This window comes from Ruditapes philippinarum, unplaced genomic scaffold (assembly GCF_026571515.1).
Source record: "Ruditapes philippinarum isolate M1 unplaced genomic scaffold, ASM2657151v2 ctg555_1_1_1_1, whole genome shotgun sequence".
Classification (NCBI taxonomy): domain Eukaryota; kingdom Metazoa; phylum Mollusca; class Bivalvia; order Venerida; family Veneridae; genus Ruditapes; species Ruditapes philippinarum.
In genome coordinates, this window is record NW_026867175.1 from 1 (window position 1) to 144,179 (window position 144,179).

Below are 144,179 nucleotides of genomic sequence, written 5' to 3' on the forward strand. Positions count from 1 at the left end.
ATGTCTTATAAGAACAGTCTCATACTCTAGTATGTCATATAAATGTTTAGTTTTCAAAATTGCGGATGATTAACAATCCGAATGTTACCACAATGAAATGTTTGAATATTAACAAAATGAATAGCAACCATGTCATTATATGATGTAAATAAATGGCGCACATGTGCATATCTTCTTAATATTAACAGCACATTTTAAGCAAAAAGAAAAGATAACTATAAGTTCTGAAATTCTGTCATAACCTCCCATCAGTACATTCATGCTTTGTTCTAGAACGCTGGCTACTAGAATTTACAATCCCGTATACGAAGCATTCAATTCCGTTCCTTGATCAGCGAAACATCTGATTTATAACATCTTGTCATGACGTCTCACCATCACGTGATTGAAATACAAAAGATTTCACTGTTTCCCTGACAATCTCTAACTGGGATATAGCAATTCTGATTAGAGCAAATTGTTTTCATTAGAAAATTACTTTGCAGAATATATACTTGATTCGTTAAATTAATTAAATTCATAAACGGAGAAAAACATTTATTTAAAATCGATTTCGGTAAGCTGTGCATTAATAGAGCTTATGTCCATTAACTCTCAAAACATCTTTGTTTCTTTTTTAACAAATATTTCGTATATACTTTTCTTACAACTTTTAAAAAAACATTTCCTCTTCGCTTTAAACAGCGGAAATTGAGATCAAATATTTTAATATTCCGCTTTTAAAAAGCAGCGTCTGTGGTATGTATTAGCTGTATGAAAACCACAAATTTAACGTCTTTTTTTTACGCTAACTTGACGCTATTCTCATAAATTGTGCAAGGCGACATTTTGAAATGTTCTTGTGTGTTTCTATTGAGTATCTGAGAACGTATTTTAATCATACAAAAGTTTAATCATTAATGCAGCATCATAGAATATTTGTAAGATGATGCATGTATGTGCAGAGAAGCACTGTTAAACAGACATTAGTACTGAAATTTAACTTGAAGTAAAAGAACTTAATGAATGTTATTACTATTTGTTTGCGTAAGTTTCTTAGCGTAGGTTAGCCCTCCTATGTTATTCATACAATTATGCCCGATCGAGGCCTTATCCGAACAGACGGAGAAGGCGAAAAGTTGCGATTTGAATTTTACACCGCACTATTTATTTTAACAAAGAACACTGTTAAAACTATTGTTGTTCAATAATGAAAAGTCAGAAGTTGACCGAAGTACGGCGGAAACCCGACATTTTCCCGCTCACACTTATTAGTTCACGTGATCATTTGGCACAGAAAACCAGTTTAGCGGAACTCGCACGCGAAGATGGAAATTATTTTGCATGTGTTGTTATATTGCGTCTTTTGATTTTTTCAGTATGTACAGTACTGGAGAAGAAAGAAGAAGTAGAAGAAGAAAAAGAAAGCCTGTTATGAGGGATAGTTGCACGCGAAGAGAAGAATGCAGCAGTGTGTTTGATAATTTTATTGTACTATTGTTGTCATTGATGTTTTCTTAGGCATCGTATTGAATGCCTTTAGTTCATATACTGTTTATTCTTTATTTGATGATTTGATACATAATGCTCCTGAAATTGAGACACTGGTCGTTTTATACCCACCCCCACATGACTGCCAGTTATCGTGTTGATGAAATCATGGTTGATGTTTAATTTGACGATCTCGATTGGGCCAGTTGACCAGCCGCATTAAATAACATACTTTGCGCGACATAACATTACTCGGCGTTTTGTTTGAATTTTTTTATTTTTATTGAAAACTCTCCCGCCGCGTTTGATTATTAATACAGTATTTGGCATGTCAAACAGTTATATTAAAATAATAAAATATGTATGTTTTAAAAAAATGTGCTACACAAAAATTGGTATGAAAAATTGTATAAAAATTGATATAAAAATTGTTTTTGGTCGCCGGTGATTATGTTAATTGCTATAATGGTATTAAAGCTAATGGGTATTAAATGCAAAGGAGTGTGGAAAATCGAAACAAATAGTTAACTGTAACATTTCAAAGAAGTTTTTTTTAAAATAATTACAGATTGTAAAATAATGAGTTTCAATAAAATGTGTATAAGACTGTATGAATGTTGTATCAAAATGGATAAGAATGGGTTTAAAATGGTATAAATAATATATAATTTGCGTTACTAAAGATGGGTTAAAAATTGTTCTATGACGACAGTTTCTAGTTACGAGTGGAAAAAATGGTAATTCTATCGGAAGAAATTCCGTATTTACTAATTGTTAAAGTTTTTTTATAATATGCAAAAAATTGTTTAAAAAATGTTTATGAATAATTTTATGAATGGCACATAAAAGTATCATAAAAGCGTATTAAAAAGTATCTGGTTCTCTCAGCCTCAGGTGACTGTTCAAAAAGCAGAGAAATCCTGTTAAATAGTCAAGATGTTTTTTAATATTTAAAATACGGAGTTTCAAAAAAAAGGTAAAATTTTGTTAAAAATGATTAAAAATGGTATCATAAAAGTGTATAAGCAAAAATCTGGTCTTCAGCCAGCAGTATAATTGCTGAGCGTGTCTGTAAATCTCAATGCATGGGTATATAAAAGTATAAAAAATCTGTCTCTCCAGCATCAGTACAATTGCTGGGGGTCCGTACTCTCAACGTTAGAACAATGTACATGTATAAAAATGGGGCTATCATAAAAAGGTATAAAAAAATCTGTCTCTCACCACAGTATATGGCTGGGCCATACTCTAACGTAGAAAGCATGTAATGTTTAAAAAATGAAGTATCTATAAAAAGGTATAAAAAATCTGGTCTTCAGCCACAGTATAATGCGGGGTCCGTACTCTCAATGAAAACTGTACATGTATAGAAAATAGGTATTATTAAAAACGGTATTATAAAAATCTGGTCTCTCAGCTGCAGTATAATTGGCTGGGGTCCGTACTCTGAACGTAAAAACATGTACATGTATAAAAAATGATATCATAAAAGGTATAAAAAAATCTGTCTCTCAGCCACAGTATAATGGCTGGGTCCGTACTCTCAACGTAGAACATGTACATTGTTATTAAAAAATAGGTGATTATAAAAAGTATAAAAAATTGGTCTATCAGCCACTGTATAATTGGCTGGGTCTGTACTCTCACGTAGAAACATTACAGTATAAAAAATAAATTATAAAAGTATAAAAAAATCTCGGTCTCCTCAGCCACAGCTATAACTTGACTGGGGGCCGTACTATCTTAACGTAAAACATGCACATGTATAAAAAATGGGTGCATTATAAAGTATAAAAAATCTGGTCTCTCAGCCACGAGATAATGCTGGGGTCCGTACCTCTCAACGTAGAAAATGTACAGTAAAAAATAGGTATAAAAATTATAAAAAAATCTGGTCTCTCAGCAGTATAATTGGCTGCCGTCCCCGTACTCCTGACGTAAAACATTTATCATGTATAAAAATGGATTATAAAAGGTATAAAAATCATGGTTTCTCAGCCACAGTATAATTGGCTGGGGTCCGTTACTCTCAACGTAGAAACATTACATGTATAAAAAATAATATTATAAAAAGGTATAAAAATATCTGTCTCTCAGCCACAGTATAATGATCTGGGTCAGTACTACCTGAACGTAAAATATTACATGTATAAAAATAAGGTTCATAAAAAGTATAAAAAATTGTCTACTCAGCCACATATAATTGGCTCGGGTCCTACTCTCAACGAAAAAAAAAAATGTATAAAAAACATGTATCATAAAAGGTATAAAACTATCTCGTCTCTCACCACAAGTATAATTGGACTGGGTCTGTACTCTCAACGTAGAAACATTACATGTTATAAAAATATGGATTATAAAAAGGATAAAAAATCTGTGTCTCAACCACAGTTATATTGGTGGTCCGTACTCTGAACTAAAACATGACATGTTATAAAACATGCGTTATTATAAGTATAAAATATCTGTACTTTAGCCCAGTACTAATTGGCTGGGTTCACGTACTTCTCAAAGTAGAACGTACATGTATAAAAATAGGTATATAAAAGTATAAATATCTGGCTCTCACCACAGTATAATTGGCTGGCGGTACCGTACTCTGAATGTAGAAACATGCTAATGTATAAAAATAGTTATTATAAAAGTATTAAAAAAATCTGGTCTCTCAGCCACAGTATATTTGGATGGGGTCCTTTACTTGAGTAATAAAAACATGTAAGTATAAATGGTATTATAAGGATAAAAAAATCTGGTTCTCTCAGCCACAGTATATTGCGCTGGTCCTACTCTTCACGTAGAAACATGTACCTGTATAAAATGCTATCATAAAAAGTTATTAAAATCTGTCTCTCACCACCAGTATAATTGCTGGGTCCGTATTCAACATAAAAAAAAAACAGTATAAAAAAATGGAATTAAAAAGTATAAAAATCTGTCTCTCAGCCACAGTGTTAGGTGTCAAAGAATGTTTTTTAATATGTTAAATAAGAGTTTCAAAGAAAGATGAAACGATGTGACAAATTATGATAAAATAGATTTTAGTCGCGCTAATATTCTAGTAGGGTCCAGAAGGGTAATAGGAGAATATTACAAAATTGTTCAAAAAAATAGTATTGTAATGGTATAAAAATGTGTATAAAAAAGTATTATAAAATTATTTCTGTTTTTATGTTATTTTCAGTGTTGTATGGAGTTTCATGTATGAATAGCTGGATTCATGCTGTAATGGAAATCTCTCTTGGTAAGCAAACAGACAACAAATATTTTCATATTTGCTTGTCTTAATGCGATCCGGAATTCCTAATTGCCTTCATATCCTTACTTTAAATCATAAATTGTTTTCATTTACTGTATCATTGTATTTATTTCTCCCCGATACAAATATTTTCGTTTGTTCCCACCCGCACAAATATTTTCGATTCGTGCCCTGACTAGCAATGCGGAATTTTCCGTGGATTTGTCGTTCTTTAGTGGATTTGTAACAAAAAACGTTATCAAATAATTGTATGATAATTGTATAAACAAGGGTATTATTAAAAGGGTATTAATTGTATCTGGTTTCTGGCTTGGCTGTTTCACACGGAGAATTTCCAGCTAAACTTGCAAATGTTTTTATAATTGTAAAAAGTGTGATATTGAATGATATGTAACTAATAATTTATATGAAAGTTTCATATTAAAGAGTTATTAATTGTATCTAGTTTCGTTGCTGCTTCAAAAGGGTAAACAGGAAAAATTGGTAAACATGTCAAATGGTTTTTTTTTAAAATATAAAAAAAATCCGTTTACAAGAAAACTGTATAAAAAATTGTATGAAAGTCCTTGTGTGAATAAAGGAATATGTATAAATTGTTTCTGGTCGGCTGTATGGAGAATGCTCCATAATATTCCCAATGAAATTCAAAAGATGAATAATGAATTGTGTGGTAAAAAAATCAATATGAAAAGATTATAATTTAGAAAAGGGTTATTAGTCTTTGATGTTGGTATATAACACCTACTAATTTGAGGGGTTCTCAGCTCATCGTGCAACTTTATGCGATTTCTTCTGATAGTTAGAATCTTAAACACAAAGATGTTCAAGGTTAACACATGTTAACATTGGTGATTGGATATGCTATGGAATGTCTTTATAAAGTGCAATCCTATGTGGGCAGTCAGTAATAAAAATGTATAAAGAATTTTATAAATATACCAGGTATGTAAAAAGAATGGTGCTTGAAAAAATGTGTATAAGAAAAGGAGTTTAAATTTAAAAAATGTTTCTGGGTCAGCTCTTAAAGAAGCTATATGTAAAACCGGTGGTACTGTAAAAGTATATTCGGTATGGAATGTAAAATTATTTTTTTTTTAAACTTTAATTTCAATCAATGTGACAGTTTTAAAGAAATGGTATAATTTGTCATGTTAGTGTGTTCATGAATAATAATAGAAGTATATGTAATAAAAGAACAATAAAAGAAAACTAATCAAAAACATAAAAAGCGTACATATTATTATAAACAATAATATATTACCTAAAATAATAATATTATTAATAAAAACAAATTTAATTAATAATAATAATAACATAAAGTTAATAATAAAAAATTAAATTAAATAAGTAAATAATGATTTTTTTTTTATAAAGTATTAATAATAAAATATAAAATAAAATAATAATAATGAGATAAATCACATACCAACCACATCACAAGATTCGTTAACTGAAGGTGGAGAAGTGTGTTAGCGCGCTTTAAAAATAATAATACAAAAATATAATCCAAAGGTCCATTCAGTCCGTGGGTTTATTACGTTCTAGTTATACTATACTCCATCTTCTTCCGAATGCTGCCTAGTTTTATAACTAGGATGTCCCAAGCCCATGATAAAAGCAGAGGGAGAATGAAGTTAATAGATATCTTATAGTATATACAACAAAATGGTTCTTATGCACTAGTTCACAATCACAGATATAATTATTTGAAATTTCCCTTAAAAAAAGATTGAAGACTAGGCATTCATTTATATACAGCTTCGATTTCTTAGTTTGTCATTAACCTGTTTTTCATTTTTGCTCAGTTATGCCCTTTTTCCACAGAAGCTATTACCTATATATTATTCACTTTAACCTTGCGCACTCCAATTGGCACTGCAAATTCCTAATGAAATAATCTTGACAGAATTTTTCTAATTATCTCCCTTTTAGTTTAAGGACATTTTCCTTATTTCATAAAAAAGCATCATACATATTTCACTACAAACTTGAAGAACTTGTTTACTATCCAAGGGGCATGTAGGTGTGTCTCATGGCTGAGTGGTTAAGGTTGTTGACTTTAAACCACGTGCCTCTCAACACTGTAGCAGGAAATCTGAATCCTTTTCATGTCAGGTATCACCAGTTTAAAGCTGGAAAGTCACCATTATGACCTAAACTGTTATCGGTGTGACTTAAAACCAGTAAAAAACAAACACAATCAAGGGCATGTAATTCTGCCAATTCACTTTGACAGAATTATGCCCCCTGTTTACTTTGCATTTATCATACTACTCGGCACTGAGTAAAATAAGAGTGGTGCGTTCATTGACAGATCTTGTAATTTTTATAATTTGTCTAATTTATTGCCATTTGTACTCTTTTTATTCTCCAATTAGTGATTTACATTTTGTCTAACATTGAACCAATTATTCTATATAACCTTGTACTTGTTAGGAGATGGGATGGTTCAATGGGAAAATGTTGCAGTGTGTGTTGAGGCACAGCATGACAAGGTAGAACAATTTCTATAATACCATAAATTATATTATAAGTAAACAGGGCAAATAACTGATTTTTTTGGTTGCTTGAAAAATGGAACTTATAGCGGTACTTTTGGCGTGAATCCCATTAGGTTGTCTGTAAGCATATCTTATCTTATATGTGGTTGACTCCAAGATCGTTAGTATGCATGCTTCTCCTCAATGACTAAAATGCAGCGTGCACAAGAATCATCTCATGTATCCTTTTTTAGAATTATGCCTTTGTCCAGCCAATTTCTCCAATATGAAAGCTATGATTTCTTGAATGATAGATCTCAATGAAAATGCAGCAACTCTAAATGGTACTTTGTATTTCATGATATATTTAGGTTATTGCCTCATGTAAATTTCATATTAAAATGTCGCCAGTCTCCTACTCTTTATAAGCTATGGATTAAACTTCATTAGGATGATGTATCTCATTGAGAGTTGCAGGGCACAAGAACTGTACGCTGCACTTATGATTTATGAGTGTTGCCTTTGTTAATTTCCAGCGTCCCTTAGTTGCTGAGCTAACTCGACTATGGTAGATTGTCACAAACTTGTATGGCAGCTTTCAATTCATGAGTTAAACACTTTCAATTTGTTGAGATATTGCCCTTTGTAAATTTACATATATGTATTTCATGTTGCAAAACAGTTATATATTCAATTTTATCACAATTTCAAAACTTTAATGCTGTACATGATACACACATCGTAAGCTTTGTGGAGGGAAAATGATTGAAACATCACTTTAAGTGTTGCTCTTAGCTCGACTATTCGATAAGAATAAGTATAGCTATCTGTAGTCACTACCGAGCGTCTGCGTAACAACTTATGTTAAAGTTTTTGTAATACTCAAATATTTCAAAGTCATTGATCATATGGCTTTGAAACTTTGCACAACTTGTTCACCATCATGAACTCAAACCTGTAGACAGGAGGAGCATAACTGTATCAAGCATTTTTGACAGAATAATGCCCCTTTTTTGACTTAAATTTACATTGAATTTTTTGTTATACCTCAAATATTTTCAAAGTCCATTGACATATTGCTTTGAAACTTTCACACTTGTTACCCTTATAGCCCAGAACCTGTAGGACAGAATGAGATAACTAGATATCAAGCATCTTTGACAGAATTATGCCCCTGTTTCAATTAGAATTTGCATTTAGATTTGCATACCACCACATATATTTTCATATTCTATTTAAACAAGTTTGAAATCTTTATAAACTCTTATTTGAGAGCTTAAAAGGACTCTCTTCAGGCCTATAACTGTAACATGGATTTCAAGAAAAATTTGTTCTATTTTTATTAACTATAATAATTAAATAATATTTTACATTATCAAGCTCTTTTACATATTCAAGCATTAGAATATCGAAAGCTATTTTTTAAAACATTCTTAAACAGGCAGTTGAAATGATTTCTTTAGTGAAATGATTTGAGAATTCTTTTACAAAAAAATAACTTTCAGGATTAAAAATAGTTTTGATTTAGTAATAGACCCAAAGATATTTGCACTTACCTATATTTGGCTGCTAAAAACTTATGAGCAAAAAAGTAGAAGAATGTTTAATTACTTAAATGTATTACAACCATGTAGTAAGTTTAACTCTTGTGTTTAATTGTCAAATGCTCTTTAGTATCACATAAGAGGAGTTCTGAGTTCAATTCAGCGGGAGCACGTTATATTAAAATGCTTAATTCAGTTTGTAAAATAAAGCAAGGCTGCTGAATTGTTATGTCTATATCAAATCTTGTTAATTGACATTTATTAAAGATCAGGTTTTGTTAAATTTATAATATATTGCAGTATATGTTTAAAAAACTGTATCACCTTTAAACAATAGGGAACACTACATTTTCTAGTGTTCTCCAAATCTTTTTGTATACTTGCTTGCACTTTGTATTACAGAGTTGTCAGCTACATTTTGACATTGATTATAGGAACATCACTCCGAAATACCCACCTCTGAAAAAACGTGATATAATATAGATAGGTGTGTAAAACTGTATATAAAATATGTTCCAAACATAAATATAATTCGTTAACCTGATTTACATTTGGCAATAAATTTTCCTATTTCAATATTTTTAAAATGAGCATGGAGTTCATGTACAAATTTTAGCTGTTAATACCACATGTTAGTCTTGTGAATAAAGTTAAATGGTCAAAAATAATCTCCCTTTGATCAACAGAACAAATAATCCAGATCATTTACTTATATACACCTGGAAATTAAGTTAAGCACACCGCATTTTTGCCTCAATTTGGACAAGATGTACAAGTGAATTCTTTAAATTTTTATTGGGCGATGGTACGAACCCACCTGTAGTCACCTGCAACCTCTAGAACAATGCTTCACCAAGAATTGCAAATTTGCCCCTAATACGCATTTAAGACGCCTTGTCTTAGTATGAGCTGAGAAGATTGACGCTAGTTCATCGGAAATGACGGTTACACATGTTATTTAAAATTTGGCATAAAATGTCATTTTAGGTATATAATCAACAAATTACCCAAAATAATACTCCACCAGTAAATGTTTTGTTAACACTCTATAACTTCATAGCTCATACAATTTTTGCAGTAAAAAGAACCAACAACATTCTTATGCTTCAATATTGGTTAAGAATAACTAAACTCATAAACCTTATGTTTATGATTACTAGTAACTCATAAATTTACTGTTTTGATTACTAATTGTCATCATAGTTATTCAAATTATCTGTTTGCCGAGGCTCATCAAGACTCATCTCATGACAGTGCTTTCAACCACATTTAAATTTACCGAGGTAGTATATCATTTGATTATATATTATTTCCAGTGTATATAATATACATGTTATCACATGATCTTTCCTTTCAATTTGAATCCTTAGATTTATGAACTGAGTCAACCATCATAACCTTTGAAACTTTCTGTACTGATTACAATCATTAAATAAAGTGTAAATAAAAACATAATAGTTATTTTCACAAAAAAAACCCCAGAAAATTCAAACATGATGAACATTTTCCTGATTTTGCCCTCAAATTCTGAATAGTTTTGTCATATTCCTATATGTAATTTTCATTTACGAAATACTATTTTATGACGAGAATATTATAGTCTGCATATATTGCTGCCCGTCACTTCCAATTTATTCTATTAACTGATGAATTGATATGTAACAGCCGACAGGGCTCAAACACCTAGAACACTTGACATTTCTTCGAAAGGAGCCTGTATTTTACCCTATCAATTAGAGAGAAAGTCAACAAATCTGATTATTAAACCAGGGTTGAGCCTTAATGCAGACAATATCTAACCAATGTTCAGGCAAATACAGGAAAATTCACATTGTTTTACATTTTATAACCTTTAATATTCATATTGCAATGTAATAGCCAATTTAAGCTCTTATAATTGTTAATTATAGTACTATAATATAATAAAGGTCAATAATCACCATAAACCATATAGTATCAAAAGTACATGACAAGGATCATTGAAAAGAAAACATAAGCAAATTTCCTATTCCCTTACAGACAAATTAAAACTGAGAAATCATTCAAAAACACTAATAATTTATTGCAAGTATACACCAATCATAATAATACTATACAAATCAAATCATACATCTAATCATCACTTAAAACAGTGTTTATGGGGACCAGTGTGTTCTACGTTTAGTCCTTTTTTTACTTTTGACACCTGTTTATTTCATATTACATTATTGTAATTTGTAAGTTGTATCTCTAGTAAAGTCCATACCAGATTAGTTTTTTTTGCCATTAAATATCACCTAATAACCTAAACTATAGAAGAGCCAAATTAATCTATAGATATTCCTATAAATTAAATCAATAAGAAAAAATTCATGTTTTTACTTAAATAACCAAATTCATTAGGATTCTCTTAAAAATAGAAAATATTTAGTGAAAAACCCTAATTTAATAATAGTAGGCTTAATAAATCTTATAAATAACCAAAAACAGTTATAAAATCATACAAGTGTATGATAATTAGTTAACAAACATATTTAAGGGTCCAACCAAAAATCCCCTATTGAATTCTATGAACTTGTATAAAAGTTACAATGATTATCCGTAGTATAGCCTTAACAACTTTTAAGCATAAGAAGTCAATTCCAACAATAAATGACGGTAATTTACCCTAACTTAACTTCTCCTACAAGAAAGGTCTATTAGTTATTAATTTGAGTATAATTAATATCTCATTAACACACAATATTTAACTGATTGGGGAAACTAAATAATGTTTACATAATCATTATATATCGGCCATTTACATCCAAGGGAGAGAACTGTGAAAAATGGACCTCACACTGATTTTTCAGCATGCAAATTAATATTAACTGAATAAGTAGTTCTATTACACACAAGATAATCCAATATAATTGCAATAAACTTATGAGAGTTTTAAAAGGGTTAATCTCTAACCAATTACAACATAAGATTCTTTGAATAATATAGGAAAAAAAGAAAATTTATAGCCAAATAAATGAAATACCACTAACTAAAGAAAAAAGCAGTAGTTATCTGCTCTCCCCCTTTATAACATAATACATATATGACTTATATGACATATTGATATGTTTCTAAATTAAAACATTCTTGTGCTAAAACATAATCATATGAAAAGTGCTGTGATTAGGTCTACAATGTTAATAAATTCTAGAAAATGTCCTTAAACTCTTTATTAATGATTATTCATCCTCAAATAACACTTAACATGTCAGAAGAGAAATTAAACATAAAATGATAAATGTTGAACCCTGATATGAATTATTTGTTTTACCTGGGTGCCAGACCATACTTTAAACCTTAAATATTTGAGCCGCGTCATGACAAAACCAACATAGAGTGTTTGCGACCAGCATGGATCCAGACAAGCCTGCGCATCCGCGCAGTCCGATCAGGATCCATGCTGTTCGCTATCAGTATCTCTACTTGTTATAGATTTGTAAAGCGAACAGCATGGATCCTGATCAGACTGAAAAAACGGATGCGCAGGCCTGGTCTGGATCCATTCTGGTCGCAAAACACTCTAATGTTGGTTTTGTCATGACGCGGCTCATATGTTAATAATCTTATTATTTTCTATATATCTCAATAAACTAGGTAATTTATAGTCATTTTACTCCCTACAGTACGCGCCTCCTCCATGAAAAATAATAAGTTTAATATGTTTAATCTTCTTTTACTTTAAAAAAAACTTTATTAGAAATTTGTTTATTAAAGCTTACTTAAAACGGTAAATCTTTATATGTTTCTTTTCTGTTTTTCAACATTTTATTTTCTAGAAAACTCAACTCATCCTTAAATTTCACATTTTCAGTTTTCCAATAAAATCGAGATCAATGCATCATTTATCGGCTACACGTACGTTATGCTGTGATTTTTAACATGAAACCATTTCAAAACTGAGCAAAATCGCCAATTAAGATTCAAACAATAAATATTGGTAACGTATCTGTTGGTAACGTATCTGTTGGTCAAAAAACTAAAATATATCAGATATACACATATATTTGCCAAATAGAACAAATATTAAGTTTTATAAAGCATATATTTGAATAATGCATAAATGCGATCCTACTTTTAAGTGCTGGTAATAGTAAATGTTTCTCAGTGGGATATCATGGTAACGTATCTGTTTCACTTTAAAGTATAATCCAAATTGCCTCATCATTGCAATGTAATTGTGGTTCTAGCATGTATATTGTAGTCAAAATTATTTTTGAATTATGAAATATGATAAATTTTGAGTTCAATAGCAAACTATTAATATGTTACAAGTTCATTTTTCTCTTACTCAGGTTTCCTTAAGTGTGGTAACGTATCTGTTCAATATATGAGGGACATGCATTTAAGCGGGTAACTTTTTTCAAATTCACTGTAAAAAACAATAAAAATCGTTCACTTAGCAGGGGCATAACTGAGCTATGTTGATATGTTCTTCTTAAATAGGGGAGTTCGGGGGCATGCTCCCCCGAGAAATTTTTTGGAAGAGGAAGTGATATCCTGGTGTTTCGTGACTATCTAGAGGCTATATTGAGAACATAGTGCCACCAATGCTTTCCAGTGTTTCAACTGTAGTAAATTGGCTATAAAACTAATTGCAACACTGATAGTCAATTCAATGTTTATTTGACTTAAAAATAAAAAAAATGAGTTGCCTCAACTGGGTTTTGAACTCGAGACCTCTCGATTCATAAGCGAGCGTGCAAACCCCTAGGCCACGGTGAAATTATAAGTTAACGACCTGAAGAAAACCATATTATTCTAAATCTCAAAATAGAGATTCAAAGCTGATAAATACACAAAATGCTTCAATAGAAATATGAACATTGGAAAACCCGTTGCTCTTTGTGAAGTTATTTTTAAATAGATACGAATATTAGACGAAAGCAGAAAATGGTGTACGTAATAAGTGCTAAAATATAATATTAGTGAATGACATTAAACACTTTAAACTGCAATAATTTTTCCAATATTTCACTTTTGAACAAAGTAAAATGTTTATTACATACATTCATAAGAATGTTACTGCGTTAGGAAATGTACAAAACTATCTAGTTTTCTGTTTGCCCACCAGTATGATATGCACTCTTGACCTGCGTTTTATATACTTGTTCCATGATTTATTTATTTTTTATTAGTGTAGCCCTTAGAGATAACTGGATGGGAGGACACGTGGTTATACAAAATTGCTATCGTTTACAATGTAAATGAATCACCAACCATTACAGGTTTATAAGTGTTTTTTTTTTCTTCTCTTTTTGAAAAAAAATCACACGATTACCTTGTACATATAGAGTAAGCTCGACTATCCTGAGAATATTGAGCCTATTTTGCTCACTTATAGAATGCAACTTATATTTCATTAAGTACTGCAGGTATTCATTTGAAACTAATTTCTTCGAAATCCTAGTGTATGTCGCTGTTCCAAGAATGGATTAAGATTGAATTGTATATTCATTTGTGGATTTAAATCTCCAGGTTAAGGTCAATCTCCACAACTATTAGTGGTATTCTTTTAAAACTTCACACATATCTTCTGGATTCACTTTCCATGCACAATAACTCTATTATGAATTTGCCTGAATTATAGCCCTTTATAATATGTGTCCACAAATGCGGAAGATATCATTAAAGTTTCACACTTGTCCAGACTTTATTTAAGGTCACACCGAGTTTCACTTGCATGCAAAAACTATCCCTGCAACCACAGGAAATGTTGACGTGAAACATTACACATGTCCTTTAGTCATCTGTCCGGTCTCAATAGCTTAAATGAAATACTCCCTTTGTGACTTTTTACAGCGTTCGGGGTCTCTGTGTTTTGTCAAACAACGAGAATAGTCGGGCATGTCGTCCTATTTGTTCTTTGTTAATTTAAAAGAACTTGTTATTGCTCTGAAAAAAGTAACTTATTTGTTGCACATGTGGTAAGATCTCGGAATCCTTCATTGTATTTTGTTTCTCCTCTTTTAATTCTATGCTCCATGATTCGACCTTGATACTCACCCGAACGCCAACGCAAGTTTTATTTTTATAGGGTTAACGCACGTTTTTCCGTGTTATAACGTCTGCAGAGTCCCGAGGAACGGTTGGTGCCCGAGCCCGGTAGGGCGAGGGCTCCAACAGTTCCGAGGGACTCTGCAGACTTTATAACACGAAATAAACGTGCGTTGACGCTATTATAGCATAAAATTTTCAAACAGATTCGTGATCTATAGTTTATACAAAACACAATTACATTTTAATTATTGTGCTTGGACGGTATTTATCCAATTCTATGTTTTACGTATGCGTTTCATTTTTCCGGGGCCAACAACTTGGAAAATTCTCGGAACCGAACGAAATTTTGAATTTAAATTGATTTAGCAAAGCTTGGCCTTTGGAGATTTATTATCTCAAGAAAAAAAAACCGTTACGTTACTCTACCTTCTACCCAAGACAAAACATGACCGTCAGAAATTCTTCGAATGATTTCAGATTGACGGTAGAAAAAAGATCAGTGACATCAGAATCGGTTTTTTTTTTCAAGCAAAAAATCAGGCACTAAGCATTATTCTCTCAAAGAAATATAAAGAGCATTTATCAACATTGACATAAATAAAAACATTCTCATATTAATTTTGTGTTATCTAGTTTTGAAAGTTAATCGGAGTGTTAAACTGAATGACAGGTAGATTCTACTGTATTTGTTTACATTGACAACTGTCCGTTTCTTAGAAAGGGCGACAACCAAGATAAGCACCGATGTCTATACGCCGTTTTTCCCGGCATAGTTACTTGAATATGCGACTGAGGCCCTCGTATCAATTTTCAATATAACAAGAGCGCATGACTCTGGCAAACAGGCCAAATCGCCAAATCATTTTATGCTATAATATTTATTATAGCATAAAATCGGCTATTTTTCCCTCTTTTGCCCATGTTATAACGGGACCAAAACCATGTGTTTACATAGTCACGCGCTCTTGTTATAGCCCGGTTTCACCTATGCGCAATACATACAGGGCCCAGTAAACAAACAAACAAAAAATGACGATTTGGCCTGTTTGCCAAAGAGTCATGCGATCTTGTTATATTGAAATTTATTGATTCGAGGGCCTCAGTCGCATATTCCAGTACCTATGCCGGAAAAACGGCGTAAAGACATCGGTGCTAATCTTGGTTGTCGCCCTTTCTAAGAAACGGACAGTTGTCAATGTAAACAAATGCAGTAGAATCTACCTGTCATTCAGTTTAACACTCCGATTAACTTACAAAACTAGATAACACAAAATTAATATGAGACAATGTTTTTTATTTATGTTTATGTTGATAAATGCTCTTTATATTTCTTTGAGAGAATAATGCTTAGTGCCTGATTTTTTTTTATAAACTTGTTTGCTTGAAAAAAAAAACCGATTCTTATGTCAGTTGTCACTGATCTTTTTTCTACCGTCAATCTGAAATCATTCTAAGAATTTCTGAAGGTCATGTTTTGTCTTGGGTAGAGGGTAGAGTAATGTAACGTGTTTTTTTTTCTTGAGATAATAAATCTCCAAAGGCCAAGCTTTGTTAAATCAATTAAAATTCAAAATTTCGTTCGATTCCGAGAATTTTCCAGGTTGTTGGCCCCGGAAAAATGAAACGCATACGTAAAATATAGAATTGGATAAATGCCGTCCAAGCACAAGAATTTAATGTAATTGTGTTTTGTATAAACTATACATCACGAATCTGTTTGAAAATTTTATGCTATAATAGCGTAAACGCACGTTTATTTCGTGTTATAAAGTCTGCAGAGTCCCTCGGAACTGTTGGAGCCCTCGCCCTACCGGGCTCGGGCACCAACCGTTCCTCGGGACTCTGCAGACGTTATAACACGGAAAAACGTGCGTTAACCCTATATTTATTTATTTATTTATTTATTTATTCATTTATTCATTCATTTATTTATTTATTTATTATTATTATTATTATTATTATTATTATTATTATTATTATTATTTTATACAGCTTCAGTTATACACGAATGGTAGCAGTTAAAAATATTAAGTAATCAACAACAAAAGAAAACTTATAAATGTTAAAACAATAATAATGTACCTTGTCAGCGCGTTTTATATTTTTAATAAGATATAAATGGTTAAATAAATTCATGGCTACAAATGCTTTGTAAAAAGTCTCCTGGCCTAATGTTTATTCATTTTCTTGATAAAGAAACATTTACATAAAAGCCACGAGCTTTTGATGTCCGTATTTTGTATAATTAAGAACATAATTACTTTTTATAATAAATTACTTTCATTAATTACATAATTATTTATATATCAACGCAATTAACGTTTGTAAAAGGTTACGTTAATCGAGCGTATAAACGCTATGAGCTGTTACGGAAATTAACGGAAACAGGCGAAATGTCAAAACGCCCATTCGAATCATACGCAATGACTAGCCGAAGGCGTTAACGGCACATTACGGTGAATTACGACAACGTTGATGACTTCACTTACGTTTTTCTCGTTCATCAATCCTGGTGTATACACCATGTAAAATATATATCGTTCATTTAACAGAATGTGATTCTTACGTTAAACACTGTGATTTTATATCTCATACAAGGAGGTAAGCTTATTAACAAGTTTTAATTTAATTTTTTAAAGTATCTTTCTTTCTTCAGTACATTTTCAATGAAGTTTTTTTTAAAATGTCATCCGGACAAGGGCCCTTTTGATATGAACGTTAAATTGTAAACTTTAAAGTTTAAAACTCAAGTAAAAATGTTCTTTAGTACTGATTTGTCAATTCTATTTTTTGTTGTCAAACTCGGCAGAAAAATACGGTCAATATTTTAAATGAAAAAAAAAAAAACTTTCGGTAAAATAAAATGAAAAGGATTCATCTATACCAAAACGCGTATACTTAGAATTAAAGTGTTTTAGCTTGGAAAAAAAAGTTCGGAAAAATTTTATAAAGCTGAAATAGGCTTAGAATATTCTTTTATAATCTTTTCAAAGTTATATATAGATTCTGTGTTGACCAGATCTCGATGTATGACAGCAAATAATATCTTCCTATTACATTAATAAGATGACTTTTACTTTTCTTAAAACAGTAAACTTTGACTTGGCTTGGCTTCCCACGCAAATTGTGTTTAACAAAGTTTCTGATTTTAAATGCTATTTCAGACTTAAAACAAAAACTTTACAGAACACAGTTTTTCTTGGTTTATACAAAACAATTACCATGCATTATCATTTAAATTTAACACGCACATTGCAGAAGAGGAAATATTTATACACAGATTCTATTTTCCATGCACATATTTCACCATGATATACCGTAGTATAAACTAATTAAAACATGGCCTGAAGGTAAGTCGATCACTCACCAATGATCACCTCCGATTATTTGTCATTTATTCACTTAGTACATGTACGGAAATGCCGTATTTATACAGTAATAGGTCTGTATACCATATCCATATTGTACAAAGCTTTTGTGCACGAGCATATTAAAACATATGTAAGTGCATTTACTATTAATGTTTTGCACGTTCTAAGCTCGAAATTACTTTTATAAGTCATCCAAATAACCTCTCCTTCAGTGTTAAAATTGTTAATGTAAACGTACGTAGCAGAATTAAGTCATTAACGTAAACTTACGTACTCTTGTTCGTAGCAGAATTAAGTCGTTAAATCCGCAAGTATGCCTCAGAAATTATATTTTTTTCTGTAGAAAGGGCAAACACATATTTTATATGTTTAAGTATGAATTGTAAGAACATGTGAAATGTTTAAAACCAGAAGAAAATTGCAATGGAAATTAAATCATTTGTGATTACGGTAGCTAAACATAAACAAAATGGTATTTTAAAATTCATACAAAGTACTAATAAAAACATTATAAATGTACTAATTACAAAATGCAAAGGAAGCAAAAGATATGGCGAAGGTTTATAGCGAACAGTAACAGGTTTTTGAAATTACAAATGCTTGCGTTTTTTAGGCTTAATGTGCATTTAACGTTAGAGAACGCACCAAATGTTAAACAAGATGGGAAACGAGAAAGCTATTAGAAAAAGGTTTTCTGAATGATCATGAACTTAATTCAGTTGGGTCTTTAATTGTCACAGGTTTTCTATATACCATTATCAACACAGGCGCATTTTAATCGTTCTCTAATTGTTTTGATGAACCAAGAGTGAATTCGAAACGAAATACATATACATTTCTAACCCCCCTCAAATTAAAACATAAATGTCAAAATTTGTTGTAGATGTGTAGTATGATGTATTGAAGCTAGAAAACCTCAAAACATGATGTACAGGTCGTGAATCATGGAGGAAAACAGTTGTCACCATCTATCTATTGTAACATCATTAACATTCAAAACATTATACAATGTATATGATCATTCATCATTTATGTTTTAATTTTTACAATTCATTCATCTATGAAATGTATTATTAAATATATTAATGAAATATTCGATAATAACCAAAAGAGCAACAGGTTTAATTTAGACAGCAGTTTTCTGGAACAATTTTTCTTCTTAAATACCTGTACGTACATTTGCATAATTATGAAGTACCAATGTTTAGTTTTGATTAAACACTAGGGCTTCAAATGTATTTAAACGGTAGTTAAAATGTGCACGATTCGAGTGTATTCAGAATCAGAAATGTATGTAAATTTACAAAAAACCGGTCTTCCATTTGAACAGAATTACATTTTAATTGTCAAATTGAAGTGGGAAAAATGCATGTACAGTAGTGTCCCACCATACGAGCACCCCGTTTTCACGACCATTCTGCTAATAAAACTAAATTATCATAGACATATTTTCTTCTTCTTATTTCAATGGTCTTTTTATCCAAAATTGAGACCACCAGACCATTTTTCTTCAGAACAACGCGGGGTTTTACTGTACAACGTACATAGACGTATGCATTTCTTTCACTTGTCTAGAAATTGTGTTCCTGTTGAAGTCAGGGTAGATACTAACATATATGACTTTTATTAATTTACAAAATTAAAATAATATTTATGACATGAGCCTCCCCTAACTGCCTTCAACATGGAAATCTGGCTTTCAATTCAATAAATTTAACACATCTAGAAAATAAAGTACTTTATTTTTTGTTAAAAAGAGAGCCTGTCCATTATCATCATCATCATCGTCCATGTCGTCGTCGTTATCATCATCATCGTCGTTATCATCATCATCATCATCATCGTCGTTATCATCATCATCATCGTCGTTACCATCATCATCATCATTATCATCATCATCATCATCATCATCATCATCATCATCTTGATAAAAATAACTGTATCTTTATACTAGTATCATTATAGTACACTGATAACCATTATCATATCATTTATGAACTAGTGTCATCAGTTACATCATCAAATTTACCATCATCATCATCATTTGAATCATTAGCATCGTCCGCATTGCTTAATAGTTGGGTGTAACAGTTTGTGTTGGGACTTTTTTGGGGTGTCCGCATACCTACTGTATACTGTAATGTGAATTTCTTCCGGTTTGTCATTTATTATCCGAACCAAACGCTTCAATCTCCTGGTTTGTGGTTAAGTTAAAATATTTTTTCTCAAACCAAAAACCAAAATTAGTAATTATCACATGAGATAAGTATATATAATATCTGACTAATGTCGGGATCGGAATTTTTCATTTTTATTGAAAAAAAAATAGCCGTAAATGTGTTAATGAAATGATATAAGGAAAGTAAATCTGTCAAACTGAACGCTATATTTTATGATGTTTGGGACAACTGTATATCACAGAACTGTCAATATATCGACAAATTCAGTGTCCAAAGTGATTGATTGAGGTCACTCGTTCACAATTTTTGATTTCTTTTTTTTTGTATCAGTTATTTATGCTATTGTTTTATGTAATATTTACCTCATTGTGAACTTGTCTTTGACGATGCAAAAAATATTCTCGAATGTATACCTATACATGTAGGCCTTATATATTGTACGTAGAATATATTTTTGTGATAAAATGAAAAGTGCTATATCGCAGTTATAGCGAAAGCGTAAAAGTTCTTTTTTTGCAACCTTATTTGAGCCGCGTCATGACAAAACCAACATAATGGGTTTGCGACCAGCATGGATCCAGACCAGCCTGCGCATCCGCGCAGTCTGATCAGGATCCATGCTGTTCGCTTACAAACTCTATTACAAGTAGAGAAACTGATAGCGAACAGCATGGATCCTGATCAGACTGCGCGGATCCATGCTGGTCGCAAACCCAATTTCTTGGTTTTGTCGTGACGCGGCTTATTTGTTGTTGCTGCTGCTGCTGTACCTTTGTTGCCTATAATCAAAAAGAAGTTTGAAAAATACCGCTAAAAGTGCCCATGATTCATCCCTTTAAAAATACCGAATGTATCACTGCGCTAACAAAAATGATATTATGTTTTTGCACGGCAATAAAATTTAAACAATGAATACTCAATTAGAATCTATTTGTTGCCTTCTTTGGCATATTAAACACATGCTCGTACTTGTTTTAACCAAGAACTTACAAATAGTTTGAATGACCCTGTTTTAACTTAAAACATATTAGAAAATATCTTTGAGAAAAATACATTTGGCACATTTTTTTTGTGAGGTTTATTTAATACTTTTGCTTTATGCTATAAAAGTGCAGAATGGATCTTCCTAACATAATGATATCAGGAAAAAATAACTTAATATAGTAATTTTTTATGAGTTTAATACAGGGTGAGATTTAGTGGAAAGCTTGGCATAATTATTATGCATCAACGAATGAATTGAATTGTGGAGATAACTTTCTTTTAAATTCCTCATATTTGCATGCTTACATGTATAGAGAGAAATAAAGATTATGTTTTTATAATAAACACACGTTCTCGAAAAAAAGGCCGCAGAGTTCATAATTATAATTTAATGGTCAAAGAATATTAATGGATGTCAAATATAACATAAATATTTACTTTAATTACTTAATTCATCAGGGCTGATTAAAAAGGTCAAACGTCACTCAGATTTCACTGTTATGATTAATCGATTATTGATGATTGATTTGGTATACCGTATTATACATGCACGAATTCTAGAAAATGGTCAGTACGGTTTTAGCAACTAAACATCGGACCGAAAAGAAACGCAACATGAGCCGTGTCATGACAAAACCAACGTAATGGGTTTGCGACCAGCATGGATCCAGACCAGCCTGCGCATCCGCGCAGTCTGATCAGGATCCACGCTGTTCGCTATCAGTTTATCTACTTGTAATAGGGTTTGTAAGCGAACAGCATGGATCCTGATCAGACTGCGCGGATGCGCAGGCTGGTCTGGATCCATGCTGGTCGCAAACCCATTATGTTGGTTTTGTCATGACACGGCTCAGTCATATTCTAAAAATGTTTGGTAGCTTCGTGTTTCGACAGGTTATAAAGTTTACAAAAATATATATATATATCCATTTATAAAACAGACCTAGAAGATTTATCGCTATCATTAATATATTGTAATATCTTTCTGAACATACTGCAAAAATATTATATTATACCAATAGATCAAACTTTTGATATGTTTGATTCTGAAAATGACAGGGCAAACGGAATACGTTCTCATAATTTTGACCAGTTATTTGGGGAAACATACCTTGTTATTTGTTTAACCGCGTGTATAACATATGTTAACATTAGATTCGATGTCATAATTTCGTTCATTCCCATATTATTTTGGTCAGTTTTTTTTATCGTAAACAAGTTGAATGTCATCTTAAAGTTCACATCAAATTATATAAATATATAAACGTTTTCATGACGGTTTCGGTCAATCTTGATGAGCACTGATAGAAAGGTAAACTGTGCATTTTTGCAATGTTCGGCTGTTATTTAATGGTTGTAAAATTGAATTGTTGTGTAATTTATTTATTTTTTGCGTATTCTGACGATACTGCCGGTTTTTGTTGTCGGTGTAGGAGGAACAAACTAACTGATTCGTCATTGTTTAATCATCTTTATTGCAATTTAAATTAAATTTTGAAATGGTGACGATGACAGTAAAATATTCATATGATAATTAGTGTACATGGTGCATAATTTATTCTTATCATGCTAATTATAAACAATAATGGAAAATGTAGTCAAATGACACTTTGGATTGAAAGGAAGGATGTTTAGGAATAGGTAAAATACAAATGTAATATAAATATAGAATTAATAATATTATAATAGTGTCGCCAATATAAAAAAGATAAAAAGATAACAACGTTTTCTCAAGGTATGTCATTAAAAACTTTATACTAATCTGTTTGATTAATCAATATTACAATATGCAACATGTTTTAGTTGAAAAAAGATATTATAAGAGAAAATACCGCCAAAATTACACAACTGTAAGTCGCTAGTGTTTTTTATTGTACAATGTTAGCGTGTATTATTTTATGTGGAATGCTCCAACCATTGCCAAATCTCAGCCAATTGTCTAAATCATTCTTTTTTTGCTTCTGTTGTCTTTTCGCAGCTAGTACCGTACAGTTATGGTGATTTAGTATTGTGTACGAAAATACCTCTTTGTTTACATTTTGCCACTTTTATGACAAATAATTTCACATTCAGTGCTATTTTATTTCGGTAATAAGCATCTAATATGCTCTAGACCCACGATCTTAACGTTATAAATCCAGCGTTTCCTTTTCTAAGGAAGGAAATATTATATTCGTTTCTGAGACAAAATGTACCTTTAAGAAGCAGCTATACTGCGAGTTGTCTTTTAATAAAACCATTTTGACACTGGTCATTTATCTGTATGTCAAAATTTAATTACCAGCGATGCATTGGCCAGTTGAAGGTTGATAAATGACGATGACGTATGGTCATTTTAGATATATCATATGTGCGAACCCAAAAGGTCATCTCACACGAAGAACGGTCAGTTAAATTGGAATAGATATCATATATGAACATATCTAAAGCTGAAAAGCTATCTATGACACACGTGACACTTGAAAATTCCTTTTTTTGTTGATTTAAGTGCTCTTGACAAGCTGTTTTCCGATTTAGTGTTACATTTCACATGTGTTACAAAAGTGATTGTATTACATATCGCAGGTATGCTATAATAGTATAAATATAATATGTAGTCTATATTAAATAAAGTGTTAAGAAAAATTACCTACATTATTATTATCAAATAAGAAACTTTACACTCATTACTTAGAACTGGTTGGTTCATTGAACCATGGTTCGAGGAACGGATTCCAGAGAATGTCTGGTCTACACAATGGAACTTGAAATAAATTCTGTATAAACTAATATATGTATCATCATATTAAAAATAGAGAAAATCATATTAATTCAAAACATGAATAGTTTAAGAATATATAATTATACCACACGAAAATAAAACAACAACAAAACAACACTGTGTAACATAATTATCAAAATCGATGTATGTTAAAAAGTAATGCATTCCGAAAAACGTATTAAGTGATCGCAATATGTTGCTCAATTATTACATGTACTTAACATATGGCTTTTTTTTCCAGGTCAATGATGTGGTACCAGTTGCTCGCTGTACTTCCGTTCTACTGGCTACCCGGTATTTCCGGCCACGGTCGACTCATTGACCCTCCATCAAGGTCATCAATGTGGAGATACGGTTTCAAGAACCCTCCAAACTACGACGATAACCAACTTTACTGCGGGGGTGTCCAGGTGCTCGAACACTTATTTGTTTTATTTGGTATTTTTTGTAGTTTTATGATTAATCATATAGGAAAGTCTGTTTTACTTCACGCTATAATGTGATGAATGTTATCACATTACATAAATCTTCTGTCATCCTACTTGTTTATTGTATTTAATCATACTTAATAATGCTACAAAGTGCTTTTACGATTCATCTCGAATATTTTGTAACGGTGAAATTTATTTTCTGTAATTTCATTGCCTATTAAAAAGGTGCTCAACCCCGATTTTTTTTATCTAAAATTGCCAAGTCTATGACATCTGACGGGAAACTCCGAAAGCCTTATATAACTTAAATACTTTACATTAAATATCTTCTTTTTTTCCTCAACGAATGAAAACTTTTGAGCAACATGTATATGGAATAATTCCCATAAATATAATATGCTAATGGTTAATTTGATTAAGATAATATTATTCCAAGCGATAAAATTGATAGTGCATAAATATATATTAAGAAATTATTTAGATTAATTCATCATATCATTCATTTTTATATAAATTTCTAAATAAATTGTTCATTATTGATAGAGGGTACCGAATTAACTGTTTATAATAATCTTATTATAATGTCAGGTTCAATATGAGAGAAATGGCGGGAAATGTGGCGTCTGCGGAGATCCATGGAATGGCCCTCGGCCTAATGAGCCGCCAGGAAAATATGCGAACGGAATAATTGTGCGAAAATATTCCCTAGGAGAAGTAATCACAGTCGTTATAGAACTTACAGCCAATCATAAAGGCTGGATGGAATTTAAAATATGTCCCAATGACGATCCAACAAAAACTGTGACGCAGGAGTGCTTAGACCGGCATGTGCTTCCGCTAGCAGAAACTAGATCTCAAAAATATTTTGTCCCTAATAAAAATGGATATCAAAAACTAAGGATAAAACTCATGCTTCCTCAGAATGTCAAGTGTAAAGCATGTGTTTTTCAGTGGATGTACAACGCCGGAAATAGTTGGGGAACTGATAAAATAACCGGAAGAGCTTGCGTCGGCTGCGGAAACCAAGAACAATTTTACGGTTGCGCAGACATTGCAATCGGATATGACGACATTAGTGTAAGTTCCCATAAGAAACTTCCGGCGGATGAAGAGGACGAAGAACGTGACGATTATGACAATGTCCCGGATATCACACATTGGCACTGGACTGCCAAGCCCAGTATAACTCCTGAGTGGAAAACCAGTACTGATAAACAAATGCAAACTATTAGTAAAGGGACACAGTCTTTTAGCTTTATGCCTGTGATGAACAACAATGGAATGAATCCATGTATGTGTATTTGTAAAAAAGCGCCTTTGAAAATGAAAGGTGGCCAAACGGCAGACGGGATAGAAGCTCAGTTCTTTGAAAATCTAGACGGACAGGAAAATCAAGTATGCATGTGTATGTGTCAAAATAGTGCTAGTAACTATAGTTTTTCGTTTTTGTTCACAATATGTGCCTTTATATTAACTCGTGCATCTAGCCTGGTGTTTTAGTACAATGTTACAATGTGTGAAAAAAGAAAGGGTGCCATATCACGGCTGCAAGGTCCTCTTCATAATATGAAACGTGTCTAACACGTGCTTATATCATTCGGTTGATAAGCGTACACGCGCTGTATGCTGTCTGCGTCTGATGCTTTACATCTTGGACAAAGAAAGTATATTTTTAAACCATCACAAATGCGACCTATAGAATTCAAAGTGGAAATCATAATATAGTATGTGTTAAACACGTGCTTGGAACGCTAGATGTTGGTTTTGAGGCAGACCTGTCAGTATCTGTACATATGCCTCTTGACAGAAAGTTAGTCAAATATCACAAATGTGACATCATGATAAAAAGGTGTATTACAGGAGTATTTTTATCATCACTTGCTGCTATGTTAATTCTTGAAAAAAAAACCCAAACAGAACCCACCGAGTTATAACAAATGTGATCTATTCTTTGCCTTTACGAAAGACGTTCGAGGTCCTGTGACTGGTCATACGTGTGGAGTCCTATTTTCTATGTACAATCTATTTGTTTAGCATAACCGAAAACTTCATTTTGTTATATATGATAATAACTGATTTATATATTTTACTTGTATTGCATGGATGTACCACCATAAACGTATGTCATAGATTCAAATAGCAACTCTCGAAATTTGACAATTTACATAACTTGTTAAGATATTTCATTAAATTTTTACTAATTTAGTCGCACGAGATTTAAAAGTCAGATCTCTGTTACGTGATTGTTGTTTCACGAGTGTCAGCAGCTTTTTGTCTTATACTACATTTTTAGTAAGTTTGGTTGTCCCTTTTTTGCTCACGTATGAGATGAAATTTGTTAAATGTACGACAAATGCAGTGATTAAGGCTCATGAGTTTTTATAGTATAAACCAGGGATGTCTTTATTACATATTTATAGTGGAAAACATTTTAACCACAACATACATATTTGTTTACCATTTCACAATTATAAATACATGGTAACTTTGATAAGATGGCCGAGATAAAAAAAGAAGAGAAATGCGTAATGAAAACAGTAAAACCCTCATAAAATGAGCTTATAAATGCATTATAAAACCTTTAAAATCAAATGTAAGTAGAACTGATGTCGATAAGTTTGTTGAGGCATCTCGGTGGACACATGATGTTGCAAACAGTGGCATTCTACACTAAACTGTAATGCTTATTTTAAGATTTTTAACTAATTGAAGAATGAACGGTAACGTACATTATATAATGAGAGGTCAATGGTGAATGTTCTGAACATAAATATATACAATACTAAATATAAGCTAATTTTCCTCGGACACGAAGAACTTGTTGCCAAGTTATTTTTAACGATTAATCGACACTGTGTTGACAATCTCTTGATGTGTATCTTTCTTCAACAATTACTATATACAGTAGTTTATATTGAATTAAATGTAAGAAATAATATATTTATAATTGGAAATATTCGCTACATAAGAATCTTTTCCAGCTAGATTAATTAGAAATTTACTTGATAAAACTTACATCCCATGCACATGTAAGAAATAAATATGAAGATCTGAATTTTAGTCAGATTGCATCCCAAACTACAACATTTTATGTAACGTCCTGCTTTATTACAAATTCCGTTAATGGCTGGGAGAAATGTGAAAGTGTAGAGAATATGTGTTAATATTGTACCGTGGATTATTCAATAAATCCACGTATTAAATGATTATTGAAATACTTAAAATATTGTTGTTAATTTTTATAGCAAATAACTTTTATAGCAATTAACTTTGATATAATGATATTGAATCCAATAAATTTATTTAATGTCAGTTGAGTGTTGGGCTTTTTATTTTTCGAACGCCACAGCGTTTCAAGTTCGTTACAATCTTCCTGTAATCATATTTCAAACTCATGCAATTATATAGTTTTCATTCTTTACATATAATATTATGTCTACGTAACTGTGGCACGGGCATTTAAACTTTCATTTGTAATATTTTCTTATTTTCATTTGTAATATATTTTCTCAAGATGGTAAAAGTTATCAGTGCGGTAGGTGCATCGAAATAAAACAACTTTTAATGACACACAGGAAACGTAATTTAAAACCAAATTTAGCCCATCAATTCAGTGCAATTTTACATTATACGAGTCTATGAACTCAATATTGAGTGACACAACAGATCAGGTTTACTTGCAAAAGTCAGTATTTATAGTCCAATTTGGTCATGGTGAATCTTATTTTATCCTGTAACTGCGTGCCAATAATAAAAAAAACTTTGTCGATGCATCTTCCGCATAAATAACTTTTTTTTATCTTGAGAAAATGTTGAAAATGTTTAAAGTCTTAATTTTGCATAAAAGTACGCTACGAAACACTGGATTTTTTTATCAGAATGTTAGCCGTTTTCAGAGAGTTTCTTCCAGCATTAGCATCGACCGGGCTAGCTTGGACGCCTGTAATATTCTCGACCAAGACACTTTTAGCTGATATTTGGCTTGCGTGACCCCAATTTGACCAACGTCTATATATGTATAACTCGAAAAACCTTCATTTATTTTAAACTTGAAATATCTCGAGCAAAAAAAAAAAAAAACAACAAACCAACAAACAAAAAAAAGAAGAAGAAAAACAGAAAAAAGAGGAATATCATTTTTACGTAATTTGCCAAAGCTTAAACAGAAAGTTTCTGATTTAATAAAGCGAAAAAAAAAGAGTAAAGCGTCCCGTGTTAAAAAAAACATCTATAATATCTATATACTTTAAAACTAAATCAAAATTTGTTTTGACAATGTTCTAGAATAAGATAGCTATGATAACTTTCTTTGATTGAATTGAATTGTGGTTTTCATTATATATTACGCAACACAAGCGTTGTTGATTCGTGATTTCCTGTTATCATTTACGAATCGGGGAAATACATTACTTTAACCGCCTTTGTCATCCACTGCTCGTCACGCCTATGCTGAAAAATGTTCATTTAAATAAATAAAAAACAAATAAATCGTCAATAAATGCTTTAAAAATCATAATTCATGCCGCATAATGTTAATATAAAATCAGTTCATATACGTGGTACTGACGATAAACAGGTACTTTCCCTTGAATTTTTAGAAAATATCTATGTATTGTCAACTTGAAGATGTGTATGTTTATCTTTGAGTAAATATTTTTTATTGCAGAAATTATTGAAATATAGGAAATTATTTGTCTAATATGAGTAATAAAATGCACAAACTATAATTTGGAAGTCACAATTCTTATCATTGTCAAGTAATTTTGATTCTTTCTTTCTAAAAAATAAATAGATAAATAAATAAATCCAGGGTACTGAGCAACCTCTTCTTTAAATAGCTAAAATATCACAAAGTTATTTTTGCAGTTCGAAAAGGACTGGACCCCTTCAAAATTTTGGGGGTAAAAAGGCTTAAAAAACATTATTTACAATCGGAACACCTCAACTTTTCTTCATAGTAACGTTAATCTCGAATTATATACTACAACTTGGTTGATCTTTGATAATGTGTAACGAATATACATACTTGATATTTAAAGAAAAATAAAGTCTATTTAGGTAAAAATTATGATTGAAAATAAGTCTGACAATCATAATCAATTCAAAAACGCCCACTGATGTACAATAATAACCAAATCCGAATTCATGTGAAAAGTGAAACATTTTGTACTTTCGGTTTCTGCACCCATAATAATAATTATATAAAAAGTACAATTAATAATAAGTCGTGCCAAATTCTTTAATTTCAATGTAGTTAGTAGTTAAATTGCCAAAGCTTAAACAGAAAGTTTCTGATTTAATAAAGCGAAAAAAAAAATAAAGCGTTCCGTCTTAAAAGACGCATCTCTAAAAATACATCTCTAACATCTACTTTAAAACTAAAACTAAATCAAAATTTATTTTGATCATGTTCTAGAATTAGATAGCTATGATAACTTTCTGGGATTGAATTGAATTGTGGTTTTTATTATATATTTCGCAACAAAAGCGTTGTTGATTCGTGATTTCCTGTTATTATTTACGAATCGGGGAAATACATTACTTTAACCGCCTTTGTCATCCACTGCTCGTCACGCCTATGCTGAGAAATGTTCATTTAAATAAATAAAAAACAAATAAATTGTCAATAAATGCTTTAAAAATCATAATTCATGCCGCATAATGTTAATATAAAATCAGTTCATATTCGTGGTAGTGACGATAAACAGGTACTTTCCCTTGACATTTTAGAAAATAACTTGAAGATGTTTATGTTCATCTTTGAGTAAATATTTTTTATTGCAGAAATTATTGAAATTATTTGTCTAATATGAGTAATAAAATGCACAAACTATGTTTTGGAAGTCGCAATTCCTATTATTGTCAAGTAATTTTGATTCTTTCTTTCTAAAATAAATAAATAAATCCAGGGTACTAAGCAGTTTCTCTTTTAAATATCTAAAATATCACAAGTTATTTTTTTGTCAGTTCGAAAAGGACTGGACCTCTTCAAAATTTTGGGGTAAAAAGGCTTAAAAAACATTATTTACAATCGGAACACCTCGACTTTTATTCATAGTAATCTCGAATTATATATAAGAGATAAACAAGAACAAAAGGTGTAGTAACGAATATACATACTTGATATTTAAAAAAAAAGTCTTTTAGGTAAAAATTATGATTGAAAATATGTCTGACAATCATAATCAATTTAAAACGCCCACTGATGTACAATAATAACCAAATCCGAATTCAAGTGAACAATTAAACATTTTGTACTTTCGGTTTCTGCAGCCATAATAATAATTATATAAAAAGTACAATTAATAATAAGCCGTGCCAAATTCTTTAATTTCAATGAAGTTAGTAGTTAGGACCGTCCCCGTGTACTGTGATGCCTTTTTGGCGAATGAAGGATTTTAATATGAATTGAATTTAATTCCTTACTGGTAAATATCGTTTAATGATTTATATAAAATATAAATAAATACACATCTAGAGCTTCAAAATATCTGCCAATCATATGCCTCTCAATTCAACAGTCTTGCCAAGCTCTGATTTTTATTTGAATAGGCTAAAATAGATTTAACCACAAACATTGACATGACTGTGTTCTTTTATTAACATATAGGTTGTGGTGGAATAATTATTCTGATAAATTAAATTCGGCATGTTTTGGTCATATAAGGATCATTACATCTTTAACCTTCCTTATAACTAAATCTGAGTGGCGTCGTCGGACCCCGCCCACCATTTTCCCGCCTTGAAGTCGTTGCAGCTTCTGTTTTGTTAGTCTGGAGTTCCTTCCCCTTTCGCTACGCAATAATTATTTGTTAATATTTGTTAGATGCCGGGAACCAGAATACTGTTTTGTAAAGTAACTATTATATTAACAAATTATTTAAGTATTTTTAGGCTAATGACACGACATTTTTACAGCATCAACAATGATGGCCTTTGGTATAGGGGGATATGGGACATTAGGTACATGTACCATGTCGTGTTTTCCATTTATTTTAGTATGTGGAATTACTTTGCAACCCCGCTTCGTATAACCCACTCGGCATACTGAAAGAATGTTCCTACACTGTAGCGTGTTCATGTTCATTTCAAATATTTGCCGCCAGAGTACTCTTCACGTGACGGGATTATGTCAGTGTACGCGTAGCACATGCTACACAGTGACAACAAATCCGGAAGAGGAGGGAAAGAAAGTTGGAAAATGTTCGCTGCAAAAATATTATACTTTGCTTATTTTCTGGCAACTTGTCAGAGTGCTTTTATAGGACCAAAAGATTCCAAATGTGGATACGAGGTAGGCTTTTTTAAAAAAACTTTGTCAAGATTAATTGATACTGAATAAGAAAAGATCTACTGATTAACACTTTAGGTTGTCACGCGACAATTGGTAAAGTATTAACATAGTACAATAATGTTGAGTATATTGACTTATACCTAAATAACGATGAGTAACAGTTATAGTTTTTCTAGTAATTTGTTTTAAATGAAGGAAATAAACAATTAAAAGTGTTTGGTTAAACATAAACAATTACGGCTCACTCAATTAACTAGTTCACGGTTTTATAACTACTTTCACTTTCGTTTTAATACAGTAGCTTAAATTGGCCTACTAATAATTATAACTTTAGGTATATTTGCACCCGAAGTCATATTGGCCTCTCCTTATGTCTCTGGTGTACAAGTTTAAGTGTTCAAAGTGGGTCAAAACATATGATGATATATTTCAGAGTTGTAATCCAGTGAAAGATGACATGATCAATGTCCACCTTGTACCTCATACACATGATGATGTTGGCTGGCTGAAAACTGTTGACCAGTACTACTATGGCTGTAAGATGTCATTATACTTATTTCCTTCTCAAAAATTGGATTTATTGAAAAACATTCATTTGAGTATTAAATTAACCCTTAATCTCACTGAACCATAGTTGTTAGCCTTTGTATAGCATGTCAATGCAGTCAGACCAGGCTCTGTAGATTGACTATTCCAAAATTGATGCAGGGTGATTGCATTACACAAATTCAGCAGATTTAGAATTAAGGCATATTCTGCAAAATTTGTATAATTGAATAAGAACTTTCCATAGCAAAGCGGTATAAAAGTAAAGGTGGTTTGCAGGCTGGCCGGATCTGTACTGATTGCAAATATCATTATTGCCACTAACAACCAAGGATCAATGTACTTTACTGATGAAGTATATTCATAACAAAAGCTAGTAATATGCTAGGAGCACTGTATAGCATATATAGCTAAGACCACTGCAGGCCCAGTAAGCTAACTTGATACTAAGGTAAGACCACTGCAGGCTCAGTAAGCTAGCTGGATAGCTAAGACCACTGTAGGCCCAGTAAGCTAGCTGGATAGGGAATACCACTGCAAGCCTAGTAAGGCTTGCTGGATAGCTAATATAGCTAAGACTCAGTAAGCTAGTTGTAAAGCTAAGACCACTGCCGGCCTAGTTAGCTAGCTGGATAGCTAAGACCACAGCAGGCCAAGTAAGCAAGCTAGATAGGTAAGACCACTGCAGGCTCAGTAAGCTAGTTGTATAGCTAAGCCCACTGCAGGCTCAGTAAGCTAGCTGGATGAGTAAGACCACTACAGGCTCAGTAAGCTACCTGGATAGGTAAGACCACTACAGGCCCAGTAAGCTAGCTGGATAAGTAAGACCACTGCAGGCCCTATAAGCTAGCTGGATATCTAAGACCACTGCATGCTCAGTAAGCTAGCTGGATAGGTAAGACCACTGCAGGTCCTGTAAGCTAGCTGGATATCTAAGACCACTGCAAGCCCAGTAAGCTAGTTGCATAGCTAAGACCACTGCCAGCCCAGTTAGCTATCTGGATAGGTAAGACCACTGCAGGCCCTGTAAGCTAGCTGAATAGTTAAGACCACTGCAGGCCCTGTAAGCTAGATGGATATCTAAGACCACTGCAGGCCCAGTAAGCGAGTTAGATAGGTAAGACCACTGCAGACCCAGTAAGCTTGCTTGATAGATAAGACCACTGCAGGCTCAGTAAGCTTGCTGGATAGGTAGTATAGCTAAGACCTCTGCAGACTCAGTAAGCTAGCCAGTAAGCTAGCTGGATAGGTAAGACCACTGAAGGCCCAGTAATTATAGCATCAATATCTTTAATGGAATTTTGACCTTAATTTCTATACTCGTAATGTAATGCTGGTGGTGATGATAGCTTTTTCTCCGGATCATGTCAGTTAACCACTTTAAATTCTGTAGAGTACAGCCTAGCCATTGCATTGTTCCTGGGCAGGCTGTCAAGCAGTTTACAAGTTGCCTTTACTTTCGCAAGGAACTGATTACTCCTGTACATGCCAGAACAGAGGCACAGTGCGAATGACCATTGAAAGAACTTTATGATCAATCACATGAAAGTGAACTGCACTGTCTGGGAATCAAACCAGTGTCCCCAATTCACAGTCCAATGCTATGTCTATTGAGATAATTGGACAGCTATACTCAGAGGGAATACTAACTTGAACATGTCCCTGATATACTGTTACATTCCTCATTGTCATTATTTTCCATAATCGCAAAATCTAACCTAAACTTGAATATCTGTACAAATCAGACTTGAATAAACTATAAATAGAATTGTGACTCTAATTTAAAAAAAAAGGATCTCTTATGGAATTGAAACTGAAATTTCAATATTCAAACAATTGAATTCTAACTCAAAGAATGAGGGCTAAGTGAAATTCAATTATTGATTTGATAGTATGTTTATAAGTAATTAAAGTTTATGTGTACTCATTTTAATCTACAACAATAACACATTGTCATGTTCCAAGTTGTCTGTATTTTCTTGTGTTAAGAGGGGTGAAACATAAGTATGTGTATGATAATTGGAACATTAGATATCTAATTGCTCTAATATAGAGATGGTGAACTTGACACCAATTTTGTAACATGTGAGTGTTACTCATTATCAAGTTTATTTTAGTGATATAACAACACATGAACATTCTCTCCTACAGTATATTGATCTTGCTTGGTAGGTTTTCCACTTAAAGCTTTATTAAATGAAGTTTCAGACTGTATTTGTCTATCCCCCCCACACACACATCCTTGGGAATATGTTCTGTTATATGAAAAAGAAATTAACCCTTTCAGAGTGGCTTGAAATATTTAATAAACAAACCAAGGTATATTTGTGTGTAACATGATTTTTGTAATGAATTTTTTTTATTTTCATACAATTTTAATTATTTTATTAAAACCCCTTTTACCCATTTTGAAGACCAATAAAATGTATTTGTTGCTAAGGCACAATGTGCCTTTAAGATCTTAGTAGGATTGTTGGTTTTAGTTCTACTGGGCCAATGCAAACTTATTTATATCAGTATTGGTTACTTCAAGGAAAAAGATTCTTTAAGTGATATGAAATAAGGTACAAGCTTTATAAATTTAGAAAAATAATGTTTAAACTAAGCTTTAAGATTATTCTAGATTTAGGGTTAAAATTTTATCACCTGATGTTGAAGTAATACATATAAGTTGTGATAATCTAACTTATGCTGCATATCTTTAGGGTATTACATAAATAAAGTCAACCTAAGATCTGAATTGATAATGTACATTATAGTCCTTAAGCTATCATAATTTACTTTCATGTAACTTGTTTATTTAATTATCTACATACTTTTAGATAAGTCACAAGTAATGTGAGTCCTGTATCAAAGGGGCAAAGATCAACAAGATTTAATCTTTAGTCTGATTGTAATATAGAATGTACATAATTCTACATAATTACATTAAAACACTTAGATAAAAAATAGAATTGACCTAAAAAATTAAGTTGTACAAATGAGCCGCGCCATGACAAAACCAAAATAATGCGCAGTCTGATCAGGATCCATGCTGTTCGCTTACCAACTCTATTACATGTAGAGAAACTGATAGCGAACAGCATGGATCCTGATCAGACTGTGCGGATGCGCAGGCTGGTCTGGATCCATGCTGGTCTCAAACCCATTATGTTGGTTTTTTCGCGACGCGGCTCAAATATAGTTCAGTTCTGATGATGGCTATGAAAGTGCTTACTGATTAATTTCGATCATGATACCAGTAATATCGTTTTCATCATTTTAGCAATTGTCAAGGTTAACTCTTTGTTGTTTGTGTCTGTGTAATTGGCCGACCTTTTTAGTTTAAATTTTCTTTTTAGGTGATAAACATCAAATTAAACATTGATATATAGATGCACCTTGATATGTTCTGTTGTTGTCCAACAATATTGACCTAGAATGAAAGATTTAATATAGATCCCATAATATATATGATTTTTGTTTCTGTTATGATATATTTTTGTAATGTTATCGCATAATATTTAAATGGTATTATACATGTATTGTTACTGTAAATATTGCATCTGTAAATACTGTTATGCTCTTCATGTTCGGAGGAAATAAAAGTATCTATCTATCTATTAACTTTCGAATATATCAATAATTTTGCTAACTTAACTCGTCAGTGAGGTGTGGTGTATTGGTATAGATGTCGGACTCTGGATCTGAAGGTCTCTGGTTTGAATCCTTACCAACGTCACGTTATGATTGTTTTTTAATTAACTTGCAAGAATTAATTTGAAATCTTTTTACTACAACTGGTTTTAGAATACCTTTTAAAGGGTGTTTTATACACAATTATATTTTGTTATTTCATTACAGAATCTTTCAACGGAACTCTTTGTGACATTATGCAATCTTATAATTATGCTTTAGCTCACACACGCTATAAAGGCTGTGAGTTACATGCATTAAAAATACTACACAGATAGTACACAGAACAAAACGGTTTGCAATAGTTTCTAGAGAACAGGAATTTAAAATTAAAAGAAAAAAGAAATCGCTGAAATAGGCTTTGAACCTACCAGTTTACGCCTACTTTCTTCTAGTGAAACCCCTTTACCAACTGCACTAAGAGTGATCTTCAATTTTCACCATTGTAACAATTGGATATTTACATCCATATCGATATAAAAGTTGATCGTGATGGTTATGAAATATACCGATTACAGGGTCAAATGCCAGGTTAATGTTGTTGGACAATACCTGCCACATTCATTTTCAAGTCAAAAGGTCAAGGTCACTGGGACCTGAAATAACAAAAATTTGCCTGTACCCTGGAATTTCAAGCTTTGTTTATTGATAACCCTTGATTAGTTCCACCTGCCAAATTTATTTTCTGGTCAAAAGTCAAGGTCACACAGATCTGAAATATCAAAACTAAAGTTGGTCATTAAATCGGAGTGCATTGGCCTGGGAACTTCAAAATTTGTATGTAAGTGTACCTTGATTTGTGCTACCTTCCTCAATCATTTACAGGTAAAAGGTTCAAGGTCACTGATTGTATTAACAAAACATAAAAGCCTGCCATTAAGCCATGTGCATTGACCTAGAGAACTCAAACTTTGTTTGTAGATGCACCTTGATAAGTCATACTCCCATATGTGGTTAAGGTGAAATGTCAAGGTCACAATTACCTTTGTTAACTTTTTGGTTTTTTGAGTATCATCAATTATGAAATTGAAACTAATTGGTTGATCTTGATCATTTCTGTCAGCCACACTGATTTTTGAATCTGAAGGTCAGTAGTCAAAGTGACCTTAAATTAAAATTATCTCTTTATTTGGAAAATGTGCAGTTTAATATTCAGCACTTAAAAGAATATATGAATCTTACACCTGCTGCCGGTACAGACTGGAATATCTAGCTTGAGGGTGACTGTTTACAGCGGTAACGAGGCTCTGCAAAGTTACTGCTAAACAGTTTCCCAAGAGCTAGATTTTCCTGTCTGCACTGACAGCAGGTGTTTGATTCTTTTTCTTGCATATTACATAATGAATTATTTACAGAACAGAAATTACGAAAAATGATATTTTCATTACGCACTTTTTTCTTATAGGAGCGTATGAACTTACAACTTCATTCATAACGGTTAAGTGAGGCCATCCTAAGAACGCAATTCATTCATAAAAGGCGCGCAACAATGCCGTCATTTAAAGCACGCGACTTGTCTTACATGGGGGATGTAAGACAGGGTTTTCTAGCACCAGTGTAAACAGTAGATAATCCTGTCTGATATGCAAGAAATGAAGCATGCTGCACCTCAGACAGTTCTCGTGTTTTATTAGTCCCCTACCGGTTTAACCGGAGGGGACTTTAGGTTTACACTCCGTCCGTCTGTCTGTCTGTCCGTCTGTCTGTCTGTCTGTCTGTCCGTCCGTCCGTCCGTCCATCATTCCGTCTGTCTGTCTGTCTGTCTGTCAGTCTGTCAGTCCGTCCGTCCACAAAACTGGATCCTGCGATAATGCAAAAAGTACTGAAAATATTTTAATGAAACTTGATATATGGATAGATGGCAGTATTTTTTTTATGAAACTTGATATATGGATAGATGGCAGTATGGAGATTATGCACGTCTTTTTTTTTTCTTCCTATGTTGAAAATTCTGGTTGCTATGGCAACAAATAGCCTGAATTTCAAGATTTCTGATTTAAATTTTTCAGCTTTTTCACTATAAGTTCTTTATTTCTAAAGGTGTTTACTTCAAACTTTAAATATAAGTTTCTGGTCATCAACCACATCATATGTTACAAGGTTTACAACTCTAGCACAAAAATTATCAGTATTACCTCCCTTGAACTTAGAATTTTTATGAAAAAAATGTTGTCTTTTTTAAATAACTTCTTTATTACCTAATGTATCTACTTCAAACTTCATATATATGTTTCTTATTATCACTCAACATTTTTGAGAAGGTTAAATACTCTAGCAAGACTATTTCCAGAATTATGTCCCCCTTGAACTTAGATTTTTTTGGAGAAATTGGTATTTTTCACTCCAACTTCTTCATTCCTTATAGGATTTACTTTAAAATCCCACATCGTAATAATATGACAAGGTTGTATAAACATAATTTCCTTACTAGGCAGGGAAACTTAACACATTACTGTGATATAGACAAACTTAGAACTCAAAAGATTTAAGTTCATTCATGTCATTCATTCACTGGTAAAATTGACTGGCCAATGGCCCATCAGAAAGTTGCTGGGGTTCTAACCGGTAGGGGACTTATGGATTGCTTGCAATACTATGATAATTGCTTGTTGTATTGGGTTTTCAACCAAGGAACCAGTCAATTTGGTCCTTGTTTGGTCCTTCTTGGGAACCAGTTGATTTGAAACTGAAAACACATGCATTTGGAGCTGGGTATTCCTTTGTCATTTGGAACTAAAATAATTTTGATATGATAAATTGCAGTAAATGTTAACTACCCGGTAAATTTGAATTCGAGACCCAGGACGTAGGTAGTTACTGTTCTCTTAACATCATTATTAGGATAGGTTACTGTAATAATAACTTATGAGCAAATATTGTAGCAGAAAGTGTCTAAAATATGCTTGTTTATGACACATCAATTAATTTATCTTAGCTTTTAAGTGTTTGTTATATAAGTATTCATTTATAAAGAGTTCATAAAAAATTGCTAAGTCACTGTAAATATGGAACAGAACAGAACATGTTCTGTACTATAAATATAGATAAGTAGGTTTTGTTGTATCTCATATGTGAAATATAACATATGACAAGAAATTATATAAAAGATATATTTGTATAATATTATATTTGACTTACACCATTTTTATTCACCTATGTATGAAATAAATAATGCAGGTCCATTTTGAAAGGACTATTTGTTATACCTATTTTTGTTACTTTGATCTTACTAGTGACTACCTTTACTTTAGAACAAAGAGAAATATGAATGAATAGTTACTTTATTATACTGATTCTGTATTAAACTTACATTTTGCTAGTTTTTTTTAAGTGCATTATAATTCCTTTTTTTAACAAAAGCATTAAGTAAAGATCAATGATCTTTGAGGAAGAGTAGTTAAGGATACCTAATTTTAATTAAACTTTTAATTTTAATCAAACTTAATTGGTTTGTTTGTTACAAAGCTGTCAAACCAAAATATGCAAGGTCATTGGTTGTATTTTTTGTGTTTTGTTCTGGTTATAGGGTTTCATTTGATCTGGCACTGTTCATCAATTTTTAAAGTTACCTTTTGACTATTGTCCTGACTCTGTAACAAAGTCGTTTGTTATAATGTTTAAGATAATTAAGGTCCATTTTTGCAGAAAGCTATTTTTATTCTTAAAACTTGGTATACTTATCCACTATGATATAATGTGATCTCAAAAATATGTTTAAAAAATTTGCAAAATAATTTTAAGCCCTGATTAATTTCTCAAAAAACCGTATCAAATATTACAAACTTGTTCACTTTAAAAAAGATTAGAAGGTATTACAGAAAGGATGGTAACACTAAAATACATTTTTGCTCGGTTTGGCAACTTTTTAAATATTTTTATTTACATGTAATATTAATCTATCACTTGTATTTTGCAGCTAAGAATGGCATTCAAAATGCAGGAGTACAGTATGTTCTGGACTCAGTTGTAAGGGAGCTATTGACAGATCCAACAAAACGTTTCATCTATGTGGAGATTGCGTTCTTCGCTCGCTGGTGGAGAGAACAGCATGATAGTATGAGGCATCTTGTGAAAGGACTTGTCAACAATGGTAGGTCAAGGGTGCTGGGTCAAGGTCATTTAGGATAAAAATAGATTTTTATTCTTTTTCTCATAGATCAAGTATTGGAACAGCCAAAAGTCCCTGACTATAGAAAGAAATGAAATGTTGTTCAATGAAATAGCATTCAATTATACGAGTATGAAGCACTCTGACTTTTCTTGTTTTATGAACTGAAATTGCCAATATTTATTATGAAAGTTGTGAAACAGTAGCCATAAGCCCACTAATAATATTAATACTTTGACAATCTAAACCTTTCTAGCACAACTTGTAAACTGATAAATTGAGGTATAAAACAACAAGAATACACCATTTCACTTACTTTTACCACTCTCTGCCTACTTTTCTAAATATTATTATATTTTCCTGTTTTGAATTTGGAATTGGCCATTTTTAACATAATAAAGATTGACTTCAAAGTACTAAATTAGATGGCGAACAGGCTGTATGAAGATGCAGACTGACCTACCTGTACCTAATAATAAGTTATTTCAATGATAGTTAATTATAGGTATTTGTGGTAGAATTAATATTAATATTCTCCGTCAATTAGGTCAGCTGGAGTTTATTCTTGGTGGATGGTGTATGAACGATGAAGCTGCCACACACTACAATGCCATCATAGACCAACATTCTCTGGGCTTTGAATTCCTCAGACAAAATTTTGGCGAGTGTGGTAGACCTAAAATAGGGTGGCAAATAGATCCATTTGGTCATTCCAGGGAGCAAGCCTCAATTTTTGCTCAGGTACAGTGTACAGTAGGAAAAGACGGAATATATTTATAAAAACATTAAATACAATAATTCATACAATGATAAAATTAATGTTATTTGTCATCTTATTACTGGCTTCCAAAGGTAGGTATATTCACATTGTACTTGGGCAAGGTTACACTCATCTTTAAATGATAATGAAATTTATTTTAAAGAAATGTTACAAGTACCAGCAACACTAATTTCTGTGTCCGATATCATATAGTTGGTGGTGGGGGTAGGGGGAAGGGGCTGCTAATATAAACCACATACAAAATCTTTTATTTTATTCTTTGAGATTGAAGACCAAAGCATTACTGGGATCCTACATATTTACCGGACAATCAGTTTACCGGACAAAAACTATTACTGCTGAATTGTGCTTTATTTTTTGCTTCGATTAAAAAATTATACAGTCTGTATTGTACACACACTTTCTATTTCTAAGTAAATAACAACAAAACCACTTTCAGGTAAATATTGTTGATTCAGTTCTTTATCTACTAACATGCCCTTTTGTTTAATAGTTATTTCATGACCTGGTCTGATACAGGGGAATAATCTGTTCTGTGCAGGCCCGAATATAGAGACCCTTAATGGGTTTTTTAAGATAGGTTTTACTTTTAATTCTTTTCAACCTTACCTCAAGAGACAATCGTAACATATTTTAATGATAAAAAGTAATTTTGAATTTAATCTTCACTGTATCTCGTTGTTGTCTTTTACAAAGAAGTGTAAATGAAAAGAACATATAAGGAAACGGGTTACGCCCATGGGATGAAACTCTACATGAAATGTAAATAAAAATAGATTTTATGGCTTTTGTAACATGCTACATGATGACCAAATGGAAACTGTATGACAAAGAACAGAATTCATTAAATGTTTCATTTGTTTAAGGATCATGAAGAATCAATACGTTAATTGAGTTAATTTCAATTACACCATAAATTGGCCTATTCATAACAGGCATGGCTGCCGTGTCTATTTCTAGTGACATACTGGGTTTTTCAAATATCTTAAACTTGCCATTCAATAGTCGTAGTTTCCTTGCTGATTATTTAAAGATTAATTTTAATTCACAACTTCAAAAATGTTTGAAACACAATGTCCGGTAAATTGAGTTGTTTGCACAATTTTTTTCCTCTTATAATGACCTACTTTAAAGACACATTTCTACAGTCAAATGTTTAATTTCATGTTTGATAAAAGAATTTTATGTGCATTAAGAACCCAAAACTATTTGGGTAAAATTCCATTCTTTTTTATTATTTTAAATAAAAGTAACAGATAAATAACTTCATATTTTGTCCGGTAATATGTAGGATCCCAGTATAGAGTTTTATATTCTTGTCAGTTTGTACAGAAGCACTGGCTGTTTAGCTCTGTAATACCAATGTCTTAAATTAAGCCTGTTTAGATATGTTTTAGTTTGCAACAAGTTAATGCTTCTTATTTATTAGTAAAACTTATAAAAATATATAAAATACAACAGTAAGTAACAATGCATTTTTAGTTTGGTTTTGATGGTATGTTCTTTGGACGTCTGGATTTTCAAGATAAAAATGAGAGATTGAAGAATGTTACCATGGAAATGCTGTGGCACGGAAGTCCAAAAAATCTTGGTAAGTATGAATATGCATTATGATAACTGTCATATTGTTGGCTAATTGTTATGCATTTCAAACTGATTTGATCAAAGCAGTGACATTTATTATTACCGAATATGGCTCATTCATAACTTATTACATGTATAATACTGCTTCAAGATACAGAATAAGTGTGTCACCTTCAGATAGAGGTCTTATACAGAAACAAACATCTGTTCTTTTTTTTTATATAATTTATATGTTATTGCCTTTACTTGGTTTTAATGGTGTCATTGATATTTATTTTTATATATGATATTAGATCTTATTTTTTTTAAATTTGCACAGAGGTAACAGCATTTTCATTTGAGCTGCGTCATGACAAAACCAACATAATGGGTTTGCGACCTGCATGGATCCAGACCAGCCTGCGCATCCGTGCAGTCTGATCAGGATCAATGCTGTTCGCTATCAGTTTCTCTACTTGTAATAGGGTTTGTAAGCGAACAGCATGGATCCTGATCAGACTGCGCGGATGCGCAGGCTGGTCTGGATCCATGCTGGTCGCAAACGCACTATGTTGGTTTTATCATGACGCGGCTCATTTATTTTTTCCTTAGTATGCTTAGAACCGCTGTACTGTTAAGTTATTGACTTGAATGTATTAAGAGTAAGTGATACTAAGATGAAAAGCTGAAACATCAATACAATGTATTATAAAGTTTAGTCATACTTTAACGAAAGCTTTAAAACTTATATAATAACAGAAAGTTAATTTGTTTTTGCAATTATCTAAGCTTAAATTGTTTTGATTTTTAAAGATTTCCATGTTTGTAGGCATTATGTTTCTGAATATTATTTTGTTTAGTACAATGTATAAAGTTGAACATTCTAAGAGCTGATACCTGTTGTTACAGAAGTCAATTTGCCCTCTCACCTTCAGTATACAGTCAAACTTTTTTTAAAGACCACTTCCATATATAGACATTATATAATAATCTCTAAAGATGAGAGTTTAATTTCCATTTTGATCAGTTATTGTGCAAATACACTTTCATTGATACCATTTGTGTCAAGAAATTTTTTTTATATACCTGGTTGTCCAAATAAAAGTGATGTTACCCTAACTGTCTCTTATTGGCACCAATATATTTAGTTATGTTTTTCTAACAACTTCATATCTTATTAACAACTGTATAAATTCATTCAATTTTGAAACTTCATATAACATACTTGAAGTCTTTACATGGACTTTGACTGAATAATACCACATTTTAAGCTTAGAAAATTTCTGGTTAAGATTTTCCTTGCAAGATTAATTTGACACATGGCTTTGGACTCTAATTCGCCTTTCACTTTCCAAGATCCTTAAATCTAGCATAAATTTTACTGACTAACACCTTAATGTGAACTTAAACAATTCCTATAATGTCAAGTCCCTTGTTTAAAACCTGCAGTGAGAATAATGGAGGTTTCTGTCTGATTGGTTGTTCATATTCATTCCATTAGATTTTACATAAAAGACATGTATGCACAATTTCATGATCGGTTTTACACAAAGATTGCATCAGGATTTTATGAGCTCAACAATTTAGTCCCCTGTTTGTAGGTGAGCAAGCAGACCTCTTTACAGGAGCACTGTACATCGGTTATGGCCCACCTCCCGGATTTTGTTTTGATATCTTCTGTAATGATGACCCTATACAGGTAAAAATACATTAACCCTGCACTACTATATATAGTACACACTGCCTACAACCCACAGAACTCAGGAATGCTAACTGTATCATCTCAAAGCAATGGGTGGAACTTTGATGGATGATGGATTTAATTGCTTCAATGTACGCCAAGTTAAAGGATGTGATAAGGTCTTCACACCATATTTGTTTTTTTTAAAATATGGTTACACCCTTTTTTGTTGCACATCATTGTTTTAAGCTTTTAAGATGTTACAGTGGCATTTTGATATTGAAGTTATCACAATTATACAATTATGAACCCTGCACAGTCAGTTTCCTTGTAAATACCAGTCTCTTTGCTTGTGAAAACCAGTCTCTTTGCTTGTGAAAACCAGTCTCTTTGCTTGTGAAAACCAGTCTCTTAGCTTGTTAAGACCAGTCTCTTTGCTTATGAAAACCAGTCTCTTAGCTTGTGAAGACCAGTCTCTTTGCTTGTGAAAACCAGTCTCTGAAAACCAGTGTCTTTGCTTGTGAAAACCAGTCTCGGTGAAAACCAGTCTGTGTAAAAAACAGTCTTTGCTTGTGAAAACAAGTCTCTTTGCTTGTGAAAACCAGTCTTTGCTTGTGAAAACCAGTCTCTTTGCTTGTGAAAACCAGTCATTTTGCTTGTGTCAGTCCGGCTGTTTTCAGAGAAGGTCTTTATATACATTTAGGACTGCTAGTCTTCTACAGATTATGTTTACTGATTTCAGGGTGAAGTGTTTCATTGATATTTAGTACAGGTTTGATACTTTGTACAATGTGTTGTGATTGTTTATTATATAGCAACTAATGCTGAAACAGCTGTCAAGCACTGCTGTTGCAGAATTTGTTTATTTTTTGTGATCAGCCAATGGTTTGAATTGAAATGGTAAATGACTTATTTGCATATATATGTAACATATTTTTGATATTCTTCAAAGAGAAGCAACACTTTTATAAATGGCTCTAGATTTTCTTGTTTTGGGCTATTAAAATCTTAACAGATCATGTATTTTAGAGTTCATATGAATTTGTTTCTTTTGGTCATCACAAGATGTGTTTTTGTTTTTAATTGAGGAATATGTTTTCTATTTATCTTGATTATGAAAAAAAAGTAATCTTTTTGTTGCTGTGGTACAGTATGACTGACTGAATGTGACAGAGTATTTTCACCTTTTGTCTCAAAATTGTCTTAATGTCAAACATTCCACATTTTTACCTCCCAAATGGACAGTAAAATTTACCAGTATTTGTAAAGACTAGTTGTAAGAATTAGAAAAAAACCAGATAAGTTTTAATAGTTACATATTATGATCTTAATAAATGTTGTAATAAATGAAGTATTAGCTAAACACTATATGGTTCATTTCAATGATAATAGTAGATAAACCAACCATGCACACACAAAAGAAAATGGTCTTTTTTTACAGGTGGTTTCTCTAAACAAATATTTGGGCAGTATGTAATTTATTAACAGGTAAAATGAAAAAACAGCATAAAGTACATGGGTATTAAATTTTGGTCTTTGTCTGGAGGTGGTCTTTAAGAGAGGTTGACTTTACTGTTATAGAGCACTTGTATTAAGTGAAATATTAATACATTTGTTTTTTAGACTATAAATTTGGAATGATTTCAGGGGTGAAAGCTGACCTTTTTACTGGTGTTTTACCAAACATGTACCAGCCTCCACAGGGCTTCTGTTTTGATATTTTCTGTTCTGATGAGCCCATTATGGTATATATAATAATATCATTTTATGTTTACTGCTCATTTTGTTATTCACTTCTGTTGCTTTGAATTTGAAACGATTCATTAGCAGTTTATAAAATTTCAGTATTAAGTTACTTAACCCATTACTTCATGAGCATTTTGTGAAAAATGGCTGTTTTCATTGAAAAGTCTCCCGTTACAAGTTCAAATTGCTATAATACTATAAAAACTGCTTCAACACTAATCAAACTTGGCACAAATGTTGACTGGACCATTGCCCTTGCAACAACATGCTCAGGCTTAAATTTTCTGTTACCATGGCAACGAGGGGACATCTCAAAATTGCCAAAAATCACTATTTTGCGTTGATTTTTTCCATCAAAATTGATTTCAAAGTGCTGCAACTTCTCAATGGATTGAGATAGAGTCAAATGCTTTTCAGCGTTGGTTACACGTTACCTTATGATCAATCTGGGGTCATTTACAGCCTCTCACAAGTCCAAAATTTTCTTGGCGATGAGGGGGACTCCGCCCCCCTTCAAACACCCCAAACAGAAGGGGGCACATCCCCCTTCTGGCAACCCCCTGATGTATCTTTTGGTTGGGGGCCGCGCCGAAAAAGAGGTCACTTTTTTAACAACATTTCTCAAACAAAAACAAGTGTTTGGGGCCTAAATAAGGCATTTTTTCATCATTTGAGACAACAAAAAGGGGGGGGGGGGGTGAAAAAGGAGTTAAAAGGCGTGTATATGAAGTAATGGGTTAAAATACATAGTAACGAACAGTATAAAGTCTAGTTAGACTTCATGGATGTAACCGCCTCCGTGGTCGAGGGGTTAGAGTCGATGACTTCTAATCCAGTTACCTCTCTGCATGGGTTTGATCCCCGGGAGAATCTTTGGTAGTTTAGCACGGAGGAAGGAAGTCTAGTGCTGGTGTTACTCTCCAGGAACGATGTTTAGGAAACTACCCGTCTATATGACTGAAATACTGTTGGGAAAAGGCGTAAAATGAAACAAACATACAAAAAACAAAACTTCATGGATGTACACAATTGCCTGGCTCTATAGTAGTTATACTGGGGCTAGGTGGTATAGAACTGCCATTGTTTAAGTCAGTTCTGTAAGGGTTAGAGCTATTGATGGATTTTCCTTTCATTAATATGCTTTTTTCTTTATTGTTTGTTTTCACTGCTTTTATCAGTTAGTTGTTACACTTAAAATGCTCCTCCCCTCTGAAACCTATATTTTTAATTTTCCTGTTATTAGCTTTAGCGATGCATGCATACCCTAAGCTTAACAGAGCTTTCTTTAAAATTGAAAATACTGTGAGTAGCGTTCAAGAGTTAAAAATTGTAATAGAAATGAAAAATAGAATGTGTATGTATGTAATTTATTGATCTGTAATGTTGAAAGTGAAGTTTATAAGGAAATTCTTAATTATATTCTGTGAATTCACTTATATTCATGGACATGAAATTTCGTGATTTTATCAAAATGGGCATTTTTGTGGGTTCTTAAATTTGTGTTTTTTTTTCAATATCTTGTAAAAAAAAAAAAAAATAACCTAATGCAAGTAATCTTACACTTAATCGCTGTGCATTTTACTTACCGCATGTACATATCTTTCCGTATCATGCAGCGCTTGTCAAGAAATTCAATGCTTGCCTCTGGGCATTCATTACACAAAAATCGGAGGAAAAGCGCCGATGCAAGTTTGTAATGTATAGAATAGAGACATGGCAAGAAGTATTTGTTGGGATAAAATTTTATCGGATCTTCAATTCGTGGATTGACCTACCCACGAAAACCACGAAAATTCATGCCCGACGAATAATAATGATTTTACAGTAGTACGTTTAAACAGAAAAGAGGTTTTGTTGAACTACATCAATACTTTAATAAACTTTAAAAAACATGTATAGTAGTGTGTTAATAGATTCGTAATAAACTTCAGAATTACTGTTTGGTATTGGAAGAATTGTTTTCTTTTCTTATGTTTCACTTTTACCATGTACGTTTTATATATAATGGATTTGTCATTCTTTGTCCTGCTTTGAAGTTGGACTGTCCATTGTTAATATGAGTGAATTCCGTCTCAAAACAATAAAAAGTTAAGCTGGTAATGATAAAAAATCTCAGGACAGACTGATTTAATGTCCTTCTGTCCTGACTCTGTACTCTTAGTCTTTATAAATGTGTATTTGAGTTTATTTATACTCAGCCTGATTGCCCATATGGGCAAGTATATGGGAAAGTCCTCCAGAAGGGTATTGGTCAGTTTATATTTTGGAGGATTATAAATGCAAGATTCAGATACAGAAAGATGCCCCAGTCCCAGAAGCTTCTCCTGGTTCTCTAATATGCTAAGTGTTAAAGCACTCATACACAGGACCTAGATTTTAAGTCTCATCTAATCATGAGATTTGAGACAGAACTCAGAAAAAAAATTTTGTAACCTGAAAACCATTCAAAGCATAAAAGTGCATGTTTTGTTTTGATTCATCTATTGTTAACCAGGTTTTCCGAAGGAAAAAACTGGTTATTAGATTGAGGTATGTCGGCGGGCGGGCGGACGGGGGGGCGGGCGTAAACAATTTCTTCTGTGCGCAACTCCTCCTACATTTCTCAACGGATTTTGACCAAACTTTCACAGAAGCTTTGTCATCAAGTGCCCTGGCGCATATTGTCGGGGTTTTGCGATTGGATAATATTTGACCTAATTATGGCCCTTTGTTTTTTTTCCTTATATAAAATATATAGTGAACAATTTCTTCTGTGCGCAACTCCTCCTACATTTCTCAACGGATTTTGACCAAACTTTCACAGAAGCTTTGTCATCAAGTGCCCTGACACATATCGCCAGGGTTTTGCAATTGGTGTATATTTGACCTAATTATGGCCCTTTGTTTTTTTTCCTTATACAGAATATATAGTGAACAATTTCTTCTGTGCGCAACTCCTCCTACATTTCTCAACGGATTTTGACCAAACTTTCTCAGAAGCTTTGTCATCAAGTGCCCTGACACATATTGCCAGGGTTTTGCAATTGGTATATATTTGACCTAATAATGGCCCTTTGTTTTTTTTCCTTATATAGAATATATAGTGAACAATTTCTTCTGTGCGCAACTCCTCCTACATTTCTCAACGGATTTTGACCAAACTTTCTTAGAAGCTTTGTTATCAAGTGCCTGGCACATATTGTCGGGGTTTTGTGATTGGATAATATTTGACCGAATTATGGCCCTTTGTATATTTTTTCCTTATACAGAATATATAGTGAACAATTTCTTCTGTGCGCAACTCCTTCATTTCTCAACGGATTTTGACCAAACTTTCTTAGAAGCTTTGTTATCAAGTGCCTGGCACATATTGTCGGGGTTTTGTGATTGGATAATATTTGACCGAATTATGGCCCTTTGTATATTTTTTCCTTATACAGAATATATAGTGAACAATTTCTACAGTGCGCAACTTCAAAAATTAAGCAAAAATAAAGTACTGTTTACCTTTCTAAAACATTTGGGGGAAAAAGGCGAATAGACAAAATAAAATTTCTCAATCATTTTTGTTTGAGGAATATTAAAAAAGCCATAATTCCTCCTAAAAATTCAATTAAAAACAAATGCCCCTTCATGACAAAGCTTCTGTGAAATATTTTGCTGAAAACCTGGTTGCATCGCATTGCGATGTTCCTTGTTTTATATTGTAGGATGATAAGCGTCTCCATGACTACAATGTAGATCAGAAGGTCAAGGACTTTATAAAGGCTGTTGAGGAACAAGTAAGATATACATTGTCTAGAGATTGTAATGAATTTTGTATGGAATGAGTATGTCACATGACTAGAAATGTCCATTTTTCTTGGTGGGGGATCATAGTTAGTTTTTGAGAGAGTCAAACTAACACTGCAAATAAAATCATATAGAATCTTTTCAGCTTTAGTTATGGTACATATTATTTAAGCTTGAAGCTCAGTTGAATCACTCTTTAATTACCTCATTGATTACCCAGTTCTGGTGTTAAGTGACAAAAATGGCTTATGACATCAGTAGGAATTGAACCTATGATTCCTGGGCTGAGAGGCAGATACTTTAACCACTAAACTACTGCTTCCTTCCCAATATCATTAGGTGAGGAATATCCTAGATGCTCTCTGTACATTTTAAGCTCGACTTTTTTTTTTGAAAAAAAAAGTAGAGGTATTGTTATAGTCGGGTCGGCGTTGCCGTTGCCGTCCGCAAACTTGTACCTGGATCATAACTTTTTTATTTCTTGGTGTATTGTCTTCATACTTGGCCACAACAACCCTTGGGACAAGACCTTTCAGTAGACCACACTAACCTTGACCTTTATCCATAAATGACCTTGACCTTCAAGGTTAAAAGTCCAATTTTTGCTTGTTCATGCTGTTATTGGCTGTAACTTTGTTATTTTTGAATGGATTGTCTTCAAACTTGAACATAATAATCTTCAAGGATATCCCTTAAAAATAACCAGCCAGACCTTGACCTTCACTCATAAATGACCTTGACTTTGAAGGTCAAATTATTGAAATTTTCATTTTTTTGGCTATTATTGGCTGTAACTTTGTTATTTTTGAATGGATTGTCTTCAAACTTGAACATAATTATCTTCAGGGATATCCCTTAAAAATAACCAGCCAGACCTTGACCTTCACTCATAAATGACCTTGACTTTGAAGGTCAAATTATTGAAATTTTCATTTTTTTGGCTATTATTGGCTGTAACTTTGTTATTTTTGAATGGATTGTCTTCAAACTTGAACATAATTATCTTCAGGGATATCCCTTAAAAATAACTAGACAGACCTTGACCTTCACTCATAAATGACCTTGACTTTGAAGGTCAAATTATTGAAATTTTCATGTTTTTAACCAGGTTTTCCGAAGAAAAAAACTGGTTATTAGATTGAGGTATGTCGGCGGGCGGATGGGCGGGCAGGCGGGCGTAAACAATTTCTTCTGTGCGCAACTCCTCCTACATTTTTCAACGGATTTTGACCAAACTTTCACAGAAGCTTTGTCATCAAGTGACCTGGCGCATATTGTCGGGGTTTTGTGATTGGATAATATTTGACCTAATTATGGCCCTTTGATTTTTTTCCTTATATAGAATATATAGTGAATAACTTCTTCTGTGCCAACTGTTCCTACATTTCTCAATGGATTTTGACCAAACTTTCACAGAGGCTTTGTCATCAAGTGCCCTGGCGCATATTGTCGGGGTTTTGTGATATGATAATATTTGACCTAATTATGGCCCTTTGTTTTTTTTCCTTATATAGAATATATAGTGAATAACTTCTTCTGTGCGCAACTCCTCCTACATTTCTCAATGGATTTTGACCAAACTTTCACAGAGGCTTTGTAATCAAGTGCCCTGGCGCATATTGTCGGGGTTTTGTGATTGGATAATATTTGACCTAATTATGGCCCTTTGTTTTTTTTCCCCAATATAGGATATATAGTGAACGATTTTCTGTGCGCAACTCCTCCTACATTTCTCAACGGAATTTGACCAAACTTTCACAGAGGCTTTGTCATCATATGCCTTAGGGCATATTGTCAGGGTTTTGTGATTGTATAATATTTGACCTAATTATGGCCCTTTGTTTTTTTCCTTATACAGATTATATAGTGAACAATTTTTACCATGCGCAACTTCTCCTACATTTCTCAACAGATTTTGACCAAACTTTCACAGAAGCTTTGTTATCAAATGCCCTGGCGCACATCATCGGGGTTTTGTGATTGGATAATATTTGACCTAATTATGGCCCTTTGTTTTTTTCCTTATACAGATTATATAGTGAACAATTTTTACCATGCTCAACTTCTCCTACATTTCTCAACAGATTTTGACCAAACTTTCACAGAGGCTTTGTCATCAAGTGCCCTGGCGCACATTATCGGGATTTTGTGATTGGATAATATTTGACCTAATTATGGCCCTTTGTTATTTTTCCTTATACAGAATATATAGTGAAAAAATTCTTTTGTGCTGAACTCCTACATTTCTCAACGGATTTTGTTCAAACTTTCACAGTAGCTTTTTTATCCAGTGCCCTGGCGCATACGTGGGGTTTTGTGATTGAATAATTTTTTATTTAAATTATGGCCTTTTGTTTTTTTTCCTTATACAGAATATAATTATAGTGAAAACTTCCTCTGTGGCAATTCCTCCTACATTATTCATGTTTTACATTGCACATAGTTACATTGTTTGTTGCTTGTATTTGTATTTCAAATACAACATATTTATCTACAATGGTGATAATTGAAAACCTGGTTTCATGGCATTGCCATGTTTCTTGTTTTGGCTATTATTGGCTGTAACTTTGTTATTTTTGGATTGATTGTCTTCAAACTTGAACATAATAATCTTCAAAGATAACTGTTAAAAATATACCGAAAGACCTTGACCTTCACTCATTAATGACATTGTCTTTGAAGGGTCAAATTATTGAAAATTTTCATTGTTTTGGCCCGGTAACTGACTGTAACTTTGCTATTATTGAAGGGATAAACTTCATATTATAACAGAACATTTCTTAAGGACCCAGACCCTTGTGTTTATCAAAACCCAATTTGCTTGGGCTCATTTAATGATCTTGACCTTGAAGGTTAAATTACTGAAATTTTTCTCAGATTTGGTGCATTAAATGACCATAATTATATATTAATTGGTGTGTGTGTGTGTATATATATATTTACAACAACAACAAGAATTGCGTCATTGTTTCTATTTATAGAATTGCGTCATTGTTTCTATTTATAGAAATTGTGTCATTGTTTCTATTTATAGAATTGCGTCATTGTTTCTATTTATAGAAATTGAGTCATTGTTTCTATTTATAGAAATTGCGTCATTGTTTCTATTTATAGAAATTGTGTCATTGTTTTCTATTTATAGAAATTGCGTCATTGTTTCTATTTATAGAAATTGCGTCATTGTTTTCTATTTTTAGAAATTGCGTCATTGTTTCTATTTTTAGAAATTGCGTCATTGTTGCTATTTATAGAAATTGCGTCATTGTTGCTATTTTTAAAAATTGCTTCATTGTTTCTATTTTTAGAAATTGCGTCATTGTTGCTATTTATAGAAATTGCGTCATTGTTGCTATTTATAGAAATTGCGTCATTGTTGCTATTTTTGGAAATTGCTTCATTGTTTCTATTTTTAGAAATTGCGTCATTGTTGCTATTTTTAGAAATTGCGTCATTGTTGCTATTTATAGAAATTGCTTCATTGTTGCTATTTATAGAAATTGCGTCATTGTTGCTATATTTTTAGAAATTGCTTCATTGTTTCTATTTTTAGAAATTGCATCATTGTTTCTATTTATAGAAATTGCGTCATTGTTGCTATTTTTAGAAATTGCTTCATTGCTGCTATTTATAGAAATTGCGTCATTGTTGCTTTTTTTAGAAATTGCGTCATTGTTGCTATTTTTAGAAATTGCGTCATTGTTTCTATTTATAGAAATTGCGTCATTGTTGCTATTTTTAGAAATTGCGTCATTGTTTCTATTTTTAGAAATTGCATCATGGTTGCTATTTTTAGAAATTGCGTCATTGTTTCTATTTATAGAAATTGCGTCATTGTTGCTATTTTTAGAAATTGCGTCATTGTTGCTATTTTGTGTGTCTATTTTTTAAAATTGCGTCATTGTTTCTATTTTTAGAAATTGCGTCATGTTTTGCTATTTTTAGAAATTGCATAATGTTGCTATTTTTAGAAATTGCGTAATGTTCTATTTATATATATATACAAAATATATAAACAAAACTAATGTGACCAGACAGACCAACTAAATTTATAAAAGGAAACGTTAAGATATGTTCAAACCTTTCTATGTTTGCGTTTAGAAAAAGTAAAAAGTCGAGCGTTGCCCCCGCCTGGTGGTGGCTCTTGTTTAACTTGTTATTGTCACCATTGATAACATCCCCTATCACTTATCTTTCGAAAAACTAACTGAATTCTAAGCGTTCACATAAGAAACATTATCTGAATTCTAACTTGTAATATTATAAAGAACAAATGGTTTTAAGTCAGGAACATAAATTAATTTATTCACTTAGCCATAGAGATCTACCAATAAATCTAGTACTCATATATTTTCAGTTTAACCTCTGAAATATTTTATTGTAACATTATTTTGGAAATTCTGTTTAAATTGATTACTCTTGAATTTTTCTCTATCCTCCTCTAAAAACATTAATTATATGACTGCTGAGACATTGTACGTGTTATCAGGAAAAGGAATCTGTAAAGTGTTTGTTTAAACCATGTGGTGCCATGTGTTGACTATTTAGGCATTGGCCATGCTGATTTTTGTTTGCTATATAGTAGGTTTTTGTGTTTGCCATGAAAGTATTAAATATTTTGCCTGTGTTATGTTATATGTGTACCATATATGTATTATATATTTACAGGCTATACACTATAAGACCAATCATATTGTGATGACAATGGGCTCTGATTTCTTGTATCAGAATGCTAACCATTGGTACAAGAATCTTGATAAGCTTATAGAGTACACCAACAGACTGGTAAGCTATAAAAACTCTGTGTTGGTTGCCATATCATTTTTAGCTCGACTATACGAAGTATATGGAGAGCTGTCCTACTCGCCCCGGCGTTGGCGTCCACGTCCGCGTCCAGATTTCAGATTAAAGTTTTGGTGCAGTAAAATATTTTTCACTATAACTTTGTCATTTCTTAAAGTATCAACTTCAAACTTCAAATATATGTTCCTTATCATCAACCACATCTTATGTGATAAGGTTCATAACTCTAGCACCAATATTTTCAGATTTATCTCCCCTTGAACTTAGAATTTTCCTTAAAAAATACTATTTTTTACTGTTACTTCTTTATTTTTTAAGGAATCAACCTCATACTTCAAATATATGTACCTTATCATCATCCCCATCTTATGTGATAAGGTTCATAACTCTAGCACAAATATTTTCAGATTTATCTCCCCTTGAACTTAGAATTTTCCTCAAAAAAATACTATTTTTTTACTGTTACTTCTTTATTTCTTAAGGGATCAACCTCATACTTCAAATATATGTACCTTATCATCATCCCCATCTTATGTGACAAGGTTCATAACTCTAGCACCAATATTTTCAGATTTATCTCCCCTTGAACTTAGAATTTTCCTTAAAAAATACTATTTTTTACTGTTACTTTTTTATTTCTAAAGGGATCAACTTCATACTTCAAATATATGTAACTTATCATCATCCACGTCTTTTGTGGCAAGGTTCATAACTCTAGCACTAATATTGCAAGAATTATCTCCCCATAAACTTAGATTTTTTTACTAGAAAAATGTTATTTTTTACTATAACTTTTTTAGTTTTAAAGGTATCTACCTCAAACTTCAAATACTTATTCCTTATCATCAATTACACTTTATGTGACAATGTTCGTAACTCTTGAAGCAATATTTACAGATTTATCTTTCTTTGAAATTAGGATTTTCTTTAAGAAATATTATAACTTCTTTCCTTTTTAAGGTATCTACTTCAAACTTCAAATATATATTTCTTATCATTACACACATGTTGTGTGAAAGGTTCATAACTCTAGCATGACTTTTTCTAGAATTATTCCCCTTGATCTTGGAATTTATGTTAACAAATGATATTTTTTACTATAACTTAATACATAATTATACATAATTGGTTTTTCTTTTATAGTTTTGTCCTCCTTACTGCGTCCAGTATTTTGTTAGTCGAGCTTGGCTGTCTCCTGTGACAGCTCTTGTTGTATGGACTGCCGTTCTCTTTTTCAACAAATGTAATCTTGATTCTTGAAGATTATAGAGCTTTCATATTTGAGTATTACATAGTTACTAGCAAGACCCCGATTTTGACTTATTATGCCCCCATTTTGAAAAAAAGGGGGTATATTGCTTTGCACTTGTCGGTCCGTCGGTCCGTCGGTCCGTAGACCAAATGGTTTCCGAGTGATAACTAAAGAACCCTTAGGCCTAGGAACTTCAAACTTGGTATGGTGATTGGTCATGACCAGTAGATGACCCCTATTGATTTTGGGGTCAAGGGGTCAAAGGTCAAGGTCACATTGACCTTGTAAGCAAAAACGGTTTCCGATCAATAACTAAAGAACCATAAGGCCTAGGAACTTCAAACTTGGTATGGTGATTGGTCATGATCAGTAGATGACCCCTATTGATTTTGGGGTCAAGGGGTCAAAGGTCAAGGTCACATTGACCTTGTAAGCAAAAACGGTTTCCGATCAATAACTAAAGAACCTTAAGGCCTAGGAACTTCAAACTTGGTATGGTGATTGGTCATGATCAGTAGATGACCCCTATTGATTTTGGGGTCAAGGGGTCAAAGGTCAAGGTCACATTGACCTTGTAAGCAAAAACGGTTTCCGATCAATAACTAAAGAACCTTAAGGCCTAGGAACTTCAAACTTGGTATGGTGATTGGTCATGATCAGTAGATGACCCCTATTGATTTTGGGGTCAAGGGGTCAAAGGTCAAGGTCACATTGACCTTGTAAGCAAAAACGGTTTCCGATCAATAACTAAAGAACCTTAAGGCCTAGGAACTTCAAACTTGGTATGGTGATTGGTCATGATCAGTAGATGACCCCTATTGATTTTGGGGTCAAGGGGTCAAAGGTCAAGGTCACATTGACCTTGTAAGCAAAAACGGTTTCCGATCAATAACTAAAGAACCTTAAGGCCTAGGAACTTCAAACTTGGTATGGTGATTGGTCATGATCAGTAGATGACCCCTATTGATTTTGGGGTCAAGGGGTCAAAGGTCAAGGTCACATTGACCTCTTGGGTAAAAACGGTTTCGGATCAATAACAAAAGAACCCTTAGGTCTAGGAACTTCAAACTTGGTATGGTGATTGGTTATGACCAGGAGATGACCCCTATTGATTTTGGGGTTAAGGGGTCAAAGGTCAAGGTCACATTGACCTCTTGGGTAAAAACGGTTTCGGATCAATAACAAAAGAACCCTTAGGCCTAGGAACTTCAAACTTGGTATGGTGATTGGTCATGACCAGCAGAGGACCTATTGATTTTTGGGGTCAAGGGGTCAAAGGTCAAGGTCACATTGACCTTGTATGTAAAAACGATTTCCGATCAATAACAAAAGAACCCTTAGGCCTAGGAACTTCAAACTTGGTATGGTGATTGGTTATATCCAGCAGATGACCTATTGATTTTGGGGTTAAGGGGTCAAAGGTCAAGGTCACATTGACCTTGTAGGTAAAAACGGTTTCTGATCAATAACGAAAGAACCCTTAGGCCTAGGGACTTCAAACTTCATATGGTGATTGGTCATGATCAGTAGATGACCCCTATTGATTTTGGGGTCAAGGGGTCAAAGGTCAAGGTCACATTGACCTCTGAGGTAAAAACGGTTTCCGATCAATAACTAAAGAACCCTTAGGCCTAGGAACTTCAAACTTGGTATGGTGATTGGTCATGACCAGCAGATGACCCCTATTTATATTGGGGTTAAGGGGTCAAAGGGCAAGGTCACATTGACCTTGTAGGTAAAAATGCTTTCCAATCAATAACTTAAGAAACCCTTTGGCCTAGGAACTTCAAACTTGGTATGGTAATTGGTCATGACCAGCAGATGACCTATTGATTTTGGGGTCAAGGGGTCAAAGGTCAAGGTCACATTGACCTTGTAGGTAAAAAACGGTTTCCGATCAATAAACTAAAAACGCTTAGGCCTAGGAACTTCAAACTTTGTATGATGATTAGTCGTGACCAGCAGATGACCCCTATTGAGTTTTGGGTCAAGGGGTCAAAGGTCAAGGTCACATTGACCTTGTAAGTAAAAACGGTTTCTGATCAATAACTAAAGAACTTTAAGGCCTAGGAATTTCAAACTTGGTATGGTGATTTGTCATGACCAGCAGATTACCCCTATTGATTTTGGGATCAAGGGGTCAAAGGTCAAGGTCACATTGACATTGTAAGTAAAAACGGTTTCTGATCAATAACTAAAGAACACCGGCCTAGGAACTTCAAACTTGGCATGGTGATTGGTCATGACCGGCAGATGACCCTCTATTGATTTTGGGGTCAAAGGTCAAGGTCACATTAACCTTGTATGTTAAAAGGGTTTCCGATCAATAACTAAAGAACCCTTAGGCCTAGGAACTTCAAACTTGGTATGGTGATTGGTCATGACCAGCAGATGACCTATTGATTTTGGGGTCAAAGGTCAAGGTCACATTGACCTTGTAGGTAAAAACGGTTTCCGATCAATTAACTAAAAACGCTTAGGCCTAGGAACTTCAAACTTTGTATGATGATTGGTCGTGACCAGCAGATGACCCCTATTGAGTTTTGGGTCAAGCGGTCAAAGGTTAAGGTCATGACCAGTAGATACTTGATAACCCTTATTAATTGTTTGATCACTGGGTCAGAAGTCATGCATAATAACCTTATCACATGACTAATTGGCTGCTGATAGGGGGCATACATGTTTTACAAACATATCTTGTTAATAAATAAACTTGATCTCTAAGTGACCCTGACATTTCAAGTCCATATTTCATAATGGCTGACCATTTCAGCAATGTTGTTTATGATATCATAATTATTTTGGACAGGGTTATTTTGTATTTTTATGATCACTTTTATTGATTTTCTCCTCACACTATCAAACTAGAATTTGAGACTTCAAATACTGGGTGCAGCATACATTTGGTCAACAGCAATAAGATTTCTGTGTAGGTACACATAGTAATAAATTATACAAGCTATATGTTATCATAATTATGGTGATTAATTTGGTTGTTTTCTTATGTATTTATATCTGAAATATATTCCAAATTGTATTATTTAACATTGCACGTATATTGTATTTCAGCAAACCACAAACAATTCTAAGATAAATGTCCTGTATTCAACACCGTCCTGCTATCTGTACCAGTTGAACCGAGCTGACCAGGTTTGGACGACCAAAAGTGATGACTTTTTCCCATATGCTCACCAAAATCACAGTTTCTGGACAGGATATTTCACAAGTAGATCTGCATTAAAGGGATATGTTAGAGAGACTAATGCTTTACTCCAGGTGTGTCTTTTGCATTAATTTTATTTACATACCTTTACATCACTAAATTTTATAATGGAATTGTCCTATTTGACATTGCCAATGTATGTTAATATCTAAATTTATAATGGAATTGTCCTATTTTCACTTTGGAACAGTCCATTAATGTAGGAGGTTCTATGATCTCACAGATCAAAGGGAGACAACAATTAGGCCACTATTGTTCATTTGTATAACTTTCATGAGGGTGTATTATATTTCCTTCAATTTATCAAATCAATCATAATGTTTCTAGATTTTTTTTGGTCAAATTTATTTGGTTAAAACAAGTCAAACAGCATTTTAATTCTAAACATGCATCTAAAAGTTACATCAAAATACATCTGTACCTACTAAATGAAAATGTTCTGACAGAGTCTAATTTTGTTGGGTGGATTTGTAATAATTTATATATGTAAAAAGTGTTTTGTATTGACCTTTTTGTTTATAGGCCTGCAAACAACTTGATGCCTTGGCAATGCTAGAAGACATTCATAATAGTACATACAATATCCAAATACTTAGTGAGTCAATTCTTACATTAATGTATTATACCTTGTACATTCTTATCTGAGTATAAATTCTTACTAGAAATGAATCTTTCTAAAATGACACACATATGTGTGGGGCTTTTTATATGAGATATGAAATTTTTTATTTCCTATTTTATTTTACGTGTAAGTTATACAGACTCATGCCCACATTCTGCAAATGTTTCTCTTGTATATTTACAGAGGAAGCAATGGGAGTTGCACAACATCATGATGCTGTCTCGTAAGTCTATTTATATATTATAAGTTATAACGATTATTGACAGGTTATATGGCCATATATATAACCTGAGATGCTTGGCAAAGGTTATATTGTCAACAGCTGTTTATATACGGCCATATAACCTGTCAAGAATCTTAATAATGAATTTATAATACAGCAAACTTCTTTTTAGAGAAAAAAGTGAGATTTCTTCAGAAATTTATAATACATCTAACAATACATGAAAACTATTTTAGAATATGGTCATACATATAATCTTTCATATGACTTACATTCTTGCTGTATACTACATACTTACTTATCACTGTTCATAGCAACTTCATCTTTTAACTTATATCATGTACCATCCACAAACCTTGACCCTAGGTTGGGTGTTTATGGCAATGTTAAGGTCAGTCTAAAAATAACATTTCCTGGTTTTGGTCTTAGATAGGCCATGTTTTTAGAAGTGTCCAAATGACATGAGACTGCAAACATGGATATTTCAGAGATTTTGTATGAAAAAAATCTGAGTAAAAATGAAGATAACTTTTGAACCTCAGATGCAGAAATAATGCAAAATATGCAAAGATGTTCACGAACCTGGCTTTTTAAAACATATTATATTTATTTGATATAATATGCCAATTATACTTGAAGTAACTTGTAAATTTGATTGTGTTAAAACAAAAGGGAATATTGTTTTTGTTTTGGTATGCCACAAAATATTATGTATAACATTTCAAGGAACAAAATGCAATAACAAAGAGGCAGCTTGGGTATCACGGTCTAGGTTGTCAAAACTGCACAAGGATGAATAAAATTTACATCTATCATTAAATTTATCCTAATTAATGACAAAATAGTTACTTAAAAAACACTCATTGTCAAATACACATATCACTTTTTCATATTGATAAACAGATTTGAATTTTTAGCCATAATAACATTGATCAGCCATTATTGTTTTTTATAAAATTGGAAAAATCTGACCAAATTAATATCTGATATATTGTAGAGGAACAGAAAAACAGGCTGTAGCTGATGACTATGCTATGAGACTTGCATATGGTAGATCTGAATGTAAGGTGGGTAACATTGTTTATAATACTACTATGGATTTGCATAGATATGAGTTTTTTGTTCATTTAGCCTAGATAGTTATAATTTTACCATGTAAGTCATTAGATAAAATTCTAACTGCTACACTTTAAACAGTAGTGAAATATGATTGTTAGAACATATATGAAGAAACCTGTGATCGTTTTTAACCTTTTTTAGTTTCCTTTTTGTATTTAGAATATTTGACTTTTTCTCAAATATTGTTAAAAGTATTCACTTCAGACAAGAAATGTATGCTGACTATTAAGGGCAGGTAAGTCTGTCAAGCACATTGGCTGAGTTATGCCCCATTTGCTATGTTACTTTTATTTAGATATTCAACACTGAGAAATGTGTAAATCTGCAGACAGGTCTTGTTTATATGCTATTTTGACTGGCTTTTATAATTTCAGAAAGTAATGAATGATGCATTAGGCAAGTTGATACCAAAAGGTTCAGAAGGTTTCCCAGGACTGGTATGGTGTGATATGTATAATATCAGCTCCTGTAGTTTTACAGAAGTCAACAAACAGGTGTGTAGCCTTAGTTTGAGTACTAGATAAATGTAATATTTCTGTGGAAAATAAGTGAGCTGATTTTGTAAAAAAAACAATGACAACACTCCAAATACCCCCACTCCAGGATAAATCAAAGCACAGAAGGCGCTGAATTTGTTTGGGTCTCAGAATGTCAGAAAGGTGAAGGTTGTGAGATTATAAAACAATTGGTTTTTGTATAGTGCCACCAATGCTTTCCAGCGTTTTAATTGTAGTAGATTGGCTATAAGACTAATTGCAACACTGATATTCGATCCAATGTTTATTTGACATTTGAAAAAAAAGAGTTGCCTTAACTGGGATTTGAACTCAAGACCTCTCGCTTCTTAAGCGAGCGCGCAAAACCCTCGGCCACGGTGTATTTACATGTTAACGGCCTGAAGAAAACCATATTATTCTAGTTAGGGTTTGTAACGACGCTAACTGTTGTTTAACACTTGTATAAATAATCATGGCGCTTACTATAAGCATGTATATCGATAAAGAATAAAACAATATTAGAAATCTTCGACCATTCGGGAATTATTTTGCTTTAAAATTAATCCGCCTGTCATGTGACCATATTTACGCAGTGATCTCCCCTAAATTTTTCGGCCTAACTGTTACATATAAAGGGAAGTAACCGCTTCAAAAAAGTGGACTACTTTTGGCACTTGCAATTAACAGCATTAGAGTCTGAAATTTCGCTACCATTATTTGTTTGGTCTGACGACCCAAACAAATAAAAACAACAACTTCAACAAAATACCCCACAAATTACTATTAATATGAATAATACAAGCTCAACTGGATATTTATACCATTATATATACCCCTATAGATGATCAGCAGTTGTGGATTTTTTTATATGATGGTAAATATAGTTCATATTATTAGTTATATTTTGTTACTAGTGTATATTGTGTTGAAAACAACATAAATCAAGTTTCCTTCAGTTTAGTGAATGTTGCACAAAACAATATTACATTATATATCTTTTATTTTATTTGACAGTTTGTTATGGTAGTGTATAACCCACTTGGTCACTCTGTTACAAGATGGATCAGACTCCCTGTGGTTGGTAAGGCCTATACTGTGATGGGACCTTATAATGAAGTCATAGAAACTCAGGTAAATGATTAAAATGTTTTCTATTCTTTCACTATAATAGTAATTGCAACTGTTTTGATAATTCCTGTTTTTCCTAGATTTCTTGTCTACAAACTTTGAAATTGAGAAGATGGATTTCTATTTTTTTCATGATCTGTTGATTAAATAATTCATAATAAGTGTTACTTTGCACAGTTGAGGCAATTAATTGGTATAATAGTAAAGGTGTCATGTAATGGAACATGGTTGTGATCCAAGTAAAGTTCAAATTTATATTCTTTGAGTTTAAAGGCAGACACCATTCTTTTAATCAGATTTTGTCTTCATTAACTTTTTCAAGCAGCAGTAATAACAACTGCAAGATTTATGTCTCCTCATGAAGTTAGGCCATCCTACAAATTCACTCGGTAATTTTGGTTGCTGAAGTTATATACATGTACTTTGGTTTTGACATCAATGAAACTGCTAATGGGAAGTTACAGATTTAAAGAACCTTGCAATTGCTTCACATAAAATTCAGTAGAATAAGCTCATTATGGTTCTTTTTATTGCAGATGTCCTCCGTTACAGATCGTACCAAGGACATTCCAGAACGAAATGGATCATTAGCATATAGTGATTTGATATTCCAAGTGAAATTACCTCCCCTTGGTTTCAGTACATACTTTGTCAGTATGTCAAATAGTAAGTTTTCATTGCTTATAGAACTGGAACTTTAGTGGTAGGAAGTGAAAAATGATACATCGCTTATTGCATTGGATTTTTTTTGTAGCTGTAAACTAAAACAGTATTGATAAAAAGGTTTTTGAGATGTTAATTTTGTTTTATGTATTAATTTTGAATAAATGTGACAATTAGTTTATGAAGCTTATCTTTGTTAAAATGATATACATGAATAAATTATTACATTAATGAAAATTTAAAGGATCAGTTGGTGATTGAACTGAAAATAAATTTAACTTTTTATTTGACCTTTGACCTGAATATAAATCATTGTGACTTGAAAATGAAATTGATTATTTATCAGGTGCAATGAAAAAGAAACAGCAGAAACCAGTAAAGAAAATGTTGAAGGGAAATGAAGATTTTGTCATAAAGAATGAGGTAAATCAATACCAACTCTGATTATTGTTTACAGGTTTAGCTTATCTGTGTACTTTATTTTTCCTTATATTTGAAGACTTTTTTTTCAAAAGGTACATTATGATGTAAGTTTGATGTTACAGTATCTAACTTGTTTATGTATTGTTTGCAAAACCAATTTTCCATGAGGGTCAGCATGCAGTAACTCCCAAGATAGTGTATGCCAAGACAAACATTCTTTTGATATTTTTTTTAGCTCACCTGTCACAAAGTGACAGGGTGAGCTTTTGTGATCGCTTTCCGTCCGTCCGTCCATCCGTCGTCCGTCCGTCCGGAAACTTTTGCTTTAAATGACATCTCCTCATAAACCACTAAGCCAATTTCATCCAAACTTCACAGGAATGTTCCTTTGGTGGTCACCTTTAAAAATTGTTCAGAGAATTTAATTCCATGCAGAACTCTGGTTGCCATGGCAAAGAAAAAACTTTAAATATCTTCTTTTAAAGAACCCAAAGAGCTAGAGCTTAGATATTTGGCATGAAACATCTTCTAGTGAGTGTCTACCAAGTTTGTTCAAATAAAAGCCCTGGGGTCAAAATTGGCCCCGCCCCAGGGGGTCATTGATTTTCCCTATATACATATAGTAAAAACTTAAAAAATCTTCTTTTAAAGAACTCAAAGAGCTAGAGCTAAGATATTTAGCATGAAACATGTTCTAATGGGTGTCTACCAAGTTTGTTCAAATAAGAGCCCTGGGGACAAAATTGGCCCCACCCCAGGGGTCATTGATTTTCCTTATATGTGTAAAGCAAAAACTTAAAAAATCTTTTTTGAAAAAAAACAAATAGCTAGAGTTTAGATACTAAGCATGAAACATCTTCTAGTGAGTGTCTACCAAGTTTGTTCAAATAAAAGCCCTGGGGTCAAAATTGGCCCCGCCCAGGGGGTCATTCATTTTCCTTATATGTGTATAACAAAAACTTAAAAAATCTTCTTTGAAAAAACTCAAATAGCTAGAGTTTAGATATTAAGCACCAAGCATCTTCTAGTGAGTGTCTACAAAGTTTGTTCAAATAAAAGCCCTGGGGTCAAAATTAGCCCCGCCCCGGGGGACATTGATTTTCCTTATATGTGTATAGTAAAAACTTAAAAAATCTTCTTCGAAAAAACCCGAATAGCTAGAGTTTAGATATTAAGCATGAAACATTTTCTAGTAAGTGTCTACAAAGATTGTTTAAATAAAATCCCTGGGGTCAAAACTGGCCCTGCCCCAGGTGTGTCATTGTTTTTAACTATATGTGTAAAGAAAAAACTTGAAAAAATCTTCTTTTAAAAAACCCAACAAGCTAGACCTTAGATGTTTAGCATGAAACATCTTCTAATGGGTGTCTACCAAGTTTGTTCAAATAAAAGCCCTGGGGTTTAAACTGGCCCCGCCCCGGGGGCCTATATACAGGTGAGCGACTTCAGGGCCATCATGGCCCTCTTGTTTTAATAAACATTGATGACTTTTCCATAAGAAATTTTATGTTGTGTAACATTCAACATTTGTGTAAGACAGATTTTTTTAGTTATAAGTTTGAGTTAGGAAGTCATATGTTTTTTTTTCAATTTTAAGTCAACAGAATTTATAAAATCTGCTGAAATTCTTGTAATAATAAAAGACTGATAAATAGATTTGTAGTTTTTCAATGTTAACTATAGACTTATCTACCTTTGAATATCATCATCAAAATACTCAAGAGCGTCTGAGATTATTTGTAGCACCAGGAACATGTATGGACAAAATACTAATTACGATTGTTCAGGTATACATGTAATAAATTTTATTGTTTGTGTAGTGTAGGAGTTTAGAAAGGTACTCCATTCTAGAAGAATTATTGCATTGATGTTAAGCATTAATATGGCGAAAACTGAGTTTGAAATTTTCCTTATAAAAAATAAATTAGTATTAACTTAAGAAGTAGTCAGAGGGGAACAAACTCTTGATCCTTTATTGGTAGATATTGTTACCACTGGATGAATGCCCCCATTGCAAGAAAATATCAACTGTGCTTTATGTTGTTGTTGTTTTCATTAAAATCTATTTACTTTTTCCAACCAGTCAGATTTTAGAACTCAATTTGAATAACTTACAACTTAACACTGTTTGTTTTATCATTGTATAGCACATATCAGTGAAGTTTGATGGTAGAACAGGAGCCATGAAGTCGATGACAAACCTTGCAAGTGGTCGAGAACTTGATGTTGTACAAGATATTGTGTACTACCTAAGTCACCCAGGCAACTGCAGTAAACCAGAGTTTGAGCCTTCCGGTGCTTATGTTTTCCGTCCTCTACATGAAAAACCAGAAACATGGAAAGTTTCATACCCTGGTGATGCTTCACAGGTACAAGGATAATACACTTGTTAATATTCCAGTAAATTGAAATCTTTTATTTAAAATGTGATTTTTTTACCAATTTTACTAGAAATACCAGTTATATCTCGGGTAGTAGAATGATTGTATGTACCTATTACCTATTGAGCTAATTGGACGGCTTTAAAAACTATAAAGTTAATTTACTTCTATTTGAATAAAGATAACATGGTTAATGATGCATGACTTGATGCCTAGCTCTTTTTTTTTATTTTGCCTCAATATAAGTTAAATTTACATTAAAAGTCTTCAAATATTTTTGGTCTGTATTACAAGTATTACTGTATTCTGTTCTCGTATTTCAGGGTCCTCTAGTACAAGAAATTTATACAAAGTTTAGTTCCTGGGTTACACAAGTTACAAGAGTGTACACTGGAGAGAAGTATACTGAAATTGAATGGACAGTTGGACCTATTCCTATAAAGTCAGTACCTCTTTTCATATATGTTTTATTTACTTTTATCACTCACCTATTTTTTTTTATTTTTTTTTATTGAAAATAAATCCTTTTTTTAAACTATGAAACCTGTGTAAAAATACACCTCAATAATAAAGAATTTGACCTCATACAGAAAAAGTGTCTTTTTTTCTTAAACACAAAGAATAAAATCTACTGCAGTGTGACCTGTTTCAAGAGGCCATTTATCAAAATATAAGTTTCCACTGGTACCACTTCTCAAGACTAGCTTTCATAGACAGATCTAACAGTTTATGAAATTTGAATAATATGTATGTTTGTAGGATAAGTAATTTGCAGAGAAATTCAGGTAAATACTGTTTAGTTATCCAGCCAGGAAAGCTTGTAAAAAGATATCACCTAAAATGTGATAATTCGGTATTAAAAATCAAACAAGCAAACAACACTATCAAAACATGTACATTATATATGAATTTTTGTAAATTTCTTTATTTGAATGGATAGTGACAAGCAAGGTAAAGAAGTGATTGCAAGATTCAATACTTCATTGAAAACAAATGGAAAATTCTATACAGATGCAAATGGAAGAGAAATTCTTGAGAGACAGTAAGATATTCTTCCATTATATATAGCTTATAAATTAAATCTTTATAATCTGCACTGGCTTTTAAATGAAGAATAACTTGCTCTGAATCATTGTCCGTCAAACTGACCGTCAGTAGTTCTGTCAGTGTTTCTTGTAAACTAAATTTGAAAATAGGATAACTTAAAATACACATTTTATTTATTCTTTTATCTTGTATAATTAAGGCAATGTAAACAATTTACACAATTATTTTGTTATTATTTTTCAAACTAGTTGCTATGTCATCAAATAGTTAGTATCACAAAGGCACTGATTATACATTGTAGGAGAAATTATAGACCAACTTGGAAGTTAAACCAGACAGAACCAGTTGCTGGTAACTATTACCCGGTTAATAGTAGGATCTTTATGCAGGTAAATGTTGTCTCTCTGTTTACAAAAAACAAATTACATATGTATTAATATCCCAATTATTTGTTTGTTCCCATTTATTTCTGTTTGTTTAATTATACACCCCACTCCAACTAATGGAAAATAAAAGTTAAATTTTATTATTCAAGTTCACTAATAATAGAACACAAAGGAAGTGTAAGTGAAAATGAAGTTATAAAAGATAAGTTCTGAAAGATATGCTCTTTGTAATGTAGTGTTTTTAGAAAATAGTTTCTTATATGGGTATCAATCAGACTCTGTTAACTGTTAGCTTAACTTTTCTTATCATAATACGAAAATACATTTGTCTAAAAGTTACTAGTTCTAAATTTAAAGGACATGAATTTAGCTGGATTGAGTAAGATGTTATAAACATAACAAAATGTATTGAGATGTTTGTCATTACTGGCTTGTTTGTTTTACAGGATACAAAAGAAGATACGCAGTTTACGGTGATGACTGACAGATCACATGGTGGGGGCAGCATTAATGATGGTCAAATAGAAATCATGGTAATTGTTCATCAAAATTCAACTTTTATATACATGTATACTATCATAATGTTTTAGTGGAAGCTGTTAAAATCATAGACCTATGCTACTAGTTTAAAACCGGAGTCTGTCCAGACTATGTATACTGTGCTCCTCTTAGTTCACGGTACTTAACGCCTTGAAGCAAGGAAGAAAACAGCACATGAAACTAATGGTACAAAAATTGTCATTAGCTGTAACATAAAGTTATTTTCTTCTGTATGACACAAGGAATCAACAATATATTTAGTCAAAATCAGTTTAAATGAGCCAGACGTAGATCATGTGTCGGCCATTTTGAAAACAGTATGTCATCATTTAAATCGCGGTAATGGTGTTTTATTTCAGTTTTTTTTTATGTTTCAGTTAAAATTTCTACATGTTATTTTGCATAATTTTAAACATTAAAACTATCTTTACTTTGTAACTCAAAATTTATTTTTTTCAACAAACAAGAACATTTAGAAAATGATGATTGTTTCAGACGTATGCACAAATTGAACAGACTATTGTTGCTTTTTGCAGAAGTTTGTAAAATGTTGTTCTGTTTTACGTCAAAATCTATAGATTTAAAATATTTTGCACAAAACTTTGTTATATAGGTGTTTGAATAAAATATGTCAATTCTGACCAATTTTAACGCTGGTCACATGAAAATATGCCATTACTGCAGTACCTTGAAATAAGTGATGACGCGGAATTAGTGATGTTGAGTATACCTTGTAAAATTGCTGTATAAATAATATATATATGGCTTTCAAATTACGATAGACAGTTTCAAAGTCACCATAAGGAACAATCTAGTCAAACAGACTGTTGAAAGACAGTTTCAAATTTCCAACTGGAACAATCTAATCATATAGACTGTTGTTAGTTCCAGGAACAGTCTAATCAAACAGACTGGTTTAAGTTATAGGAAGTGGACAAGAGACTGGTTCAAATAAGCTTCATGCTTTCATCACATTCAAGCTTTATATAAATATTTTTTACCTAAATAGATTCAGATTGTAAATGTGCTTTAATTTTATGTATAAATATTCTTTCTGCAAAGTGTCTTTGTAAAGCATGTAAAAAATGTCTTAACTTTGACCACGTTAGATTAATTTCTTAAATGGGCTTTTCCATAGTTCAATTTTGACAAAACCATTCATCTTTTTGAGGAAAATTTTCACAATAAGAACTGACAGATTAGCAAAAAGCTAGATCATGATCTTTGCTGGCTGAACTTGTGTCTGCACTGGATATATGGGTAAAATAAGTTGCCAGAGCAGGCTAAAGGTTAATTGTATTTGTAATCTTGTATATGTTAAATTAGTGTTACTACACAGTCTTATAACTATGTGAACTTCTGTAGCTTAGAGTGACTGGTTTCAGAAAATTATATATGTAAGTGATTCAAAATTTAAATTTTAGATGCAGCCCACTATTTTACCTGTTATATCATATTGTTGAACAATTGTAGTAATTTTAATCTGTTTTTAGTTACATAGACGTAACCTGTTTGATGATTGCCTTGGAGTGGGGGAACCACTAAACGAGACTGGAGCAGATCACAAAGGATTGATTGTTAGAGGTATACAAGTATAATATACATGTCATAAAAGTATCATTCTGTTTCAATGGTTCTTTATCATTCTATACTTCTATGAGTTTTGCAGTTAAATTTAAATATATTTATCATCTTTCACTTTTAAATGAATTCTAAAATTTATTTTTGCATGCTTTCATTTTGCTGTCATCATCAGACTGTGACTGAAAGTGACATGTATGTGCCTCCTGTATTGAGCCCGGCTAGTCTTCATATCCATGCTGATCGATACTTTAACATTGTTATTAAAATTGAGTTAAAATTCTGTGTTTTGATTATGAGTCAGGATTATCCCTCTTCATAAAGAAGAGAGCAAAAGTTAACTGCCTTTTTAAGAAAACTTTAAGAGACTACTTTTTTGTTATCATTTCCATTTGCTTTGACCATGTGGATTGTTTTGAAAAGCTGTTTATATTGTAGAAAAAAAAGGTTTTAAACATATTTTGAGCTGTATAAAATGGAGCTGAATGGCTACTTTAAAGGACATTATTTGAAACCAAGAGCTTTACATTGTTACATTAGTTATATTTAACTTATACAGTAAATCCCTCAATTAAGACCACCATCAGGACTGGACCAAAGTGGTCTTAATTGTGTGGTGGTCTAAATTGTGAATATTTTTATCATTGCTTACATACTTTATGCCCATGGTCTCTTTTAGTCATTTTGTATGAACAAACCCTACAAATACAACATGTTATAATATTTAATCAGATGTGAGCAAAACATTTTTCTGAAGAAATTTAATATTTAATTATCGTTGGTCGGATTTCAATACTAATTATTATATACTGTACATATTTCACCTATCATATAAGAAATTATTTCTTCACAAAATAAATGTGCTGAAAGCAACATTGAACCAGAAACACAGTAACTCTTAAATTTACTTTCACACCTTATTTCATACAATAACCTTATAACAACAATTTTTGACACCTTGTTAATCTAACAGCATTCAAAGCAGATAATAACAGCAAATATGTGTTCTTGATAGGTGTTGACTTTAAAAATCGGTGGTTTCAATAGTGATTTCAAATAATGAGTAAATCAAAGAATTGGGACTGAATCTTGTGGTCTTAAAAGTGGATAAAAGGATTGGTCTTAATTCTGGAGCATGTAACTATTGACATAAAGAACAGAAAATTCCGTTCTTATAAAAAATGATCTGAATGTGGTTTTAAATCTGAGTTGGTCTTAGGTAGAGATTCTACTGTATATTACATTTTTTTCAGGTAAAATGTATGTGTTTATGGATACTGTAGCTAACTCAGCTAAGATGCATAGAGATTTAGGGTTGAGAACATACATGGCACCTATACCTGCCTTTGCAAAAACTGATATGAAATATTCCGAGTATTCTCAGTATTTTAATACGATGGTTTGTATTATTTATTCTCTGTGATTTGAAAAGATAATGAAAAAATTGTACAACACTTAAATCTACTTGCTTTTAGTTCTTGTTATCTCAGCATAGATTGGAATGAACATTTTAGAAAAGTCAGTGGGTCTTTAATGTGTTGGCTTGAAGTTCTTATTTTTCCATTCATGATTTTTGGATATAACGCTTTCGAAATTTTCAACCTTTAATTGTACTGGTTAATAGTTCTTATATTCCTGTGCATTATCTGAAAGAGAATTTTTGAAGTAATTATGACACTTTAATGGATTGACAGAGGAATGGATACCTGTAAAAGAATACTAAAAGTTTTATGAATTATTGATATACTGATCAATAAAGATTAATTTTCTTTTCAGTGGTCAGGAATCAAGTCACCTTTACCAGCCAATGTTCACATGTTAACTCTAGAACAATGGGGTGGACCAGCTATAGAACCTGCAGCCACACAGCCATACCTGATACGTCTTGAACATTTCTACGAGAAAGGAGAGGATGCAGAGTTATCTCAACCTGCCACAGTTTCATTACAGGTTGTTGCATTGTTTTCAATTTTCTGGATGGTGTTTAAGTCACGTCTTTGCTATTTATGTCATTTATGTTGACTTTCAAAATATATCAGTAGAGAAAAATGCAAAAGTCGCCAGGCACTATATGTAACACACAAGCTTTCAATTAGTTAAAAAAAGCATCAACCTTCGGTGATCCAGATTTCTAACTGATAATGTTAAGATTCCCATGTATGTAGGAAATACTGTTCACTTTGTTTCATTTGTTAACATGGAAGGTAGATAATTCATGTTAACACCTCTGACAATGATCATAAAATTCCAATAACACCTTCATAGGGCCAAGCAAATCAAAACTTTAAAGCTGCTTTTGTATTTGAACCAGATAATATTACATTGTACATTTTTTAAGAATTCGATCACAGTATCTTTAAAGCATCATGGTTCAGTACACAAATTCAAAACAGAACCAGTACCAAATCATGATAAACTGCAGAATTTCAGCTTATTTTTTCTGTTTATATATATTATATATATATTTATCAGGACCTGTTTGTGCCGTTCAACATAGAGAGTGTAGAGGAGTTGACACTAGGGGCTAATCTCCCCAAGTCTCAACTTAACAGACTGAAGTGGAAATCCCAGGATAAAATTCTTACTGATAAACGTAAGTTTTACATTTGCTGTTTATAACATATCAAGATCATCTATTGTGATGTATGAAAAAAATCCAATAAAAAATTATTTTCACTTTAATTTTCTATTTTTCTTTCTTCTTAAGAAACCATTTCTATTTCTTGAAGACAAGTGAGACATAAAGAGTGTAGTATTTTTCTACAAACATTCTATTTTGATGATGAACGCACTTTCTTTAAACAATGTATATCAGACAATTCTATTTACATAATTAATTATCATGATTTTATATCCCCCAATATTTCTAATAATCTGCTTTGTGATACACGATTTATAAGTTTCGTATTTGTTTGGGTTTCACATGAATATGAATCATTATTAGAGGTCACTTTTGGATGTCAATAACTCTGGCATGGATTTTGACCGACATGTGGCCCTTTGTGAACTTAAAAAAATCTTGGTCAGTTTTGCCATCAAAAATACTGATGGTTTTCACTTGTAACTTAAATTCAGGTTTTAGGAACTATGATTTAGGACACTTTTCAATACCCATAACTGGTATGGATTTTTAATGAAATCTGGGCCATTGTGAACTTTATTTGGTCAGTATCCAAAAATCAAATACTCATAATTATCTTATGTATATTTTTGGAATGAAATCTTACTCTTTGTTAATTTCTACATTCTCTAGCCTTTTGTTTTGCTATCAAGCACTGAGAATAGTGGATGGTGCTATCCAATGGACAGCACTTGTTTTTATCATGATGTCATTTTTGCAGACGCACTATGACCAAAATTATTTTATTTTCTATATGAACGTTTATTTATTTGTTTAGTGAAAAAAATTATTTTCATTTCAGAAAATATGTACATGGTTGAGAACAGGGTACCGTTGACTGGACCACTGGACATAACTCTGACACCAATGCAGATTAGAACATTTGAAGTAAATCTTAAGAATGGTAAACCAGTCAACGCTGCAGACAAGTTCTCTGTATTTTCTTAGAGAAAAAGTGGCTCCAGTTTGTTTAAACTGAAAACCATTCATAAATATTTGACTGGTTTATTGAGCAATAGACTGTGTTTTGTGTGTATAATTTTCGCACAAGGATTTGTACATAGGAGTTTATATGATTGTATTTGTGTTTACTTAGAATAGAAATCCATACTACAGCTGTATTAAATGCATTGTAGAAATGAAACTTCGTTTTTTAAGGAACTCCACTGAGGTAAAATCTTTCAGTTTTTGGTCATTTTTCACAATAAAAGTGATTATTCTGGGAAAAAAAGAGGTAAAGGAAGGGTCTTACCTACATCAAATTGTTCACAAATCTCAGAAAAATATTTCCAGTCCAGGCATATTAAAAAAAACCTCTTGACATCTCTTCTAACTAAAATCCATTAAAGAGAATAGTTAATAGTTGTTATATATATGCCCGACTCAAAAGCGGCATGCTTTACTTTGTTTATAATTATTTTACACATAATGATTAAGTTCAAGTTGTTTATAATTATTTTACACAATTATATTCTTTAGTTTAAGACTGGGATGTACTATAACGTATGTTCCAGGTTTAAGAGAAGAAATTCAAGCAGCTGTTTTAAAATGCACAATAATATGTATACTGTTTAAATGTTAAGGGATATTATAAACAAGTAGTTTTACTGCATTATCACTTTATTCCTTTTACTAAATTTCCGTTTTTCATCAAGAAAATGAAATATACATGTGTATATTGTTGATTATTTGTTAACCTCTGATTATAATCATTTAGAAAATATATTTTTGCATAAATATGTCTTGTGTCTTATTCTTCCCTTCCAACATGATGTCATTTGTATACAAAAAATGTTGGGAAAAAAAAACTTGTTCCCTATTTGTGTTTAAATAATACATGCATCGCAACTCATTCTTGATTTTCAAAATTAAGTCTTAAATACTGTTTTTTAATTTCAGGCCTAAAAGTAGAGGATCAAACTTGAGATAGAAGATAGTGTAGTCCTACAAAGTTGTCATTTGACCAGTACAAACTTTAAATGATAAGAACAAAAATACTTATCATACTGATCCTTGTTATAATAACTTTATAACAATTACTCTTTACAGACAGCTTCTTCTGTATGCTGTTATACTTGTATTCTCTAAATCTGGGACTAAAAATGTAAAGTGTATCTTTCTGTCCCAGTCTAAATATAAAAAATAACATTTTCATTGGTTGTATGGAAACATAAAATATAAAAAATGTCCAAATTGTCCAAGTTAAAATCTTCCTGAAATGTTTGTAACTGTCTGACTTAAATACATGAGCAATCAAAAAGGAAATTAAAACAGAACACTACAACAATTTAAATATTTATTTGTCAATTTTAAAAGTTACATGTATTTGCTGAAGTTCATCAAATATAAAATGGAAAAGAAAGAAAGAAGTTGAGAGAAGGAAAAGAAAGACAAAGCTAAAAATAATATGCTAAGCACTCAGTATGAAAAACAAGTACATGTACATGCAATATTTATACTTAATACACAATACACAATATCATTTCTAAAAAATAGTTTTAAAAACAAGGGGATGAGAAAAAATTCATCAATGCAAAAAATGGTTACTCAATTCAATTGGCATAGCAATAAAGATCATATTTGACAATGATCCTTATATACATAACGTTCATTTCATGAAAAAAGTTCATCTGTTGACTTTTCTCATCAAATTGTACTGATGTACTGACAGGCTTGGCACTGTAATATTGGGCAAATTTTCACTGCTGTTTGCAGCAACACAGCAAGATGTATGAAAATCTTAATAATGTGTGCTTTGAAAAACATAATATAAAGGGTGTCTCAAATACACTGTAACTGGTATTATAAAGTAAGCATAAAAACATAATTTTGATGCTGTTAAGTGTGTGCCTAAACAGTTACTAACAGCTACTGTAACTCTGGCATGTTTTGCCTACAATATACAGCTTATTTAGCCTGTACCGCCATTCAGTATCACTCCAGCCAGGCTCTATCCTGTTGACTCCTCATACACAGCTTACAGGACATAAAATCCTTGAATTCAACAATAGGTACTTGGCAAAGGGAAACTGTTTCAAAATGTCATTTAGTATTTTGAAACATTCACCATTTCCCTTTGATTATAGAGCCAAAGTTGCTAAATAAATAGTGTGTTTTTGGAACAGTTTGTCTTGTCTATAAAATAATCATTGCATATTTATACTACAGTAAACATAACATATAAATTTGCTCATCCCAAATAGCCATAACACAGACATAAACAGATAGTCCTGTGATATTTTTTTAAGATTCTTTAACAAATTCATGCTTTTATTGCTTACAAACAAAATTATGTCATCATGTTTTGTTGATTTGACGTATCTCATTCCAGTGTGTTCCAAACTCCATGTTGTACTTGTCTGTCTGTAATATAATATTAGACAATTTAAAATACATGTTATCAGGTGTATATCCCAACAAGACCCGTTGTGGGAAAATATAACGTTAATCAAATTTAATTTTGCTAGGCATATTAAAGAACAAACATCTATTATAGCTATTCTATTACATTATCAATATAACTTGCAATTCATCACACTACATGCACATAAATAAAAGAGGAACATAAAATATCAAGAGAAATTTGTGTTGTAATTGAAAAGTTTTAGTAAGCAAGAATTATATATATATGTATTTAAATGAAATATCAAAGAGTGTGTAATTTTATAAATATAAGGCACCAGCGTTATGAATCTTGTCATATGTAATTGGATGACAATAGGAAACAAATATTTAAAGTTATTCTTTTTTAAGGGCATTGGAATTAATGCTATTTTCTAATTATCATCCTATCATTTCATTTGCTAACCAAATCAACATTTATAGAAAATTTTCTGTTTAGTAAAATGATAATATCTGTCATATGTTGCAGTTCAGATCGGAACCATTGGATGTGTTCCTGAGGGACAGATATTCTGATCCAAACCACAAACATATGTCAGATATTTTTTCTTGCATTATTCTACCATACTGGTTGGGGAGATAACTTGTACTGGTTGATAAACTCGGCTTTTTATAATTTAATCGACTTATCGGCTTTTTTTATGTAATCAAGCTCACCATCTCGTACGAACGCTGGAATTTGACACTATCTGGAAATTTTGTTAAGTTTGGTAAGATATTTAAAAAATAGCACAGACATTTACCTGTTTGTTTAAAAAACATGCCTATAAATAGTATGGGAAATCCGATTGCTGCAAGCATGCGCAGTAGATGCTCATTTTGAGGCCCGTTTTGAGTGTTATTTTTATATATTGACCGACTACCGGTAAAGCAGACGATGTTCACGGATACATTTTGTAGATGAATTTAGACTCAATTTTGTCTTGCAAACTCAGAAAAAGTCCGATTGCACAAATAATCACAAATGTAATCTTTTAGTGCAATGGATTGAAAAACTGATGTTAAATGCTCCTTTATATGTTATTGTGTAGGTTGAATACCACTAAATTAATTTCTTCTTCACTCTGTTAAATTACGAAGTTACCCAAGCCAAAATACATTTGAATCACTAATTCTAAAACTACATATTTCGTATGTTAATAAATGAAAATGCATGTCTTTTTACAAAAAAAGTATCCGAGTTTTTTTGTTGTTTTTTTTACATAACATTGTATAAAAGTAACAGTCCTTATTGAAAATTTCTGATAAAAAATATTTTTTTATTTGACATATATGAATAGCAAAGGAATAATAAAATGTCTAAACATGTTATTCTACGTTTTAATTTACTCATTAAAAATGATTTAAGAAGAAAAACAAAGAGCCGAAATTATCTACTCGCGCGTGTTAAAAATGTGCTTTTTACGTACCTCTTCCAGGGCCTCTCAAAATTACCCGTCTTGTTTCTAAATATAACTTTTATGGTGATACCGGAATATCGAAGAGCTGAAGTTTATTATGGTGCAAGATTCATCAGAATACGTAAACAAATAAATGAAATATGCCCCAAAAACACCGATTTTCGGCCGAGTTTATCTCCCAAACCAGTATTCTATTATATTTTAAATTCTTTACTTTAATAAAAACAATTTTCCATGGAAATTTATGTCATTACACCCAAAACTATTTTCTTATATCAGCATATGAAATTACAACTTCATTCATAACAGTAAAATGATGTCATCCTAAGCATGCCATTGTATAGCACACGACTTATCTGGCATCCCCCATGCCAGATGAAAATTCCGACATGGGTAAAACTAACGGAAACACCAGTCTGCTATGCAAGAAAAGAACAGGCATCCTCTCCAGACTCCACCATATTCATATTTAAATATAAAACAAAAGATGCTAACCTTTTGTATCAGATTTCCATACATTTCCCTGATGTTTTTCACCTGTTTTTCTACTGCTTTCTGTAACATAGCAACTTCCTGCTCTTTCTTCTTTTTATATTCCAATAACTCTAGTTTTCTTTCTGAATCACTATTCTGTTTCTGTAACTGTTCTTCTTTTGAGCTACAAATGATGAATTTATGGATTTATTTTTCAATTTTGTGATATTTTCACAAGTAAAAATGTCTTAACTTTAATAATTCCATCTTCAGATTTTCTGAAAAAGGATTTTTGAGATGGCAGACAAAAATTTATTAGTCCAGTTAAACAAAAGACTTTAGTGTAAAATAACTCTGGGACTGAAATTTCACTTCACGATACTGAACCAAAATCCAGATTAAATTTCAAATCTAAAGAAAAGTATAGATATATAGAAGGAAGAAAATCAGGACTTTCAAAATTTATAAAGATAATGAAAAATCAATGTCGAGATAACGTAAGTAGATTTAACTTAATACCACATTGTGTATCACCAAATCTGTTACCAAATTTCAACAAAACTTCTACGTAAACTTAATAATTTGGCTTAAAGCTGACTAAGTGAAATTTTTCACAATAAAAATACATTCACTCTTACTTTTTCAGACTCTCATATTGTTCTTGTAGGACACGTAACCTACTCTGATGTTGTACGGACATCTTGGAGAGTTTTTCCTGTCGTGTTGACAACATCTGTTGTATCTGTTCCTTCCGTGTTGCCAGTTCACGTTCCTGTTCCCTGTGCTCCAATATCTTATCATGTAACTGATTCTTCTCACCTTCTATCTCACTGCAAATCAAACAAACACTCTGTTTATATCACACAATAGACTTTATGAAACATGTTGAGGAATGGACAAAACCCAACATCTGAACCTTAACAATGTAAAAATTCTGTCACACAGACATACTCGAGAATATTTAGCAACATTATAGCTGTTACTGCTGGTGAAAAATTTAAGGTGCCACAGTGTGTAGTATCCTGCAATCGGGTGCATCCACAAACCATTTTATTTTCAATCAATTGCATGATGTTATGTCACAGATTTTTTTTCAATTTTAGTATTATCTCTTTCATTGCATGTAATTATAATATTTATCTAGAAATGTGTCCGTAGGATACAGATACTCCGACATTCTACTGTGGTGTCAGTCTATATAAAGACAGTGTAACAACAGGACAGAAGGTTGGAATAACAAGGGCAAATCTATAGCTCCCACCCTTCCTCCAAGTAGAGGTATAAAAATGGATTTGAATTTTGTGTATATTGTTTGTTTTATTTATTGACATGACATTACATCTAATTCAGATGGCCTTCATACATAATATTAATCTACATCTGAATTTTAAACTGTACAGTATCTAATGAAAGTGCTTTAAAAATAGACTGCATTTTCTAATTAAAACATTAGAATCATACTTTTCCTTGTTGATGCTAGCCTGCATGGCCTCAAGAATTTGTAATCCCCTCTCAGCGTCCGCTCCTAGTTGTTTCTCCCTCTGTCTTTGTTTCTGTACCTCCCTGTAAAGAGTAATGTCAATAGATGTCATAGTATTACTAACAAACACTGTCACACCTGACTTCATATATCTTGGTTGATGATTACTGGGCTTATGGACACTTGAAAAATGTACATATGAATTAATTTTGTTCTCAGATCAATAGTACACCTTTAATAAGTGTCTTTTGTAGTACATTCTACATGATATCTAAAGATAAGGAAGATGTTATGAAAATGTTTGACTCATGTTATCAAATTTTTTTTCAGATTATTTTCTTTATAAAATATGGTCATGAGATTTTAATAATAGTGTGATAAATCTTCAAAATTACAACAAAATATTATATTGTACTAGTATAAAGAGATCATCCTTAATTTTTAGATAAATGGCATCAAAAGGAGATCTTGTAAATAATATTTAAAAGGCATAAAAGGATTGTTTGGTATGTAATATGTATTGTATCACAGCATGATAACACTTTGCATGATTTTCTGGATAATGATACGCCTGAATAGCCCTATTTAATACCTTTCCAACGGTTTGAACACAGTTTAAAACTAATCGCAATATTACTAGAGCTAGTCATTTACCATTGTTGTAAATATGGTTGGCAAACAGATTGAGAATATTAAAGAAATAGAATTATTTAAAAGTTTGAACAAAACTCAGTCATAATTCTAGGTGTATTATTATCAGAATAAGTACTATTTCCTAAATTTAGGTACTTTTAGGTGTCCCAAATTCCAGGTGTATTAAATAATATAATCAAAAATATAAGGAATATACCCCAATCTATGCCGCTTTCGTTCAAACTCATCCTGGAGATATTTCAGTTGCTCCTTTAAACGTTCTTGCTGGGCTCGTACTTTCTCTGGTGACTGAACTATTTTCTGTGAGAGTTTATCTTCATCCTCCTTACTCTTCAATATCCCAACCTTCAACTGATCCTGTATAAATATATGTCAAACTAAATGAAAAATCTTTGATCATGGGAGAATCAATGTATTTTTTAATCAAAATTATTCCAGTCTAATACGAAATTGATGTTCTAGTACTTTGGTTTATAACAACATGTCTCCTACAAATTATCAATTCAAATTGTCAAAATAAAATGAAGATAGTATGTTATTTAAACAAATAAACAATTATCCAGGGCTTCCATTAAGTTTCAAAATTTGGGAGTCAGAAACTTCAAAACCTCTGATATTGGAAGTCGCATTATACAAGTAATGAAGGAAAAGCATTATAAATTGGGAGTCAGAAGCCAAAATCAAGGAGTAAATGACACCCAAACTTCCATTAAATGAAGCTACAGGCTCTTTGACTTAAGGAAGATAAGAAAGTGACTTATCAAGCATAATTGCGAGTTTAAATGCAGTGATTAAAAAAAAAACCTTTTTCTTCTTATTTATTTCATGTCTTACATTTAAAGTGAAAAATATTATCAGCATCTACACGAATAAGAGTTTATTTAAAGTAAATTGCCATTCAATGGTTGTAAAAAGCAATTACAAAGCTTTTTTAGTTGTGTTTGCATTACCAAAAGCTTTAAAATGTCATTGAATTTATAAACTATTATGAATGGTCTTTCAGATAACAAGGGCTTTTTCTACATGTGCAAAAAATGTGTTTGCTTTAATGAAAGTCATAACAGGTTTCAAAATAACAGACATGCACGAAAACAAGATGCTATCAATTTTGAACCAGTCTAAAAAATGTATCAAATAAATAATTTCATATGGCAATTTTTGCTGATAAATCTGCACTTAAAACAAATTAACTTACTCCCTTAGCTTTCTTGTCGGCTATTCTTGTTTTAATGTCCATGATACTGGACTGTATTGTCTGTTTGTTTCTATGGTGCTCCTGTATTGTCAATGTGATCTTTTCAACCTCATCTTGTACCTGGTAAATCAATCTCATAGTAAATATCAACAGTATTACATAACATTATGAAAAGCAACTGATACCTATAGGATATGACACAAGTTGCCAATTTCAAGTGACATTATTCCCACCCAAGAGTATATAGTGAGTGAACAGGTGAAAGTCAAAATAAGTTTATGTTTTACCATAATTGTTTTCAATTTTATAATGAACTCAAGTGGCATAAGGAAATTTCATCGGAATTTACCTGTAATGTTTAAGTTATAAAAACGTGGGGCACTCTTTTTATATTTGAGGCAGATTTACATTTTATCCTAGGCATTTTCCAGTATCAACTGTTGGTCAATCACCATTATAACAGTCAGTCTTTTGAAATATATAATCAGTTAAACTCAACTTGACAATGAAAAAACAAGCATTACTAAAATTTATTTTCATTTATAAACAGATGCCTAACATACAAATATAACATATGTACTTTATCATTGTATTACATATGTATAATATAAAGAAAATACATAATAGTTATAGAACATGGAAAACAAGGTAAGTCATGTGATAAAAAAATCTAAAAAGTTATTTTTATGCATTTTCATGAATGCATAATTTCTGGCTTGTAAAGGCAGATTGATAAAAAATCCTACATTTCTGTTGACCTAATTCCAACATACAAAATAAATATTTAGTACATCTTTGAAGCCATACTTCTGTAAGAACACTGCAAATGCCCTGTCATGTATATAAAAAGATTTACAATCCAACAGATTTTATCAATACATGTTTCACTTTAATGTAATTTGGCACATATAGGTGCCTTGTTGGTCCACATTACTTTTGTAAGCCAGACTGTGATTTCCTGTACATGAGAATGTGTTAGTATATTGTAATGAAATAGGTCAACAAAATAGGTTAATTGTAAGTCTAAAAACTGATGATTATTTTCATGTATTTACCCGTTTCTTCTCTGGTTCTTGCTGTGCACTTTCTGCTCGGATCTGATTTATTCTTTGTTTTTGCTCCTCATTTCTCTTCAATAAAGTGTCATGGTGTTCACGATCTCTTTCCTTTAATTGAACGAACAAAAAAATAATCTTTTATAAATATAATGCGGATGAGTAGGATGTTATAGGGAAGAATAGCTTCATTATAGGGCCTATAATGAAGCTTGCAAGGTAAAAGGGATAACCATATTAATACAGACAAAGCCAGCATCAACAGAGTAGGTCCATTAATCTATTGACTGTTTGCAGAATAGCTTGTAAAGTAATATGAAAAGTTCAACTTCCTTACTGAATTAATTTTAACATACAGTGGTAAAAACAAGTGATTTCATAGTCATTCAGACCAATTAAATTGTCTGTATCATTTAAGGAAACGACTGTGACTATTTGTTGAAGTTAATAAAGCAAATTTTATTCCAATAAATCATTTACTATATAGATCACTATTAAATCAGTTAAAACAACAACAAATAAGTCTCTATTTCTTAAATAATTGTCACATGATTGTTTTAATCAATATTTATTATTACAGTCAGAAACAACGAAACAAGAATAAGAGAACTATATGGTAATACTTACAATATCTATTTTAATATCTTCATATGTCTCTATCCGTGTATGTTTAAACCTCAGAAAGTTGATAATTGCACTGAAAATCTTTTTCAGTTTCACAGTAGCTGAAGTAAGTAAAACATATAATTCTTGAACATGTGAACAAGTTAAAGTTTGGTTTCCTGACTTTCGCTTATTTCCATAGTTTAATATAGTCTATTAGTCTTAGGATGGCTATCATGAGTCTGAAATCCTGTAATTCAGAAATATTAAATCCTGAAATCTTTGGCTAATGTGTACCATTAGAGATAAAAAAACTGAACAACTTTCATTCAATTTTTCCAAAACAGTAAATTGCAGTATTACTGGTATAGTGTCCCTGACAAATTTAAATTAAACAAAGCATCTGTCATTTTCTTTTCATTTTACTGCTTTTTAATTAAGATATACTATCTATTCAACACCTAATATACAACAATGGCCAACTTCGTAAACTATTATTTAGAAATTGATGAAAATACATGTATGTTATATTTTAAACTTACAACATTGATGAATATTAGTGAAATTCAATATTTAAGGTATAAGTGATGAATGAATTTAAGCCAATCTTTTACATCAGATTCAAAGCCTGATGATTTGGTGAATATAAGAACATTTGAGACAATTTTCATATTTACATAATGAAAACTGTTTTATAAGATTTATTCAAACTTTGCAAGGCTAAGAATATGATAACCTTGCTTTACTTGATTATGAATTACTTGTCCTTGAAATTAAAAAAAAAAATAAACCAAAAAAATCAAATTAAATGGCATATAACTCAAAAATAATATTGACATCCCCCAATTTTATTCCAGTTGTTATCAAATTCTTAATCCATGCACAGTTTAAAAAAAGTTTTATTCTCTCTAAATGAAAACAAGCAACGCCAATAAGTTAAACGTTAATCTTAAAACATTAATGAATGGTTGTTCACAGTATCATAATAAACTTACTTGGAGCTAATATACTGCCACCATTAAAGTCTGTTACATACAAAGAAGGCATAATTTTCTTCCTGTAAATAAACAATCAGATTAGTATCTTGCACTATACTTGTAACATACTAAAATAGTTATACACTCTGCAGAAGGTTACGAGTTACATTTTATTACATTTGATATATAACAGTTGTTTTTTTTAAATTATCTGATTCTGTATGTTGAAATTAATGTTGTTTCCACACATAACTGAAATTTTACTTAATAGAAAATAAATTTCTAATTACCTCCCTTTACTAATATGAAAATGTAAATTCGGTAATATCTTTACAAATAATGCTTTTTGGAACTTACAATAATAAATCTTCATTTGAGCATTACAGTTTTGATATAAAACAATAAATAAAAAAATGTGTTACAGGATCTTTAATAATTGAAATAGAATGCAGAGTCTTCCCTATTTCCTTTTCCATCACTTAAATACCAAATAGTACGAAAATAGTCTTGGATTATTGGGTATATATTTCAGACATAATTTTTGATATCATTACTTAACCTTTTAATTTATAATGAAGTAGAAAACATTGCAACAAAAATAATACTTCATCTTCAAATACATGACTTGCAACAGACTTACATAGCTTCAATCAGATGCATGACTGGAACAGACTCTGAATGTATCTCTGGAAAGTCAAACTCAGTGGAGAGTAGATGTTGCTGAAATATACAAATACCAATTAGATATACATGTAACAGGTACTGTCTATTTCAATATAAACCAAATATATAAGAAGCTAAAATCTTTCATAGCAGAAAAACTCAATAAGGAAAATATTATCAACTCAGAGCCAGAGGGGTCCTCTATGGCTGTGAGATAATAGTTGCTGAGCAGTATTATGTACATTTCTAACATATCAAAAAGCATTAGAACCTAAACTACGCCAGGAAAATTTGTTCATCATCCAACAGTGTTTAAAATTGTTGACATAATCGAGCCATAATAATAACATAATTTTAGTAATACAGAATTGTTTTCGTATTTCACACTGTCATCATCAGAATTTTTATGAATGGTTGTCATTGTCAGAAATAAAAAAGAAATCTCATTATTATATCTTAGTAAGAAAGGACCAAGCTGAAAAAGGAAACTAATTGTAAACTCAATTTAACGGCAATAAACCACAATTACTTAAACATATTTCAACACTGTGACTTTATGTATTATTTTATTTTGTAATCAATTGGAAGAAACATAATCAAATGTACCTGAAAGTAAACTGATTTCTACACTGTTATTTCTATTCATTTATTGCTGTTGTAAACAATTGAGAGAAACATCATAATTAATTCTAACACAACGTACATTTTTTCCTATTGAACATAGAAGAACCAAAAGTGTGTGTTATTATGCAATAAAGTCACTACTGACGTTCTATATTTAGACATATTACATAATCATTTAACATACGAGGTAACCACTAAAAACGTGATGCGCTGAAGATAAGTACGGAAACAAATCAGGCGCAATTTAGTGTAATATCAGGTACGGCAGCATTTATTTGTTGATGTCGTGTTAGAATCCAAATAATATATCTTTACGGTGTTTGGGATATATTATATGAGCCGTGTCATGACTAAACCAACATAATGTGTTTGCGACCAGCATGGATCCAGACCAGCCTGCGCATCCGCGCAGTCTGATCAGGATCCATGCTGTTCACTATCAGTTTCTCTACTTGTAATAGGGTTGGTAAGCGAACAGCATGGATCCTGATCAGACTGCGCGGATGCGCAGGCTGGTCTGGATTCATGCTGGTCGCAAACCCATTATGTTGGTTTTGTTGTGGCGCGGCTTATTTCTTAAATATACCTGAAGTAAAGTGTCCTCTGGAGAGCCTGTAATTTCACACAGACATTTCCGTAAAATATCTTGACACTGTAAAGGCTGAAAAAAATCAATAAAATCAAATCATCTAAAACAACATACATTTAATATTTTATAAAATTTTGCTATGCTCTGGGGCAAGTTTTATGAAATTCTATATGAGCTTACATTATTATTACGATGAAATAACAAAATCTCTATTTGATGCTAAATTTCTAAATTAACATGACACAATTGTCTCTACATAGGTTTTGAGATCATATTGTTTCCTATCAAACATGTGTAATTAAAAGAAATATAATGTAATGGTTTTTAGAAACAAACGTTGTGTAATAAATATAAATGATGTATAAAGTTAAAGTCCGAAAGTGCATAATTATTCAAAGAAACCTTAACTGGTATAAAGCTTAATGTATAATAGTTTAATACACTGCATGAGTAGGCTGTCTGTTAAGTTTGATAAAATATTTATATTTTTATTTCAAATCTGGACAAGGGCATTAATAATTTTTTGTGCAATTTTCAAAATATGTTATTCATGACTGAATAGGGATCAGTGCAGACCATGATTAGATGGATGGCACTACTGTGCCAGCTAATTTTGGTCTGCACCGGTTTTATGGGAGAAGCCGTTGCTATAATAATATGTTAAGGATCCAAATTAAAAAAATTATGACAATTTCTTTGAAATTAGACAATGTTTTCATGAAAATATCTTACATCTGGTTTTTTGAACCATGACTCCTGCAGATCAATGTTGCACAGCTCACTCAAACTAGCACAAATCTGTGCCGGAGTCATCTCCGGAAAAGCAAATGACATCCTGCAAAAAAAGATTATAAATCTATTCCATACATCATAATATTTCATAAATAATGAGGAAATAAATAAATAACAAAATTGTGTGGATACTAATTTTACCAAGGGTGAAAAATCCTAAGCGATGAAAAATTGTCAAACATTTCTATCCCTTAACAATCTAGAACATTTAATCTTCAAATTTTGTTATGAAATGTATGTATGATATGAGTATATAAAACATCAACAAAATATCTTCGTATGATGGTTTTGAAAACTTTTGCCGGAAGTACAGCAAAATTATGGCTGATAAGTTTGCCTGCTTTTCAATGGAGGTTATTTTGGTTCCCTGTCCTATTATATTTAGAGCACACCAGAAATCAGACCCAGTAGGATACCGGCACTATCATTTATTGAAGCCAAGAAACAGTGTTTCTGATTTCCTGTCTTATTATGGTTCCCACTCAAATCGACAATCGAAAATTTTTGCTGATTAACTGTTAACAACAATCCTTATTAACATCAAGTTTTGCAAAAGTAAATTTTCTTAATTTGGGACTTCTAGCGTGTTCAAAATTGGTTTAGGCCATCCTTAAAACAAGAGCTGTCCGTAAGACAGCGCGCTCGACTTTTTTATTGCTTGCCAATAAAAAAAGTTTTTGCAGTAAAAGGCAATACAAGAATCTCTGTATTTTTAAAGTGAACAATGGCCATGAGCATTAAGATATTTAGTGAAGAATTATTTTACTGAATTGTGTGATACCCTTGAACACTGCAGCAAAGTTTGAAATGTTTAAGTCAAAACATTGACAGTTAAGGGCCATAATTCAAATAAAATCTTTGACAGAATTACCTTCTCCTGGACATGTTTGGGAATCATGATTGTAAACAAGTATTCCAACTTTCAAATTAATATCTCAAACAGTTCAGTCAAAAAGTGGACTGGTACTAAAAACTTAACCAAGATTCTAAGTCGATAAAAGGCCTTAATTTTTAAAAACAAATCCTTGACAGAGTTACCTTCTCTTGCGTACAGATGGGGGTAATGATGTGAAATAGCATTAAAAGTTTCAAAGCAATATCTCAAAGGGTTAAGGCAATAAGTGGATTTTACCCATATTCAATGTATTTTCTAAGTCAAAAAGGGGCATAATTCTGTCAAAAACCTTGACAGAGTTATGTCCTCTTGTCTGTTGATGAAGGTCGTGATGGTAAACAAGTATGGTCAGTTTCAAAGCAATACCTCCAATGGTTTTGAAATAAAGTGAGGTGGTACAAAAAACTTAACCAAGCTCAATACACTTTCTAAGTCAAAAAAGGGCCATAATTCTGTCAAAAACCTTGACAGAGTTATGTACTCTTGTCTGTAGATGGAGGTTATGATGGTGAACAAGTATGGTAAGTTTCAAAGCCATACTTGTAATACTTCTGAAATAAAGTGGGGTGGTACGAAAAACTTAACCAAGGTGTGACGCCGACGCCGACGCCGGGGCGAGTAGGATAGCTCCCCTTTTCATAGAAAAGTCGAGCTAAAAATGTTTGTTTGCAGTAACCCGACCCAGAATGTTCAAGGTGGGTAGGTAGGTCGATTTTTTTTTTTTTTTTTTTTTTATTGAACTGTACTCCCAAATAAACATGGAATTTCAAAATGCTGGACAATATATGCTTTAATAATCTGGTAACAATTAATAAATTGATAACTGAATTCTAATTTAATAAGAACTACATTTTATTTCTTCTATTAACCTTTAAAAGAATGAAAACAAAGCACAGGGCATAATTTTCTGATTAAAAAAAAATAAACTTTTTTATCCAGACCATGAAAAAACATTTGAGTAGGGGCAAATTTTGTGAGTCGGTCGCGTTACTGCAAACAAACATTTTTTTAAGGATGGCCTTATAAATACAAAATTTTGTAAAATATATAAAATTTGACTGATTCAATTAAATAGAACAATTTATGATAAATTACAGGCAATTTAATCAATAGATGTAGAATAAAAGGAGATAGACGCCAAGTCAATATCAAAATTTCCAGGAGGTGTAAAGACTAAGACACCTTTCACAACATACCTTGAATCCCAAAATGTAATTATTAATACAGATATTTGACTTTAAGCATATTGAATTAATATTATCCAACGAGTGGATTCAATTAAGATACAGTACTGTATCATATAGAACATGAAACGGCCATATTTAAAAACGAAATAATAATCTGCAGAAGTATTGAGTGAATTATTTTGCCAAAAGTGTGCAGGCTTAATGCAACATTTTTTCAGCTGATGGGTTTAATAAATACATAATAGCATTATATCTTCGCCTTATTCATATCATTTGCAAGTAAAGATAAGCTGAGTGAAGACAAGAAAACATTTCTGTCTAACTATCTAGAGTCTAGTGACTAAGTCTGTGGGCCTAAATTCAGCAATGTTTTGTTTTTCGTCATTCACGCGAGATTTCAGAGGTGAAGGTCAATCATGTTTATGTCCTACGGTGTATTTTTACAACTTTAGTGATTTTCTGCGCTTAAAATGGAGATACGGCTGGTAAACATTAAAAATTGTATATGACAGACATGGAGAAAATTGTGTGTTTTACCTGATCAATGCAATTTCAAGTTTATCTATAATTTCCTCTAATTGATTGATATTGTTGCTTAAAATAATTTGACAGTTATTTGACTGTTATCTTACTATTTTTACTGACGATCTAGGTCAACATACTATGTCACAATCCCGCCAAAATTAAAAATTTACTACAAGTACAACCAATCAGAATCGCCAATTTCAGGTGACGTTTTCAGATCGTAGTAAGATTTTTATTTTTACATCAGCGATATATGTTTATATTTGCAACCGCTGAACGATTACATTGTTAGCAATCAACTTAAAGTAACTTAAATAGTTATAGTAAAATTATATCAAGTATAATTATAAATTACTGTAGTTTATTGAAAATGCCATTGACATTTGTTCTTATATCGCCGAATAATTTTTAGGTTACACCGGCATTAGGTACCACAGCCAAAATTTGAAATAAATTAGAGTAATAAGTGTTATATATCATTGGAAAGCGACTAATATATTTACGAGGAAAAGAGTCAACTCGGCCCTGTTCCAACTCGGCACGGGTCAACTCGGCACTGGTAAACTCGGCCCACTTTACAAAAATATATATAAGGTATTTTAATTAACTTTGCTGGGCATGTTGTTAAAGGGATATTCAGGCAAAATAATGACAAAAATATCAAAATGATCTTATGTACTCAAATCATGCTAAAAAGACTTTTTCTTGAAGTTTCAGCATTAATTACTGATCAAATTCTATACATTTTGGGTATGAAGCGTAAATATATCTATATAATTATGTTGAACAAAATTTAGACGCCAATAGAATCACCAAATAGTTTTAAAACAAGTCAGGTGACTTTAACAAACCTTTGAAGTTACAATAATAGACATTGTGGATATTGTATGATTGAAACAAGCCTAAGTCATTCATTTGACATGTTCTTTAACGTTTCCAGTGTTCACTTTGACAACTATTGTAAAATGCTAGCGCTCTAACCTGACCAACGCGGGTCAAGTTAGGAAACCACCATTTTATTCTTTATATGGAGAAAAGTTTTGTTCCTTTGAATGTCTTATATATTCATTTACAGGGCATTTACAGAATAATGAATGAAAAATTCCAAACTAAGAAATGAAAATTTTGCATGTGTCTTCCTTTAAGGTAAATGAATAATAAGACATATTTTATTACTATATTATTATACATTGTACTTCTGCCGAAATAAAGTATGTTTAGAAAAAAAAGTTATTTATTTGTCTTGCAGATTCGATAAAATTAATATAGATCTAATAAAAATGTGTTTCCTTAGATGCATTTTGTTTGTAAAGTAATATTTAAAAAAATATGAAACAAAAACGTGTTTACTTAATATCATAAGCTTCTAATTAATTGCAGGTGGTCACTAATCAAATTTGAATGAATGAGTCAATCATAATTATCACCTAATTAATCGGTATCCTTAACATACACATTGATTGATAATAATAGCCCGTGACAATAGGAGTCCCTTTAATGTCTGTTTTCAATTATCTTTTATTTCAATATATATAATTTTTATACAGATCTTATTTTCGTAAAATTTTCAACATTATACAGACATTACCTTTTCCATACAAATCTTATTCATATACAGATGCTAAAGTTTTTTAACACAATAATGTATGAACTAATGTTTTTTTTTAAACAACCTAAATGCGTTATTGAACAAAGATACGGCTCAGAGTGGATTATAAATAAAATATTGTTTAAACTAGAACAAAGATGCAGCATGTAAATATCATTTATAGCTCTGTTAACGTGTCTTTTTTATATAGCGGACCAACAAGACGTCAGTTTTTTGGAGATGCACAAATCGATTATATATGATTACAATAATTACAATAAATAGTGATAACACAAACCTAAATTTTAATAATTGAAAAGTGGGCCGAGTTGACCCGTGCCGAGTTGGAATAGGGCCGAGCTGACTCGGGGGGCGAGTACGTTTTAGGGCCAAGCTGACCCGAATTCTATTTACGAATACCGGTTGTGGTCGTTACCAGGATACTTAAAATAGTCTAAAGATTTCCACACACCCTCTTTTACAGTTTATTAAACATCTCCTGTGTTTAGAGATTCCCAGTTTAGTGTGTTCAAAGTATATACTTTGATATAGAATACTACATTTATTCAAATTGGACTAACAACTACAAACTTTTATCAGTGATCTTGTATCCGAATCCCCGCAAGTAGGGTAAACAAAGAAATTAGTGTAAAATAAGGAATACTTCATTTCCTCTGATAAATTGTATGATTACTATTGATTATATTTTACTATATTACCTGCTTAAATATATTTAATCTTGTATGCAACAGCAAAATCTGCAAATTTATACAAAATATATATTTTAAAAAAAATCTCATTCAAATTAGGCGCTTGATTTCTATCTATGTAAAACCCGTACAACGCCCGTACCAATTTCCGTTCCGGTCTCCTCTCGGTATATTCCGGCCTCTCTCGGTCTATTTTTTCCATTTGTTGTACGCGTTATGTAAACAGATCCTGAACATTTTGTATTATGTTATAAATTAAAATTTATGCTACATTAATTTGAAATATGTGTTTAACTACATATTGTCACAAGTGCCGAATACCCCCAACACGTACGCCCTTGTCAGAAAACATGCTATTATAAGTTGATTATTATGCACATAGGGAGATGCAGTAGTTTACTGATTTTATAAAAATGTTTTTAAAGTATTTGTTCTACATCGATCAATAAGATGAATTAAAGTTTTGAAAGTTTTCATGACTTCTTTTAAAGCTACATGCCTCCAGATGAGTAAAAATATTTCAATAAAATCAAACTTGAGAAAAATGTACTAAGATGTAAGGAAAGGTAAAAGTTTCAAGATTCAGGAAATCTTTAACATATTATGTGCGATTAATGACTGATTTTTCAGTATTAACAACTATGTTTCTATCGCGTTACTAACGCAGTAAAGGCTATTTATGCAATATTTTGACCACTTTATTGGTAATTTACGTGGTTTGTAAAAGTCATTGATAAAGTGTAAATAGCTTCCTTTTGGTTACTTCATAATATTACACATTCAAGAACATTTTCAATCTTTTCATGAAAATAAGCATGAATCTGGAGGCGTGCTGCTTTAAGGGCAATACGTTCTTTCTTCCCTAGATTTCAACACTTCTACTCAGTGAGATCTATCTACCTACATAGTTTCATGGTGAAACCTTTTATAGTTCTCAAGTTATGTCTCGGACAAAGTTCAAAGAGAGAAAATGAACAAAGGGCAAGAACTACATAATTAGGGTAGGCAGAGTTACGGTTCCTCTGCACTGCACTTCTACTCAGTAAGATCTATCTACTTACAAAGTTTCAGGTTGATACCTTTTATAGTTTTCAAGTTACGTCCCGGACAAAGTTCAAAGTATAAAAATGAACAAAGAGCAATAACTTCAAAATTAGGGATGGCAGAGTTACGGTTCTTTTGCACTACCCTTCTACTCAATGAGATCTATTTACCAACAAAGTTTCTCGATAAAAACCCCTTGTCGTTTTAGAGTTATGTCAAGGACAAGTTCAAAGTTTAAAATAAACAAAGGGCAATAATTCCAAAATAAGGCAAGGCATAGTTACGGTTCTTTTGCAGTTCACTCCTACTCAATGAGATCTATCTACCTACAAAATTTGAAGTGGATATCTCTTATACTTTCAGAGTTATGTCCCGGACAAGAAATCTGCAACGGACGGACGGACGGACCGACCGACCTACCAACCACCAGCTGACTCCAGTATACCCCCTAAAACTTTGTTTGTCGGGGGTATAATTACAAAACTTTAAGTTTAAGTTTCTCCCGATAACACTTTTATGCAATTTTTTTCTTTCTATTTGTTAAGACATTGTATGCATGCAACGTAATTTTTTCATGGCTTATCACATAATGTATGAACTTGAAGATATAATGTGTTTATCATATACAGGCTGTTTATTGATATTGCACATTGCACTCATGGGTTTGTAACCTAATGTGAATAAAGTTATTATTATTATCATTATGATATTACAAGCTGGAATTGCTAAATTAGAACTAAAGCCGATTGATAAACAGCATTAAAGTATAACACATATATGTATCACATGTAAATGGAATATATCATACGCTTCTCTATTGAATTGAGGTATGATTTAGATATGTTATATGTGAAAAAAAACCCAAGAAACCTTTCGGAATAAGTAACACTGTCATAGTTTGAAAAGGGACAGGCATGTGGTAGTCCAGAGTGTACAATTTTGTAAATTGGTACCAACTGGTGTCATCAGCTGCATATTCCAATGCATTTTCTATGCCATTATAAAAAAACAAGATGACGTATTTATATTGTTCATTCACGACAGCATAGTATCTCTGAACAGGTTGTCGTGGGATGAGTGTCCCCTCACATAAACTGAGAACATTTTGAAGTCTAAGGTTGTAAATAGTGTAACTTCTATAATGCTTTTATCGTATTATTTTTTTTTTCAAAGTGTACACTTTGTTCATTTATAATTTACCTCATCGGTTGACAATAAGTTTTTTTTCCATTAATTAATCTATTTTCAATATTTATGAGAATATTTCGATTTAAATTCAATTAAGGCAAATAAAGACAACATCAATATATAAAATATTTGATCATTTCAACTTACAGTCAATCCATCACAGCCTTCGTATAAAAAGAGTATGGCTAAAATCTGTCATGATCATAATTATGTACATTAAAAGGTACATAAATAATTATGTAATGCAATTTCTACATGTAGTTTCAAACCAGCTATTTCTACAGAATTCCTTCCATATTGTCTTTACAAAATTCCTAGCCTTTTTGAATTGCTTCCATTCATCAGATGCAGTCCGGGACTGGATCCACGGTTGCCGTCGTAATTCATAAATGATTTGATTTATAAGGCATTCTATTTTACTTTTTACGTATTTTTTCTGTTGTTTTTAATGGTATTTTCTACTGTTTCTACTTTATTTCTTAGGATTTATTAGACGATAAGACGACCGTATACAATAGCTATTTTAAAACATATATACATTGTACAAAATGTATCATTCTTAATCAAAACGTTCTGCTACTTTGCATCCAAAGACCAAGCCTTTTTCTCTTACATTGAACAAGAGGAAGACTGTGGTGTTTAGCGGGTCTTAAATTCAATTGAAAATGAATTGTGATATAATTTCTTTTTTTTTTCCGTTAGGCTTTTGTAGGTGATTCTCCTGTGAGCCTCATTAAACCATCTTTACTGTGTTTGTTTTACTGCTTGTCTTGTAACCATGATATTTGTAATGTTTGATGTGGGATTTTTTATACACACACTGCTTTGCACGAGTAATTACGGGACAAAATGAGGACATCTTCAATCGGATTTTACATTCTCAGCAGTAGTGTTTTAAAATTCCTAATGTACATCCCTTAAGCGTGCACATTTACACTCTTCTTCTGTACGCATTGCATGGCCACATGATATGTGAGTGTGTGCTATCTCGTCAGGGTTTATATATACATGATATGTGTGATTTCACTTTAGATTAAATCCTTTCCATTAATTTAACCTTTCAATATGCTACTATGTTTATACATTGCATGTTTTGTTGATGTCAGTAAGGCTGGTCCTAATTGTATTGAGGATTGTTGTTTTGCTCTATTTTCTTCCACCGGGTATTTGTATGCTGTCAAAATGACCCGTACATCATTTCAATGTTGTTATATTTTGAAGGTCTTTCGATCGGGACCATTGATTTCAATATTATAAGTGTTGAAAAGTGAAAACAACTTGAGCCGGTGCGGGGGGGGGGGGTGAGAGGTGTTTCACTTTTTATTATTTCTCATAAACAGACCATATAAAACCGAGCTTGTGATTTTCAATTGCTATAGTTGTCATTACTTTCGAGAAAGTTCCGCTTTCCAAACTTTTGATATTGTATTGACTTGCGTACTTTTAACTGAGGCTTTAAAATTCGATTTTACATGTATACCCATATGAGCCGCGTCACGACAAAACCAACATAGTGCGTTTGCGACCAGCATGGATCCAGACCAGCCTGCACATCCGCGCAGTCTGATCAGGATCCATGCTGTTCGCTGTTAGTTTCTCCACTTGTAATAGAGTTGTTAAGCGAACAGCATGGATTCTGATCAGACTGCGCGGATGCGCAGGCTGGTGTGGATCCATGCTGGTCGCAAACGCATTACGTTGGTTTTGTCGTGACGCGGCTCATATGTTTTTTATGTTCAGTTTCAACCTTTCACATTTCTAACTTCGACTAAACAATCCTCGGAGGCATGGTGCAGTTGCCAGTTTCATTTAAGTCTCATATATTTATTGATTTAATTGACAGATGTTTAAACATACAATGTCTTGTTGAATACTTGTAACTTTACGCTACGTAAATACTTTTTTTATTGGAAAAATATCATTTGTATAGGATTATCTCACAAAGCTCACAATTGCATCAGATATCTCTTTCAAATTCTTTCAAGATCATAAAGAGTTGTAACACATATTTCAGAACCGGAAGCATTTCGAAAAAATTCAAGTTATATTTGTTTAAATCTGGTAATAAAAAGGAAATAACCATAATCTCTTAAGAACACCCAAAACGGCAAAATTGAACATGTGGCAGGCTCTGTTTGATTGAGTCTGTTCATAGGCGGTACTACTGCAAATTACTGTCCACGCCCCTAGCACCGGTTTAATCAGTATTCAACATTTTAAAGTACACGAAAATGGTGAAATATGCTGAATTAAGAATTATCCACATATGTTTTTTTTTCACATATGAACATTGGAAAACTTAACAGTTTATTTAGAATTTAAAACTTTAGTTCTTGTATAGTCTTAATACTATGTATGTCATGAATGTGACATGTATTGTAATAAAATTGCAAAATTGCTTTGCAATATATTTTGACAGACTTTTCATGAAGTAATTTCATCAACTATGAACATTTTAATACGATCCATTTTCCAATTTGACTGCTATCGGAACTCATCGGCTTTTAAGTCACCAATAATTTGTGATTGAATTTGGCTGTTCAAGCGAATGACTCGTTTCCAGTACTTTTAGTGTTTTGATTTGTTCCAGTGATCGGTTGTTTTATGAAGGAAGAAATACAAAAAGCAACAAAACCATTCAATTCTAATGCAATTTATTTTGAAGAAAGTTATCTTTACTTAACAATTACTGTTAGTAAATGTTCGACAGTGATAATAAATAAGTAACGCCACACGTTTTAGACTAAAGTAGTTACAGAAGTTGCTATTTGATAGTCCAATGAGGGATCATACATGATCCTGTTGAGAGCTCCGGGGATAGCGCTCATCAGAGATCAAACAATGTGATGTGTGAATTCCTACAGCGTCTCCCACTGTTGCAAAACAAACTAATAGTTTATATATATATGTGTATATAAATACATAATAGATAGCGCGTAAACATACAAAAAACAGCATCAACTCGTCACACCTGATTTCATCGTCCATGTGTATGACGTCAGGTAAAAATCAAGAAACAGAGACGTCTATATCACCTTCCGAGGTTGTCTTGATCGCCTTGGCATAATTTTAATGTAATGTCTAGTTTGAAGATTGAAAGAGCTCTATAAACGTCTTACTTAAAGATTCTAACCTAAACAGTCACACGATATAAAAATGCATTAAGTGTATGAGCGGGAAATACACACAGCGTTTCCAATATGGCAGTTAGAACAGAAACAGGATGAAGTATAATTTGTTTACTTAAAAGTCTTCATCATCACCCCCATTGGACGATGCAACAGAACGATAAGATGTATTAAGTCCTAAATGTGAGCTCCTAGTTGGTGTAGATTTATAGTATGGTGACAAATTTCCAGCCTGAAAACAAATTAAAGAAAATTATCATTTATACAAACATTATTTACGTAGATCTAGTGTATCTAAAATAAATATAATATTCGGTAAGAAGCAAGTCCTTAGAATTGTATCAGAGTTATGTTTTACGCTTTGTCTCCAAATAAAGGACTCTTCAAGTTATTGTCAAATACTTGTATATTAAAGTACATTACCTTTTATATTAAATGCAGAACAGTTTTGATATACATGTATATCGAAAATGTGTGTCATCTTGAAAACTGAACAATGTCTCTTGGTTTTATAACTTGAAAATAAAATCTGACTACATAATTCATAATTTTCAAAACATAATTTTAATTCATTTCGTTTAATTGTATAACTAGTACTCCTTTTTAAAACTGCAACTCTAGCCTATTTGAATTTGTCACAAAACTTCATGCCGGAGAAAAAACATGCATAAACTCTTAATAAAACTTTTGGTATGATAAACTGTTCAAAAGGTAAAACAAAAATGAATAGTTGATGTTGTGTTAGACATTCACAATGTAGTTATTTCTTTCACAATATCCTTCATGAAAAAATGAAACAGGTAGAATGAAAGTCAAAGGTAGGACAAAAGCCATTCAACGAAAAGGGCTGAAGGAGACATAACTTCAAAAAGTTTTAAGTTATTTATCTTCCAAAGTTTGCACAAAGAAAGCTTTTGATTGCAATTTACCAATGTTCAATTTTATGGTTCCCGTTAAATGACCCCACATGCTTTGTAAACTAACATTTTAGCCACACTACACTTTTTCAACATGTGTTAATTAACTCGTTTGCCCTAAAGTAGGGATGAACTTCAACGAAAGGGACATCACTCCAAACAAACTGTGACAAAAGTTGACACCATTCCATTCAAACTGTGTGCAACAGCGTTGATGCACGACTTACAGTTTATTCGGCATGAGAGGTATGTGTACTGCTTGAGAATTGGTGACTCTCCCGGATGGAAATAGAGGAAGTTCCCTGACAGAGGCATACATATTACGATAAATACAGTATAAAGATAGAAAAGATAAGAATAACTATGAATCTACCGAACGATCTAACTAAAATACATTGTCAAAATAAAAGAAATAAATGTAACAGAAACTTTGTAACATATCACATATTTCAGCATATGACCTGATGCTTATATATACTTCCAATATATATATATATACAATAAAGTCACACTTCTATAACTATTGATACAATTTATCAGTATTTTCTCGGGCCTACACATTCCAAAATAACAGGAACGAAACACATCTACGTTTACTGATTTCGAGTGCAATTGTTTTTGATACCTATGAATTTCTTATAAAGTCCAATAGTTAATACATAGAGTTTTCCCTATCCTTTCTCATTCTTTCTGCCTTAGCCATGGCCGCAGATAACGGAGTCATTGAAGCACCGCCCTAAATATATTTTCATATTGAAAACATGTTTTTGTATGTATAACTTTTACGCATTCAGGAAACTACTGAAATAGACTACTAAACTATTTCTAGTGTGGTCCATAACATGAACAACAAGTATTATTTCAACTTTGGTTTAGTAAATATATTTCCAACAGTGTAAGTCTGTTCAGTGTCAAAAGGGTTGACAACATTTTCCTGCTATTACCTGCTACATTCAAGTCTAAGCAGATGAAAATGGCTTTTATTTCTTAATCTGAAATTGTGGAATACGTTTGTCAAATGTGTAAAAAATTGCTTAATTTAAACAGTTGCATAATTGATTTAAATAAACTTATCAATATTCTAAACAAGTGAAGGATTGGTTATAACCTAACTGACTTTATAATGGGTATAATACTTACACCAGCAGGGCTAGCACTTGTGCGTGATGCGGATACAGAGCTGCGGTTCTTCACGCGCAGTTTCTGCAGGGAGTTCTCGGCGGAATCAGCGCGTTCCTCAGCGTCCTCCAATTCATTCTGAACCTTGCGGTATTTAGCGAGGTTAATGGCAGCAACTTCCTCCTGTAGGCAAATATGTAAAACCATGTCCAAACAATAAATGGAACAAATATCATTACACGATTTATAATTTCTTATCATCCATTGGTTTCATGAAAATGTATTCTGACTTTTATTTAAGACCTTGCATATAAAAAAGTGACTCTTAATTTAGCATGTGGCAATTTTTTTAACATTTCTGGGACGGATTTATTGCAGGTTATTAATAATAATTTATAGTAAGAAAACAGGTATCGCCGAACAACGTTATAAATCAAAGCTTGGTGGGTTACTTTTATATATGAAAAGTATGTAATATTAAGAAATACGTAATGCTTATACATGTTCAACATTGAAAACAAGAGCGACGTCATGTGATAAAATGATATTTAAAATATCAACTACAAAACATCTCCAAAGTCAATTTACATTTTATAGTTACAATTAAAAAAACCGTAAGCTTTGCGTCAATTTGCACGATAGTAACAGTGCAATAAAATATTACAATGAAATAAATTGAATTATTTAAACAGTTTAAATAACCGATCATAGAATACTTACAGCCTCTTCGACCTGTCGTTTGTATGTTTTGATCTTATTCTGAAGTTTGTCAATAAGTTCCTGTAAGCGCTCCTGGTTCTTCCTATCTTCATCAGCTTGGAAGGCCAGTTCTTTGAGGCGGCGGTCAGCCTTGCGCATGTTTTTCTGCGTCTCAGCATGGCGCCTCTGCTCATTGTCATACTCAGTTTCGAGTTCACGTACCTAAAGGGGAATGTTATTGGTGTTAAATTAAAAAATAAATGAAAACCCTCTTCACATTGACATACTTTATTTATGGATTAAAACATTATTAATTTTTATCTAGGAGTTTTATATTGATCGTATACATTTTTGTTCAAATCGATTAAGCACGGCATCTATCTTATGCCTTATCCGATATGATGAATTTATGATGGTTAAAAACATGTTTGTAATATTTACTTACTCTTGTTTCCAACTTGGCAATCAACTTCTTTCCACCCTTGAGAGCCTGTGCTTCAGCTTCATCAAGACGAACTGTCAGCTCTTTGATTTGTTGTTCAAGGGCTTTGCGCATCTTCTCAACCTGTGATCCATGCTCTTGTTCAGCGCGGAGCTCATCAGCAAGACGGGCTGCATCAGCAATAGACTTCTTTGCTCTCTCATCAGCACCTCTTACTTCGTTGTTCATCTCCTCAAGATCACCTTGCATGGCAGCAATGTCTCCTTCCAGTTTTCTCTTCTGGCCTCCAAGAGATTGCACTTGAGCGGACAGTTCGTTGACGCGATCATTAGTGTCTATGAGTTCATTTTCGGCCGCCTTTCGCCCTCTTTCGGCAGATTCAAGAGCTGATCGGATTTCCTCGCATTCACCTTGGACAACAGCTACACGACGTTCAGCCATATTGTAAGCTTCGCGAGCCTCTTGTGTGTTACGCTGCTCTTCTTCAATGGTGCTCTGGAGTTCTCTGGCCTGTTCTTGTAATCTCTTACAGTTCTTTTCCATGTCAACTCTACCACGATTTGCTCCATCAAGGGCAACTTCAAGTTCATTTATGTCTTGCTCAAGCTTCTTACGAATTCTAAGAGCTTCAGCCTTACCCTTTGCTTCAGCTTCAAGACTAGCATTCATAGAATCCATAGACCTTTGATGGTTACGTCTTGTGTTTTCAAATTCTTCTTCTTTCTCAGCAATTCTTCTGTCAATCTCCTGTCGAATTGCAGCGATTTCAAGTTGAGCACGCGACACTTTAGCCTCTTCTTGCTCAAGGGCGGACTCTGCTTCTTCAAGTGCTGCTTGTAATTCCTCCTTTTCCATTTCAAGGCGTCGACGTGCCTTTTCTACTTCATGGACGCTTCTACCTCCTTCTGACAACTGGTCGGTGAGTTCGTGGATTTCATCTGAAAGCATGCATTAATTTAAATTAGTTAATGTGTTATTTTTGATATCAGTATAGTGTACTGTCATGAAAATTAAGATGGATGGTGTGAATTTTGTATTGAATTTTTCCTACTACAGAAAACCGCAAATTAAAAAGGTAAACAAATGATAGAAATTGACTTTAACTGTACTTATGTCGTTATTTTCATCTCCCCTAAAACATCGTATGACATGAATAATAAGCTTTCTTTCTTGATGGACAAATGCCAATTAAGTTTGTACAAATTACGTTATATCTAGAACTATGGCTTTTTCCTAAACAAATATTTTAAACAATTGTATACAGATATTGGAAGGGATATTGTAAAGTATGAGCGCAACAAAAATTGAACATACCGGCTAAGTTCTTATTTTCTCTCTTCAGAGAATCAATGGTATCATTTGCTTCCTCCGCCTGAGCCTTTGTTCGGTACAACTCAGCTGAATAGCTTCGGGCTTCCTTCTGTGCATTCTCAAGCTCGGTCTGGAGGTCACGGACACGTGCTTCCCATTCAGCAATTGTTTTGTCGAAGCCTCGCTGTTTCTTTTCTAGATTGTTGGCATTAGCATTAGCCCTGTCTACATCGATCATAAGGTCCTCGAGTTCTCCAGAAAGTCTGCTCTTTGTCTTCTCAAGCTGACTGACCTTGGCGTTTGCTGATTCAGCAACTTGTTCAGCCTCTTGAAGTTTGGCCTGAAGCTTACGTTTAGCTTCTTCGAGTTCCTCAGCGCGGGACATACCCTCGCTTTCATATTTAACACGCCATTGTTGAGCTTCAGCGTTGGCTCTTGACAACTGCCTCTGCATGTCACCCTTAGATTCAATTTCTTCCTCAAGTTGTTCTCTGGCGGAGTCGAGGTCTGAAGTGAGATTTCGGATATCGCTCTGCATCTTTTGGCGAGCCTGAAAGAAAGGTGTTATTGTGAAACCAATTGAGTTTACCGCAGAACAAATTTAACAGAAGAAATTTAACTTAATTCTCATTCTTTGACTTTGTAGTTTAAATGCTTTGAAATGAATATAAACACAAATAAATATATATGCACTTGCAAAGAATCTATTATAGTTTTCTTGTACCAGCAGTGAGAATAGTCAAATAATAATAAGAACAATACTATATTGAAAAATTTAACGAAGTCATGTCACTTGTCATGCCATTATTTCTTAGTGCTTTGGTCACAATGTCGAATGAAAGTTCAAAAGATTGACATGTATTCATTATATTACAAAACCTACCCTTGTTTCTTCCTCAAGGCTGCGTTTGGCTTCCTCGAGTTGTTGAAGAAGGGCTTGGCGTTCTTTGTTGAGCTGGTTCACACGGCTTTCAGAGTCCTCAAGCTGTCTGGTAAGGTCAACATTCTCATTTTGTACTCTTGCTTTCTGGCCCTGGAGGTCCTGAATGGTACGCGCACTTTCCTCAAGACGAGCATTCAGCTCGTCTATCTGTGCTTGGACTTGCTTGGACATCTTTTCTGACATACCCTGTAAAAGATATATGTATGAAAGAACGTATTTATGAATTAAAAAGAGAGTGAATAATTAGTGATGTCTTCGTTCAAGTTAAAAACTAACTGTTTCATCATCATCACCAAATCGCTAATCATAGTTATTATCATTTTATTGTTATTATAAAATTTCAATATCAATTACGTTAATGATCAATTTATTTTTATACATGCTTTAATAAAGTTGAAATATAACTACCTATAATATTATAGAGAAATATGGCATAAGAAAAACTATGTACATTAGTATGTATACCCTGAATTTCTCAGCTTGTTCAAGACCTAGCAGTAAGTCTTCGCATTCTAAATGTAAATCGAGTCGATCCTTTTCTAATCTGTCAATCATGCAAATTGTGAAATGATTAACATGCAAAGCATACGAGTTATTTTATGATAATAAAACAGGCTTATGTTAAAATATATCATCTTTTGCTCTTCTCGCACTCTGGACCTGAAAACTTTATCATGCATGTTATGGTGTTGTAAAACGTAATGGTCATGTTGATGAAAAGGGTCATTGGAAAAAAAGAGCTTTTATATAAGTGTTTGTTGACTTCAGCATCATTTGAAAATGTGAATCTGAAATAAATTAGACAATATTTTAACATGCACGTGCAGATGCCAACACGTGAAGAAATTTACCCTGTTCTTTGAAATGTGTTCAATTTGTGCGTGCAAATCTTCAATTTCTCCCTTGAATTGTTGTTTTTCTTTATCAACTCTGAAATAAGGTGACATTACGTGTATTTCAATCTAAAAGCAAAACAGTATTTTGTAACCCACAAATCTATAACAAATCATCATTTTGATTTAATAGCAGGCATCTATCAAAATTTATTTATGTAATATTATTTCCATGATTTCAAAACTTCAAAGTTTATGCTATGCAATTTTCTTCTTTTAGTTATTCTTTTACTTAGCAAAATGTATGGCAAAACATCGACAAAGATATATTATATATGGTAAATTTCACTGTGCATCTATAGATATTATATGTAACAAGTTGACGTGATTTATTAAACTAACTTTTGTTTCATTTTCTGTAGCTGGTCAATTTGGTCAGCCATTTCATTACTAGCATCCTGGGCCTTCTTGCGGAGTGCACTGATTTGACCTTCATGCTGAAGACTCTGCTCCTCGAGGTCACGTCTGAGCTTGAGAAGTTCCTGTTCACGTTTCTTATTAAGCTCAACCTGAGCTGAGGTTGCACCACCAGCTTCATCAAGACGTTCACTCAGCTCTTCAAGTTCACGGTTTAGTTCAGCTCTCTGTTTCTCAACCTTAAAATTACGAAGGAGGTATAATGTAGACTAATTCATTTTTAAAAATAGAGCATCATAATATTTATTGAAATATTTATTACATTATAAATCATATGTCAGTTTTATTCTAAAAGGAATGCACAGAGTGTTTTGACAAGACCGGACTGGAATATGTTTATAACACTTTTATGTAAGTTTGGAGCATTTAATAACATGCGTGCAAAATATTACGTCATTGGCTCAATTCAATTTTGCAGAACAATCATTTTAACTGTGCAAAAATGAGTTTTTTTAAAGCTTTTAAATCAAATAAGCAACAAAAAAAATGTTTTTCATTTAAATTATGAGTATATTTTTTTATCATATTTCGTATATTTTTCCGTATATATAGTGCCCCTGTTGATTTATGTCAGAATTCCAATTTTTTAATTTAAGCCTTCGGACCTCAGTAAAGTTCCTTTAACAACATATATCATTAATAATTTTGTATTTATTTTAACGATTAAGCTGTCTATATGGCATGACTTTAAAGAATACCTTAGTTTCATTGTAAAATTTCTTACTTAAGTTTTCATGATAAGAACGATCTCATTTTTTTTTTACTTTCTCTTAGTAAACAATATTTTGAAATTCGATATTTTTTCATACATTCACAAGTGGAATAAAAACAAATGACAGGCACCCAGAAACTTTTATTAGATTTATCACAATTCTAAAAGTTAATAAAACTTATGTATACCTATATAAGATTTAACTTACAATTAAGAAATTAATAAAAAGTGCCGTTTTTAAATGGAATTTTATTAACGATATGGGTACGATTAAGGTATGTTATAATCAATGTTATAATGAAATTGTAAAACATGTAATATGTAGTTTAGAATGTCTTAAACATAATGCCGTCTAAATGTATATACCGTTTCACCTAGCTTCATATAATATGAAAATAAATTCATGAACAGGTTTCATTTCAAGATAATCTTGTTCTGGGAAAACAACTTCAAACAAAACCGCTAATCTTTTATTTATCTTATCTCAATCTGACAGTTAATGACTTATTAAGACTAGAAGGTGCAGGTAGTGTTGATGTTTGTACAGTACTGAAATCAAGAACGCTTCATAACCATGGTAACGTATCTATAAAATGTTGAATCTAAGAACTTTTTTTTATACAGCAGAAATTCCTTCCCGACAGATGTTATCTGCATTATAAATTGCATCTGCATTAAATGGATGACTACACATACTCAGATTAAATAAAGTATACTAATGATTAAACAAGGATAAAAATGTCAAAATTAATTGCAATATCCCAAGTAATATTTCAACTTACTAAAACAAACATGATAAGAATCGAGTAATAAAGGTGCCCGGTTGTAAATCGTTAGAAAATTCGTATAAGAACTTGTTTATGTTATAAATTTCGTTTAGTTATGTTTAAATATTAAATGATGCACAATAATGATTATATTAATTTTGTTTATAAAGTTCTTAACGCTCGTAAGATGTTAATGCAAATAAAAGATTCTTCATATAACAATGAATAAATGCAATATTATTTTCCTATCATCAACCCGTTGATGACATACTGAGTTTTAAACCTATGATGTTTACTTGAATTTTAATTTGACTTATATCCAAATTAAAAAAAAATGTTTGAATATACTAGGTTACAGCTATTTATGGCAAAAGTGCTTTTATTTCCCTTAGCCATTCAATCAATCAAATAATTAGAATAAAGTCGACAAACTTCGCCACTTTCCGTATCTTATATTTATTCAGAATGTCTCATCATTCTTGTTTCATTCGACACTTACTAGTACTTAATTGCGTAATTTGCTAAAATAGGCGAAATATACCGAACTAATATGAAATTATGATGAATTTTATCATACTTGGGCAAAAAAATATTAAATATTAATATTAGTATAACAACTATGCTTACCTTTGCTCTGGCAGCTCTTTCGGCCTCGAGTTCCTCTTCCAGTTCCTCAATGCGGGCCTGTAATACCATGTCAGAGGGCATTGTAGCAGTTTATATAAAATATATCAAGACAATATGGAATGATTTATTTGTTCCCAAGTGAATTCTTACAGTTAATCAAAATGTGACTAACTCACAATGTAAACCTCTCTTTTTCACCAAATGATTTGTTTAAAACCAAACAAGTCCGTATATAAAGACAATAATACAACAGCAAAGTTCAATATCACATGAATTTAGTATCACAGAATGTAAAAATCGGAATTGATATTTTTAATTTAACATAAATCCCAGTTTTTATCGAAATATTTTAAAGTCGAAAATTTAAGATGAGGAAGCCTTCGTGCCTAAGTCTGTTCAAGCCCTTCGAAATATTTACTTCAGAAGTAATAAACTTCTTGAAACTCTTAGGAATATCTGAGTTGTGAGTCACGCTCTCATGTAAAATCTCTAGCAGTCAGAAACATGAACCAATCAAATTCTAGAAAGTGCTGAAATTTTATCTCTACTGGAATTTCATGCCTACCTCAAAATCTATCGGTTGGAATGCTAATTGGAATTCATAATCACTTTCAAATACTATAATAAATGTTAATTAGTCTACCTGAGCTTCACAAAACCCATCAAAACACAGTTGAAAGCCGATACATAATTAATTACACATGCAAAGAAACAAATAGTCGACACAAAATTAATTATCCCACATGTATTAAACTTATATCTAGCCGAAAACAGCTTAAATTTTGGACAAGGAAACATATTCTTCTATACATTCTTCACTGTACATACATCGTGCAACGATAAAATGACAATTACCTGCAATTATACAGTATTTCCTATCTAACAAGATCAAAGAACTAGCATCACGGAAAAGTCAATTATAACATGTCCACAAATGTCATGCCGAACTATCTTTAAGCAACATTTACTCAGTCAAGCTATAGACGCTGGAATCCGTTTCTCGCAGCAGCTTCAATTTGCAGCTTGTTAGACTATAACTTTGTTTATTTGCTTAGCAGAATAGTTCAGAAAGTTAGCTATCCCATAGAGCTTTTGAAATAAAGCATTGAACATTATCATTTATATTATTCTGCATGAACGTTCGAGCATTAAGCGTTTAACAAATTAAATTGCACGAGCAGTTAGAAGAGCACAAATCACATCGAAGCGAAGCAAACAGACAGAAAAAAACACAGCCATATATGATACTGTACTTCTAGCATATGTTTCAGTCCAGGAGTAACTAGAGCCAAATCTTCAGCATCACGAATAACCTTCCTACTTCTTGCGCTCAAAGTTGGACGGTATCTGTCAGGCATATATTGTTTGCTATATAATGCTGGATGAGTTGCGATATTTTCTAATACCGCTGGACTCGTACCTCTATAATCCCTACTCAAATCGCTCAACAGTCTATTGGTGTCTACATATTCTCGAAACGTTTGCCGCTTAGAACTACCGCTTTTGTAGCTTGAATAGTCTGATGAGGATTTTTTCACGGATTTTGTATACGTTTCAGTACCGGAAGGTTTAGGTGCAGGGGCTGGCGCATTGGCAACAGTTGTAGCAGGAGATGGTTTCGGCGATTTCTTAACAGTTATCTTCTCTGTTACGGCAGTGACCGTTTCTTCTTTGGGTGGTGCCGAACTTATTTCTGTTTTAATTGTTGTTGTCTCAGATGTTTCCTGCGTAACGACTTCAGTATCCGCCATTTCGAATTATAACTTAGTACTATCCGAAATAAAACTATAAAACTAAAATCAAAAATTAAATTCCTATGATTTTTGACGAGGTAGAATCCAAATAAAAATCCGCCTGATTTCCGAAACAAAAGGTCACGTGACTGTATTCTAACTAAAGTGCAACATCGAAGGCCAAGACGAATGTGCAGCTATCCTTTATCTAAGAAACAACTGGCAACAACAACCACTTCACATGTGACTATCGACAGAACCAGGAAGGAAGGAGGCGGAAGTAACGTGTGCTTTATACTATACGTATAGGAAATACCTCACTAGCACCTATCAGGTAGAACTTATTTATAGATTAACAAAACCTCTCGGTGAACTACACACAGGTATCAGCTTAATAATGTGAGTAATGCCAAAAAGATTCTTTAAAAGGAACGAGGCAACAATAACCTTTATTTTCTGGATCAGTGCCAGAAAAGATAGGCTTATTTCCAAGCAATGATAAAATATTTGATAAACAACATTGTCTGAAAATTAGTTTGACATTAGTTGTTGCAGATGTCTAGTACTTTCGAATTGCAAAGCTTTAGGGGGCTTGCAGCATCAGCATTATTCTAAAAACTTGGTTGTACCTTTTGATGTTTACTGACATTTTAAAGCTTTCAGACGGCCTTGGAAACGTGCTATAGAAACGTGTTGTTGTTGAGCAAAAGTTATATGTTATCATACCTTTGAATATTTATCAAGAATGTTGATTTACTTGAGAAAAAGATTTAAGGCGTGTAACAGCTATGATTACAAGCATACAGAAATAAGTAATTAGCATTTCAAACAGAATGCAGGTTGGCAATAAACGTGAGTAATTATTGTATTTAAGATGATTGTTACAGAAAATATTTGAAAACAGGAAGGCTTCCCTTTAATAGATGGCTGGGATTATTTTACAAAATAATAACAATAAAAACTACATGTATATGAAAAATACCGTTTTGCTTTTTATGATGAAACTTAGAAAACAATAAAAAAAATTTCACTTAAGAGTTTCTGCGATACAAATTTCATTTTCTCCAGAACAAATGTGTTGTCATGTATTTTACTAATATAAAACGTAAGTTTGAATATAAATGTAAAAGTTATAAGAGATGTCAATGTTTTTGTCACATTAATATCAAAAGTGCTGAATAAAAAGTTTATAGAATAATGGATACATATAGATACATATTGCAATAAAATAGTATTATGAAAAAATAATAGAGCTTTATTTATCAACAAGGCAGTGTTACCTGAAGTTCCTTAATCTTTCTTTGGAGTGCTGCTACAAGGCTCTGTTCGTCCTCAAGTTTAGAGCTCAGGTTCTTGACCTCCATGTCCTTCCTGTAAAATTCATTAAATCATAAAACTAATTAAACAAGATATTTTAAAGATGTTTCAATGTTTGCATGCATGCCCATAATATAAACGGCATTTCAGCGGGACGTACTAGCCGTGTTTAAAAATACCGAGTAGAAATCTATATAGATACATTAAAAATAGATTAAGAAACTAAAAATAACAACTACTGCAAGGAATGGAGAAGTTTAACTTTTTCGGAAAACATTTCATGAAAACATTCACATAATTCACAAAAAAGTGATATTTTACAAAGTCATGATAGATTTATGGACATAGCATTGTAATTATACAAACAACAGTAAGCAAAGTAGATGTTTATTTGAATTACCTCCTGACATTTTCTTCAAGATCTCTCTTTACACGTTCAAGATCTTCAACAGTTTCCTGTGTGGATTTAAGGTCTTGCTCTACCTTTCTCTTTGCCTTTTCAACATCAGCACGGACCTTCTTCTCACGCTCAAGGTTGTCTTCAAGCTAAAATGAATACCATTAATTGTTATGAAACAAATTCTCCTATTTGTTTTGATATTTTTGTCTGAAAATGTCATTTTACGTTTGTACAAAGATAAAAACTGTTAATAGCAATAAATCATCAATTATGATTACATCTCATTATTATAGAAATAATAATTGAGTTAATATCTAGACATGTAGTCAGGTAGTTATTTTTGTAAATTCAAATTACCTCGTCAAGGGTTGCCTCTAGTTTTCCCTTGATTCTTGTGAGGTTGTTAACCTTGTCTTCTTCAGCACGGAGAGCTTCCTCGGTTCTCTTTTGTTGTTCATCCATGTTTTTCTTTTCTTTTGATAACTTAGCAATTTGTTCATCTTGCTGTGCCATTTCATCTTGTAAAGTTTTGATTTGATTGTCCTTTGTGGTCTTTTCAGTTTCAGCCTTTGCAAGAGCTGTTTCGAGATCTTCAATGTCCTTCTTTAGTTCTACAGCCTCTTGTTCCATTTTCCTCTTAACAGATTCAAGTTCAGCAGCGGCATCTTCCTCATCAAGGAGCCTTTCTTCCAGGTCTTTCAGCTGCTGTTCAAAGTCAGCTTTCTGTTGGATAAGTCGCTCGATCTTTTCCTCAGCATCAATCAATGTATCTTGTTCAGCTTGTAACTGAAGATACATGTCATTCTTCTGCTGGAGAAGTGTTACATTCTGTTCTTCCAATTCCTTCTTGATTTTCTCGACCTTTGCCAATTCAGCCTTGGTTTTCTCGAGCTCTTCTTCCTTCTTTCTCATCTCATCCTCGGCACGAGCCACGTTGAGAAGGGGCTTGACCTTGGTGTAAAGTTTCCACCATTGCCAGTTTCTGAGAACCATCCACTTTCTGATGTTTCTTTGGATAACGGATAAACCAATTCTGCAAACACGAACAATCATATCATGAATAAGTTTTCATTTCGAATTTCTATTCGTTTTGATTTCAATTAAGAATGAAAGTTTGTGTGAAAAGAACTACATTGTACTGTGAAAAGAATTACATTGTACTTAATAGTTTACTTAAGGTTAAAATAAGTTTTTTCTTAACATATGAAATTACCTCTGGTCTTGAAGTTTCTTGTATTGTCTTCGCATGAGGTAACCTCTAATATGAGCCTGGAAGAGGGAGATAATCTTTGAGAGACGTTCATCACGCATGTCTTCAAGCATACCAAGCACACCAGCTTTAAAGAAGACTTTTGTGGATCCAAGACGGTATTCATTAGGGTCCATCTGAAGTGCTGTCAATATTTTGTCAGTGACCTGCTTTCCATCAACAAAACCTTGGGGAATAGCGTTAGGGGCCAGGATTGAGTATCTGAAATAATTAAAAGTCAACATCACTTTTGATAAAAATTTAGATCAATTTCAGTAGGCTCAAAAAGTGTTGGATCAATTTATAGGACTTAAGTTTTATTGCATCATGATACTGACCTCTGCTTGAATTCTGAGTAGATAATCCTGTTGGGGAAGCCTTTTCTGCAGATACGGATACCTTCAAGTACACCGTTACATTTCAGCTGGTTGAGTACAAGTGGAGCATCAATCACACCTATAAAATGGAACGGAATTGTTGATTTATGATTGAGTTATACACATTTTTAAGGCATCTTATATGTCAATCCGAAATCCGAACACATTTTTTAAATAATTTTGATGTCTTATTTTCAAATATAAGCTTTACATCAATAAAAGAGATGTCAAATATGATTTTATAAAATAACTGTGTGTCTCTAATTGGACTTTTGTGTGGAAATGGGTATCGATAATTGAAACTATCACCTTAGCAACCTTAATGAGGTTGAGATAACTCAACAAATGAAGTTGTCGACCCATCACAACATTTGAGACTTACCCGGAGCCTTTTGTTCATTTGGAATAATGCAACGAACGAAATGTGCTGATGTATTACCAAGATGTTTCATCAATCTATTGAGAGACTCCTAAGAAAAACAAACGAGGAATTCAAACATGCATGGAGTAAATTAAATATTAAAACCCTGACAGCCAAATGATTGGATTTTAAGGCCAAATGTAAGTTTTCAAAAGCACAGTTTTATTAAAATTAAAGAAATATACACAAATCATCTAAATGCAATCGGGTTAAATGTTTCTTTTCGTCTTATTCTTCATACTTTTCTAACATCTAAAGTTATTAATTTACGAGTAAATATAACATGAGGCCATGAATTGTATCAAAACCCTTATATAAAATCCAACCACATGTTAAACTGTCATATTCGCTAGGTGCAGCTAATATAAAAAAGAAAACTCAGTTGGGGTAAGGTAGGGTGCGTAACATGTGAAACGTTTTCTAAATAAGAGGGGTGATTAATTCTAAGTAAAAGTGTGATTAATTTGGTGTTAGTAACAAGTGCCGTTGGCTGAGTGTTTGGTGTAGGCTTAATTCTCTCGATGTAGGACCATGCTCGCCGAACTGCTTGAGACCTGTAATTTCATGCAAGAGTGTGTTATTGATGTTTGTAGGTTGAGGTTAGGGTAATCACTGCACGCATAGCTTGAGATGTTGTCATCCGCAAACTACGTCACATATTCATGACGTCATAATTACCTGGCGTCTTTGTCTCGTTGGGAATAATACAACGCACGAAGTGAGGGTGAGTTGTATACAAGTTCTTCATGAGCTTGTTCAGAGATTCCTACAATGAATCATTTGAAATACAGCAAGCATTATATGTTGACATTAATATAACAAGCACATGTTTCGTAAGCTTCGACAACATTAAATATACATGTAGAATCCATAAATTATATACAGTACTCTTTTTACAATAATTAACATCAAAACATATAGATCTACTATAATGAATAAATGTAGATCTAAACTTTATACTTTATGAATGAAAATATAAAAAATAATGACTCTTACACTGTTTTTGAAATTTCAGCAAATATTTGAGATAATTAAATACATTTACAATTCCACTCATTTATCATATAATTATTATCTTTTTTAATTATCGATAAGGAATCGACTGTTCATGTGAACTCAATTTTCTTTACATTAAATATTTAGAATTTTTATATTAATCGTTAAAGCTCTGAAACATAAATTAATATCGTAAAAATTTAACCTGCTGAAACAAAAAAACACAAATTGGTAGTTTATGTTATAACATATATGTTACACATGTTAGCGGTGTTTTTGTACATTAACATGCAAACAATTTACTTTAGGCTTTAGTTAAATGTCGAAAATACTGAAGGGTATCAAGCATAAAAAATAATGTGTTTTAAGTTTAAATCAAATCTTTAAGCGTAAGATTTTTTTTTCTGAAATATTACTTACTTAAAAAGTGGGAGAACTGCAAAAAAGCGTAATTTCGTGTTTAAAGCATATGCATAGTTAAAATGGATGGGGAAAAGGGTAATAGTAGGGATATTTCAAAAATATGGAGTAAAATAAATTGATATAAAAGGGGTTTTCTAACAACATTTATATCTAACATTCCCTACGCCTTTACCTTATGCGTTGCGGAAATTGTTTGAAAGGAAGATGACTTCTTTTTCTTTGTAGAAGCGGCCGCATCAGCTTATGAAACAAAGTTTTAGTAAAATATATCATGTACCATATATTTAATATAGATATAATGGTAGCAACAAACTAGTCAATATACATTATATTCTGTCAATAGCAGCATACATCCATCAGCACAGAGGCAATATTTTACCTGCAATGACTAAGAACCTGTGACAAAAAGCATAATACTGTTAAGCGTTTCACAACAAATAAACGTTGTTGTTACATCAGGACAGCACGGCACTCTATCGTTGTTGAAGTACACAAAGCATGTTGCAAGTTATCAAGCTAATTATTAAAGCCAAGTTTGTTTTATTATGTAAAGCAGAATTCAGCCGTGCAATCAGTCGTTACCTTGTGGATTGCAGAAAGGGTTTGGAAAGCAGCAGATTTGTGCTTTTTCGTCGCAGCCATAGACGAGGCTAAAGAGTAAAGGGGAAAAATTACAAAAGAAACAAAACAAAAATTAGAGGTAAGGTAAAGAAATTGGCGAGGGGGAATGAGGTGATAAAATACCTAATAAAATGACATTTATTCAGGTTTTTTCTCAAGTAAGGTAATTTTTATAAAGAGCAAAACAGAAACAAAACTAAAACAAGAAATACAACAAAACAAACATTTCACACGAAAAGGAGCAAAATAGTATAGTGCACAAACAGTTTATGAACCTGAAAATGTAAAACACACAGACATGAAATATAAATCTGAAGGAAAAGTTTCTGAAGGAAGTAAATTATACGAGATGGCTTCTTAAAAGAATTGCTGTTAGCTTAGTACTATACATATGTGATTTATTGCCGAACTTTACTTATGCTACGTTACCGATGCTTGGCTTTCTACGGGTTTGAACTTTTTAAATTTGCTACACATTTCATGTTTTGTTCTCACGATACAAAAGTGGAAGTATATATGGGTGTGATACAGTATTATAGAAAGGGATTTGCTTTTTTGTCTATGTTTTTACTTCACCTAGCACTAAGCTTTGGAAAACAGGTAAAAGAAATTGTCATCATTTACCCTATATGACCTTGACAGAGTCAAAAAGTTCGAGCCACGTTTACGCTGTGCTGATTCTTCTTCTAAATACGACATGTGACGAATTATATTCAAAATTCACTAAAATCAATTCTTTTTGCATTGCATTTATAAAATTAATTTAAAACATAATTTATTTAAATCAATGTAATATTTGGAAAACTAAAGTTATTTATAAAACCATCAGAGCTTTAATTTAAAACAACAAAATTTAAATTTCAAACAATGATGCATGAATGCTGCAATTATTCAAACGGAATTTCTGGTTTTGATAACATTTGAAATGAAAGAAATTCAAAAAGAAAATAATGTAAATGTAAGTTATGTTATCAAACTGAATTTACCTGCAGGAGGGGCAAACAGAGTTGACACAAGCGCTTCCTTAGACTGTTCTAGAAGAGCCACCACGGTCTCATTCAGTGGATCCTTGTTCTTGTCCAACCAACCATTGATGTTGTATGGTACCTATATATGACAAAAAGTTTTGAATACGAAACTAACACAGAATATTTTATTTCAGTTATATTTTAATATTTATTAAATTTGAAACATTCGATACAGTTAAATATATTGTCTTTTATATTAAAAATTGTATTTCGTTACAATCTGAAACTCTTAGATATGTACATCATAGGGTTACTTACAGCTCCAGCGTAATGGCCAAGTTCAAAGTGGGCATCAGCACCACCCTTCCTGCTTTTGACGGGTTTGTTGAAGATGGCAGTCTTGCCAAGATGGTTAGTGTACAACTTCTCCATAAATGTCTTGTCCGAAGCCTTAGGGAACATGCACTCTTCCTCAAGAATGGACAAGATACCCATAGGCTGAAACAGGAAATGAATCATCAGAAATATCAAGGCATACTGGTATCAAATGCTTACGACAAAATCAAGACCATTAACACATTCCAAAACGAATGACATTAATTGTTCAACATAATTGTTAATTGATTTGGATTATTGTATAAACAAGGTACATTTTGTATTACATACAGCACTATGCGCGACTACATTCTTTGCTCGAAAAATATTTAAAATTAAATCTTACAATGACAATTAATTGTAAACCTAGTAAATATAATAATTGACGCAACTGCAGAGAAATGGAATAATCATAACATATTGCATTGAATTTGGATATGTTTATTCAAAATCAACGATTTTTTTTATCCAACACTAATTTGAATCTTGTAAAACATTTTTATAGTTTATAATGTTTATAATGACGTCCTAAATGTTTCAGACATAATTTGAGCATGTTCATGGACGTTACCGTTAGATGTCAGCTACTGTTTATGACTCCCTCCTTGGCACCGGTTTAAACCTGAATTCAACATTAAAACATAACACTGGTGAAATTGTTAACTTAGAAACATCTTCAGAACACACAAAACATACCTTCTCAATGAGATCGATACAGGCTTGTAAGTCCATACCAAAATCAATGAATTCCCACTGAATTCCTTCCTTCTTGTATTCTTCTTGTTCAAGAATGAACATGTGATGGTTGAAGAATTGCTGTAATCTTTCATTGGTGTAGTTGATGCACAATTGCTCAAAACTGTTGAACTGTTGAAAATATAAAATAATATGCATATAATTATATTACCATTGGAAAAATTATATGCATGTATATGAAACTGAAGTTTTGTCTTTTGTCTTGTCAAGTCAACACTTTCGATTGTTTGTCATGATTTAAGCCCGTTTTCCCTTATTTCACTAACTCAAATTTTACCATAAACAAATATAGGAATATATTGTAAGGCGAATAACAGTATATTTAGAAAGATATCCGGAAATAATAGATTTCTTAATAAAACTCTGAAATGAATGAACGATATAAAAAGCTCCCATGTGAACTTACGTCAAAAATCTCGAAACCAGCAATATCCAACACACCAATAAAGTAGTTTCTCTTTGCCTTGGTGTCAAGGGTCTTGTTTACTCTCTTGACCAACCATGCAAACATACGGTCGTAGAGAGACTTGGCCAGAGCGCTTACAGAGTACACAACTTGATCCTTGTTACGACCCTGGGTTACAAACTCGTTTCCGACCTTTATCTTGGGTTTCAGGAGACCCTTCAACAAGTCACCGGCGTTGACTCCAAGCAAGAATGCAACCTTCTCAGCCTCTGAAAATAGATAGATTTTTGAAATATAATTTTCAATTTAAGGGTCACATATCTTAAACCTCAAACACGACAAATATTTCAATATTGAGATGAAATTCTTTGAAATTAATAATGGGATACAAATGTTTCAAAATTTTTAAACCGAATAAACTTTATTCTGCTAACGGAAGAATGTTCATATAAAAAAATAGTAACAGAATGCTGTTTTGTCACTCCGACTACGGTCAGAGTAAGACTACACATTAAAGTATAGCTTTCCCGTCATACCTGCTGTTCCATCGGGTTCGGCTTGTTCTTCTCTCGGTCTCTGCTTGAATTTCATCTCACCAAAGTGGATGATAGCTGAAGTACATTTAAACATGCTTGTCTTCTCTTCGTTTGTGAATCCAAGAATATCAAAGGCTTCCTATAACATAAGATTCATGAATCATTAAACAAGATATTGGTTACAATATTACAATATTTTAAATTCGATAAAACTTGAAAAAATTATTGCAAAGAGTTGCAGTTATTAAATACAGAAGTATACATAATGTCAAGATGAATTTGTTTTAGGAGTACATGTACTGGATACTGCTTTGTTTACAGATAAAAATGACAACATACATCAGTGATGTGCATTTCTTCGTTATCATCGATACCGTCGACAGTCAGCACACCCTGGTTAATGAAGGAATACAAGCCTGGATCTGATGACACCAAGCAAATCTCTGCAATGTAAAAAACATAGTATAAGACATTAGGCGTATCAAATCTTAATGCTCAATGATGCCAGTTAATCATTAATGCAACAGGTATAAATTCATTTAGTGCTAATTAAATTATTAGCATATGACAAAATGCTGTTAATTCTGTTTAACCTCTTCAAATACTAAAACGTTTTGTAGAAAGGCCAAAACATATTGCAATCAGAACTAACGGTTTGTCAGATAAATTATTGGCGTCAACTAGCTGTGTTGTAGAGACCTATTATACGTTAGTTTTGTGTCAGAACTAATAATTGGTTCAGAATAATTTATTGATAAAACTAAATGCTTTGTTGTATCAAATAAATTTGGTGTTTAATAAATTTTGTTTTCAACTAACTAATGTTGAACAACTAAGAACTATTATTCTGTCAGAACTAAACGTATTGTAGTCAGAACTAAACTTGATGTTTTCACTAAATTGTAGTCAGACCTAAACGTGTTGTTGTCAAACCTTAACGTGACGTTGTCAAACCTTAATGAGTTCTAGTCAGATCTAATCAAAGTGTTAAAGTAAGAACTAAAGTTATTGCAATCAGAACTAAGCTTTTTGCAGTCAAACTTACAGACATAATTAGTTTTTGTTGTTGTCAGAACTAGACATATTGTAGAAATACTTAAGCGTTTCGTTATTATTAAATTCAAAAAAGACAAACATATATGACAAAGCAATTGCTGTTACAGGTTTAAGAAATATAGAACAACTGTTATACCATGGTATTTTGGGAAGGCAGGTGAGAGCAACTGGTAGAAGATGTGGTAGTTTCTCTCAGCAGATTGCTGGAAGGTCACACGGGACTTCTCCAACAAGTCTGTAAAACAGGATAAATGTTACATGTCAAAACTTGCGATATATATTGACAGAAACAGCAACCGAGGAATGAAAATATAATTAAAGTATGTATAATATGCCATTTACATATTCTAACATATATTTCAGAGTAATGTCGACCAATATAACAGTAAAAAGGGAGAAGAAAAATCTTCCAATACGGCAATTATAATAATAATTTTGATCGAGGTAGTTTCTTTTTTTCATAGCTACACAGGAAAATGAAAAGGAAATAAGTCTAAATTTTAATTGCCCAATATACTTGTATTAAGTAAGGATCAGAATTTATTTGATAAAGAAGGAACCATAACTTACAAGTCTCAATATCAGCTCCGGCTATTTTTCCAGTAGGTCCAAAGTGGATACGGATGAATTTACCCTACATAAAAAATGGGAAAAGGGTTCTGCAGTTTCGTGTTAAAAACAATGTTTATATCAAATTCACATTTTAAAATTATCAAAATTTCATATTAATCTGAATGTCTGAAACTTCTGATGTACATGTACACTTTATATCTGCAAAGTTCCCTAAATACTTTTATCGAATATGTTCTTCTCTAAACGTCAGTATAATAATTATCTATACAAAATGGGTGAGAGTCTATTAATCAAAATAAAGTACATGTATTGTATATTATATATATTTTCATGTAAGACTAACCTGTATACCTGAAAGGTATAAAAATAGTCCATATATATGTACATGTATATGTATAGAATAATAAGTCCATGCAGGATTGGAATAACAATTATCAGGTGAATTGTGGGTTCGTGCATTAAGGTGGGTATCACACCAAAGAAATAAGAAAATGACTGCAAGTCGAGAAAATAGATTTTTACATTTATACTTTTCTAATGTTATCTGAACGATTATAATTGGATGACAATTGTTTGTAAATGAAGTGATAATTACATTCATTGAGGTTCGTTTTTTATCTCCCAAAGTCGTCGTACAGAGTTTGAGACCTAATGCAAGTGTTGTAGTTGTCGTGTTGTTGATTTTCATATCCTCATATTTAAGTGACGCGATGCAAAATCTGATCAGATGGCAGACAGAAGACACTAGTACGGCCTATTTAACGTCAGTACACTTTTACATTATAACTAGCAATTGGAAAATAAAGTCATAATTAACTTCCAGAGAAAGGAAATCTAAAATATGTCAATCGATCTGTAATATGTATACTTACAAATCTTGAGGAGTTGTTATTTCTGATAGTCTTGGCGTTGCCAAAAGCTTCCAACACTGGGTTGGCTTGAATAATTTGATCTTCAAGATTTCCCTACAGGGCGCAAACACACACGAAAGAGAAAGAAAACATAACATAAAATGCAAGTGTTAATAAAAGTAGGATAAATGTGTTAAGGGATTAACTTATCTAATACTGTGTAACTATATGAGGTAATCTAAAGCATTCATTACCCCTTTTGTACTTACAAAACGGGAGGAGTTGTTATTTCTAACTGTCTTAGCATTACCATAGGCTTCCAGAACTGGATTCGCCTGGATAATTTGATCTTCAAGAGTACGCTACAGTAATGTGACACACAGGAAAATATGGTTAATTTCAGATATACAACAATTCTATCAGCACACTTTTTCAACGGAGGAGAACATTTTCTTATCAACACGATCACAATTATGATTACAGTATCAAATGGTCTTCGTTTTTAAAACAGCAGCTATGCAAAAAGGTTTTTAAATTTTTACAATATTCTGTTCTCCTTCGTTGGTAAGACAATTAAACTTCCAAGGATTGAAGGTTATATAAGTCTAGAGGGAAGGTCGGCAGGGTATGGGGATATATTCTTCAGGGGAAGGGAGGTACACACTGTCACCAAATATAAAAAAATGTAAAAGAAAGGGAAAATTAAATACTCTAATACTCCATGTTAACACTGCAACCATCAGTATCAATCTAGGAAGGGTTTGTAGGTAAAAAAAGGGATGATCCATCACGCTTGATAAAGATCAAGCTCGCTGGCTACTTACGAATCTAGAGGAGTTGTTATTTCTGACAGTTTTAGCATTTCCGTATGCTTCTAAGACAGGGTTCGCCTGTATGATTTGATCTTCTAAAGTGCCCTAAATATGCACAGCAAGCAGAGCGGTTAACATCAAGATAAAGTATAAACACAAATCACACAATAAATAAAAACTATGTAAAAGATCACACAAGAAAGGTGGTGGAGATATTAATGCTGGAAAGTAAGGTAATGACATAATGCTGTAATATAGAAAAAAAAGATAATGTCCGTGGAAACTCAGACCAATCTATTTAACACCCAAACCATATCTAACAATATCTGAAAGGCATTAAAAAAACCTTCAGAAATGTTGGAGCGGAATAAATAGGAAGGGTCGTGCCATGATGCTTTGAAGAGTTTAGAAAATGGGTATACTTCACACAGGAATTATTATTTTTGTATGGTATATTGATTAAATGTTGGAAAACGTGCGTTTTGAGAAGGGGTAAGTAAGCTTGACAAGGAGACTGATGCAGACTAAAGGATTTTTTACTTTAGTTTTTTTAAAAAAAAAGTATTAGTTTCGCCTTAGAATTCAGACAGGATTGTTGAATAAGAGCATTCTTGGATTTGGAAGGTAACACATTACGGGAAATACCGGGTATGGGTACCATTCGAAAATATCAAAATAAAATAAGGGTTTCTATATCTAGAGTGTATGACACGTGGGTTACTGCCATCGCCGTCTTTTCTATTTTGTTTACTTACGAATCGGGAGGAGTTGTTATTTCTTGTAGTTTTAGCATTGCCATATGCTTCGAGACATGGGTTAGCCTGAATAATCTGATCCTCAAGTGTACCCTGTAAGGTTTTAGCTACTCGATTAAAGTAATGTACAAAACAAATCAGATTCCGCTCATTCAGAAACGCCACCCGTGCAATTTGTGACGTTTCTTAGGAAATCATAAATATGCATGATAATAAAAACAGGCAAAAGTATACCTGCTAGCACAATGTTTTTCTTCTTGCGTAAATGTCTTACATTAGCCATAATAAAATAATTATTTTTTCTTTGCCTTAAAAGCAATTAAAAACAAAATGTAAATGATGAAAATATATGATGTCCTCTGTAAAAAGAAGCACGCAGGATTTGCATATACATATAAGTATTAATAGGTTTGTAACAATTGTGAACACGTCTAACTACAGGGAAAACTCGACTCGAAATAGATTAATATCAACTTTAAGCAGTTTAGTATAAAATAACTGTTATGAAAATCGTAAGGTGACAGGGAAAACCCGTGGTTTTTTATGGAGAGTACCATGGCGAAGCCAACCTCTTCCAATCATATTTTTTTTTCAAGCAACATTGTCAGTATAACAATATTGTCAGTGAAAGCGGGTAAAACATTTCATGTTGTTATATTCGAACAAGAAAGTCTCGCGAGAAAAGAGGGAAGGGTGAACATAGGGAATGAATCAACTGTATTAATTTCACATCAAACTGGTATGGGAAGAGTAAAAAAAGTACGTTATTCGTTATCTTTTATATTGAAGGTTTAAAACTAAATATTGGTTCAATAATAATAATAATAATAACAATGATAATAAAAGTTCCCGAGGCAAACAGCAAAAACATAGAACTTCTCGGGCTGTAAAAGGGGTCTCCATTCTATGTTCCAGGGTCAAACTGACTTACTATCGCTCTTTCTTTGAATAGTCACAGTGTAACTCATCCTCTGACAAGCATTGGGCCTTTCAAAACCTGTATTTGGGTAGGTGTAAATGTAAAGGGGTTTGAGGGTATTGTGAGGTAGAAACAGAAAGAGGGTAGTTAATTCGGATTGATAAAATTGATTTGTTAGTTTTTTGTTGTTTTTTTTGTTTTTTAAGGGTTCGGTTGTGAAGAAGGAAAGGAAATAGAAGGTTTTTGAAAAAAGGGGAGTAGGTAAAGGATAATAGGGTAAAGAAAAGAAAAAAAGACATAGATGTTAAACATTTTACAAAAATAGATGAAATGATGTAGCAAAATGTTGGTAACATGAAATATCAATAATAACTAGTTTTACAATTTTACTTAACAACTGATTAGCCTATACATATGACAATAGTGAAAATAAGCAAACTAATATCTATAATTATGATGACAAAATGATCCATGTAAGTTAAATGAAAACAGCTTAAATTGACTCAACAATGTAAATACTTAAAATTCAATTACAGGACGTTCTTTACTAATTTTACCACTCGGTATCACAGCAAGCTTCACTACGTTAACTAAAATACACATGTTAATTTCAAATAGGATCGTTGTGACTGCACCTGTCAGAAATCTGAAATGGGTGTTTTTTTTATAACAAAGTGAAGAGTTAACAGAAAAACAAGGGTTCACTCAGGGTAACTACATCTCTCTAATTCTCTTTCCCTTTTCTATCAATATCTTGCACGAAACAATGAATTGGATTGGACAGAATTTAAACAGTTTGCCATAGAAATAGGAACGAACAAACAAAAAATAACATATCAAAATAAATGTTTATTAGATAGGTATTGGTGATAACGGGTGGCAAGAAAATGGAAAACATTTGCCTTAAATATCCTAATCACTGTAAAAAAGTTATTTTCGAAATAAAATCCAGAACATTTTGTTTTAAATATATGCTCTTTCTACAAATCTAAAAGATAAATGTTTTCCATTTAAACCGAGAAATGGGGAAACAGTGGGGTAAAAGCATGCGAAATGGTGAAGTCAATCTACTTTGTATGTCCACGGCCTTCAATGTTGACCTATAAATAAAGTACGAAAACCCATGCAAGGTATTGAATTGTAAACAATCAACATAACATTTAAGGGTTATATTGGCAAACTGTATTAAATCACTGGGTTTAAAATAAATGTTTTTTGTTGCTTTTTAAAAATGACATAATTAGAGCTTAATGGCTTATTTGTGAACCATTAAGATTACTATTGACCTTTCATGAACGTCATATAGTTTCGTGCAATCTATTACAAGGTTTAGAGTACGTGACAACCTTCTTGATTTCTTTTTCCTTTTCATCCTCTATCGGCTTCTGGAGCTGGGCAGCTACTTTGGCAAAGTACATAATTACCTTCTTCGTGTTTTCAGTCTTACCAGCACCGGACTCTCCACTGTATCAAATTTTTATATAAATAAATAATTCATACATATACGATATCATACAATTTATAAGAAGATATGGTTAAGTAAATATATCCATCTATGCAAAGAGTAATAGAATGCATTAACTAATTACTGATTTAGTTCAACCACTTTACTGAAGCCCGTGTAATTTTGTTAATTTTGTGTTTGTTTGGTGTTGTCATATATTACAATATTATTGTGTCATTTTGATCGATAGTATTTTATAATGTAAATTATCACTAAGTATAATCAGTATGCAATTATTACTCTTTGCATGACCATAGTTCAAAAGAAATATTCCACTGTGCTCCGTTATTTAGAAAAGCTATACGTTCTACATATAGCTTTTTTATGGACACAATACGGACTCAAAATGTTAGGATTGCTTTTTTGGACAAATGCTTGAAGAATAAGATGATAATTTTGCACAGTGAATCATTTCAGAATGTGATAATTATGTACAGTGTCTGGTCACGCTGTACACGCTTTATTGCCAGAAACTTACGGCATAGGGAGAGTCTTGCGCTTTTGAATCTATTTTGGCTGTCTCTCCCTTTTTGTAGATATTGGCAGCAACTATGGCAAAATATTTGATAACTTTCTTCGTACTTTCTGTTTTACCAGCGCCACTTTCACCTCTTTTTGGTGGTAAAAGAATATATAAAACAGATAAAAAAACAGAAACAAGTTAGAAAGGTTGAGGTATTAGTAAAATAGTTTTACATAGTTCCTTATAACTTGATTGTTAGTCACAAGAAATCGTAAGATGTTGGTGAAGGAAAGGAAGGATTTCACAGCAAACGTAATTTTCACAGATGCTACCATTAATAGTTCCTTTATGGAATCGGTCAATACCATAATACTGAATTATTTTGTAATTCAGAAATGATTCAACTATGTGTCGGATTTGTAAAATTTATATTAAGCTAGCATCTGCGAAATATTTGTAATTCAACACTGAGTGTTAACAGTGCTCTAGTGATATGAAAACGAAAATATTTTTTTATCAAATCATTTTATCAAAGAATATAAAATATTCAATGTGTAATAAAATTTCATTTTGTACGTGAGGCATGCGGTTGGAAATCTTGTGGGGATAACACGGGAAAGAGTTTAATTTGAACTCACGTGATCAACATGGACTGGTTCTCACGATCTGAAAGAAATCAATTGTAATGTAAGAACCATTTAGTAAATAGACTTATAGTACTGACTAATTGGATTTTTTTTTTATAAAACTGCATTGTTTACAGTATTTTATGAAATATTTTAAAGCGTTTTTTTTTCTTTATAAAAATGCTCATTCTTCTTAAAAACCCATTAATTATGCCTCTAAAATCCACTCTGTTGTCTAGAAATGCGTATAAAAACAAATTAACGGCTCACTATGCCTTAGAAATGCTATCATATTTATTTTTCAAAATCTGTGTTTGGTCTCGTGTTACAGTTTACACATTTGCTCTATCTTTTGCTGACAATTGGTAAAATTATAGTTAATTAGTATTTTGTATGAAAATCATGTATGGAAGTAAAAATACTACTTTTTTACATTTTGCTACCTTTCAACAAATAGCTGTTTTTTTTTCAGTCGTAAAAACATCTCATAATTATATGCATTGTCTTAATCCACTGTTTAAACTTTATTAAACACATGTTTGTCATTTCTAAAAATTAAAAAAATATGGATTTCTGAGGCATAACGGGCCTTTAAAAACGATCGTTTGACCTCAACGGCTCAGCTCATAGCCCTTAACTGCTAAATTGTGTGATGATTTTCCCAGTTTTAAATTTGGAAGAGACCATTTAAAGTTTAACGAAGCTCATGAAGTATGAAAATAAAATCACTGAGCTGCCAACAGTAAACAGCATAGCCAGACTGTACGAATGCTCTCGATTTCAACAGCTTAAGTGCGTAAAACAAATTAATGTAAAAACAATCAGTGTTCGCGGTAACTTTGTATTTACAAAAACTGCTCTGTTGATCGTACCTTTTTTTGTACTATAGTAATATAAGGATAAATGAAATATAGTTTTTGACTTGAAGATGAAAGAAAAAAATATGTAATTATGTAACATTTGTACAACAATAACACAATTTATGACTAATAAACAAAAACTTTAAACGTCTCATAGGATATTTTTTCTTATAAGTGGTACGTGTATTTCTATGAAAATATTTAACATGATTGTATTTCTAATATTGATGTAACATATCTACCGGGGTATCTTACGTCAAAATGTGTAGATACTTAATGCAATGTACATTGTATAATTATACTACTATAAACTAACCATTATCACACTTATTGCTCTTTTATTCAACTTCATCAAAATTTTATGCATTTGAAAAAACAACACAAGTGCTGCATTTATATTAAGTGTATTATATAGGAGCTGGCACGGTAACACTTCTTTCAATACCAAGATTTTTTTTTACCAGAATTACTCATTACGGATTCAGGAGTATACAAATAGGCTAGTTCTTATTCTGTGAAATAATCCTTCAGACAGTTTAATTTCTGAACTTACTATTTGACGTTAAAATATCATCAGAATAATGAATTATTTTATAAAAACAAAAAAAGATTTTAGCAAAGCTGCTCAGTCAATAAAGCATGACTATTTATCGCTTGCAATATTTGATTATTTAAGTCTACAAAAATATTATTTTTTTTTTTGAAAATATGTTTTAAATGAGTAATTTAACAAACAATTTTTCTGGTTAAAAACAATAAACTTTCTTTGTTCAAAGTAAATTAAAAGGAACCTATTTATGTAAAATATATAAACAACTTTTTCAAAGTAAATCATCTATAGACATTAAACGGCATATTTTTCGTGTCAGTTTTACACTATTTTTATTGAGTATAAATACATGAGGAAATTTATGTTGAAGCTTCCCTCTGAAATTTTATCTCTATCTGTATCAACCATTACCGTTACTCCTTCAAAATCTTCTTGGCAAATGTTTATATATTTACGTCCAGGTAAATTTTATAACCAGACGCCGGTAGCGTTTGTGTGAAAACTGATAAGCACCAGGTGTTCTAATTTTAGAACAAGTCTCCCATATTAGGAGCGAGCGTTTCAGAATTCTGGCAGATATTTCAAACTCTTCCGGCAAGTAATAAGATCTCTTCACTGAGGCTATCGACAGGGGCAATTCATCTTAAAATCTAAATACCGCTTATAAGATAACCTTGAAATATAAGCAATTGTTAAACAGAGCTTGGAAAGTTGTTATAAGATTTTAATGATATTTGTAGAGAGTACTCGTGGGGTAATAGATGTTAACATGGTCTTAATTTGATCTGAGTCTATTTTATTGCCCTTAATCATAGATATATTGCAGAAATCGTATAAGAGTGAAGAAGTGTAATGGGAAAATTATGGTATACACTGTTTATAACAAATACAAGATATTTTAGATATAAAATAAGTTAAAAAACGGCTAACAAATGAAAGAAAACATCAAATCAATGGGAAGACTTACCTTATGATTAAAAGAATGATTTAGCAAAAGAAGAGAAGCTATTTCTCCTCGGATGTAAATGAATAATGATTTGTGATGTTTATCTTATATTAATATAACATTAAGAATATTATCAATGCTGAAAAATGACATTAATGACAGTGTTTATCAAATATTGTCATTTTCTTCATACTACGTGAAAAATACCAGTCAACTTACAGATTCTTTTGTGCAAAACGAATCAGACACACAATTAAAGATGACAAAAATGCATTGGTTATAGAATAAAGAATAAAACAATAAAAATCAACGCTAATATTCACTTACAGAATACTGAAATATAACTTCACCATACTAATTATACGTTTTTAGTTTCATACATTTATATTATGAGTATCTGAGAGCGGACCTTATTACCTTTTCGTTCTATGAATGTACACTTGCAACATTTATGACAAATGGAAAGATAGACGATTTGTACGGACTGGCAGGAAAAAAGGGCTGATTCATCTTAATAATATTTTACACACGAAAATATGTCCAAAAATTGAACCCACGTTTATAATGAACTTATAAGTAACGGTTTCGTTATGTTTAAGACATTACCTTGCAACATGTACTGGTAGGCGTTGTCGGCAATGGAGAACAAATGAGGGGGCATTTCCAGCTTCCTCTTGCCACGGTACTTGGCGATAATTGAGTCAAGGTAAATGGGCAGGCGGCGGTAAGGGTTCACAGCCACGCAGAAGAGGCCGGAGTACGTCTGTAAAAAACATGTTTAATTGATATGGTTATATTTATATATTTTGATAAGGCATAGGCTGTAGAAAAGGACTCATATAAGGTTGTTTAATTTTCGTACAAGTACTACTATTTTTGCAAAATCTCAAAATTTCAGGTTCAAAAACAGGAAAGAATATATACAGAACTACATATCATTTAAAGAATATATGATACACACCACTGTGTTAAACTTAACCATTTTCTTACTCCTCTCCGTGCACACAAATTAATATAGCTAAATCCTCAAAAAAATGATTCAAATGAGAAACTACGTATTAAGAATAAGAAACTTTTGTTTTTAATTACTTAATGTAAATACACTCATTAGCAAAGAAATATTATCATTAACAAACCGTTAAACATATAAATGAATTCTCAAATACTATTTTTAGAATCATTGAATTCCAAGTAGTCACGAGCGATGAAAGTAAGAGGGACATATACTGATTTATTGTAATCAATTTTCAAAATCGCTACAAAGACGAACTTTGTATGGTAAAGAGCCATATATGTGATCTGTACGAGTGAATATCATATTTAGATAAATTGTTTTATTGTATGTTTACATTACTGAACATCGAGGACTAACAAGCGGTCAGAATCTATTTTTAGAGTGATCAGAATCATAAAATGCTTACATAGATGAATCCCGAGAAGTAACGAGCTCTGAGATTGTGCAAGACGGAAGCCTCGTTCAGGTAGGTCATATTGGCCATGTCCTCTGTCATCTCGAACTTGGGTGGATTGACCTGCTGAACATCATCCTTCTTGAATGTCTTCACCTGTATTTAAAATACCTTGATTACACTTAATCCGATTTATCTTCAGCAAAATTCAAATCTTTGCTTGATTGTATGTCATGGAGTATTGCACACATATATATTCATTACTATATGATTTAAAATGAGTTTAATGGCAATTTCAGGTTTCTATATTTTTTTTATAGCTTTGCCCTTGACATTCGAAATCTGAGACATTTAACATGCCGTCTGCATTCTTATTTCGAGTAGTTAAGGTAATCTACGGATAGACTGATGTACAAATATCTATTTTGTGACTTTCTTCAATATTCATACATCTCAAAGTTAGTTTCTTGATAATATTGACAATAAACTTACGTCATTGTTCTTTTCCAGTTTTACGGTGACATCTTCACCTTTCGTAGACTGAATATCGGCTCTAACAAAGCCCTCTTTCTCGTCTGGTACCCAACATGCTTTCTTGCCATCGAATGGTTTGGCCTCTCTCATCACTTTCTTGTGATCTACGGCCAGGTACTGGAAGTCGGGATCTTGAGACCAGTCAGTAGACATGGTTACGGTTTTGATATGTTACTTAGGTGAAAAAATACGAAAATTCCAAGACAACCTCCTCACGTTTATGCCAAGACTCGAACAGCCCTTTACACTGAAAACAGAAACAGGCTCTTTTATTTTACATCTTATACGATTTACAAAAAAAAATATAGTATTATCAAAATAACAATAACCGCAGTTACTAAATGGAAAAATCAACTAATTGATTTCACGAAACTCATTTTGTTCGGGAGGGGGGATAATGTATTTAGGGGATACTGTATTTACAGAACAATCATTTATTCACAAAAATCCTACCCAGGAACCAATCCCGATAAAATATAAAGAACTCAATTGTCTGTATCAGCTGTATCAGAATATCAGAACTGCTCTTTATGAAATTGCTAGAAAGGTGAACAGCGGTTTAGAAGCGGTTGAACTCCGACAGGCGGGAGTGGCCTTGATACGCCTACGTTCCACAGATAACCTACCATTCCATGCATCTTGATAAATTTAATTATTTCATATACTATAGGAACCGTTTACCGCTTTTCTAAACTAGAGAACTATGATTCAAACGAAATGTTATATTGTTATATATGTATAATCAAAATTGCAAAAAAAAAACAAACAAAAAATTAAAAAAAAAACACCGAAAAACCTGAAAGTGTCCTGTTTAAAGGGTGAGAAACTGCAAGATGTATCGTAACTTCAACTTATAAATGCATTTTAAGATATGTACGGATAAGCGGTGTTATTTGAAACATCCACAACTTTTAACAAACCTGTACCGTTTAGAAACTAAGATATAATTAAAATACATTTATACAAACGATATCATTCCAGTTAAAAGTCCAATACTAGTAGGTTTTTTCAAAATTCCATGTTAAACCTTACTTCCTTCACAGTTCTTACTGACATATATACCTGTCACACTTCAAAAAGTTAATCCAGAATAGTGTATTAAAAAGTTACAAATTACTGTCAAAGGTACGCCAATTTAAATATGATAGATATATCTTAATCACAAATCTAAATCCTTAAATCCGCTCCGTTAGCTAATAAAACCATTCTCCCATAAATAGTAATAAATGTAGAATTACTATTACATTACAATTACGGATAATTACGTAGCGCGTGCTCCAAATATCCGCTCTTTTAATTTGGGTGGGGTAAATTTACAAAGTAAATAAGTAAAATGTAAAAAGATACACTGTACTTACAGAGTGGTAGAGCTAGTTCTTGTGAAGCTGCCGTCTGCAAAATTCTTTTATATCACGTGCTGAATCGTTTACCTGGTAATATAACAAGTTATTTCATTGGATGAAATGTTTTGCTGAACGAATGAAACAGATCGTCTTATCTGATCAGGCATGTATGGAATAAGAAACAAGTTGCTTTTTGGCATTGAATATCTGCATAATCCTTATGGCCAAATAATTACTGGTGAAACCTTTTATTTCATAAAAGACAAAAATATATAATTTCTTAAATAAGAAGAAGAACAACAAAAATCATTGGAAAGAAATGGTGTAAATATCCATAAGTAAATAAGAAAAGTTTTTTTTTTCAAAATGAATTATTTCAAAGTAATTCTTATTGAACTACTTTGTAGCAATTCTGAACCAATACTTGATTATAATATTATAACAATAAAATGGTATAAAAACCGTTATAATTGCGACCGAGCGTCAAACTCATTATACAGTAATAAAAGGATGATTAATGAATTTTCCAGGAATGTTCACTATGCGCGCATATTGTATTTAGAGAAACATTTGGCACGGGCGTTCAAGGGTAGTGGCACTTGAACAAGCAGACGACTATTAAATGTCTGAACGATTTATCAGTATCTATATTTTGATAGCAGCTGATGGTCTTTGTGATACAATGCAAGCGATGAAATATGTGAGTAGAATAGGACCTTAGATCTATGCGCGAACCCTAAATGTACCTATGTTTGTATGTAAAAGTACATAACACTAGTTATGATAGCATATACACGTCTTGCTAAAAGTGAAATTTTAGTTAATGAAAGATTTTTTTCCGGTAGAAAAAAAAACGAATATAAATTTCAATTGTTGAAACAAAATTAATATGTAACAGTATTTTCATGTAAATTGTACATTTACTATTGAAAATCATGCATGTAAGTGTGTATAACGCTGTACACAACAAACAATATATTTTCCTTTAATTGGAACCTTTCAGACATGATTTTGCCCATAATGAGTCTATAGTTAGCTTTGAACTAGCACAAAAAAATCACTTATTGTAAGTAATGAGTTTACATATTTTGACAACCATGCTTATCTAATTTCTTAGGTATATGAATATCTACATTTGTAATTACTCCAAAACGTTCTCCCCCGCATCTTATCTCTTTGATTTAATGGTGGGAGTGTGCAGTTAATCAAAAGAAAGTTTTACTAACGTTTATAATAAAGCAATTCATCATCTCTGTACTCTGTGATATCCAGGTGGAGTGGAACTGATTGAAAAATGATCCGTTGCTATGGATACAAAACATACAAAATTCTCTAATACCTGCGTTGTTTATAAAGAAACATGGTGCGATAAAATAGTTTATGCCTGTAAAGAATGCTAGACTTTGATCCATAACATTTCATTCTGATATATAACGTAACACATCATGATCTTTTAGAAGCTCGAAGACTCCCCTGCAAGCGTCTGAAGTATTCTAATGTACTTCACATTTAAAATGCCAAGAAATTTTAGATAACTGTGCGTTTCTGTCTATGTATATACGTTAAAACTTCAATCAAGTTTTTTGTGGATATAGTTACAAGGAACACATCTATGGATGTTTCTAAATTCAAAATTTCACCTTTTTTATGTTTAAATGTTGAATTCTGCTAAGGCCGGTGCTACGGGGCGTGGACGGTAGGTTGCACTTGATAGTACCGTCCATGAACGGGCTCAATCAAACTGAGTCTGCAATATTTTCAATTTTGGCGTTTTGGTCTTTCTAGAGGGATTCTTATCTTAATTGGTTCAAACCTGGACGATACTATAAAATAATATACAGGTTTATATTTGCTGTTAATATCTAATCTAATTGTGATGAATGCACTTGTATTGCTGTTGATTTGAACTGTCTAACTCTTAGTTTAAGGAATTAAAATTGTAAATCTTAAAGTGATCGAGCATCCAAAACTTTTCTTTATATAAGATTGTCTCTTACGTTGGCACAGAACTATTGTTGCAACGCTGAAAATTCATGTTTATTTTCATGATAAATTACGTTTGAAACTCCCTAATTATGTTTCTAACACCTGCTAGTTTAATAACGTACGTAACGGTTTTGTGTAAACAAACAGGTTTACACACCGTGTTGTATACAGTCCAGATAAACATGCACTTACATACCATCAAATGAGGTGTTTTCAAATTTACTTTATCTTACATCTTACACAAACCCACTTAACCTACTTCCGTCACTGCTGCGAGCTTCTTCTCAGAATTTAAAAAAAATAGACATACAATGTTGTTTTAAGGTATCAATAACCAAAGGACATAGGTTAATCAGTGTTTCAGTGCTTTTGAATAGAAAACAATAGGTAAACAATATAGTGATACAATGTATTACAACAGTGTAGACCAATTTATACGCACCTATAATCATCACATTTGACCACAATTGAAACATTTTTCATTACACCATTCTATTTTAGATTTTTTTTATTGTTACCACTTTTTATTCGTATGAGATTTTCACCAGCCCATTGAAATACAGTTAAATTATACTCAAAGGACTCTTAAGTATTTCATCTCTCTAAAAGGAAACATGTTGCATGGAATGAAAAACAAATATTACATTTACCATTAATTGCATTTGTTTTATACAAATGTTTATCTATATGTACGAGTATGTTGTAATTTCTGTTTAAAATTGCAATAGTCTACTTTTCTTACAAATCCTTGTTCAAAAATCATTGTCACCCGATAAGCTCACATTGTCTTGGTGATGATGCCGGATCATGATTACCGTTATAATAGGAAATCGGAATGATGATTCTGAATCATTTTGTTGTTTGGCTCGCATCAGAGATAAATATGCTAACCATATCCCATACGATCTCTCTGACAACAATACACAAAGCATAAAAACGGCCAAATAATTCTATTTATTCATGTAAGACAGGTGAACTATGTGAGGTTAAGTCTTAGTTTATGGTTTTACATCATCTTAACCTTCTATCAAATAATTTGTTTGCGATGCTACATAGTCTGGGACTTCTTAATGTCATTACTGATATGTCATAAATGTCATTCTGAGACAATCACTGACATTTCTCTGTCATGTTTTATTAGCATCATGGAAACAAAAAAGGAAACTCCTATCTGGTCTTTGGTCTTTCTTATGATTTGATATAAACGACTATTACTTATATCTGTTTTGACAATAAAGTATACTTTCAAGTCATATATCGGTCAGTACGTGGAAATTATTTGTAATTATTCACGTTTTTTGTGAAAATTGCCAGCTTAATAAAATAGAGAATGAATATCATTTTTTACTTATTTGCCGGAAATTCTCCTATTTGAGAAAAAATATATTAAAAAAACGGAATTACTACATATGGTCGACTAAGCAAAAGTTTATCAATTTAATGGCGGAATAATTAACTGTAATTAATGGTTTAAGCAAATTTATATATCATGCTCCTATCAAATGTGATCTGTATTTTATTTATATGATCGTAAAGTTCTTCTGATAAAAATCCATGTACTTGTGTTGTTTGTGTTTATATATTTTGTACTTGCTTTACACATGTATTTGTTTAATGCAATAAAGTTTTGCAAACCTGAATATGCCTTTATATATATTAGTCACCTACGTAAGGGATTTGTAAAATAACATAAAGGTATAAAGTCATTTCTTATGAACTATTTTTCATAAAACAGTAAAATTATATTGGTTCCACAATCAAATGGTCGATCCTAGAAATAGTCTCTGTTATTCAACACACATGAATATTGTACGCAAACAGGAAAAAATATCGGAACACAATATTTTTCTGCTATTTTAGTTAGGGTTTTAGCGCCATTAATTTGCTTTGTGGGGAATTACTGCTGTATTTACTTTAAACAAACATTTTGGAAGTACTAGTATTCGTTCTTAAAATTCAAACTAGTGAATTTTGTAGCAGGAATATAGCTTTATACACTTTAATATATTATTTAAATGATAACTTTTGAAAATAAGACATTTTGCTTATTCATAATGTTCTAAGTTAGTAAAATGAGCCGCGTCACGACAAAACCAACATAACGGGTTTGCGACCAGCATCCGCGCAGTCTGATCAGGATCCATGCTGTTCGCTTACAAACCTTATAACAAGTAGAGAAACTGATAGCGAACTGCAATGATACATAGAAATACATGTATGTAATAACATTTGATGAATTAGGCTGATTATACTTAGAATCCTCGCAGTCTCTCGCAGACGTGGAGTGTTTTCTCTGTTCTTGAACCAGACACGCGTTTATACACTCAAAAGTAAACACTATGAAATTTAAGATCCAAACATTGTATTTATTATGCAATGTACTTCTAGTATATTTCACTACCTGTACTATGGGTTTGTTTAGTAAGATTCGATTAGCATACCCATGGCAATAGCATACATTTCTATCAAGCATTTCCCTGCCACTTTGCTGAACTAACAAGATGGTTTAGATAAGGCTGCACATGCGCGTATCTTCTATCAGAGATTCATCAATGATAGCACTTGTTAGTTAGACCAAATCTGATACATGAAACATTCAGCTAAATGTAACGGTAACAGTTAATGACTAGACCTATGAAAGTAACTTTCTTTCTTTCTTTTTCTTTCTTTCTTTCTTTCTTTCTTTCTTTCTTTCTTTCTTTCTTTCTTTCTTTCTTTCTTTCTTATGATGGACAGTATGAAATGTAATCCAACCCATGGCAACCCCCTCCATGTCCGCATCAGTTTTCTTATTAATAAAATCTATTCTGTCATTGCGTTTGGTGTTTCTAACATTTATATACTGAGGTTTTAAACAATAAATCTCTAATTGGGCTGCTATATTTTGGTGTGAACTTGGCTCGGATAGACCTCTAGGAATTTATTATATGCTGCGTTGATGTATAAGATAACTGATTGATCAAAATGAATATAGATAATAATTCCCTGGGCCGATGCCACGCGTGTGTGTTGAGATTACCAAACTGTTCATATTTAATAACTCTTGCTGCTTCAACTACAATTTTTATTCATATCATTTTCGTGACCATTCACTTATCTGATTTATGTTTTTTAACCGAATTTCAGCCAACACAGACAAACAACGTTTGATAATATACTGTCCGTCTGTATTAAGAAGCGGAACTTTTGCACATTTAATCAAATCCTTTTTTTTCCTCAGCATTTTCATTTAAAAACGAAATGCACAATTATTGAATTTCAAGATTTTAGCCCCATATACAGCTTTCCGAATATTGTACGCTATATTCTAAAAAAGTGCACATAAAGTCATCTAATTTCAATATCAAATGCATTTCTACTTTATGAATATAAAAGATGAATTAAAGTTATCTTCAATGTTATAAGGGTACATCTTTCAATAAGATCACCTAAAATGCTTTCAAAAATATTCTTTATTAGTCTCTTCATTTTCTAGATAAAGATACAATAAAAACATTTATCAAACACATGTAATGAAAAATCTTCTTGAAATAAAAAAGGTTTTACCAGAAGCACATTGTTTGCTTTCGCTGGCATTGGGATTTGTTTTGACGGATATTACCTATACTGATTTCAGTTTGAATGAATTAATTTGCAGTGAAACTTTGTTTGAGCTTTCAAATGTTACTGAAAAACGCAAATGGGACACGTACTCCGTCTTTGCAAGCGCGCGTGCATGATGGCTTTAATTGTTGCTGTTTTTTTTTTTTATGAATTTACGATTGTAAACGTTGACGTTATTAATTGATATTCATGACGTTAGACTTCCAAATTTAGCGTAGTCCCGTTACCATAGTGATGATTTACCTGCAGTTTATTTTCTATCAAGAAGTTTCACATGAGTTGTGGATAGCTGTTGTTTCTCATTATTATATCGTAAAATATCATAACGTCAGTTATATCCATACGTACTCCGAATTGTGGTTTACGGTCCTGGCCAGTATTTATCAAACCTGTGTATTTTATATGACAGGTGGTTACTGAAATATAAATACAAAAGAACTAAATGATAAAATGGTGCCTCTTTCAATCAGTATCGAGAATTCATCTACAGCAGTACTTTACCGATCTATTACAGAAAGAAAGAAAATCGAAAGGTTGCAATTGTCGTTTCTTTCACTTGAAGACAAATTAATATAGATCCTAAGTTAAAACAAGCAGTATTATTATATGCTTGTAAAATATATTTGTGTAATTCGTTTATGCCATTACACATGATCTTACACAAAAACATTTTTCAAATGGCACTGCCTTAAAGTTCGATACGTGTGGTTTAGAAAAAGAAGGAGAAGAAAAAAAAAGAACGTCAAACATGTTCTGATATTGGACTAGATGACAGATGGTGTTAATCTGTCTTATAAGCAAATCGTCTGCATCATGCTATTATACTGTTCCTCATGGACATAAAATTTTTAATCAAATACGCAAAGGCATGAAAATCATAATTTTCAACATTTAGTACCACCAACAACGTCTTTTGGAGTTATTTGATGACTAATTGATGCACACCGCTTACTTGTCAGACGTAAAGGGTGATTGAAATAACGATAATGATTATACTGGTATGTATGCCGTATCATAGATTATGATATTATGCATTGCTTATGTTAATAAAGATGTAAATAAAGATGAACCACGCGCAGCTATGAATATGGAACCAGCCCGCATTCAATCCTCAAAATCCTCATTCAAAAATAGTCCAGAATAAAGCAACAAGTTTCTGCTAAATTCAGTTGGGATTTTAATACACTTTTCCAAGTAAAGCAAGTTAAAATGTCGTGAATGTTTACCGGGTATATTGGTGTATTTTTAGTTTCTACTTATTAATTTATTTTAGTTCGACTGTGTTGGAAGCTATAAGCTTATTGGAGCACACTCGAATCCGTTCCTCGAACCAACCAAATACTAAGCAATGAGTGTAAACTTTCTTGCTCAAGGAAACAACAGCTTGCCCCCCGTCGGCCAGCAATCCATAAATTACTAGTCCGACGTGTACACTATTCGGACACATTTTCATATCCTTTCAGTTTTTTTTTTTTGTTTTTTTTTTCGTAACAAGAATTTCATGTATTTACTAATGTTTAAATTCACAAACTATGCCGTTTGAAAGTAGTAGATTTTTTTAAGAACTTGTGTTTTTTTATTATTATTATTAATCGTATACAATGAACAAAGCCATTCCACAGATTGATGAATTAATGAAAAGAAAGGAAGACACACATAAAAAGCAAACAATTCTTTGATGCATATTTGCTTTTCATTAGTTTTGAATAAAAATTTATGTAGAAAAATATCATATGACTTATAATTTTGACAATGCAATAGGAATATTACTTAAATATAATTAATTGAAGTGTAGAACTGTTTGTTTGACATACATGAATGCATTTGGAAAGAAATTAATTAGATGTCATACCAACTTCTGAAGGACAGCCAGATATTGGAATGTTCCTTATCTGGCACAAAATTCTCTGTTGTTTCCAGATGGCAGTCTTAGATATAAACAAAAACTGCATTCATTAAACAACACTCAAGCCGATATACTTAAATCATCGTTCTTGCTTGATTTATGAAATGCGGGTCGATTTTTTTATTTATGTAATATGCCAGTTTATTGATTTTTTTGATCAATTGAGATGTTCCAGAGAAATACACGTGATATGATAACCTGGCTAATTTATCGGTGCATCTATAAAACACACGTGTCTGTTTAAAATAAGATCATGTGACGTGTAGATTACTTAATGTAAATACTTCTTGCTTAGAATGCACCCTTAATCACCACCATTTAGCAAAGAGTGACTTAGTGATTTAATGTCAGTCGCGTTTTTTTCTATGTGAAAGAAAACAAGAATGTGGCGGTTGCATTAATTTTATACCGGTTGCATTGAAACATATACATATAGATGTATAAAACTCGATTAAAAAATGCATTTCCTAAAAAATAAAAAAAATAGAAGAGATATATCCTAACATCGATATGCAGATCAATAAGATAAATTAATAACATAATTATATTCAAACTACATATAGATCTGAATTGGACCAATACGTTCTAATTTCTTTCAAATAGAAAGACCCTGGGTTGCGGAAAAGAGACATATGAAATATCCGATTACCGTCCGTGGTTACGTAAATTACGTGACCCCGAGAAAGCTTTTGAAAAGCGCACGTGTTTTAGAAGACTTAATTAATCCAGCAAGCTTACGGAAGGTCAGTATCTTCTAGTTGTAAAAATATAACATAAATCTGTGATTGTAAGGTCTATCGATCCGGTTAATCACCTTGTGTGTTCCGTAATATGCAATGAAAGCCACCTTAAATCGATGATGAATTACGGGTTAGTGCGCTTCATTCAAGCGTGACAGACGATTTGTCAAGTACTCTTCTTCCACGGAGTTACGCGGGAAATTAGATTGCAGATGACGGGATACTTTTTTGACCAAATTTTTGCAAAAAATACATTTTATTTGGTAACGACTGCATTATATTTTGATATAATAGAATAAAATTGGTTATATGAAATTCTTCCAATAAAAGTGGTTACGTCTTAATTGGTAGGTAATAGAAAAGACTGGTTTTTACGCAGTTTAGATTGTGTAATAGGTCTCGGATAAATTTGATTCGGCAACTTGCATGAATAGACCGACCCAGGGGTCACGGACACCCCTATGTTGCTTTTAAATTCTCTTCAATTATTGTCGCCTATTTTGTTCTGAATGCCTTAGATTGGGATCGGTAACACACATTGTAATTAGCCAAATTTTGATATTAATGTGTCTGATTGTCTTGCATTAAGCTGCACACCTCCAGATACATGATATTTATGAAACTTTAAAAATCATACTAATTAAAAAAAAATGTTGTTGAGTGTCCAAAGTAAGTGATTTAAACTAGCCTATGGCACTTGCTATCCACAAAAATTACCTCATTATAATATTATTTTATGCAAAGCTCTGTAAGAGGGCAGAAATTTAGTGATAAACATATGTTTTGTAATATTTTACATATCATATATCTAGTATATCTATGAAAGAGTTGCACATGATGCATTTCTTTGGAAAGTTTTATTGATGTAGATGATAAATCAAATTAAGGCATTCTTCTTTCATTGACAACTTGGCCATAAGATCAAATACACAGAAGATAAATCATTGAAGTATATATTCTAATCAATAATAATTATAATATTATTTTCCAGATTTGTAAGTTATGGACTTTGTGGTACATGAAAACCATGATGAGCATGATATCAGCTGGACATTGTACAGTTCCCTTCATCACACTCGGGTGTGTCTTGGCTGTATTGTAGAAACCATAGAAAATACAGAGTTACTGCCCCTGCAGAGAAAACCAGCTTTGACAGAGTTTCTAAGAATGCTGACTCAGCAGTCTTCAGAGTTGATGCAGCTCTTCATGAAGGAAGAGAGAATTGTTTGGCATGTTGTAACAATATTATTAGGTATGATAAGAAATTGTAATTGGTATATTATTGTAGTATTAAAGTACTTCTAAGATTGAGAAAATAACAGCATTTGATGTTATTATAAATTTATAATAAATTTCAACTGAAACATTTTTGCCAATTAATGGAAAATGAGAAGTTATTACAGTACACTGAGTCAATATAATGTATCTGATATGATGATTATATTGGTGAATCAACTTCCAGTAAAAAAATCATGTTAATTGACTTCCTTTTAAAATAACAAAATAAGTTTAATTAAAATGAAAATTAAGTGTTTCATACAATTTAAAGATTTTATTGATTAATTTGATTACTGTGAATATACCACAAAAGAACCATGTAATGTATGAACTTGTAAAGAGTTTTTGCAATATTAATATATTCACCAATGCATTCCATGATTGAATTCTCAGACATTCATCAGACTCAATATTTATTTGATCAACAAAATTGCATTTCTATTTTAGAAAGTTTCAGTCTTGAGGATGAATCTTACATGGCTCTCTCAGTAAATGGTAAGATTTTTATTTAATTTGATTAATTATAGTTTAGACAAATTATCAGATGTAAGGAATTCTAATGTCCTAAAATATGTTACTAGAAATAGTCTGAGATAATAGGTTAGTTTTTTTCTGTCTAACTGAAAAGCAAGGCACTGATCTTGACCAATGTTACTAAGTTAAGTTATTCACATTACAATATAGCAGTAAATTTATAGCAGATTGCCTATTTCAGTTCTTCTGAAGATGTTGCAGATGATTGGCTCAGAAGATCTTGTTACAGAAATACTTGATGCCATTGTTAAGAAGGTCAGTTTCTCCATAAAATTCATAAAATGTTTCATTATTGTAATGTTGACATTGACTTCTTATGTTTTTCATTGTATCGTTCATTTAATTTTTGTATGCATGTAATAGGACACAAATAAAAAATGTTTGACAATGTTGCTTAAGTCATTTTAAACTACTTAAAAAAATGACCTAAAACCCTGATATTGACAAATAAAATATAAATGAAAATGCTTTTTCCACAAAATTCTTTCTCTTTGATATATCAATGTGCAACTTTTGCATGGATTTGAACAGACAAACCAAGTCTGAAATTTTCATTTATTTATTTTCTTTGTTATCAAAGGATCTCCGTTGTTCAAGAATTTGGTATTTGTTTTCATTTCCATTCTGGATCTTTCATTGGGCAGACTACAATTTTTAAAATGCCTCAAATTGTTAATAAAAAGCTTCATACTTTTGATAAGGAAGATGTTTTTTTAATTACTTTCATTTAATGAGCAGGTATCTCACATTAGGTCATAAAATTTTGATGGTCTTACTATATAAAACCTTACTATAAAAAAGATTTTGTATAACAAACACATTTTCCTATGTTGTATACTTTCTTAAAAATAACACAAGATATCTTGCAAGTGAAATATCTAAATTCTGTGTTTTATATGGAACTTTTACAAATTCAGCAAAATGGAGTTTTTTTCTTCTTCTCAGTTACAAGGTTAAAGATGAGTTAACATTTGAAAATCATGATCCAGTATCTGAAATATTTCTCTGTAAAACATGTTCATGGTACCAAGGCCAGAAAGATAAGGTGATGTAACATGTTTATAGATAAGGATCATTGTGTAGGATTAAACAAAATACATCTTGTCTTTCAACAATGTTTTCATTGTATAACATTTGGTTACATACTGAATATAAGAGGAAGTGTTTTTAAAGTCTTTGATATTAAAATATGCTTGTTTTAACATATATTCCTAGAATTTATATCTGATTGAGTCAGACCCTGTCTTTTGATTTAGGATGTTGTCTATAGTGAAATGTTGGTGTCACTGCAAAACACTTAAAAAATATACTTCTGTTGAATTGAGACTAAAATAAAGACTTGATAAAGTTTGACCTACTGTCTTTGACAGAAGTATAGAGCCAGGCTAGCCTGCACATCTGGGCAGTCTGACCAGACCCATTACTTTTTAATTTCCATCATGATATTTCCAAAAATGTATTGGACAGTCTTGACGTAAACTCTTAATACATTTAGCAGATTCAAGATTCATTAAAGATTTTCTGTATATAGTCTTAATTTGGGATGACTGTAAAGTTGTTGTCTGTAAAATGTATTTGTAATTCAGATAATTTTCAATAATTAGTAAAATTTATATATGTTTTTTAACTTTTGAAAGCTGTCTTGCAGTTTATTTTGACACCTTCTCATTTTTCTTTGTAACTGAAAGCCTTTTTACAGCTAATGAACTGTTCCAGATTCAGAGTAGGAAAAGTCCATTTTTACAATTTAGGTAAGGGATTGTTGTATACAAGGAAATTGAAAACTTTCTTGCCTAAGTTTAATAACAAATAATGAACTAGAATACCACATATCATGATGTATGCTAATCTCAAATATTCATATTTTTATTATAAAGGCCAATGATATATAAGATTATACATATACAGAGACTATTAAAATACTGGACCAATTCCTGCTAGTGAACTACTTAATTAGACTAAACCTTGTATCCTTACACTCTTGAATAGGGTTTTAATTTTTAATAAGAAATGAGCTTTTATCAAGATTATAATATTGAATTGAAATTTTTAAGGTCTTTAAAACACTATCATTGACTTATTATTTTGGAAACTAATTTTGTATGCCTTCTGGGATAGACATAATAAAAAGCTTGAAATACCTGGCTGAAATTTCACATATCTTACCTTTGTGCCAACAATGATATTAATTCCAGAAGATATGAGTATTTTAAGATTCACTGTTACATTTTAGGATACGGAAATGCCAAACAACTGTTGGTTTTTATTACTAACCAGTCACTTCATTAACTTAGAGAGATTCAGCGGAAATTGATTCTGTCTAACTACTAATTGTAACACTTACGTGCTGCTTTTAACAAATATTAAAATGAAATCCTACTGTTCTTATGAAAATTAAGTAGGATTGATATTGCATTTATTATTGATGCATCTTCGAGGTTGATTGCTAGCGGCACCTGCTTCTAATTGATCGTTTTGCCCAAAATGAAAAAGATTGATAAGTCTGCAGAGTCAGGGTGAATTTCCTTTCTAAATTCATCTTCGGTATCTCTCCACTCTTAAATCCCTATAGTTCAATATAGAAAATATGTGTTTATTACTATATTACTACATATGAAAATCAAATGATTATTTTGCCCAATGGACTCATGGTCGCATCAAAATGAAAAAGATATTTAATGAAATATGGGTTATTGCCCTTTATGAAAGTTTCAATTTCCTCATATATTATTCAAATTTCCAGATCGAGATGACAGCTGATCATAAGAAGTTAGAGCCACACTATATATTGTTAGGAAAGATGTTATATCAATTGCCAGCTCTTACAGAAACCCTCCTTACACATTATGGTATGTTACAACACTTTGTATTACTTGACTAAGAACTGATCACTTACTTGGATGTAAGACTTTATATTGTGTTCTTTGTAGTCAATTTGCCTTGGTTGTGTTAATATCACATTGGCACTGAAGTGGTCAGTTTTTGACATACTGGAGATTAACCAGTATTGTCCTTTTATTAAACATTTCAGGTTTATGTACTAGCCACCAACTTTTGCTTGCTACTTTATCCACAGACAACCCAAGTGGGATTTGAACCCGCAGTGGTAAATACAGGGCCGCCAAAATCTGTTTCTTATTTGCTTGTCCATAAAATTTGAAGTGGTTTATTTTAGACTTGTCCATATGATTTTTGTAAAATAGATTGAGGTATAAATTTCACATGTTTGTACAGGCTGTGGGGCAACCTTAACAATTCGGATAATTGTTTAAAAGCACCCCCAGAAATGGCAAGTATTTGGACATCAGCATTTTTGCTGATAACTCTGCTTAGTAAGGTATTAATTAGAATTAATTTGCAGCCAATAAAACATATTTCCTTACATTTAAGTTTAATTATTTCTTATCAAATCAATAAATTAATGATAAATCTTGCTTGTTCTATCAGTTTTATTAATTCCTATACACTTGAGAGCCTTTTTATTGTTAATTGGCTCCTTGATGAAAAATTTCCTTTAGGTTTGAAGCACCTCTTTCTTATTTTAGAGTGATCATAACCAAGATGTGAAGTTTTATAATAGGAAGTTGCTATTATTGAAATGCAAAAATACTGTATTTTTTTCTTAAAGGAATACACAGGCAAAATTTTCATCTCTTAGTTTTGAATTTTTCATTCATTATTCTATAAATGCCCTCAAAATGAATATATTATTAGACAGTCCATGGAACAAAACTTATTTCCATATAAAGAATAAAATGGTGGTTTCCTAACTTGACCCGCGTGGGTCAGGTTAGAGCGCTATGATTTCGCAATATTTGTCAAAGTGAACTCTGGAAACGTTAAAGAACATTTCAAATGAATGACATAGACTTGTTTCAATCATACAATATCCAAAATATCTGTTATTGTAACTTAAAGGGTTGGCTAAAGTCACCTGACTTGTTTTAAAACTATTTGGTAATTCCATTGGTGTCTAAATCTTGTTCAACATATATAGATATATTTACGTTTCAAACCCAAAATGTATAAAATTCAAACAGACATTCATGCTGAAACTTCAAGAAATGTCATTTTAGCCTGTTTTCAGTACATAAGATCATTTTATTATTTTTCTCATTATTTTGCCTGAATATCCCTTTAAAGCTATTCAGGTACTTTAAGAGCATCTTTGAGTAGAAGGTCATGTGCTGGTGCTTATGTAAAGTGTTTTTCTCTTTGCTTCCACATAAATGTCAAGATCCTTAAAAACTTCATTTTTCCCCTTCATTTCTTGTATTTTGAAGACTTCAACTTTCTCCTAGATTTACATTTAATAAACACACCGACCTTGATCAAAAGTTTGTAAAGATATTGTAGATCTTTTCATTTGTGTAACGTCTTCTTATGTATCTTACAGATATTTTAAAATGATATACTATATACATCTAACAGCAACTCTGGATTATTCTTAAATAGTTTGTCAGATAAGATGGTTAAATTATTGGCACTTATTGTATGAAGGTATCTGTTGCTATCTTCATGGAATGCTATATACTATCTTGTAATTGCTGCATTGCTTCAGGATTTAAAATCATTCCCGTTATGTAATAAATTTGAACTGCTTTAAGAATGTAGGTAAATTCAATATTAAAGCTGCTTGCCTCCAAATGAGCAAAATATGTTTCTAAAGAAAATCAACATTGAGAAAAAAAAAGTATTCATAATTCAAGAAAGAATTAACATGTTGTATGCAACTTAAGACTGACTTTGTAGTATTTATCACCATATTTCTACTTTGTAACAAATGCAATAAGGACTACATGTCTTTTTATATTCTGATCTATTTTTGGTAGATTTCATAGATTTTAAGTGCCCATTGCAATGTTTAAATGACTTCCATATATTCACCTGACAATATTTTACTTTTTAATTCTTTTTAATTTTTTTTTATGAAAATAAGCATGAATCTGAAGGCATACAATTATTGATCTAATAGTTTGAGCCAGGCCAGATTGCACAGACTGTACTGTTTCAATTATATTGTAATCATCACTATAAAAAAAGTGCCAAAAGAGAAAACACAGTAATTGTTACATGTATCTTTGTAATGTTCTTTACTTTGTCATGCAATGAAATTGCAACATAACATGTAATTGTTAAAAGTTACATGTCTTGAAAATAAAATTAAT

At 32.2% G+C, this 144,179-nt stretch overlaps 5 protein-coding genes across 21 annotated transcripts in view; 3 read left to right on the forward strand and 2 right to left on the reverse strand.

The window, feature by feature from the left end:
- The first annotated feature begins 17,213 nt into the window (after positions 1-17,213).
- Positions 17,214-26,729, forward strand: LOC132735149 (uncharacterized). 4 transcript variants are annotated; one of them, XM_060722051.1, is made up of 3 exons: positions 17,214-17,369; positions 24,306-24,474; positions 25,084-26,729. In XM_060722051.1, the coding sequence occupies exons 2-3, from the start codon at positions 24,310-24,312 to the stop codon at positions 25,993-25,995; spliced, it is 1,077 nt and encodes a 358-aa protein (XP_060578034.1). In that variant the 5' UTR covers positions 17,214-17,369; positions 24,306-24,309; the 3' UTR covers positions 25,996-26,729. The 4 variants fall into 4 exon arrangements, with proteins under 4 accessions (XP_060578034.1, XP_060578037.1, XP_060578033.1 ...); XM_060722054.1 differs by lacking the exon at positions 17,214-17,369 and adding an exon at positions 22,512-22,615; XM_060722050.1 differs by lacking the exon at positions 17,214-17,369 and adding an exon at positions 22,759-22,944.
- A 4,901-nt stretch (positions 26,730-31,630) lies between these two features.
- On the forward strand, positions 31,631-73,904 carry LOC132735146 (lysosomal alpha-mannosidase-like). Of its 2 annotated transcripts, none has more exons than XM_060722047.1 (27): positions 31,631-31,789; positions 32,223-32,325; positions 39,927-40,100; positions 40,666-40,859; positions 42,382-42,490; positions 44,064-44,161; positions 49,579-49,650; positions 54,326-54,442; positions 58,782-58,988; positions 59,458-59,530; positions 59,741-59,780; positions 60,778-60,847; positions 61,274-61,393; positions 62,411-62,527; positions 63,061-63,190; positions 63,534-63,610; positions 65,758-65,979; positions 66,315-66,433; positions 66,932-67,033; positions 67,340-67,427; positions 67,871-67,957; positions 69,458-69,548; positions 70,799-70,944; positions 71,322-71,495; positions 72,018-72,138; positions 72,968-73,643; positions 73,680-73,904. In XM_060722047.1, exons 1-26 carry the CDS (start codon positions 31,646-31,648, stop codon positions 73,111-73,113), a joined length of 3,141 nt encoding a protein of 1,046 aa, XP_060578030.1. In that variant the 5' UTR covers positions 31,631-31,645; the 3' UTR covers positions 73,114-73,643; positions 73,680-73,904. The 2 variants fall into 2 exon arrangements, with proteins under 2 accessions (XP_060578030.1, XP_060578031.1); XM_060722048.1 differs by lacking the exon at positions 44,064-44,161 and adding an exon at positions 45,791-45,888.
- A 1,055-nt stretch (positions 73,905-74,959) lies between these two features.
- LOC132735148 (golgin subfamily A member 6-like protein 1) lies at positions 74,960-91,102 on the reverse strand. Its single transcript, XM_060722049.1, has 13 exons — positions 90,988-91,102; positions 86,014-86,116; positions 85,279-85,353; positions 84,046-84,125; positions 83,424-83,485; positions 82,453-82,550; positions 81,826-81,936; positions 80,771-80,890; positions 79,772-79,932; positions 78,903-79,004; positions 78,080-78,271; positions 77,463-77,625; positions 74,960-75,528 (listed from the first exon to the last, which is right to left on the reverse strand). The coding sequence occupies exons 2-13, from the start codon at positions 86,113-86,115 to the stop codon at positions 75,463-75,465; spliced, it is 1,332 nt and encodes a 443-aa protein (XP_060578032.1). The 5' UTR covers position 86,116; positions 90,988-91,102; the 3' UTR covers positions 74,960-75,462.
- Positions 91,103-95,847: 4,745 nt separating this feature from the next.
- Positions 95,848-129,050, reverse strand: LOC132735150 (myosin heavy chain, striated muscle-like). 13 transcript variants are annotated; one of them, XM_060722066.1, is made up of 32 exons: positions 128,980-129,049; positions 127,580-127,868; positions 127,100-127,243; positions 126,285-126,441; positions 123,335-123,362; positions 122,712-122,844; positions 118,265-118,357; positions 117,390-117,453; positions 116,956-117,054; positions 116,103-116,206; positions 115,764-115,902; positions 115,228-115,496; positions 114,762-114,932; positions 114,009-114,188; positions 113,709-113,829; positions 112,274-112,341; positions 111,361-111,448; positions 110,223-110,340; positions 109,849-110,106; positions 108,993-109,668; positions 108,636-108,781; positions 108,199-108,289; positions 105,186-105,242; positions 103,005-103,258; positions 102,621-102,699; positions 101,710-101,955; positions 100,830-101,376; positions 99,519-100,453; positions 99,095-99,295; positions 98,396-98,557; positions 97,483-97,557; positions 95,848-96,570 (listed from the first exon to the last, which is right to left on the reverse strand). In XM_060722066.1, the coding sequence occupies exons 2-31, from the start codon at positions 127,772-127,774 to the stop codon at positions 97,486-97,488; spliced, it is 5,895 nt and encodes a 1,964-aa protein (XP_060578049.1). In that variant the 5' UTR covers positions 127,775-127,868; positions 128,980-129,049; the 3' UTR covers positions 95,848-96,570; positions 97,483-97,485. The 13 variants fall into 13 exon arrangements, with proteins under 13 accessions (XP_060578049.1, XP_060578043.1, XP_060578047.1 ...); XM_060722065.1 differs by lacking the exon at positions 97,483-97,557 and adding an exon at positions 97,881-97,991 and having other exon boundaries at positions 96,367-96,570; positions 128,980-129,050; XM_060722068.1 differs by lacking the exon at positions 97,483-97,557 and adding an exon at positions 98,200-98,247 and having other exon boundaries at positions 96,367-96,570; positions 128,980-129,050.
- An 8,353-nt stretch (positions 129,051-137,403) lies between these two features.
- Positions 137,404-144,179, forward strand: part of LOC132735152 (uncharacterized) — a 31,724-nt gene continuing 24,948 nt past the window's right edge. The window contains exons 1-5 of the mRNA XM_060722069.1: positions 137,404-137,546; positions 138,191-138,451; positions 138,925-138,972; positions 139,193-139,266; positions 141,755-141,860. Coding sequence (XP_060578052.1) covers positions 138,202-138,451; positions 138,925-138,972; positions 139,193-139,266; positions 141,755-141,860 — 478 coding nt within the window. The 5' untranslated portion in view covers positions 137,404-137,546; positions 138,191-138,201. The remainder of the gene's footprint in view (positions 137,547-138,190; positions 138,452-138,924; positions 138,973-139,192; positions 139,267-141,754; positions 141,861-144,179) is intronic.

Excerpts from the sequence above, each read along its gene's own strand:
- LOC132735149 (XM_060722050.1), top strand. Across the intron at positions 24,475-25,083 it reads TTTACTGCGGGGGTGTCCAG|GTTCAATATGAGAGAAATGG; the intron begins GTGCTCGAACAC and ends TTATAATGTCAG.
- LOC132735146 (XM_060722047.1), top strand. The coding sequence starts at position 31,646 with ATGCTACACAGTGACAACAAATCCGGAAGAGGAGGGAAAGAAAGTTGG. Across the intron at positions 32,326-39,926 it reads TGACCAGTACTACTATGGCT|CTAAGAATGGCATTCAAAAT; the intron begins GTAAGATGTCAT and ends TGTATTTTGCAG. Across the intron at positions 58,989-59,457 it reads AGACTAATGCTTTACTCCAG|GCCTGCAAACAACTTGATGC; the intron begins GTGTGTCTTTTG and ends TTTTGTTTATAG.
- LOC132735148 (XM_060722049.1), bottom strand. The coding sequence starts at position 86,115 with ATGTCATTTGCTTTTCCGGAGATGACTCCGGCACAGATTTGTGCTAGT. Across the intron at positions 84,126-85,278 it reads CAGAGGACACTTTACTTCAG|CAACATCTACTCTCCACTGA; the intron begins GTATATTTAAGA and ends TGTATATTTCAG. Across the intron at positions 78,272-78,902 it reads GCTAGCATCAACAAGGAAAA|TGAGATAGAAGGTGAGAAGA; the intron begins GTATGATTCTAA and ends TTTGATTTGCAG.
- LOC132735150 (XM_060722055.1), bottom strand. The coding sequence starts at position 127,774 with ATGTCTACTGACTGGTCTCAAGATCCCGACTTCCAGTACCTGGCCGTA. Across the intron at positions 112,342-113,708 it reads TCTGTTTGCCCCTCCTGCAG|CTGATGCGGCCGCTTCTACA; the intron begins GTAAATTCAGTT and ends TTGTTTCATAAG. Across the intron at positions 101,956-102,620 it reads AACACATTTCAAAGAACAGG|GGTATGTCAGAAAAGATGTC; the intron begins GTAAATTTCTTC and ends TATCTTTTACAG.